This window comes from Gobio gobio (assembly GCF_949357685.1).
Source record: "Gobio gobio genome assembly, chromosome: 14".
NCBI classification, from domain to species: domain Eukaryota; kingdom Metazoa; phylum Chordata; class Actinopteri; order Cypriniformes; family Gobionidae; genus Gobio; species Gobio gobio.
The window spans coordinates 14,408,620-14,552,798 of NC_137107.1; the positions used below are offsets into that span (position 1 = coordinate 14,408,620).

A 144,179-nucleotide genomic window follows, 5' to 3' on the forward strand; every position below is an offset into this window, starting at 1 on the left:
TGGAGAATGAGGGTACATAGGGCGAATCGGACAGCGGTAAGTTCATTCATTCAGGGCGCGGCTCTCACAGTGCGTTGAGAGTACACCGTCTGGTTAAGTGAGAGAACGATTCAAAGGAGTTGTTTCTCGTTTGCTCTCGAAATGCTCTCGCGGGACTTTGCTGTCATACGCCGATCGGGCATCGAACAAGCATATTCTCCAGCGCGTACATCTACTGTACACTCGTTATTGCGGTGCTTGGTGGGATTGAATGAGTGCACTCAAAAACGTCCACTATTGTTTCGGACACCACTACAAATGGATGTTCACTCAAATAGTGCCCTATTTAAGGGTATAGGGGGCGATTTCGAACACAGCCCTTGTCTAGTCCTCATTGATTAACTGATTGGCTGTTTCCGAAATCGCCCCCTATACCCTCATTCACTATTCCCTACATTAGTCCACTGATGAGTGATTTCGGACACTGTGCGCCAGAAAGGCTGCCGTTTTTGCAGTTTGTGCTTGCTGTTTGGCAGCTCCAGTAATAATGAAAAGATTTATCCTGAACTCTGCTACGGAAACTAGCATGTAACCTTAATCAAACAATATAATAATCATCTTAAAAAGGATCATTTATACCTGTATGCATGATATTGGGCTGGACCAGTGCCGTTCGGAAGATGGATGGATGATTGATTCAGCTGTTGGCACTATTGAAGGGGACAGCCATTTAGTGGTGTCCGAAACCATAGTGAACGTTATTAAGTGCACTCATTCAATCCCACAATGCACCACAATAACGAGTTTGCAACCGATGTATGCTCGACGGCTAGAGAATACCCATAATGCACTGTGAGAGTCGCGCCGTGCATTGAATTAATTCCCGCGTTTCGCCAGGAGATGGCATCGACTCACACACTTTTTAAGACCAATGATATTGGGCCCACTCACTTGTATCGTCTGCAATTGAGCACGTCTGTTTATATACCCTGATACACACTGATTAAACGCGTTAGAAGCTTTATTTTCACTTTTCTAATATTTTCTTCATATTCATAGAAAATAAATTCCTTTCCGATCTGATATATGATGGAAAAAAGGATCAGTGCGAGTTTGGCAAAAGGCGGATTCGAACCTCTGATCAATTTGCATCAAGTCTTAACGCCATACGGCCTACCCCTACACTATTGCTGCTGATGAAAATTGTGTATTCCGTAAATTTGTCTTCCTCAACCAGACGTTTAAACAAGCCGATATATTTAAATATATTTTTATGTAAATTGCATCTACTCCAGTAAAATGTTTCTGTTAAAGGACCCACCGACATTTTTTGCTTCTGACGCCCATAATATAAATAGAAGCCTACTATAAAGTATGAAATATATAGGCCTACTATACTATACTATATATATATATATATATATATATATACGCCTACATCTTCTGTACACTCGTTATTGCGATGCATGGTGGGATTGAATGAGTGCACTCAAAAACGTCCACTATTGTTTCGGAGACCACTAAAAATGGATGTTCACTCAAATAGTGCCCTATTTAAGGGTATAGGGGGCGATTTCGAACACAGCCATTGTGTGCTCACCTGTTCCTTGTCTGAGTGTGCTCACCCTTTCCTCATGTTTTCTGCTCCTTGTTTGTCTGAGTGTGTTCACCTGTTCCTCATGTTCTCTGCTCCTTGTTTGTCTGAGTGTGTTCACCTGTTCCTCTTGTTCTCTGCTCCCTTTATAAGGTGTGTTCTTTCCCTCATGTGGTTGCTGGTTCGTTATACCTACGTGTGTTATACTAGTAGTGCTAAGTGTTTGTGCTGCCTTTTGGTCTTGTTTTCTGTCCCTAGTTCCTGTCCTGCAAGTAGAGCTTCCCTGGCAGCTTGCTCTCCTTGCCTAGCTGAAAGTAGTGATGGCCAAATGAGGCTTTCTGAACCACTGAGGCTTTCCAGCCCATTGGTTCACCAAAAGGTTCATTTAGCTGAAGCCTCATGAAACAGTGTGCTCCCTAGTGACACCTGCTGTGCAAAGCAATGAATCGCACACAAATCTATTCATCCTGAGCAACCAAATTGTCATAGTGTGGGCACACCCTTTTTCTATTGCCTGTGTATTAAATAAAGTATTTTACTCTGCTTGTATTAACCTATGCACACACAACTCACACAAACACACAACTTTGTGTTCAACTCTTCAGTAGTTCTTTGGGTTAGTGATGACAGTGAATGGCCCAAATGATTGTAAAGAAATTATTGTGTGTGCAGTGCTGATTGGGAGTGCAATAGTGCATGGAACTGGGAGGCTATACATATAATAATATATATATATATATATATATATATATATATATATATATATATATATATATATATATATATATATATATATATATATATATATATATATATATATATATATATATATATATATATATATATATATTTCTATCTGTATTGTCTTTATTGTTTGATGAAACTTTTATCTTTTGTGTGAACTTTGTAAGGTGTCCTTGAGTGTCATGAAAGGCGCCTATAAATAAAATGAATAATAATAATATATATATATATATATATATATATATATATATATATATATATATATATATATATATATATATATATATATACATACATATATATACATACATACACGTATTATAGGTATTACAACTAGATATAGGCTCAGAATGAAGCAATGACGTATTCAACAGAAACCGAGGCCTCGTTTGTCATCGTCACGTGATTTTCACGGAAACGATACAAGCCTCGAATCGGGGCTTCATCTGGAACGCCCCTTTTTGCTCGACACAAGCTCCGGAGCCTCGCTTCAGATGTCCCATCACTAGCTGAAAGCTTGGTGAGTTTCCTGATATGACCTGACTGCATTACCCTAGGAATCCTGCCTGGCCATCGCTGGTATCCTCTGGTCTCATGCTGCTCTGTCAGAACTGCTCTCCCGTCTACCACCTTCTGGAGCTAGTTATTGTGGCTGCTCTTCCTGCCTGTGATTGTGCTCCTAACCCGCCTACTGTTTGGACTGTTCACCTCCTCACCATTTCTTGTCTTGTCTGCTGTTTGTCAATAAACCCCTGATCACTCATTCCTGCATTTGAGTCCTCTCTCATAGAATCGTGACAGTAGTTATAGGCATTATGGAAATACAGACTTATTATTATATAGCCTATATCATTATAGTATATGCTAAATATTACATTAGGTATTTTTTAACAGTTAACACAAAGTCATCCCGCCAGCGTAGGCTATTTGCATCTTATTTTACAGCGGATGCTATATTTGCATATTAAATCCAGGCAATTAGTTGATGAAACATTGATCAATATTAAGATATAATTTTTCCAAAACGAAAGAAAGGATTTGTTTTTTTTAAAGTTGTAATTGTTTTTAATTGAATTAATCTATTTTAATTGAATGAATCTATGAATCTAAAGTGCATATACGCCAATAAAAAAAGAAGAAGATATAGGCTACTGGTAAAAAAAACAAAAACAAAAAAACAGATATAGGCCTAGTGCCAGTAGTTATTACAGAACTGTCTGTAGGTCTAGAAATTGTCTATTGGAAGTTTGACAGTATGGATTATTCTTATGATTGAACTGAAAAATATTCACCGCGCTGCTAGAAACAAAGAACAGAGCAGCTCTATGTCCGGAAATATATGCTTAAGGACGGAGACAATGCTTGTGTATTTGCTGTAACCGCAACAATGTGTTTATATTTATTTATGCAGCAGCATTGCTCGATGTAAGATGGAAATTAATTCATCAGTTTACGAATAAAGCAAGGAAATGTAAATGTAGCCTATACATTACCGTTTTGTTCGTCAAAAAACGCCGATATTAACGGCGGTTCTGCGGTGAAAACGCCGTCATTTACGGCGCTTCTACAACATAACGCCGTATTTTGCGCCGTTGTTTCGTCCAAAACGCCGCGTTTTCTGGGCACCAGGCGTTTGGTTAATGGCGTTTTGTGAGCCTTTTGGCGTTCCATAAGGACCGCGCTATTACAAAATGCACGCTTTTAACGTGTAGGCTAAACAGGTAAACCAAACAGGCAGTGCAAACTTGTGTTATCCAAACAGACTAAAGAATGTGCTCTTTGTGTTCTCAAAATTGCATGCTTACTTTTTAGGGCACACCTCTTATAAAGTAAAGTTACATATTGTTGACCATCTTTTTAAGTCATTACACTATTTACCACGATACACTATGGCTGTTATAAGAATTAAATTAAATCAGGATCAACTAAATCCATCTTACCATTTATCAAAATCCACTTACACTGTAATTACAATTGCCTAAATAATGTAATGAGATTTTTAGATTTATGTTCTAAATATAATATTTTAATTATAGAAATATGAAATTATTTCAGGCCTATGAAACTATAAACTGCCAGCATATTTGGCGGCGTGAGTGGATTCTAGAATCATCCAACTATAATTTGTTCTAACCGACTGTTCAAAAACGGTGAATTATTTGAGAACGAAACCTATACTTTGTTTGAATCTATGTTTGTTGGAAAAATAGAGAAAAACTGTAAAAAATGACAACTTGTTGTTTATTGAACTGTTGTATAAAATTAATATCGCATTTTGCAATTGTGCTGATATAGGCTACTCTGGAAAATAGCACTCTTGCTCGTATTATATTGCTTAACTCATAATTTCCTCTTTAATTAATTTCAAACAAATGTTTATTTTTATGTTTGTTATTAGCCTATTAATAACTATTTGTTATTGGGGGGGGGGGGGGGGGCGCCAAAATTGTTGCTGCACACCCCTCTGGCACTGTTAGTTGCGCCCCTGATTAGCCTAATGATCCTGACTGTTGCGTAACAGTTTATGTTATGTTGAGATTTGCCTATTTTTTTGTGGTGTTTTTCACGCACAAGATTTACATATGAAGGATGAAGCAATGGTGTTTGAGACTCACTGTATGTGATGTCCATGTACCGAACTCTTGTTATTCAACTATGCCAAGGTTAATAAAATGTTTCATTCTAGGGCACCTTTAAGCAAATCTGAAATCAAAGGGTTAATAAAATGAATGTGGCAAGAAATGTGGGATAATGAGGAAAAGGGAAGACACTTGTAAAGCATTCAAAGGGAATTAAGTCATAAGAGAGCAGTTTGTGGTAGGCTAATAGAAGATTCATTTTACTCTCTGAATTGGGCATACAGCACTTAATCAGCATTACATATTATTGAAAAAAACTTGATACATGCTTGTGTAGCACATGCAGCCTCAAGAGACAGTGGAGCATGTGTTATTACAGTGGATATAATAATAAAAAAGATTCATGCTTGAAAATCAAAGCATAGGTCTAAATGGTTTGTCACTTCAGAATTTACTAAGTAATTCCACACAGGTTTCAAGACCTAAAAGCAACACATTAAAGGTCAATAATTTAGTAGGTGTTTTCCCCTTTTTTTTACATTGATGCTCCACACCCCATCTCAGTGGATGGCGGAATTGCACAGTAAGCTGCTTGCAAACCGCCACAAAACCGGAAAAAGAAGAAGAAGCAGAAGGCGTGTAACCCGGAAGTGTCTTGAACACTGAACAATCGGATTGTAAGTGTAAGATGGCAGGGGTGTTTGAGGTGGAGGTTGACGGTGTGGAACACGACCATGGGCACGGACATCGCGACGACGCTTCTCAGGTTGGATAACAGCTCTATGTGTGTAGATGAAGTTACAAAATATGAAATTACTCTTTTTCGAGATGTAAACAGAGCGCGAAGCTAGCTGAATGTTTGTTGAATCTGATGATCACCCATGTCTAATAACTTAAGTGCATTACTGGGCATGTAAAAAAAAATCTTAAACTGTAGTATAAGATACTAAGACAGCCACAACAGCACAGGTCAGGGGTCCATGTACCAATACAATGCATGCAAAATACTTAAAATTATTAATATATCCACTAATCCATTCATTTCTTTTTTTGTTACCTGGCTGCATTGTTCAACTTTTGCAGAATGAGTGACTTGACATTTCAGTCAAGCAGAAATGGAAATCTAGCCATGGCAGCTCCTGAAACACACACATACACACACAGGTTACACACTTTTATGTGTCATTTCTGAGTCTAATTTAATTATTATAATTATTTTACCCCCTTTCCTTTTTATTCAGGGCTTGACATGTTTTCCCAGTCATGTGGCCATCCTTTCAACCAAAACATGTCTAATCTGCATGCAGATAAGAGTTAATTGGGTCTAAACCCTGCATGTAGCTACAGCATACAGGGACATTCATTTACCTTATACTGAAGCAGCTGCCTTACTTGGAATTAACCAAATCATTCATGAGCTAGTAAGTGAAATGACAAGATTAATAAGAGATTTACTAGTCAATGCTAAAATTCTCACTGGACAGGCTATGGTCTTCCATCCAAAGTGTAGTACATTGGCTACTATAATATATATACTTTAATTTACTACAGTAAATACACATTTTAAGAGGCATCTTTATTTTGATTCTCTCCAGAATCTTCACTCCTCCTCCTCCAGAGGTTGCATTTGAAGGCTGTATACCTCATCAATGATGTCTTCATAAGTAACCGTAATACAATTTACTGTTATTCCTTGTGAGGTGTAAAATACTGTCATTTCTTTCTTACTTCAGAATCTAACGGTTACTTTTCTTAAATGAGACCGCCTCGATGACGTATGCAGCCTTCAAATGCAACCTCCGGAGGACGCAGCCTTCAGAGCTTCTCATCTTCATTCATGCATCATTTAAATGAGATTCCTCAGAAGTGCAGTTTATTTAAATGTGTGAAACATTTAACGTCTTCTCTTTCATGTCTTGCGCTTGAATGTTAAAATTGGCAAGGCTTAAAGGGTTAGTTCACCCAAAAATTTAAATTAGACCATGATTTACTCAACCTCAAGTCATCCTAGGTGTATATGACAGTCTTCTTTCAGACAAATAAAATCTGAGTTATATTAAAAATGTCCTGGCTCGTCAAAGCTTTATTATGGCAGTGAATGGTTATGTCATGGTTATGTCCATAAAGGTGCATCTATCCATCATATAGGCTATAAAAACTAGAACCTGAACGAGAACGAGAGATCGGTCTGGCGATTTTTATCGGATGATATGAGCCTGTCGCAAATATATCGGCATCGCCGTATATGCCGCAGATATGCCACCGATATGAACGCGTACCGCTGACCGCCGGAAGCTAGTTATTTTAAGTTTATAAAGTTTTAAATATATTTATTCTTTGTGTATATTATAGTACAGTACCAGTATTTGTGATACTTTTACCTTTTATAAAGGGCATTTTCCCCCTAATCTTATTAAATATAGGCTATGATTCAGATTTCCTTTTATATTCTTAAATTGGATCAATAAATTTAATTAGAAGACAGCACTGGCTGTTACCAGTCAAATTAAATAATTTACACTGAAAAATTACAACTGCATTAAATAATGTTATGAGATTTGTTTTAAATATTTTTTGAATATACAAAAAATAAATGTTGGAAAGGTTTTTTTGGACCTCCTGGAACTGTTAGTGTCGCGAAGCGGGCATGTTACTGATACATGGTGTTGTCATAGAGTGTACATAAATTTGGTAAATAAACATAAACAACATATATTTACACATCATACAACTCTTTACAACACACTTAACTGTGTGATCACTGGCATAATGTACAATTATGCTTTTTGCATTTAATTTGACCATTGATGGACATCCTCATGCAGGCCTTAAGATGCTCCACTTGCAGTTTCGAAGGTCTGTCTTCACCTGCAAGTAGCAGATGAAGACAAGACACATAACGCATAATTCATTTAAACATGAATGGGCATGTTTTTTAAAATGCATGCATGTTTTAAGTAGGGCTGGGCGATATGGCCCAACAAAATTATCACAATATAATTTTCCATATCAGTCGATATTGATAATTAGCACGATAAATGTCAAATCTTTATTTCTCTTAAGTTTAAAGGCATATTTTTGCTCCTGAGTGAAAGATGTAGAAAACAGACAGTTAATTGTGGTTTTAAACTATCCATTATTGTCAAAACATGACAAACATTTCCCAAACAGGTGAACAATTTATAGATTAATGTATTACTAATAAAATCAATAGAGTAGAATATTATTAATATGAATAGAATATATAAAATACATATCTATAGTAAAATCTAGAACTGTAATTGTATAACATTTGGCTCTGCTAACTGCAAATGCAAAGTTAAAGTGCTTTAAACATATTGTTTGTCAATAAACAAAAATAGAATTAAAAAAAAATTATTTCTGATCAGCATGCCAAACCTTTAAATGAATGACATTGACAATATAAAGAAAATAAATGAATAAATAAAATACAAATCTTAACTGTGGTCAGCATTTTTTTACTCTACACTCTATATATCAATAATTTAATTATATATATATACTTAATTAAAATAATTGTGTAAGTAGTAAAGTAGTAGTTTTGAGTCCAGCCTCTCTTTCCTTACAGTCCACCACACACTCACACACTCACTCACACACTCACTCACTCACTCACTCACTCACTCACTCACTCACTCACTCACTCACTCACTCACTCACTCACTCACTCACTCACTCACTCACTCACACTCACTCACTCACTCACTCACTCACTCACTCACTCACTCACTCACTCACTCACTCACTCACTCACTCACTCACTCACTCACTCACTCACTCACTCACTCACTCACTCACTCACTCACTCACTCACTCACTCACTCACAACTGCGGTGGGCAGGAAGAGAGCACAAAGATCAGTAGTTGTGGAACTCCAGTTCCGGCCTTTCAAGTCGATTTTATTCACTTGATTATGATTTTATTTCTCTTTTAATACAGGTGATACTGAGTTATTAATAAATCACCAGAGACAAAAAATTATGATACCAATATATGTTTCCATAAGTCTGGTGTTTTAGTGATTATAGTTTGGTAACATTAGCTTGTTGTAAGTCACAACAAACCTTGGATCCTGCCATCCATGTGGATGTTACTTTGACATGTACCACCTACCTAAGCAATATTGCAGACCATGTACACCCTTTCATGGAAATGGTATTCCCTGGTGGCTGTGGCATCTTTCAGCAGGATAAAGCAAAAATGGTTCAGGAATGGTTTGAGGAGGACTTGGTCTCCAAATTTCCCAGATCTCAATCCATTCGAGCATTTGTGGGATGTGCTGAACAAAAAAGTCTGATCCATGGAGGCCCCACCTCGCAACTTATAGGACTTAAAGGATCTGCTGCTAACATCTTGGTGCTAGATACCACGGCACACCTTCAGGGGAGTCCATGTCTCGATGGGTCAGGGCTGTTTTGGCAGCAAAAGGGAGACCAACACCATATTAGTTAGGTCATAATGTTATGCCTGATCAGTGTAGTTAACAATATAAATTGAGATCCAAAGACACATTTTGCCATACACAGTTATGCCTGGAAATAAATCCTGTTCAAAGATGCATCACATCCCTGGCATTTCCAAGGTGTTTGGTGTTTTTATGCACTGGAAAAAAGAAAACTGCTTTCAGTCAGTGAGCTCACCTTCACCATATTTATGCAGAATGTCCTATGTGGGCCAGTATCAGGTCACTGTGATTTCTCAAATCTGTGAGATAAAAAAAAAAAAAAACATATGTGAGGATAACGGGATCATAGCGCAACTATTGTATTGACCTCAATATAATGTCCACTCTTAACAGAAAACATGATTTTTATGTCACGCGTCATGGTTTTGAATAAAAATGTTAGCAAACGTTACATTTAGACATGTTGACAACACCGCAATGATAACAGTTAAGAGTAGAAAATGATCTGACCACATGACACGTCTGATTAACCGTTCTCATGTGGTGCGCTCTATGAACAAGTTGATTAACTTTAATGCTGCGTTTTTAGAATGCCATTTAATGGGTGAGATGCTGCTAAAGAAGCAAGACATGAGTGCAACAGCCAAAAGTGTCCGCCAAACATAAAAACAATAGAAAAAATATCTCAATGGAATGTAAAAACCCGTAAAGAACTACTACTGTATGTTTGATATTTCATGTTTGCATGATGGGGACCGCCTGAAAGGTGCTGTTGTTCTTTTTATATTTAGCATTTTTCTTATTTCACTTTTCAATATTTATATTCATATTTCATGCATATTTTCTGCAAAGATATAGGCTTTATAACAAGTCATTTGTTTTATATTTTTTGTTGATCACTTCAAATGTGTGCACTTGGAAAATAACTTTTTTTTTTAACCAGATGGTTAGTAAAGAGAATGTTACCGGAATCATATTGTAGTTAAGTTTAGGTTGACCTGTTAAACATAAAAAAAAAAACTAAATCGTGAATCAATCAATCATTCTGAAAAATATTAAGAATATAAAGAAAGAATATCTAAAGAAAAAATAATGCTGAAACTAGAAACGTGTTTTTCTATCAACTCAATTGCATAGAACCTGTCTGAGTGCCATAAATATTCCTTTTCCAAAGTTTGCATGCCTGTAACTCTAAAAGTATACCAGATATCTTAGACCTAGCTGGGTATCGCAATACCTTTCTGGTACCGGTTAGTGCCTTTTAATATCTGCTAACACTTTATTTTGATGCTCCCCCAAAAGACATTCTAATGATTATAAGTAACTTTGCAACAGCATGTCAACTTATTCCACAGTCTACTAATGCTCTGAGTGTTATTTGTGTTGTTGAGAAATTACTCAGTCAGTAGAATATCTAAATTAGACAATCAAAATAGTGTAAAAACAACAATTAATACAATTAAGAAACATCAAATGTGAAGTGTCACACGGAATACTGGGAATGTCAGTTTATGGGTTTTCAATTTGTATTACGGTATTAAATTTGTTCTTTTTACTTCTAAAAGTGGTACATTTAACCAATATTCTACTGTAAAATTACGCGAAATATAAGTTTAGATCTGTTAGTTTTTCTCCATATATAGAACAGGAATTTACTTTAACCAATGAACAGGTTTTTACTGTTGTTGTTGTTGTTGTTGTTGTTGTTGTTGTTGTTGTTGTTTTTATACAATCTTTTACAGTTAAAATTAAAAAAAATTTACAGTGCAGACTGAGAACTTAATCGTATTAGATAAAAATATACAATATTGTGCAAAAGTCTTAGGCATGTTAATATTTTCACACAAAAAAGTTTTAAGCCAGTTATTTATGTAATTTGCTGTAGTGTGTACATTTCCAAACATTTCTTATCCCATTAATTGTTGTAATCCAGTGAGATTTCTGCACTAGGAGTCTGGCAACAGCCAGTATGCTCCACACAGAGATCTGATTTCACCATAATCAAGTCACCTTTTTTGCATTACATGAAGAAACAGGAAAAAAACTGAGACTAGAAGTAACTAAATCTAGAAGAACTGAGGCAACGTTTCCAAGACACTTGAAACCATTTTTTTGTGTGAAAATACTAACTTGCCTTTTGACAATGCTGTCATTTTTTTTATTTGGGGACATTTGTAGATGAAACAGAATTATAAATCACAATACATTGCAATATTTTGTCACAATACTCTGCATATTGCAAATTGTATAAAATTGCAATAGTGTATCGTATATTACGGTATGCACCCCTATATTACATATTCATTATTTTTACTTGTTAGCAGAGGTGGACAGTAACGAAGTACATTTACTTGAGTCCTGTACTTAAGTACACTTTTTGAGTATCTGTACTTGTCTTTACTGAAGTATTATTTTTTAGGGAAACTTTTACTTTAACTTCACTACATTTGAAAGACAAATATCGTACTTTTTACTCCACTACATTTCTATCAAGGTCCTCGAAGTCAAAAGTCGTTTCTGTAGCAGCTTTTGCAAGATGATTTTTTTTTCTTCTTTAAAAGTGTTTTTTTTTTTTTTTTTGCAAAATGTAAAAGTCTGGGAGAAAGAAAAGCATAGACATATGGATGTGTAGCGACTATGAGTCAGATAAAATAATAACTCAACGGGGAACTGAATTAAAATGAAAGACTCGAATGACACTATATATTATAAATAATTCAGAATTAATGTTTACACCGTTGTTTACAATGTTTACACATTGTTCGTCCGCCGATATGTAAGAACTTAAAGGGGGCTCTGTTAAAGGGAAACATGTATAGTTAGCTCAAATGAATGAATTAATGAATTCATAGGGAATTTTGAGAGTCTATTTTACAGCCGAGCAAATTACTCTTCTAGCGTTCATTTGAACGGGCCGTAAATATCAACTCTGCAGCGGATATTAATATCCGAACAATAGTGAAACACTATTTAACAGCCAGGTAACTTAGATCGGCAGTTCAAGACATTAAATTGATAAGCACATAACACAAGAACAGTTATCTTTGAATACAAACGGAACTTTATTGATTAATCTAACACATCAAACTAATATCTAACATAAACACACACACTCGCACATTCACACGTTGCAGAAAGGAAGAAGGTGAGGAAAGAATACGTTCTAAGAGAGAGAAATTATGAAATCCTAAGCAATCTATGCATTTATGAAACATGACCTGAAGAAACCATTGATCAGTAATTTAACCTCCCATCGTTTCTTAGGCAGGGTTATTACATTTGATCTAATGCACCAGTTCAGCTTGGAATCAAAAAGGCGTTACTTGCGTTTGTGTTTCGCGTGTCGTCTGACAAGGGGGATTCCCTTTTCCTGGCTGGACAGGGGTTTTCCCGGATCTTTGATTCGCTGAAGGTCTGGTCGACGTCTGGGGAAGCCAACCACGTGGCGTGTTGGCGGCTGGATGAAAGTCTTGTGGGCGTTGTTTGAAGTTGGAGCGCGCTGTTAGAAACTCGTTGTTGAGAGACTTTTGCGGCGAAACTTAACAGAACCCGAGACTTAACGGAAATAAAATAAACTTTAAGTAAAAGAAAGGAAAGTGAGAGAAAAGCAGATGGCCTGAATGAAATCGTTGTTAACCCATTTTCTCTGATGTTGGTCTGTCACGATAGTCAGATCGTCTCCTGGGAGCTCCGTTCAGAACTCACTCTGGTCAAACTGCTAGGACTTAGATCATCTCTGAACTGCGAACAGGCCGCGAACCAGCTCGAACTGAACTGGAACCGAACTTGAGCTGAACTCTGCACTGCTTCTGGTCTGAACTGTACAGAACTGTAGACAGAACTGTAGACAGAACTGTAGGGAACTGAACTTTTCGTTCGTGTTCTGAGACTAAACTCAAACATTTGCCCATCCCCTGGATGGGTTCTGGCCAATTAGGCTTCAGGGGTGACTGTGTCTCCACCCCTCCCACAAAATTGGGTTATCTATAGAATTTAGTTTCCTGCTCTTAAGCAGAGAGTAAATTTAGACCTAATTTCTTACTATAAGGACATGATCAATTCTATAAAGATTTCATTCAGCTCATCTGTTGGATTATACCCATACGAACACACCGGTATCAAACACAATGCTTTTTCATCCACTCATTCAATAGTTACATAATTGCATGAATTGTGAGTAATATACATGCCTATTAGTCTAACTAACGTGTATTAGTTGTAAACACACTAACAAGTTATGTCGAAGGCTATTTGAATGAAAGTCCAATAATCAGTTATTTGATGTACTCCATAAGCTAACAGTTTCTGTGAGCTTACTTGGAGTTTTAGCTGTGTCGTGGAGTTAATTTACCGGTCATTGCAAAGACAGAGGTCTGGTTGTTTCTTTGTCTTGTGACAACCACGAGCCCTTTGTCCTCTTTTAACTGAGTTTGGTGGCGAGTCCATAGGAAGTCAGAACTACTAGCTCCGGGCAGAATCAAGCCCCCATCTCCCTCGTGATGATGATCGATTTCCTGGAGCTGAATTGTGCTTTGTTGAAAAGGATGTTAATTTGATCGAATCATTGGAAGATTAACTCATCTATATGTCTGCGTCCATAATTGCTACAGATGAATCTGAAAAAGCATGATGAAAGAGTTCAGTTCAGTCTGTTTTTTGTGCCTCTCAGATGCCAGAGCACGAGTACTGAATAGAGCTTTCTTTTGTGTTTTTTCCGCACTTAACAGACCAATACACACAAAATGTCAACATTTTCATTTTGGAAAGTATTCACGTAAACAAAGTTGATTATGTCTTAAGTGAACGTAAACAGTTGGGGGAATATCGGATGTGTATCAGTGTGTAGGATTTGTGCATTCTGCCTTAAAGTGACAGCAGCTTTGTAAAAAGCTTTGTAACTTTTAAGTATTTAAATTAGTTCAAGGTGGTCGTATGCTAGCATGTTGGATGGAGCATCACTGACTGGCTTAAACCACCATGGCATAGCGTGCATTTATACAACAATGCAACATAGGGCTGTGCAATTAATCGAATTTCGATTTCGATTTCGATTTTGCCTCCCAACGATCACCAAAATAGTACAATCGAGAAAAAACGATTATTTTGCCTTGCGTTCTGAATGAAACGCGCACGCGCACATCCGCCCCTCCCGAACCCACAAATCTCTCTCAGATCGGGAGTCTCGTGTGCATATCATCCGCTGGAATGTAAAAACTCGGCGCGAGTAAAGATGGCAGAAGGAGGGCAGTTACAGCAGCGTTTGGTGAGCAAAAAAGGCAAAACCAACTTCGTTGTCTGGGAACAGTTTGGCTTCGAGGAATCAGACGACGAGCAGAAACATGCTAAGATTTGCTGCATGGTAGTGGCTGCAACGCAAGGGAACACCACGAATTTGTTTAACCACTTGAAAATTAAACAGAGTGACCTATGACAATCTAATAAAGAAACAAACTGACGAGAGCAGGGGAGCCGTGTAAACGTCCTTTTTTTCCTTCATATTTTTCAAATAATTCTCTCTTTGTAAACTTTGTTCAATGCATGCGAGATTGCGAGTGCTGCCGTATGTTCGAATATGACCAGTCGTTTTCACCGTCATCACCCGGGTTTAGTGCTTTAGGGTTTAGGTTTAGAATGAGAAGCCGCGCGCGCTGTGAGAAAATGTGTCTCTGTGCGTTCATCCGAGAGCGCGCAAATATTGAGTTCTCTTTCAAGTCTTGCTCTTAAACGGACAAACTCACACAAAACGTATGTCAACATGTCCATCTTGATGAGTATCTTAGCAGACATAGTCTGTATATGCCTTAAGTGAACTTTATACAGTCGATAAAGAAGACGCGAGGTCTTAAAGGGGCAGTAGCCTTTACTGCTGTCTGTTTAATGTCCAACAACAAAAGACAAGGACATCACTCACCGCTCTTGATTGAATAGCTTTTGTAAGTTTAATAGGATTAATCTTTAATTTATGCACTCAAATATGCAATGTTATTTTACATTTGATACATTTCTGTACCTGAAAACTAATGTTAGACGTACATGAAAAGCATAGCCGAACCATATTGTTGATCTTATTTATTTGTGGTTATCATTTTTACGTGAATACTTTTATACTTTGATTCGAATATATGTTATATTATTTATTTTAATAGTTCAAAAAGTACAACAAATGTTACAATTTCAATTGAATTGTTGAAAGGTGTATTTTTAATAAATACAACACATTCCCAAAGTCATGTGAAATAATCGTGTTACATAATCGTGATTTCAATATTGACCAAAATAATCGTGATTATGATTTTTTCCATAATCGAGCAGCCCTAATGCAACAATAATAAAATAATGCATTGACATAAAAAAGGAAATTTACTTTGATACTCAAGTACTTTTAAAAGCAAGTACTTCTGTACTTTTACTTAAGTAAAAATGATTTTTAACAACTTTCACTTGTAACAGAGTAATATTTGACCAGTAGTACTTTTACTTTCACTCGAGTAATGGAGTTTTGTACTTTGTCCACCTCTGCTTGTTAGTTTTTTCTTTTGATGACTTCGATATGATACCAGACTAAAATACCTCAATACCAATATGTTACTGAATCGATACCATGGCAAAAAACAGTAAAAGTAATTGAATAATATGACAGAACTTACTATTCATTGTTTTATCATTGTTTTAGGGTTAAACAACCCTAAAAACTCACTTGGGCGGCATGTTCATGCCCTGCTTCACACAGAATATTAGGTCCGGCCCTTTAAGAGCTGCACGGACCAAATTCATTGTAACATCCGATTTCTCATTCAACTCTGACATTCCAGGTTCACTAAAGACATATACGACTGCGTTTACCCGAATACTCGCCAGGACGAGCATTTTTACATATTTTTTACCATTCAAACCCAATAATCTGCGAAACTGGCGTCGCGATCTGTCTTACCCCTTTTCCACCAGAATGAACCGGGTGCTAGTTCAGAGCCAGTGCTAGTGCCAGTTTGTAGTTGGTTCCACTGACGAGCCTTCTAAGTAGAGGTCGACCGATAGTGGATTTTACCGATACCGATAACTAGGTTGGACCGCACTTGCCGATAACCGATTAATCGATCGATAGTTTTTAAAATGGATACTGGATTAAAAAAACATAATTAAAACAGTGCTGCACTTTGAAAATGTGCTAAATTAAAAACATATAAATATTAATATTAAAACGAGAAATTCTAACATAACAAATTCTTCAGAAAATAATTTAAACCTTAAAATATTACAGGTCAAATTTGTTTATTTACTAATAATCTAGAAACATGCATGTACATTTCATAGGTAACAATATGCAAGTCCCTATGCAACAAGGATGTATTAGCTTACATGAACTGTAAGCATTATGCATACATTTTTACAGCATTTAATATGAGCAATACAATTGTACCTTGATCATTCATGTTAGTTCATATCATAGTGCATTAACAAGGGTTAACAGATCAAAATTCAAACAATTTAATGTTGAAATTAACATACTAACAATGAACAATACTTCCATAGCATTTATTGACCTTAGTTAATGTTACAAATGGAATCTTATTGCAGTGTTACAATTTCATACAAATCCAAACAGTCTGCTTTTTTAGAAGGAGATTGTCTAATAAAAAACGAATGCGTTTTTGCTTTGTTTGTTTCTGTCGGCAGCATGACGATACAGTTTGCTTTCTCACATCACTAATTTTATATTTGCAAAAATTAATTACTTAATAATGATTTGGCAACAAGTATTGTAGTGCTTTGTATTCATATCGTTTCGCTGGCATGTTTTAAACATCTAAAGTGTCAGCGCTCAGTCTGTGCAGCGTGTGCTCTCCGTTCAGCACACAGCCTCACGTGGTAATGTAAACAACACGTGAGGTTTTTTTTCCGCCTCTAGAGGCGGCTCTCGTGCTATATAATGCCAGCAGAGCAGACCCTTCTCAGAGCTTTTACACTGTGTAATAACAGCGCACCCTTCTCAGCCACTCCAGCAACGGACGCAACACAGGAAAACTATCGGTGAGCATTTTTGCTGATAACCGATTGTTCCACCAATCAACTATCGGTGCCGATTAATCGGCAAAACCGATGAATCGGTCGACCTCTACTTCTAAGAAACGGTTTGCCTTTCCACATGCTAGAGAGCCACAACAGAGCCCGATCTTGCGTCACTGTATACGTCTCATCTTTCTCAGCAACGCTAGCAAGACAGCGGGAAACATAAACATACATACCAACTTGTTCGAGATGCATCAGCGCTGCGCAAACCGATCCGCGTATGATATCAAAACACTGCATGAGTGAATCAAAAGCATAAGGAGTCATGTGCTCTCGTTGGACTCGTTGTCATACGGCGATCGGTCTGCACAGCACCGATGCATCTCAAACAAGCCTTCCATCAACCATGGCAAACATTGCGTTACTATTGATGCTCATGTCTTTGCGATCCTACATCGGCATCAAAATACAGTGAATCCAATGCATTCGTGCTGCTCACCGTAATTTGTATAGACGGAGATCACAATCGAGCAGCAGCTGTTAGCTCGATTAGCTGCTATTTAAAAAATGGCGGTCACAATTTTGTGTTAGTCTTGTTGGTCACGGTAACCCCGCCCCAGCGCCTGACGCAATCGGTTCTTACTTCTAGCCCAGCAATGGTTTGGTGCTACTTAAGAACCACTTCTCCTGGTTCGGAGCTGGTGCTTTGGGTGTGGAAAGACAAAGAACCGATTGGAAACTAGGCTCTGGCTCCGAACTAGCACCAGCATTGCCTTGGTGGAAAAGGGGTATCTGAGTGAAAGGCGGAGTCCGGCAGCGTGCGCAAAGTACCGGTACTAATACAATTTCATCTAGTACCCAACTTACCCATTCGACTAAAAATATTGAGGTCGACTAATTTACAGCGTCGACGCAGTCGATTGTATCGACCAATCGCGACAGGCCTAATTTGAAAGCCGATAGCAGTATATATTGGCTAATAAATTTAAATCCAAATGTAGATTTTTTTTTTTTGAGTAATCCAAGCACCACAAAATGAAAGTAATGTAAAGTAATTTGATTACTTTTGGAGTGCTTTAATAAGGTGACATATGTAAATATTCAGGTAAAAAGTGGCTACAGTATGGTTTTACAAATGGTTTTATTTTATTTTCTTTAACGTACAATATTATTTAAAAAAGTCTACACCATCTACATATAAGTCTATTTTTCTAATATACATGTTGATCAAGGCCGTGATCTTTCTTAATTTTTCACAATCTTTCATTGACTGACAATGCGTATCAATAGTACGAGTGTGCAATCTCGTGGAATGTATGTGCATATGCTACGCAGTTTTTCGCGTGCATATGATACGCACTTTATGGCGTATTATACGTACGAACTCCCTACCGTCACCCTACCCAAAAGCGTGTCATATGCACGCCATAAAGTGCGTATCATATGCACGCAAAAAAACTGCATTCCACGAGATTGCACACTCGTATTATTCATACGCATTTTCGTGAGATCGGGGACAGTGCACGTTAGTGTTGGGAGTTCCACTTTATCTGGGCTATCTTGTTAATTTCTAGATTTTCCAGCTCATTTTCCGCTAGAAACTTACATACAACTGCGATCATATAAAATATGGAATTTTAAATCATAAATAAACACAACATTTTACCTAACATGATTTCTGTGCTAGTCGTACCTGTGAATGTTTAATTTGGATGTTGAGTCGTTTGATAAAGAAAGCATCTTCATAGGAATCGATGGTTTGCGCTACAACTATGTTGTTTCCCTTTTCCTCTTTGAAAACAAAATAACTGAAATTTCCAGACATGAAAACAGTTTTCCCCTCGGGAAGGATCGTAATTGATAACTTAGCTGCGTCTCAACCTGCGCCTGAGGAGAATGATTGTAGACAGGTGTTATTTGTTATGTGAGTCATGACTGGCAACAGAACCAGGAACTATAATCAATTATTTGGTTTTAAATTAAATCATTGTAATCCCAAAAGTATTCAAATTTTTTACAAAATGTAACTGTTTTCTGATTACTTTGTTTTTTTACGTAACTGTAACGAATTTCGGTTACCAATTTTTTGTATCCTGATTACGTAACGCTGTTCTATGTATTCCGTTACTCTCCAACCCTGGCCATGGATAAATAAAATGGAATAGCCATATTGTTTATGACAATAATACGATAAATAGTTTGATAAGTTCTAGTTATTAATAATGCATCAATGTTTTTGAAAAATAAATATTAAAATGAATATTACGGTTTCAAATAACAGCATTGCTGCTTAAGCTTTGTGTGCTGTAGATGAGAATGAACACTAGTAAACTGAAGCGCTGCCGCTGTGTTAGTGGGTTCATTAACTCAATGAAACCTATACGAGGCTCAACTGAAGGAAATAATCCATTATTTATTGGCTTTAATATTTTGGCCTAATTTTCTTATCGGGTAGATAACGATAACATTAAAAATTAACATATATCTGCCGATACTGATGGTGGCTGATATATTGTGCATCCCTAATAAATAGCAATTGAATTTGGGCTATGTTGTTAATTTCAACCTTTAATATTATAGTAATGTAATGTGTTAACTGACAGGGTTCCCTTCCCTGTATAGTTTACAGTAGGGCTGCACGATAAATCAAAATTATGAAATTGCAACGGTTGGGATTTATCTTAAATGCTGCTTCATCTGAAAGCACTTTTGAGTTTGAGACTCTTATAACGTTCATTTGAAAAAGAAACACATGAAACAAATGAAAAGCAACGTTCATTTGAAAAAGCAACACATCAAACATCTTTCCAAACATGAGAAGCATTTAGTCATGTTTAATCAATCAAAGTGTTTCAATGAATTATGTGTGCTATTGTACTTCTGTGGCACATAATTAGAGTACCCTGTGCGAGAGCGCCCTCTGGCTTGCAGATAGAGTAGCATTTACTACTGATCACAGCCGTGCTGCACTGAGAAGCTGCGCATGCAATAATTGCAGCCTTTGCCAAATCGCGTGCGGTTTTATTGCGATATATCGTGCAGCCCTAGTCAACAGCATTAGTTGAGAGATTGTTTTCCTTAAGAAAAATTGACATACTGTACCTGATATGAGTTTTCAGAATGTACTTGCTGCACAAACTGCCACAGACTTCTACAAAAGTTTGCAGTTCTTGAAACAAAGTTGTTTGCGGTCCAGCCAGAACTCACTGTTGAGGAGCATTAGAGTCACTGGACTCACCGGCTGTATGCTGGAAGGGGGTCCACGATGATGCTTTTCCTATTAGATAAATATCCGTGGACAAAGTTTGTGACTTTTGTGATTTGTGATGTGGAAAAAAGTAATTGCAACCTCAAGCTAAAATGTGTTCAATGTAATGAAGTGCACTTCTGCTTAAATGTTACTGTAACTGATGGCTGAAATCACTCTTATTTCAACAGATTGATCTGTCCCAGCTTTCACCAGAGGAGAAGTGGAGGTCTGTACCTTTCTTTATTGTTATTTAATTATTATTTGAAATATATTCACACACACAATCATTAATATGTATAGTTTCTGCAATTAGATTTATATTTATTTTACAAAATATTTATTAAAGGGCAGACTCCGGTTTGAATCCAGGCTCCAATCCTGCTTAGCCAGGAGGCCTTTCTGTGCGGAGTTTGTACTCCCTGCAGGGTTCCCACACTTCTTCAAAGTACTTGAATTTCAGATATTGTGGGTTCAAGCACTGGAAAGTATGTGAAAACAAACATAGATGCTTGAATTAAACATGAACCAAGGTTCATACAAGGTGCTTGAAGTACTTGAATTAAAAGTCCTGGAAAACCCCTGAAACAGCCATATTTATGACGAGGTACTAGAAAAGGGCTTGAAATATTGAAAGACAATATATACGAATTAGTGTTTAATTTTGTCGAGAGAAACATTCTTCTTGTGCTGTAGTCTGTCTGAAATAGATAGAGGCATTCACATGGTTATAGGCTTTAAATTGCACATATATTTATATTAAGTATATAATACAGCTTTCATTCTTCAGGTCAATCATATTTTTTATGGGGGTCATTTGAATGAGGTAAACTATATCTTTTCATAGTATCCTTTCAATGGTTAAGGGTATTTCTTAGGCGTTGTTCGAAGTTAAAGGTGCCCTAGAATGAGTTGAAACAATATTTTAAATAGTTCTCTGATATCTACCTAGAGGGTATGTGACTTTATTTAACTCTCTCCAGTCGGCCGTCGTGCCAGCGTGATTGGCTTGCTTTTTTTCTTATCAGTACCAAAGAGACTCAAATAACTGTCTTTAATCATTCAGGCAAGTGTTATACATCATTATAATCTGTTAAGTGTCAACATTTTTTTATGTACAGTCACAATAAAAACAAAATGTTTTGCTTTTTGCAAAATAAAGAAAACAAACATGATGCGCGATCTGCAGCCTCTCTGTCAAAGATGTTCATTCAGATAGTCTTCAGAAAAGGAACTCTAGCTTAGGGAAAACTTGTCTCACAAACATGAGACCTACCATATGTCTAAAGAAACGTTGAAATGTCAGGTTTCAAACAATGTAAACCAAATCGAAAACAAATATTCTGTGTTAATGTAATCTGTTCGAAAAGAGTGATGTCAGTCACCCACGAGCCACTTCATTATCAGGTAATGCGACCACGCCCACAGATCGCACGCTCTTTCAGATTCAAATACTGATGATCCAGAGTCGACATCCACACATCAACTCATACAAACATCTAGTGAAGCGCTGTAATGTTACTTCAGCTACATCGTTTTGAGACAAGTTGAGGAATAATTAACCTCATGAAAAGCTGTTCATGTTCTGTTCAGACTGAGCAAAGGATTCAGGGCTGATTGTAAGGTAGGCCAAGTTTATTCTGTTAGCATCTGGGATTATTAAACGCAAAAAGACCGTTTTGTAACACTCTCATTTTGTCACATATATAAATGAGGGAGATCCGTTTATCCCAGAGCAGAGAAGAATATATTTAAAGGGTTAAAGAGTAAATATCCCAAACAGCAACAATATCACCAAACATACATTCAAAGAAATGGAAATTCACAATTCACATCTTGTTAGAGCATTTCAGCCCAACCACAACATGTAGAGTTCACTCAGAAATAAAGTCCATTTCTCACAACTCCCACCTAGTCAGGTAAGAAGTGTGCATCTTACCCCATCCCGACAGTTCAATGGAAGTCCACAAAAGTTCAACATAGTGTCCCAAATTATAACCAAACGACAGTCCAAATAATCGAGGGTGTGGAAGAAAACCATATAGTCCAGATGAAGCGTCCTTGCTTGACGAATGAGGCCAAAAGAAAACCCTCTGAACAAATATGCAAAACATAAATCAAAATATGCAATTGAATGCAGAAAACAAACAAAGTTACAAAATATACACAACTTACACTGAGCTGTAGAACCAAAGAGGTTCCTCAATACAGGGTCCCATGCATCACAAAGTTGAGCAAACACTCAAAGCCATGCCAATAGAGTGCCGAAGTAATGACGTCACTTTGTAGTCCAAAACGCGGAAGTGAGTTAGCATTTTAGCCCTACCGGTTCCCTCGCCCTAAAGTCTATGGGTTTTTTGAATGGGTTTTTGCTAAATCGCCTGAAATAAGGTCTGTGGTTAACAAAGCCTCTAAATATTTTCACGTTTTGATCTATGACATAAAACACATTAGTTAAAACCTGCTTGTGATTTTTTTAATCTTTATTGTGTCTTAAAAACGATGGTTGCTAACAAGTTACTAAAAGGGACTAAATCCTTTGGCGGGGACTTTAGACGTCATCGTGACAAACAGGCAATCTCTCACTAGCCCGCGTTTCAGCCTTATGAAGAACTTATGTGGCGTGAATAAATCGCGCTATTCGTGTGAAGATGGATTCTTGAACATTTGGAGTTTACTCTCTTCACATGTTCGTCTCGTTTGGAAATGACTGACATGGGCTGTGTTTACACGTCTTTTTGTGTTAAAATCTACTGTTAATGTGTGACAAAACGTAGTTTTAAGACTTTTTCAGTCGATAATGTAGTTGTTTAAAGCTCAAATCTGTGGTTTATTTGTAAGAAGATTGCCTATTTAAAAATTTTATCTGGTGTTTTCGGAGTTGTGAGCTCCAGTGAGTCAGCGGCGGTCAGCGCTTGTTTACCGGCGAGAGTAGACTTTCCTCGGCTAGTCCTTCTGACGTCTGCCGCTGGCTCTGTCTCTGTGGCGTCTCCAGCTATAATTAGTCTTGTGGAGATTTAACGGCCCATATTTGCTCTCATGGATCTATAATTTGTTCCCTGGCAAATCGTTTAGGCTGAGGGCAAAGTGAAGTTTCATTACTTGTTTATTTTTAGGCTACAACTGTACGTTACCGTTGTAAGTTAGCCGACTAGCACTGACTTTGAATGTTTGACTGAATTGTTTGCTTTATTTCATGTGTAGCTTATTATACAGGGAGTGCAGAATTATTAGGCACGTTGATTTTCTGATCATATTTTTTTTCAGGCACATTTGACCAATTCCAAACCACAGTAATCCTAATAACTACTATTGATTTAGTATTTAATAATGTATAAGTGATATATAATTGTTTATGAAGGCTGGAAATGAAAATCCCCTTATATTCAGGTGTGCAGAATTATTAGGCATGTTTTCTTTTACAGATAAATTGAGCCAAAAAAGAGATTTAACTCAGACTGAAAAGTCAAAAAGTATTAAATGCCCATGAGAAGGATGCAATACTAATGCAATACTAGACATTGCAGTTAAGGCATGACCATTGGACAGTGAAATGCTCGTTGGGTCAGCAGGATCTGACAAAAACAGGTGGTGAAGAAAAGACACCTGTTAACTGCAAAAGAATGAAGAATTAAGGTGAAGAATTAAGGGTGAAACCATCAGGAACCCTTTAGTCTCCAGCGCCACCATTTTCCAAAGCTGCAACCTACCTGGAGTCTCCAGAAGTGCAAGGTGTCAGGATCTCAGAGACTTCAGTTAGGTAAAGAATCCTAAAAAATTACCCCCACTAGATAAGAATCACAAGCTGAAGTGTTGTAAAATACATGAAGAAGGTTTTTTTTATAGGCTTTATGGACAGATAGGTTGAGAGTGACTCTTGAAGGACCAGCACCACATCCTCTAGTACCACTGTTTGAAGAATTCATCTTCCAGAATCTGGCAGTACGTTTTGGGAGTTCATTTTAGTCCATCCTGAAGTCCGTTTTGCAGAGATGGACTAAAAATGAACTCCCAAAACGTACTGCCAGATTCTGGAAGATGAATTCTTCAAACAGTGGTACTAGAGGATGTGGTGCTGGTCCTTCAAGAGTCACTCTCAACCTATCTGTCCATAAAGCCTATAAAAAAACCTTCTTCATGTATTTTACAACACTTCAGATTGTCAAGTCAAGTCAAGTCAACTTTATTTATATAGCGCTTTTAACAATGTAGATTGTTTCAAAGCAGCTTTACAGTGTTAAACAGGAAAATAATGCAGCATAATTTTATTCAGCTGTATAGCCATTCTGGAAAAATTTCAAGTATCATACAGTGACAGTGTGGGCTTTAGATCAATAATTTGATCAGTAATTTAGTTTAAATGGTTAATTTAGTTTATTATTTAGATGTATTTCGATGTTTAGTTGAAAAATTTAGTGTCCCCAACTGAGCACGCCAAGCCAGAGGCAACAGTGGCAAGGAAACCAAAACCCCATTAGGTGACCTAATGGAGAAAAATAAACCTTGGGAGAAACCAGGCTCAGTCGGGGCTCTTATCTAGTGGGGGTCATTTTTTAGGATTCTTTACCTAACTGAAGTCTCTGAGATCCTGACACCTTGCACTTCTGGAGACTCCAGGTAGGTTGCAGCTTTGGAAAATGGTGGCGCTGGAGACTAAAGGGTTCCTGATGGTTTCACCCTTAATTCTTCACCTTAATTCTTCATTCTTTTGCAGTTAACAGGTGTCTTTTCTTCACCACCTGTTTTTGTCAGATCCTGCTGACCCAACGAGCATTTCACTGTCCAATGGTCATGCCTTAACTGCAATGTCTAGTATTGCATTAGTATTGCATCCTTCTCATGGGCATTTAATACTTTTTGACTTTTCAGTCTGAGTTAAATCTCTTTTTTGGCTCAATTTATCTGTAAAAGTAAACATGCCTAATAATTCTGCACACCTGAATATAAGGGGATTTTCATTTCCAGCCTTCATGAACAATTATATATCACTTATACATTATTAAATACTAAATCAATAGTAGTTATTAGGATTACTGTGGTTTGGAATTGGTCAAATGTGCCTGAAAAAAAAATATGATCAGAAAATCAACGTGCCTAATAATTCTGCACTCCCTGTACGTTTTGTATTATTGATCATACATAAACTTGCATTTAACAAAAAGAGACTGGGTTGTGTTTCATGTCAATTATTGTTATTATCACAGTAATAATCATATTGTCTGAAAAAACATGAACAAAAGATAAATCTCAGAGAGGCACGCATAAACAAAATTAGTTTCTAACATTTTTGGAAAAAACGAATGGGCAATATTTCTCATGAAAAAGTGGATAAGTGTTCATACACAGCGCAGATCATGATGAGCGAGCGTGCTTTTAAATAAAGTTTGAGGAAGCTTGATGATGACGTTGATCTGCGACCATGGTGTGCTGTAGTCCGTTTATAGCCTACCGTTAGCATTTAATATCTGACGGCTTTATTTGGGCTTCAAAATGTATACATTTTGGATTAACTTGTAAAGATTATCTTGGTAGACAAAACGTGTAAGAGTCATAACTCTTTGTTGAACACAGATCTTATTTTTTGCGATTTTCCAAAAGTCTATGGGGAAAATGAATGGCTTTTTGATCGAGGGAACCCATGCGCCGCTAACTTCCGGGTTGGCCTACAAAGTGACGTCATTACTTCGGCACTCTATACCTCTCCAAAACAGTCTTACTTGTCCCTCTTAAAAGGATAACCTGTCCTTCAGAAACCTCCCTAGATCCCCCTTGAGGTGGGGAGGAGCATTACATCACATGACATGAAACAGCTTCTCAAAACTGTTACAGTTTAAATATGAATCCTGCTGCAACATAATGTCATAGCGGTGTACTTGCCTAAACAGACTTGCGTCTATGCAAGTGATGCAAGCCAAATGCAGTGCTCTATTGAAAATGAATGTATGTATGCAGTACCAAATTGCAATGAAGCCACACACACACACACACACACACACACACACACACACACACACACACACACACACACACACACACACACACACACACACACACACACACACACACACACACACACACACACACACACACACAGGTTGCTAGGTTACCATAGCAAATAGGCTCACCCCAGAAATTATATATTATTTGTTAGTAGCCTAATGGTAAATGCTGCTGGTGTAGAAATCTACATAAGATATTTACTTTGTCAGGGTTAGATTACAGCATGAAACCTGTTGTGCATAATAAATTAAATTGCTTTTCCTCTTCATTTTAGTTATGCATTATTTGTTTTGGTTGTTTAAAAACACAGATTTTTTTATCCGATTAATTGATTAAGTGCTAGATTAATCGATTACAAAAAGAATCGATAGCTGCAGCCCTAGATGCAAGTTATTAATGTTTTAAAATTTCACATTTAAAGAAATCTGGTGTTTGATCATGTCTAAATGTATTCAAATGCAAAACCTAAAAATAAGTAAGCAGTTATGATCTGCAATACTTTTTTTGAGCAACTAGACTAGATACATGTATATTGATTAAAGAGCCATACAGACATCTATAGTGGGTAAACCATGGCATTACAAATGAAAGTAATTATTTTTCCAGACACATAATGACTCTAATTTGCATTGAATTTCTCCAGTTTAACATTAATTACTACACTAATTGTAATATAAATAAGAAAAAATATATTAGAAGTATTTCTTTTTATTTAAATGGAATCATTAAATGGTCATTAATGGACCATAATTATTGCACAAATAATAGGCCTATTTAGTACCAAAAAAGATCTCCTCAAAATATTCAATAAATATTATTAAACTAAAATATAGAACATTTATTTAATTGAAAAATAGTTACGGTGTATGGTCACATTTGACCACCAATGAGTACAAATGTAACCAATAAGTGAGGAATACCTGAGGGCTAAATACAAGAAAAACATTAACATTAATGTTAAGATGTTGCAACTCCATCACTCTCCATAATAAAATGAAACTGTAAATGTGGTTGACGTAATAATCAATGCACACTATGCTGTACTGTTTACCAAAATTTGCTGCAAACACCTGTATAGTGAAACTGTCGTCTATCCATTCAAATGTATTGACCCAGCACTAGAAGTATTGAGAGCTTCGTGAACCACGTGACCGTGCGCGCCGCCGGGAGATGAGAGCATGTCGCCTCTGGCTTTAACTGTTATGACATATTAGCGCCAAAACGCTATTTATTGTTGGAATTCCGAATTAAAACTTTAAAAAAATGTAAAAGCTTATACTTTGCTTCATAACAAAAGCAGGTTTGGCGTTTGAGGTTTGAGAGCGAGAGACGCACGTGAGTGACAGAGAGACGGAGGGAGAGCAGGGAAAGAAAGTGCAGCTAAACGTGTTTTAAATAGGGTAAAAAAAAAAAAAAAAGAATAACGACACGCAATATGTGGCGGCCGGTGTTGATTCTGTGGCGCACCGTCACAAATTAGTCTATGTGTGGGAAACACTGCCATTAGTCAAAAGTATTGTGGACACATATCTATAGTGTTTTGAGGCCTTAATTTAATTTATTTATTTTTCCTCAAAAACCATGCATAAACATTTTTCTCTCAAAAATACAAGCATGTACATACATGTTGCTCTCATATAATGGTAGCCCAGTTTGTGCTGAATACAGTGTAATTACACTTTTGCCATTAGTGTTCATAAGCAACTGAAAAAAATACAAATGTCAGAGCATGTCAACTTCTAAAGGGACCCAAAACAGCTCAGACTCCAAGGGGTTAAGGGCAAAAAATGTCCAGATATGGTTTTACAGGTCCATTTAGAACCCTAGAAATTGTCCCTAGAATTAAATGGTCTGTTTTTGCCTTATTTGGAAGGGTCATGAATAGTAATGTGGAGTTTCACTGCGGCTAATTTCAGCAGCATCAGTGACAACAAACACATCATGACAATGGAGAGGTTATGCATCCAACCTTATGTTTGGTCCTGTTTATAACGAAGATGCAGATTTTTAGGAACAACCAATTGTTTTGAGATTGGAAATGGACGCTTCTGAGTGGTAAGTTTAGTCTTTATTTTCAGTAAGAACCTGCAAAACGTAACGTCAGTACTATAACTTCAGCCTACATGTGAACTAGCATATAACATTAACTTTACACGTTAACTCATAACGTCAGCAGTCACAACTTTGTTTTTAGCATTGTACAAATATTTTAATTATTGTAATGCGTCACCGTATGATTTTACAATGATAGCGTCTTCACTTTGAATCATGAACTCTAAACAGCGAACTGGGTAGCGAACAAATTCACTAGATGCCTTGTCAAATAACTTTAGTTTCAACTTAAGTGGTGGAGAAGGTGATGTTAGCTAGAAGTATCCAGTGAGCTATAAGCATCTAAACTAACGTAGTTAGCTCCTGAGTTATGTGTTGATGATGAAATATAGGCTAAATTATAATTCTATCTGACAAAAGGGATTGCCATATGTTTCTACAGTTGTATTTTGTAGATTTATATGACAACACTGGCAGGAAATATTATTAACCTTTGTCATTTGACATTTGTAATGTGTATGCTACTTGGAGTTTCCTATTGTTACTGTACTAGCATCTTGCGTTGGATCTAGACAACACGGGATATCATCGTTAAAGGGATAGTTCACCCAAAAATGAAAAATCTGTCATCTACTCACCCTCAAGTTGTTCCAAACCTGTATGAGTTTCTTTGTTCTGCTGAACACACAAGAAGATAGAGTGAAGAATGTTTGTAACCAAGCAGATAGAGCAACTATTGACTACCATAGTAGGAAAAAAAATACTATGGTAGTCAATAGTTGCTCTATCTGCTTTGTTACAAACATTCTAAAAATACTTTATAACAAAATAAAAAAAACAGTACTGATCCACGAAAATGTGCTAAATTAAAAACATATAAATATTAAAATGAGAAGTTCTAACAGAACAAATTGTTCAGAAAATAATTTAAACTCAAATTTGTTTCTTTACCTATAAACATGGATGTACATTTCATAGGTAACACTATGCAAGTCCCCATGCAACAAGGATGTATTAGCTTACATGAACTATATGCATTATGCATACATTTTTACAGAATGTATTAATATGAGCAATACAATTGTACCTTGATCATTCATGCTAGTTCATAGTGCATTAACCAAGGTTAACAGATAAAAATAAAAATTCAAACTCAATTTAATTTTGAAATGAACATACTAACAATGAACAATACTTCCACAGCATTTATTCACTTTAGTTAATGTTACAAATGTTACCATTTCATATAAATCCAAACAGTCTTTTTTAGAAAGAGATTATCTAATAAAAAACGAATGCGCTTCTACTTTGTTTCTGTTGGCGGCATGATGATACAGTAGGATGTACTTCTGTCGGCAGCATGATGATACTTTCTCACATCACTAATTTTATATATGCAACATTTGGGTTGCGTGTGTTTTTATCACATTGATTTAACTGCTTGAGGTACTGCTAATGTTGGCGTCCTCTCAGCCTCGTTGACAAACATACACACTGCTGTTCTTTACCTGTTAATGCAGCATCTAGTCAAGAAATGAATTACTTTATAATGATTTGGGAACAAGTACTGTAGTGTTCTGTATTCGTACCATTTCGCTGTCGTGTTTTAAGCGCGCATTTGATGTGTCAGTACTCTGCGTGCAGCGCCACGCGCAGCCTCACGTGTTAATGTAAACCATGTAAACACAAGGCGTTTCGTTTTTTAGTTCGTTTTTATTTCGCCTCTAGAGGCCGCTCTCGTGCTATATAATGCCAGCAGACCCTTCTCAACGCTCTCGGACTGTGTAATAACAGCGCACCCTTCTTAGCCGCTCCAGCAACAGACGCAACCCGGAAAAACTATCGGTGTGGATTTTTGCAGATAACCGATTGTTCCACCAATCAGCTATCAGTGCCGATTAATCTGCAAAACCAATGAATCGGTCGACCTCTAATCCCGACTGTTGCGTAACAGTCAGTGTTATGTTGAGATTCGCCTATTTTTCTGTGGTGTTTTTCACGTACAAGATTTACATATGAAGGAGGAAGCAATGGTGTTTGAGACTCACTGTATGTGATGTACATCTACTGAAATCTTGTTATTCAACTATGCCAAGGTTAATTAAAATTTTCATTCTAGGGCAACTTTAAAATAATGTCCTTGTTTAAAAAAAAAAAGAGATAAAAGCGAAAGTGGTCATAATATTGTAGGGGTGTAATGGTACACAAAACTGATGGTTCGGTACTTACCTCGGTTTTGAAGTCACGGTTCGGTACAGGTTCGGTACAGCAGTTTTACAAAATTGCTTATTATTTATTTTTATTAAACAGTGGTTTACTGAAAAAAAAGTGTCCTTACATGAATTAAATTATAGCTAAAAGTTTACTGAAGATATTGCGGTAAACTATATAGGGAGCCCTTACTTGCACATTAATATTAAAGGTTAACAACATCGCCCAAATTCAGTTGCTATTTATTAGGGATGGGCATTTTTGTCAATTTCTCATTTCGATCATCGATAGGTCTCAAAAACGTGTACTCGGGGGCGGTGCATGTCCGTCATTGAGATAATGAAAATACTGTTATGAAAATGGTTGTTGACAAATACAAACGTGACATGAAAACAGGTATATGAAAACATGAACATATAAAACAAAAAAATAACTGCTAGATTATGATGCATAAATGTCTTTGAAAAAGAAACATCTTTATAAAATGACCGTCTCAAATAACCAAGTCAGTAATATCGAGCATTGCCTTTGAGCTGAAACTGTGAAATAACACCACCCTGCAGAGCTTGCTAGCTGGTTAATAAACTCAACCAAACGCACCCTATATCAATATTAATATGAAGATTATTATGAACCTATTACGACATTTATCAACACAAAAGGACGTGAATGCGCACGTGAACTTCAGCGTGCTAGATTTTACAGGCGAAGGGTTTGAAACGGAACATTTTGAATGTGCTCTTCCCTTAACAACGCTGATACACGGACAACGAAAGCACACAGAAAATACATTTTATTAAAATCATGTTCTCATTATAATGCTTTGACAGATTGACTCTGCACATCAAGCACCTAATTTTATTATTCATGATCGAAGCGTTTACAGACATCACTGCGCGTTTTCAAACTCATAACGAAAAACAACTTTAAATAAACTAGGTCTACTGTTAAAAAATATGAGAACAGTATAGCACTGCTGCATTACTAATTTCAATGATTCTGAGAAATAAATAGCCTATCTAAAAAGAATGACTGTCTCTAAACCATCATGTCGAGCATGAAATATGCGTTTGAGCTGAAACTGAAGAGAATGAACAACAGCCGGTATAACGGCAGCGCTTTGCTAGATTAAGCTCAACCAAACGCTTCTTATATTAGATTAATCAGATAGACAACATAAAAGTAATCTTACAACGTGCATTAACAGGTTCAGTAGAATATAATAAATATATAGACTAATATAGTGCATATATTTAGTGAAAGAGTTGATTTATCTAGTAAACTAACTGCTGTGGACACTGAATGACTGCCTGAGGTAAATGTGATGCTACATGACATTGTTTAGTTCACAAGCAGTTATATTGAGGTCTTTCTGCCGTTGAAACACTTATTGAGCGTCTGTAAGTTGTAATCAGTGTTAATTTTGACAGCATATTTTGATTTAGTTTTAGTCATAGTCTTTTGATTAAAATGCCATTTAGTTTTAGTCATATTTTAGTCACAAAACGGCATTTATCGTTTGAATTTCCTGATAAAATGGACTGAATACTTAATATGTATGTGTGGGAACTCGGATTGAAGTGTGTCCGTGCTTAAAACAAGCCGACTGTAAACTGTTAAAGATTGCATTCGTAAACCGTTCGGTACACGTGCACCGAACCGAAAGCCCTGTACCGAGACGGTTCGGTACGAATACGTGTACCGTTACACCCCTATTATATTGATATATATAAGACAAGACGATACAGAGAAAACTTATAATTTTATGTCATCTTACCAGAGCATTCGAATGCATGAATATTTTCATAGTAACATGAGCCGACTGGAATGAAGAAAGTGATCAGCTTGACTGATATTCGAAATAAGCAAGTGTTGCTTTGTTTACGGTTTCATACCTGGGTATGTTTAAGGGTAAGTAAGCGGATAACCTCAACTTTTGATTTCAAAACGGAGGTAAATTTCAGGTTATGTAAGTAGCCATAGCAACTCACTCTTGAACATAACCTGCTCCGGAGGTTATTTTTGCAACAGGGCATTTTCTATGCGATTATGTATTTCTATAATAAAAAAACATTCATGATATATTGTGAAAGCAATTCGTATGATTTTGTACGAATGACCTAATCTCAAACACCGCCCCTAAACCTACCCATCACTGCAGTATAGACAAATCGGACGAATTAATACCAGTGAGGTGCTACGAATTAGCCACCTCGTACAAATACGTATGAATTGATCATGAGATGGCATTGGATATTCACAATGTAAATCAGCATTAAACAAAAGAAGTGGTATGACGCAATTTATCGTAGAATCCATTTCCATGGTGATTCGTCGCTCTGTTGAGAATGTCTTGTGTGTTAACCGTGAACACACTCTGGGCTGGGTGAACTCACTCACAGACACGTTTTTGGAACCAGCATACCTCAAGTAAGCAAGGTTTGGGTTTATTAACCAAACTGACCAAAATGAATCAAAATTAACTAAACTATTAGTCCTAGTTTCAGTTTCCCTTTTTGAAAGATTAAAATAGACTACTGATACCTGCTGATATAGACAAATATTTACTTACACGCAGGTGCAGAATGCACATGCTAGTTGACAGTAGGGGTGTAATGGTTCTCTGTAAAAAAAACAAATCATACCATTTAGGGATGCACGATATTGGATTTTTGCCGATATCCGATATGCCAATATTTTTCAACTCATTCTGGCCGATGCCGATATCGATACCGATATATGTTTATTTTTTCCATTTGTTTGGAAACCACCATTTTGAGCAAAAAAAAGTTTTTTCATTCTGGTTTCAGATTTCTGAGGTCTCCTTACTAAAAGGATACTTGTTAAAAATAAATTAATGTTAATAAAGTTCTTTTTTAAAATAACAGTATATTAAAAGTGCTGAAAATAACAATAATAAAGTCAGTAATTTTTCACCCCAGACAGATGCAGTTGTAACCTAAATATTTTATTTTTTTATTTAAAGTTTGTTCACATGAAGTGGGGGTGGCATGGGATCAGTTGATGCTGTATTTAGCTTCAGATAAAAACATTCACGGTTATTTTAGAGCTCCTTGGATTATTTTTCATCATCCATTTCATAAAATTGTATTACAGATTAATAAACTGTATGTAAAAGTATTTAATTTACAAGTGTCATGCTTGTGCTTTGACATCATTACTGCTTTATTTATTCAGAAAAAGAAGTAACTTCTATTTATTTGTGTATTCTACTTTTCATTTTATTACTGTAACAACAGCGCCTCCACTAAATAGGCTATATATAACATTCTCCCGCTCGGGCACTAGGACCTGGAGGAGCTTCAGCTGCTGTAGAGGCTATTGCGTGTGCTATAGAGTGGGGAGACGCGATTGTGCTTGTTTTGGGCTAGTTCTGTTGTGAAAACCTGGCAATCCTGCGTTGATTCACACATTCAAGGCAGCATTTAAAAACTGACAATATAAATCACCATACATGCAATGCATTTGCTTGTTTTCACTTGAAGAATGACCACACGGCTGACGTGATCTTATCGCTATAGAAGTCCTTGCACACGTGAGTTATTGCAGGCGCATATCAACACGTTATCATATCGGCAAGGCATATCGGCATAATTTTTTCATATCGGCCAATACCGATTTTTATATTTTAAGTGTTTATCGGCCGATTCCGATGTCGTGCCGATAATATCGTGCATCCCTAATACCATTCTCCACCCACGGTTTGGCATGCACTTCATCCTAAATCTGACGAAGTAAAACAGACAGAGTTCAGATAATGTATGTTTCTGTTGATGCATTCTGGCTTCCCAATACATTACAACAGTGATGATCAAAAACGTGGACAGAACAGTCACTGTAAACTTTGTTCAATGGACTACTTGCACTGAGCTTTGCAACACACTTCCGTTTTGATATAATACATCTCACTCATCATTGGTTATGTATATTTCCATGTACATGTAGTCATTGAGTTGAATAAATGGCAACTAAAATTAGTGTCTGTAAGAAGATTTAAAAATCTGGACATTTTCAGATACAGGAGAAGAGATATTCTGATAATTACTGTGTAAAGAATTTTCCAAACTCAACGGAACGTGTTGTTTTAATCCAACCAAGCCAATCTAAGAAAGCAGCGGCTGGTAAACCAAGCGGCTTTGGCATTTTCACCACAGGGTGTCAGTAGTCGTCTAAATTAGTGATCGCGATGCTGAAGTGTGCGAGACCTAATGGATGCAAACCTTTATTTATTTGTATTAAATATTTTAATAATTTTTTTATTGTCAATCATTTTACTGTATTTGTTTATGCCCAAAATGCTTAATTAATAATTAAAGTAGTTGACTGTCATTCTCCTCTATATTGTGTGCGTTACTGTGTAGGATTAATTAAATATTAACATTGTTACATTTATTTAAAGGCCCCCTGAAATCAAAATTGAAGTTTTTTAGCTTTTAGTATGACTATATTAGCCTTAAGGTTATGAATAAGCTGGTGTGTTCCAAAACAATGACAAAATTTGCATTTAGGGGAGATGAGCATTCAAAACTTACAGTCTCTCACTTCCGTTAAAATGAATCACAGATTCATCTTTTCATCACATCTTCTGTTCAATCCAATGCTCTCTAGATTCTGAAGCGCCCACCCCTACACTATAAATAGACACTGTGGCTGAAATCGGTCAGCTGTTCACACATTTACTATTTTCTACATGGTGAATGGCACATATGAAACGATTCAGACAGTGTAAATCTGCTTTCAGCTGAGGCGAATGAAGTATGGTTTCACGTTAGTTTCACACACACTGCTGCAGCACGCAAACACAGTCTAGACCAGAGCCGTTGACTAGAGACAGGAGAGTGCAGCGCGGATCATGTGCGAGTCGGCGCAGACAACAAAACATCGGACCCATTTAAATTTTGCACAGAATGCTTTATTTCAAAGCAATATGGAGGCGATAAGAGGTTAGAGATTAGGAGGAAACTTTGGCTTTACCAAACAGAAAGGCTCTAGTCAAACTGTGGTATTGACAAAACTGTCAATACAACAGGATTTCAGCAAATAAGCAGTTAAATTTGATTAAATGTTTGATTAAATTGCTGACACTGAATGAAAATAATGAAAATTTGAAAGAAATTTGAGAAAGTTTAAGATTAGGTAAGTTTAAGATGCATTCAAAATGTAGGATGTGTATGTGTGTGTATATATATATGTACACTCACCTAAAGGATTATTAGGAACACCTGTTCAATTTCTCATTAATGCAATTATCTAATCAACCAATCACATGGCAGTTGCTTCAATGCATTTAGGGGTGTGGTCCTGGTCAAGACAATCTCCTGAACTCCAAACTGAATGTCAGAATGGGAAAGAAAGGTGATTTAAGCAATTTTGAGCGTGGCATGGTTGTTGGTGCCAGATGGGCCGGTCTGAGTATTTCACAATCTACTCAGTTACTGGGATTTTCACGCACAACCATTTCTAGGGTTTACAAAGAATGGTGTGAAAAGGGAAAAACATCCAGTATGCGGCAGTCCTGTGGGCGAAAATGCCTTGTTGATGCTAGAGGTCAGAGGAGAATGGGCCGACTGATTAAAGCTGATAGAAGAGCAACTTTGACTGAAATAACCACTCGTTACAACCGAGGTATGCAGCAAAGCATTTGTGAAGCCACAACACGCACAACCTTGAGGCGGATGGGCTACAACAGCAGAAGACCCCACCGGGTACCACTCATCTCCTCAATAAATAGGAAATAGAAGCTACAATTTGCACGAGCTCACCAAAATTGGACAGTTGAAGACTTGAAAAATGTTGCCTGGTCTGATGAGTCTCGATTTCTGTTGAGACATTCAGATGGTAGAGTCAGAATTTGGCAGAAACAGAATGAGAACATGGATCCATCATGCCTTGTTACCACTGTGCTGGTGGTGGGGGTGTAATGGTGTGGGGGATGTTTTCTTGGCACACTTTAGGCCCCTTAGTGCCATTTGGGCATCGTTTAAATGCCACGGCCTACCTGAGCATTGTTTCTGACCATGTCCATCCCTTTATGACCACCATGTACCCATCCTCTGATGGCTACTTCCAGCAGGATAATGCACCATGTCACAAAGCTCGAATCATTTCAAATTGGTTTCTTGAACATGACCATGAGTTCACTGTACTAAAATGGCCCCCACAGTCACCAGATCTCAACCCAATAGAGCATCTTTGGGATGTGGTGGAACGGGAGCTTCGTGCCCTGGATGTGCATCCCACAAATCTCCATCAACTGCAAGATGCTATCGTATCAATATGGGCCAACATTTCTAAAGAATGCTTTCAGCACCTTGTTGAATCAATGCCACTTAGAATGAAGGCAGTTCTGAAGGCGAAAGGGGGTCAAACACAGTAATAGAATGGTGTTCCTAATAATCCTTTAGGTGAGTGTATATACAGAGTTTGGTGACTGTAGATAAAACTAACCCCTTCACTTTTGTCAAAAGATGGCCCTACTGAGCCCCTGAACCACGCCCGTTGTTAAGACTTTGTCCATATCTACTGGATAGCATGTGTGATGTGTGTCGAGTTTCATGTAATTTGAAGCATTGTAAAAGTCTCAAAAGCATCGAAAAAGAAAATGATGGTTTGATGTGTTGCCATGGAAACAATATTTAGATTATCAAGAATTGCTTACCAGGTTTACATCTGCTATGTTTTGACATCATACTGATGAAGTTTGAAGTAAATCGGCTAAAAATAAGATGATGATTTCAAAGCATTTTGAAAATGACACACTTCCTGCTCCCAGTTGGTGGCGCTATAACTTTGACTCACAATAGTGACACCCATGTGATTGGCCTCCTAAAACGAACACACAGCTGAAGTTTCATCCAAATTAGTCGATGTTTGCAGAATTTATAACACACTTCCTGTTTCACTTTTCTCGCCATAAATTTGTCTCCTCGCCACGGCCAAACCGTTCGAGATCTCAAAAATCTGCTCGCAATTTAGCATCCTCAATGCCTTGCCCTCATGCTGACCGAGCTTGGCACTGATTGGGTGAATCGCCTAGGAGGAGTATATCAAATTCCAGAGCATTCGCCCTTTTAGGGCTTGGGCCCTAATTAAAGTGTGAGAATTAAACTGTGAAAGTCAATGAAAGCGCACAGCTTTGACTCGCACACAAGTTACTGACTGACAGCTTACAGCTTGTTCAGCTGTACATAGTCAATGCAATAATTTTCGGTATCCAACCAAGTATATTGAGTCTGTAGGCCCGCCCAATCAGTCCAACAATGGTTTTCAAGAAGCGGGTGAAGGTTTCCTGTGTGTTCTGTCTTTTCAGCGTGACAAATTAGTTTAATTCCAACTGAATTTTTTTTCACTCCCTTTTATCATTAACTCGAATTTAGTTTAGAATGCCAATTTATTATTGACCATTTATATGATAATTTATCTAGACATCTGATTTTTCTATTGAACTCTTTACTCTTACTGTACTTGTTCATTCGGGTGCCAGAGTCGCACCAGCCTTTATTTTTATATGTGGCCCCACGATCTCGACAGTCTGATCGATAACCAGAGGTTATGGCTAAAGCAGTTTAACAATGCCGCCCATGCTTGCTATTGTTAAAAGGTAACCATATAGCCCCATACAGTCCCCTATATAACAACTTAGTTAAAGATGAAACCGTAACCAGAGGTTATGGCCAGTACTATAAAATAATGCCCTATTATATTAATAGTATTTTTATCTAGCCCCCTATACTGAATGCGACTGCATAACTTAAAGTCAAGCAGTTAGTCAGGAGTCTAGAATCTCACCTGATGTGCCCCATGCTCCTTAAAATCTGAGATCTAGTATGTACTTAACCCTGGACGCAGATTTGCGGTAACAATGGACACAACGTAATCAATAATTTAGAGTAAGTCAGAATAAAATCAAATGTAACAATTTATTATTACACCTTTTAGGGACATGGGCAATCTGCATGAAAGTCCAATTGACAGAGGATCCGCCCTCCACTGAAAGCAAAATATCTCTAAACTCTTAACCTTTATTACCTTTTGGTTTACTTCTCTGGGAATGAGACTTGAGGAATTGTACCAGTCGCACTTCAAATCACATTTCAAATGATATCAAACATGTATAGTGTTATATTGATAATTGTTCACATTAAAGGTCCCATGGCATGGCATTTTTCTATTATTTTATAATGTTTCCTGAGGTGTATTTATATTGTTAGTATGATTTTTACATCATAAAATGTCATAATTTAGAAATAAGAGGCATTTTTTTCTATATTGCTGTTCAAAAGGCGTGTCTGCTGGGAGACTTCAGTAAAAACGCCCACTGTTGTGATTGGCTGACATCTTTGCATTTGAAATGAGCGGAGGGGGCGTGGTTTAACGAGGTCTACGACGCACGAGCTGCTGCCAGAGAGACGAATGGACCTGAGTTCACTTCACATCAGTTCTCAGCATGTTTCAGTTCAGTGAACTGTTGTAGTTACTAGAATATACTTCAGGTTATTAGTTTATTTCTAGTCGGAGGGGCTGCCACTCATGTCCGAAAGTTAGTAACTTTAGTAAATTATGGATCAGTGCTGACTCGAGACGCGAACCGTTTAGAACGATTCAGTCCGATTTGGTGAACTGGTTCGGTTCACTAAAAAGAACCGATTCAAAAGAATGATTTGTTCGCGAACCGGACATCACGGAGATGGAGCGATTGCTAACAAAGTTATTTATTGTAACTACTGAGTTGTGAGAGCGCTGTCTGTCAGCGCAAGTTTGTGTTTGTATCTGAGAGTTCTGAATAAACACGAGTCCCAGTCACGCCGAGTCCATTTTCATCATTATTCTACCAACTTTGTAACACATGCAATGTACCATTACAGCGAGATGAACGAGTTAGTAAGTGTTGATTATAGCATTATTTTTAGATATGTTCCAATCATATGAAAAGCGTCAGTGACGCACATTGAGTACACAGCGCAAACAAAGACACAACAGCAGTAATCGAATGTAATCCAGTTTATTGTGGGGCTAGGCTGGCTAGGATACCCTCACGCTTACCCCCCTTCTGCTTAATCTCGCGCCACGTTTGGTGCCTCCGCTGTGGGCCAGATGCAGTACTGGGGGTCGGGGATGTTGAAGGCCGACCGGTCAGTGCAGCCCGAGCCTCGGCATGCGTGAGGTTTATCTCTAAAGAGATGTGAGTCTGCCGATGTTGAGCAGAAACTCATGACTGTATGCACATTGTAGAACAGATAGACGCGACGAGGACATACAAAAACACTGACTCACGGGATAGAAAACACGAAAACACCGTTCTGTCGGGAGAGAGAGAAGCCGCAGTGTGTGCACGAATAATAAATGATTAGCTACACATAAGAAATCACTGATCACAGATCAGAAGGAACTGAAAAAAGACTTCTGTTTTCATTTGTACATCCAAACACTGAGAAACTGCCAGCATTCAGTCGTTCACAAGCCATGATCTCTCGAGCGTTTGCATGGGCGTGCCAGATTCTCTGGGTGGAGGAAAGGGAGGTAACCGTTCCTGTGTGGACGTCAAAACAGGAGACTTCAGGATTGGCTAGTCTGGCCTGTCATTTTCTCAAAGGCAGAGAAAGACAGCCAGAACTCGGTTTTACACCGATCAACATTTCTATCTACTTGGGGCAATATTCAGGCTAGGGGAACTCATATTAATGTTGAAATACCTCATAAAATGAAAATTTCATGCCATGGGACCTTTAAACAATATATTTTGGGGTGAGTTTCAGGTAGAGATAGGTGAAGGCAATGAGATGTAAATTGGGACAATTGAACAACTCAGGTGATGTTAATTTTGCAAGAGAGAGTTCAAATTTTCATTTTCCAGAAACGTCCTTTGTTTTCTCTGGAGTAGTCGTTCCTCAGTCCAGATGGCTTGGCATCTTCCAGTTTCTCCAGTCTTACAAGTTCTATTAAACATTCCACACATCAAAATGACTGTGATGCATGCATATCTGGTCACTTAATGTGTTTTCTCTGATCGGATCACTATCCAATTGTGAAAAGACAGAAAGACAGGGCATTTTTTTTGCATTCAAGATGAAACTGGATAAAATGCATCTGGTTGTTGAAGCCACAAATGTAAATTTTAATCCTAAAATGGTAAAAACTAAAAATGCGAGAGCGTGTTATAACAGTTCCCTGTGGCATAGTGTTTAACTCTGGCACTTAAAAATGGCACTTCATGACACAAATGTTGCCGACCCCTGCTATAAAGTGTCAATAACTTCAAGCAGTACTGCACTTTAAAAGCAGGTTATCACAATACCTTTCTAATATCAGTATACTGTGCCTCAATAGAGGAAAAATTACAAATGTAAACATTTTCAATGCTAGCTGGTGAGTTTCAACTAAATTAGTCCTAATAGTAATAGCAATAATAGTTATCATCCATTTGGCTATTTGCCGCTAGCACAGACCTGCAACACATTTTTAGGTTACAACCCACAAGTTGAAAACTACTGTAAGTTACTTGTGCCAAATCTAAATTAACAAGTAACAGCTAAAAGACTACATCTTTAAAAACTGATTATGTAATTGATTGTTTATAAATGTCTGCTCATTTTAAGGTGGTCTTTTCTGTTTTTCAGGTTGGAACATGCAAAAATGCATGCCAAACACAAAGGGCATGAAGCCATGCATGCAGAGATGGTTCTCATTCTCATTGTTACACTCGTCATTGCCCAACTTGTCCTGGTTCAGTGGAAACAGAGACACCCCAAATCATACAATGTAAGGCCATTATTTGCTCCTCACACACACCAACCCACACTCATGCACAAAATAAAGTGGATTCACATCTGAGCTTTAAGCTAAAATCCTTTTAAAACCATTGTTTGCCTGTCCCTATCAACCTACACTTTGTAGTCCATAATGGAAAATCAAAAACCAGTTTAGTGGTTTTAGGGGCGGGTTGGTGTGTTGTTCCATGTCAGAAGAAGACAGAAATATATTACTTTTGTAGGCCTATAGAATACTTGTCAAAATAATAATAACAACAATAATAATATTACATAATTTAAACATTATTTAAGAATATATTTTTAAATCCATGGTTTAATTTAGTAAAACAGCAGTGCTTTGCCCAAAAAATGAAAGGAAGTATTTGATTACCACCGTTTTGGTAATATATTTGTATTAAATCATAAAAAGAAGAATTTCTTAGGACTCTACTATTCTTAAAGTTGTTAATCTAATTCATAATAATTTATTTAGTTCATTAGACATGTTTTATTGAAATTTTAATTAAAAAAATGGTTTCAAGTTTGTTATAATAAAGCATTTGTTCAACCAAAAAAAAAAAATCAGTTTTCATTAATTTAATGCCATTTTAACTGGTGATAATAATAACCATAATTTAATAATACAGTTTATTTATTAAATAATTAATACCGTGATGCTGTGAAACTGAGGTTTTCATATCATGAAAATCTCATTCTATTACAACCCTACACGGGAGAGTCCCCCACCCCGCTGTTAAAAAAAAGGTACTCAGAGTAAAAGTTATTGAGTTAATTTTAAATGAACTAATTTTTACTTTTGAGTACATTTTTAGACAAGTACTTGTACTTCTACTTAAGGAAAATTTCATTGAAGTAGTAGTACTTTTACTTGAGTAGAATATTTTGTTACTTTTTCCACCTCGGCAGTTCATGAACCCTTTGCACTAAAAGCATAAGTATGATCTTATTTGAAAACAGACAGTTGGCAGTTTACTTTTGTTTAAAGTCAAAATGTATTATTGTCATCATGAGAAGAAATTGTTATAATAAGCTTCACATTTTTGTAAAGTTATTAGAAATTTATTGTTGTTAAATATCTTTATGAAAATAAAATTGAAGTTGGCCTTGTAGCATTCTAGAAATGCACTGCAGCTGAAGCCACATGTCTGACCATGTTATACTTCAAAACTGATGATAAGTCTAAAACTCAGAATTGTATTAAATTATTTTCAAGATCATGTCATGTGATTTTATTTTGAGAAGACTCTAAAATGTTAACTGATGTTTATTGCCATCTTCTGAGCTAGCATTCAGTTTATTGTCTCTGTTGTTTTGAGGTGCAAACTGCCCCATTCAGTTTCAGTCTCACTTGCACATATTCACACCTCTCGGGCCTGGTTATGGCTCTAATTATCGATATTATTTTGTCATCAATGTAATCACTGACGACTCTCTATTCAAACCTCATTTCTTTGATCAAACTTCTCACTTCACCTTCTAAACTGTCTGAAATGCCCTGGTTGAAAATAGAAACATTTCAGTGAGTTTTACTATACAAAATTATTCATAAAAATAACGTATTTACTCAGTGGCAGGTGCATCTTAGGGCTAGCTAGCTTGTTAGCTTAGCACACCATCAAAACACCACAATTTATGAGATTAAAACCATGTTTTTACTCCAAACTTACTTTATATCACAAGTCGAGTGTTTTAAATAACCTTCTGTGACCTCATGTGGCTTTGGATCAAAAAATCAGACAGAAAATAAACTATTTTACAATATTCTGCATAATTATAAAAGCTATGTCGAATAGCATTGCATTATAAATATTATGAATACACCCAACATGGTATAAAGAACACAGATAAACCATAAATTGTCGCGATTGTGTGTTTATTGTCTTCAAACGTGTCTATCTGCATGTTATAGCGATCTCTGGAAGCTTCATCTCAGGGAGTTCCTGGAATGTCACATGGTATATCTCTTCCTCGTCTGTGCTATATATTGACTACATGTGCACAGAGCGCACTCAGGCTGCCAGTATGTACTGAAAACACAACACCGAGTACCCAGCGCTCATATTGATTACATCTGCGCATATTGGGGAAAGATTGAATAAATAATTCTTCTCTGTATAGAAATTTGACACAGACATATGAGAATCTGTTAATATTTCTCCACATCTGCACATATTTCAACTAAAAGCCCTGAGGGATGTTTTGTTGCAAGTCTTCCTGACGAGCATAGAGGAGTTTTTTGAATGAGAGCAGCTGATGCTCATATTACAATCAAAAGGTACCGACGCCGGTTTTCATATTCATATCTCCTGACCGGTGATGCCAGTAACGCGTTACTTAGTAACGCTAATCTGACTACTTTTTCCAGTAACGAGTAATCTAAAGCGTTACCATTTCCAAACCAGTAATCAGATTAAAGTAATTTATCCAAGTCACTGTGAGTTACTATTTTTGTCATTTTCCTTAGTAAAAATATATATTTTTGCATTCTTCTTGCGTCTCAGCAGGCGAGATTTCCGTCAAATTTCGTGCCGCCTCCGTCTGTCGACAAAACTCAAGACAGGCAGTCACTTGCTCAGATTAGGCATGTTGTGATAATTAAATAAAGCCATTCCATAGCTGAATGTCTTTCCCCCGCTGTAGCTGTCAATCATTCTCCATTCAGCATTCAAACTGCGTGTCGTGTTCGGTTACAGTCAGCAGCACGGTAAAGCTCACTCCAATATGATATATTCCCGTTATAATACTTGATATGTAGATAAAATAATTTTCTCATCTTCCTGGAGTTTATCTAGCAGTTTCTGAATAATGTTGTGCTCGCTACCCGGTTGACAACAACACAAGGACTATTAATTAGCATCACACGCACAATAACCGGTATTTAAAACTGTGAAGAAACAAATAGTGAATTTTTGCTTATAACCCCCCCAGCTCAGCCGTCATGTGTTGGAGTTCACCCCGGTGAACGAGAGGGTTGCTTCCCTGCGCCTTTGAGTCGGGGATAGGTCTCTCACTGTCGTTCGTGCCATACCCGGCCCTCTTGGAGTCTCTGGGAGAGGTGCTGGAAAGTGCTCCGACTGGAGACTCCGTCGTTCCACTGGGGGACTTCAACACCCACGTGGGCAGTGACAGTGACACCTGGAGGGGCGTGATTGGGAGGAACAGCCCCCCTGATCTGAACCCGAGCGGTGTTCTGTTATTGGATTTCTGTGCTAGCCACGGTTTGTCCATAACGAACACCATGTTCAAGCATAAGGGTGTCCATCAGTGCACGTGGCACCAGGACACCCTAGGCCGGAGGTCGATGATCGACTTTGTGGTCGTGTTATCAGACCTTCGGCCATATGTCTTGAAACGATGTCTGTTGGAAACGTTTGGCCGAGCCCCCTGTCAGAGAGATCTTCAACTCCCACCTCCGGCAAAGCTTCGACCGGATCCCGAGAGAGTCTGGAGATATTGAGTCCGAGTGGACCGTGTTCTCCACCTCCATTGTCGCTGCGGCCGCTCGGAGCTGTGGCCATAAGGTCTCCGGTGCCTGTCGAGGCGGCAATCCCCGAACCCGGGGGTTGACACCGGAAGTAAGGGATGTCAAGCTGAAGAAGGAGTCCAATCGGGCCTGGATGGCTTGTGGGACTCCGGAGGCAGCTGACAGGTACCGGCAGGCCAAGCGGATTACAGCCCGGGTAGTCGTGGAGGCAAAAAATCGGGCCTGGGAGCAGTTCGTTGAGGCCATGGAGAAAGATTATCGGTTGGCCTCGAAGAGATTCTGGCAAACCGTTCGACGCCTCAGGAGGGGGAAGCAGTGCCCTACCAACACTGTTTACAGTGGAGATGGGCACGTGTTGACCTCAACTGGGGATATCGTCGGGCGGTGGAAGGAATACTTCGAGGATCTCCTCAATCCCACCGACATGTCTTCCGTTGAGGAAGCAGTGGCTGGGGACTCAGAGGAGGACTCGTCCATCACCCGGGCTGAAGTCATCGAGGTAGTTAAAAAGCTCCTCGGTGGCAAGGCACCAGGGGTGGATGAGATCCGCCCTGAGTACCTCAAGTCTCTGGATGTTGTGGGGCTGTCTTGGCTGACACGCCTCTGCAACATCGCATGGTGGTTGGGGATAGTACCTCTGGACTGGCAGACCAGGGTGGTGGTCCCTCTTTTCAGGAAGGGGGACCGGAGAGTGTGTTCCAACTATAGGGGGATCACACTTCTCAGCCTCCCCGGGAAAGTCTATGCCAGGGTACTGGAGAGGAGAATTCGGCCGATAGTGGAACCTTGGATTCAGGAGGAACAGTGTGGTTTTCGTCCCGGTCGTGGAACACTGGACCAGCTCTGTACCCTTTCCAGGATGCTGGAGGGTTCATGGGAGTTTGCCCAACCAGTCCACATGTGTTTTGTGGATTTGGAGAAGGCATTCTACTGTGTTCCTCGTGGCATCCTGTGGAGGGTGCTCTGGGAGTATGGGGTCGGCGGCCCCCTGCTTAGGGCTGTTCGGTCCCTGTACGACCAGAGCAAGAGCTTGGTTCGCATTGCCGGCAGTAAGTCAGACCAGTTCCCGGTGCATGTTGGACTCCGGCAGGGCTGCCCTTTGTCACCGGTTCTGTTCATAATTTTTATGGACAGAATTTCTAGGCGCAGCCAAGGGCCGGAGAGTGTCCGGTTTGGGGACCATACGATTTCGTCGCTGCTTTTTGCGGATGATGTTGTCATGTTGGCCTCCTCAGACCAGGAGTGCACTGGGACGGATTGCAGCCGAGTGTGAAGCGGCTGGGATGAGAATCAGCACCTCCAAGTCCGAGGCCATGGTTCTCAGTCGGAAAAGGGTGGATTGCCCACTTCAGGTTGGTGGAGAGTTCCTGCCTCAAGTGGAGGAGTTCAGGTTTCTTGGGGTCTTGTTCACGAGTGAGGGAAGGATGGAACGGGAGATTGACAGACGGATCGGTGCAGCTTCTGCAGTAATGCAGTCGATGTACCGGTCTGTCGTGATAAAGAAGGAGCTAAGCTGTAAGGCAAAGCTCTCGATTTACCGGTCGATCTACGTTCCTACGCTCACCTATGGTCATAAGCTGTGGGTCATGACCGAAAGGACAAGATCCCGGATACAGGCGGCCGAAATTAGCTTTCTCCGTAGGGTGGCTGGGCGCTCCCTTGGTCACTCGGGAGGAGCTCAGAGTAGAGCCGTTGCTCCTCCACATCGAGAGGAGCCAGCTGAGGTGGCTCGGGCATCTATTTCGGATGCCTCCTGGACGCCTTCCCAGGGAGGTGTTCCAGGCACGTCCCACTGGGAGGAGGCCCCGGGGAAGACCTAGGACATGCTGGAGGGACTATGTCTCCCGGCTGGCCTGGGAACGTCTCGAGGTTCCCCCGGAAGAGCTGGAGGAAGTGGCTAGGGAGAGGGAAGTCTGGGCGTCTCTGCTTAGACTGTTGCCCCCGCGACCCGGCCCCGGATAAGCGGAAGATGATGGATGGATGGATGGAAGAAACAAATAATCAGTGAACTTTTGGACCGATATACATAGTAGACTAGGATTTGTGCACTCAACACTCATCTTCTCTTTATGCCGTGAACTTTTCAATGCGCACTCGCTCTGCTGCACTGCGCACTCCATGTTGCTTTAAGTGCATCATTCTGCACCCGGGATGCTCATAAGCGCTTTGTTGCCGCTCTGTTTTGAAGCATTTCATATATTTTCATAGTTTTGTGCACTTAAAGATTATTAAAAAAATATCTCTGCCTCATTTTGAGCCAGGAAAAAAACCCTGCTCAGGGAGAGTATTTATGTTAAGTGAAGTCAAGAAAGACAGTCTTTTATTAAATTTTTTTATTTCAACTTGAAATGTCAGGAGATACATTGTTGACGTTACTGTTAAAAATGCATTTCCAATAAAGTGAGTGTTGGCAAAAACGGTTGTCATTTTTATGTTGAGGCTGCAGTGGTGTCGGCAACTGCTGAATGTAACTAATAAAGTAACTTGTAATCTAACTTAGTTACTTTTAAAATCAAGTAATCTGTAAAGTAACTAAGTTACTTTTTAAAGGAGTAATCAGATAACTTTTTCAAAGTAACTGTGGCAACACTGCTCCTGACACATATTAACAAATTACGGTCACTATAAGACTTTGGAAATAAAACAGAGATAAAAAATGGAATCTTGAGTCTTAGATCTTTTTAATGATGTATAGTTTGTCAAGGTAATTACTTACATCTGACTAATTTTGAGCTATTTTAAGCAAAGAGGCTTCAGTGTGTCCTCGTCCTGACGCAGGTTATCACGTTAAAGAAGATTAGCAGCCAGAAAAATGGAGCGCAGCTGTAAGAAAACAAAACTGGAGGTTTTTCACATTTCATGGAAAGAGAGCATGACTGCATACACAAAGGCTGTAAAAAAACTGCTAGATCTGCTTATTTCTCGACTCTTAGAAGAAAACAAACACAATCCTAGGCATTTATTTGATACAGTGGCTAAATTAACAAGAAATTAAGCTTCAACTTCTGACAATTATTACAAATGATTTGCTCTTATCATCTGATCATGGTTATATATCTCCATTAGTGTTACTCGATCTTAACGCTGCATTCGATACTATCGACCAGAGCATATGAGCGGAGTGGAGCGGTGAGAATCTCCGCTCATCGCTCACGGAACTGTTCACCCCTCCGCTCCCCCGCTCAAAGCTACATTAGGCCGCTCCGCTCATTATCGCTCAGCGCTCAACGCAGTTTGCTTTGGGCTCCACTCAAATCGCCCCCCGCTCGCTCCAAAAAAGGAAAAAAATCTACATGTAAATCACTTTTAGCTTAGACCACAGCCTTACCTCCTAAAGAACTGAGCAACAACAACATTTTTCAAATAAAAATGTTTCATTTCAAATTACAAATTAGGCTAGTCACAAAAAGTCCTGTAAAATTAAACGAATAAATGGGCCTTATAATATAAATAAAAATGATATAAACAAAAATATACATAAGTTTTAAAAGTAAATTAACTATTAGGCCAGAATTATGATTAGTGAACTTCTGCGCAACGTCCATGATTAAAATTTAAATTGGCTTATATCCATCCCTTGTACACACAAACTGCTGTAAAATTAAATGAATAAATGGGCCTAATAATATAAATAAAATGTAGGCTATATAAACAAAAATATACAAAATCCACAAACGTTTTAAAAGTAAATTAACTATTAGGCCAACATTCTTGTAATTGATTTTACATTCTTGTAACTGATTTTTGCGCAGCGCGCAGGATTAATTTAAATTGGCTTATATCAATTGTACAAAAAGAAAGCTGTAAAATTAAACGAATTAATGTGCCTAATTATATAAATAAAAATATACAGGCTATAGGCCTAGATCAAAGTTTTAAAATGAACTATTAGTCCAAAATTCTTAACTGAACTTTTGCGCAGAGTGCAAAAAAAAAATTGCTTTCCATGATTGCATAACGAATTAACAATTCATTACCACCCGTCAGCATGTTTTAATAATTTGTTTCCTCATTTTAATTAGATCGTGGCCACATTGTAATAATCCGTTCCCTATAGTTTTAATAAAATTGGAGAACGAATTAGTTCACCGTGGCCACGATTTACTTAACCAGGGAGAACGAATTAAGAAGTTGTGGGAACGAATTTAATTCGTGGCTACGATTTAGAAATGAGAAAACGAATTCTTAATTCATGGGAACGAAATATTAATTTGTGGCCAATGGCCATGGTATATTTTTGTCTGCATGTAATAAGAGCAGGGCTCCGTATACACGACATATCTTCCGTATCTTCTCCCTGCTCGTTCTTAACTTTGTGCATTTATGTATAAGGCTCGCAACTTCATTAAAACAATATTTGAACTCCATAACCTATTGCTCCACTATTGCTTAGCTATTTCACAGATTCTAGATCTAGCAAATCACCAAAGGACATTCTGTGTTAAGCGGGTTGAGCGAGCGGCGCTGAGCGAGTTGAGCGGAATCTTCAGAAAGGCGCTCACCGCTCTGGAGGAAATATTACCGCTACGCTCCCTGCTCCGCTCCGCTTACATGCTCTGCTATCGACCACAACATTCTTCTGAATAGACTCGTAAATTGTTACCATCAGTGGAATTGCATTGGCATGGTTTACATCATACTTATCTGGCCGCTATCAGTTTGTAGCAGTAATTGAAGAGATGTCATGCCGATCACAAGTTCAGTACGGAGTACTTCAAGGCTCAATGATAGGACCGTTGCTTTTCACCCTGTACATAATACACTTAGGAGATATCATTAGGAAGCATGGCGTTCGTTTTCATTGTTATGCTGACGATACTCAGCTCTATATTTCTTCACGCCCTGACAAAATTTACCAATTCACAAGATTGACGGAATGCATAGCTGATATAAAACATTGGATGACTAGAAATTTCCTGCAACTTAATTCAGAAAAAAATGAATTTTTAATTATTGGACAAAAAAGCTCCACAAGTAGTAACCTAGAATACTGTCTAACACTTGATGGCTTCTCTGTCACCCTCGTCGTCAGTTAGGAACCTTGGTGTGCTCTTTGATATCAATATTTCATTTGAAAGCCACGTTTCTAGCATCTGTAAAACTGCATTCCATCTTAAAAATATATCTAAATTACGGCACATGCTCTCAATGCAAAATGCTGAACAGTTAGTTAATGCGTTCATGACCTCAAGGCTAGATTATTGGAACGCTCTACTGGGTGGTTGCCCTTCTCGCTTAATAAACAAAACAAAACGCAGCAGCTCGAGTTCTTACTAGAACCAGGAAGTATGATCATATTAGCCCTGTTCTGTCAACACTGGCTCCCTATTAAACATTGCATACATTTTAAAATCTTGCTTATTACTTACAAAGCACTAAATAGTTTAGCTCCCAATACTTGAGTGAGCTCTTAACACATTATACTCCATCACGTCTATTGCGGTCACAAAATTCTGACCAGTTGATAATACCTAGTATATCAAAATCAACTGCAGGCGGTTGATCCTTTTCCTAATTAGCACCGAAACTCTATAACAGTCTTCCTAGCATTGTTCGGGAAGCAGACACACTCTGTCCGTTTTAATCTAGACTAAAAACACATCTTTTTACTATGGCATACACATAAAAAAAATTAGATTAGGCTGCATTAGCTAGGTTAGCTGGAACCGGGAACACTTCCCATAACACCTGATGTACTCGTTACATCATAAAAAGAATGGCATCTACGCTAATGTTAGTCTCTCTGTTTATACCAAGGTTTTCTGCAGTCAGCCGGATCTGGGCCGTATCCAGATCAGATGGTGGACCTGCGCCCAGACATGACCAATGCACGCATCCCTGAAGTGTCTGCAGAGATCGTTTTAATTCAACTCCCCCTGAAATTGCCTCACCGACACAGCATCCTCAATAAACCCTTCTCCGGCGTGATGACTCCGATCTTTCGAAAATTCCTATTTTATATTTGTTAACCCTCTTGAGTCGGCAATCACACCGGCGTGATTGGCTTGCTTTTTTTCTTATCAGTGCCAAAGAGACTCAAATAACTCTGTCGTTTTTTATCATTCAGGCAAGTGTTATACATCATTATAATCTGTTAAGTTTCTATTTTTTTTTTAGTACAGTCACAATAAAAACAAATTGTTGTCCTTTTTGCAAAATAAAGAATGATGCGCGATCTGCAGCCTCTCTGTCAAAGACGTTCATTCAGATAGTCTTCAGAAAATGACCTCTAGCTTATTGAACACTTGTCTGACAAACATGAGACATGTGTCTGAAGAAACGCTGAAATGTCAGGTTTTAAACACTGTAAACCAAATCAAAAACAAATATTCTGTGTTTATGTAATCTGTTTGAAAGCAGAGCGTTGTTAGTCGTTCCTGAGCGGCTCATTATACGTTAATGCGAACACGCCCACTAAGCGCGCGCTCTATTGAGATTCAAATACTGAGTGCTCCTCCTTGAACTGCCACCTTAACGTGGTGGAGGGGTTTGAGTACCCGAATGAACCTAGGAGCTATGTTGTCCGGGGCTATATGCCCCTGGTAGGGTCTCCCAAGGCAAACAGGTTCTAGGGGACGGGTCAGACTAAGAGCGGTTAAAAAAAACCCCCTTATGACGACAAGGAAAACGAGGACCGTGACGTCGCCCGGTACGGCGCAGCCGGGGCCCCACCCTGGAGCCAGGCCTGGGGTTGGGGCTCGTATGCGAGCGCCTGGTGGCCGGGCCTTCCCCCACGGGGTCCGGCCGGGCTCAGCCCGAAGGAGCGACGTGGGGACACCTTCCCGTGGGCCCACCACTCACAGGAGGGACCGTAAGGGGCCGGTGCGGAGAAGATCGGGCAGCAGTCGAAGGCAGGAGCCTAGACAACCCGATCCCTGGACACGGAAACTGGCTCTTGGGACATGGAATGTCACCTCACTGGCGGGGAAGGAGCCTGAGATTGTGCGTGAGGTTGAGAAGTTCCGACTAGAGATAGTCGGAATCACCTCTACGCACGGCTTGGGCTCTGGAACCACACTCCTCGAGAGAGGATGGACTCTTCACCACTCTGGAGTTGCCCATGGTGAGAGGCGGCGGGCTGGTGTGGGTTTGCTTATAGCCCCCCAGCTCTGCCGCCATGTGTTGGAGTTTACCCCGGTGAACGAGAGGGTCGTTTCCCTGCGGCTTCGGCTCAGGGATAGGTCTCTCACTGTTGTTTGTGCCTACGGGCCGAACGGCAGTGCAGAGTACCCGGCCTTTTTGGTGTCCCTGGGAGGGGTGCTGGAAAGTGCTCCGACTGGGGACTCCGTCGTTCTACTGGGGGACTTCAACGCCCACGTGGGCAATGACAGTGACACCTGGAGGGGCGTGATTGGGAGGAACGGCCCCCCTGATCTGAACCTGAGTGGTGTTCAGTTATTGGACTTCTGTGCTAGTCACGGTTTGTCCATAACGAACACCATGTTCAGGCATAAGAGTGTCCATCAGTGCACATGGCACCAGGACACTCTAGGTCGTAGGTCAATGATCGACTTTGTGGTCGTTTCATCTGACCTGCGGCCGTATGTCTTGGACACTCGGGTGAAGAGAGGGGCGGAGCTGTCAACTGATCACCACCTGGTGGTGAGTTGGATCCGATGGCGGGGGAGGAAGCTGGACAGACCCGGTAGACCCAAGCGTACTGTAAGGGTCTGCTGGGAACGTTTGGCCGAGCCCCTTGTCAGAGAGATCTTCAACTCCCACCTCCGGCAGAACTTCGACCGGATCCCGAGGGAGGCTGGAGATATTGAGTCCGAATGGACCATGTTCTCCACCTCCATTGTCAAAGCGGCCGCTCGGAGCTGTGGCCGTAAGGTCTCCGGTGCATGTCGAGGCGGCAATCCCCGAACTCGGTGGTGGACACCGGAAGTAAGGGATGCCGTCAAGCTGAAGGTCCTATCGGGCCTGGTTGGCTTGTGGGACTCCTGAGGCAGCTGACATGTACAGGCAGGCTAAGCGGACTGCAGCCCGGGTCGTTGTGGAGGCAAAAACTCGGGCCTGGGAGGAGTTCGGTGAGGCCATGGAAAAGGACTATCGGCTGGCCTCGAAGAGATTCTGGCAAACCGTCCGGCGCCTCAGGAGGGGGAAGCAGTGCCCTACCAACACTGTTTACAGTGGTGATGGGCGGCTGTTGACCTCAACTGGGGATATCGTCGGACGGTGGAAGGAATACTTTGAGGATCTCCTCAATCCCGCCATCACGCCTTCCATTGAGGAAGCAGAGGCTGGGGGCTCAGAGGAGGACTCGTCCATCACCCGGGCTGAAGTCACCGAGGTGGTCAAGAAACTCCTCGGTGGCAAGGCACCGGGGGTGGATGAGATCCGCCCTGAGTACCTCAAGTCTCTGGATGTTGTGGGGCTGTCTTGGCTGACACGCCTCTGCAACATCGCGTGGCGGTCGGGGACAGTGCCTCTGGGATGGCAGACCGGGGTGGTGGTCCCTCTTTTTAAGAAGGGGGACCGGAGGGTGTGTTCCAACTACAGGGGGATCACACTTCTCAGCCTCCCCGGGAAAGTCTATGCCAGGGTACTGGAGAGGAGAATTCGGCCGATAGTGGAACCTCGGATTCAGGAGGAACAGTCTGGTTTTCGTCCGGGCCGTGGTACACTGGACCAGCTCTATACCCTCTACAGGGTGCTGGAGGGTTCATGGGAGTTTGCCCAACCAGTCCACATGTGTTTTGTGGATTTGGAGAAGGCATTCGACTGTGTCCCTCGCGGCATCCTGTGGAGGGTGCTCGGGGAGTATGGGGTCCGGGGTCCTTTGCTAAGGGCTGTCCGGTCCCTGTACGACCAAAGCAGGAGTTTGGTCCGCATTGCCGGCAGTAAGTCAGACTTGTTCCCGGTGCATGTTGGACTCCGGCAGGGCTGCCCTTTATCGCCGGTTCTGTTCATAATTTTTATGGACAGAATTTCTAGGCGCAGCCAGGGGCCGGAGGGTGTCAGGTTTGGGGACCACGCGGTTTCGTCTCTGCTCTTTGCGGATGACGTTGTCGTGTTGGCCCCTTCTAACCAAGACCTTCAGCATGCACTGGGACGGTTTGCAGCCGAGTGTGAAGCGGCTGGGATGAGGATCAGCACCTCCAAATCCGAGGCCATGGTCCTCAGTCGGAAAAGGGTGGTTTGCCCTCTTCAGGTTGGTGGAGAGTTCCTGCCTCAAGTGGAGGAGTTCAAGTATCTAGGGGTCTTGTTCACGAGTGAGGGGAGGATGGAACGGGAGATTGACAAACGGATCGGTGCAGCTTCTGCAGTAATGCGGTCGATGTACCGGTCTGTTGTGGTGAAGAAAGAGCTAAGCAGTAAGGCGAAGCTCTCGATTTACCGGTCAATCTACGTTCCTACTCTCACCTATGGTCATGAGCTTTGGGTCATGACCGAAAGGACAAGATCCCGGATACAGGCGGCCGAAATGAGTTTTCTCCGCAGGGTGGCTGGGCGCTCCCTTAGAGATAGGGTGAGGAGCTCAGTCACTCGGGAGGAACTCGGAGTAGAGCCGCTGCTCCTCCACATCGAGAGGGGTCAGCTGAGGTGGCTCGGGCATCTGTTCCGGATGCCTCCTGAGCGCCTTCCCGGGAAGGTGTTTCGGGCATGTCCAACCGGGAGGAGGCCCCGGGGAAGACCTAGGACACGCTGGAGGGACTATGTCTTCCGGCTGGCCTGGGAACGCCTCGGTGTCCCCCCGGAAGAGCTGGAGGAAGTGTCTAGGGAGAGGGAAGTCTGGGCATCTCTGCTTAGACTGCTAGACTGCTTAGAGAGTTTTTATGAATGAGAGCAGCTGACGCTGGTATTACTATCTTTAGAAGGTACCGACGGTTTTCATATTCATTGATCGATTTCTGGAAGCTGTTTATGTCAATGTCATATGGTGTCACCATGTGACATTGACATAAACAGCTTCCAGAAATCGCTCTAACGATGTTAGACTAACATGCAGATAGACAAGTTTGAAGATAATAAACACACAATCGCGACAATATATGGCTTATCTGTGTTATTTATACCATGTTGGGTGTTTTCATAATAGATTATATTTAGAATGCAATACAGTCCTTCCAGAAAAATGCGGCTTTTTTTTGTGATTGTTGCGGGCAAATATCCTTGATTATGCGGCACGTTTTCTTAAAAAATTCGATGAAAAATGCGGGATATTTATGCAATTTTATGCGATAAAATTGCGGGAACTTGCAAAAACTGCGGTTTGATGAGAAAGAGAAAAAAGCACTACATCACAGAAAGTGCTGGAATATTTAAGTTCTCATCTTGTTTTATTGAAGATTAATAATGGCTCAAATTTACAAAACATTTAGTCAATCAAGTTCTGTAGCTTTACAAAAGAAATATGCTACAACTTCTGAAAAAATTTATAAATAACTTCCTGTTTTACAGATGTCGCTATACAAAACAGACATTTGAGTGCTTCCAATGCACAAAGTGCAATCTCTTAAAGGGTTAGTTCACCTAAAAATGAAAATTCTGTCATTAATGACTTCCCTTTATGTTGTTGGACACAAATGAAGATATTTTAGTTGAATTCCGATGGCTCAGAAAGGCCTCCATTGGCACAATGTACACTCTCAAGACCCATAAAAGGTAGCCTATTAAAGACGTCGTTACAAAGTCCATCTCACTACAGTGGTTCTACAATAACTTTATGAAGCGACGATAATAGTTATTGTGTGCAAAAAAAACTAAATAACGACTTATATAGTGATGACTGATTTCAAAACACAGCGTCATGATGCTATGAATCATCGAGTCGATTCATGATTCGGATCGCGTGTCAAACTGCTGAAATACGTGACTTTGGCGATCCAACCCGCTGAATCGACTCATTGATTCATAACGCTTCAAACCGCTGAATCAACTCATTGATTCATAACGCTTCAAACCGCTGAATCGACTCATTGATTCATAACGCTTCAAAGCTGTGTTTTGAAATCAGTCAGCACACAGGGAAACTGCTTTGCTCTTTTGCTGTTATTTTTGTTGGCCAATGGGAGTTTGTGCTTCATCATGGTTTCACCGGTATCTATGGTTTCTCCACGGGGTTTGAAGCTTTTCGATGACGTTCGCGTCGGGTAATCACGTCACTTCAAAACGTTCCCATGGCAATAGGCGGAAATGGCGGCTCTTGTGTGAAGTAAACGAAAATTTTTCAACTTTCTGCTAATATATATGACTTTTTTTGCAACGAAAATGCAGGGATTATGAAATCATGATAGCCCCGCATATTTTGCACGCGGAAATAGGCAATTTATGCGGCGAAAGTGCGGCGTATTTGAAAAAATGCGGCCCCCGCATGAATATGCGGACTTTGGCTGATTATGCGTTAAATCACGCGATCGCATAATCGCGTTTTTCTGGAGGGACTGGCAATACTACTCGAGCTTTTATAATTATGCAGAATATTGTGAAATATATTTTCTGCCTGATTTTTTTGATCCAAAGCCAAAAGTAAAGTAAGTTTGGAGTAAAAACATGGTTTTAATCTCATTAGCTAATTGTTGTGTTTTAATAAATTGGTGTAATAGATCATCAATTATAGTTTAATAAAGCATAAATTGTTGTGGCAGAGAATATAGATTGCTTTAAGTTATCTGGTCTACCTTTATGAAGCAACTCTGCACTGTGCCCAAGCAGAATTTCCCCTTGGGGACAATAAAGTTAACTAACTAAGCAAAAACTCACTTCATTTTGATTTTCCACCCAGAAATTTGTACTTATCAAGTAAATTAATCTTGATTTAAGAATTTTAAATATTTGGACTGGAAACAAGAAAAAATACCAAATAAGAAGAGCATTTTTTGCAGTGTAGTCAAATCTTCTGATCATTTAAAATGTAATAGGCCTTTGTTGATTACATTCCAAATATAATAAACTACAAAAAATATATATTTCCTTTGCCCTGTTGCTCTCTTTCACAGACTTACCTGAAGCTCATTCATTATGCAGCTCATTAATGCGAGTCCTTTGTTATCTCAGGTGCTATCTCATCATTATTGATTAGATATCACGCCTCTTCGCATATTGGCTTTGAGAAGAGAAACTGTCTTACAAATTTTAAATCAGTGTATTGTTTTATGTGAATGAGTAGGCTCAATGATTCTCACATCAGTTTAAAGAAAAAACTCTATGGAAATACAAGATGGAGTCAAAAGGCTTGTGAACACATATCTATTGTGTGTTTTGAGGCCTTAATTTTAAAACAATTTTTTTTGTTTTTTCAAAATCCGTGCATAAACATTTTTCTCTCAAAAATACAAGCATGTACAAACATGTTGCTCACATATTCTGGTAGCCCAGTTTGTGCTGAATACAGTGTAATTACACTTTTGCCATTAATTTGTTTATAAGCAACTGAAAAAAACACAAATGTCAGAGCATGTCAAAACTTCTAAAGGGCCCCAAAAGAGCTCAGACTCCAGAGGGTTAAATCGACATGTCATCCTCAATAAACCTGTCTCCGGCGTGATAACTCAGATCTTTCGAATATTTCGGTCTAATATGACATCTGACCTGTAAAATTGCCACTGTCGCCTTTGGCTTGGCTTGCTCAGTTGGGGACACTAAATTTTCAACTAAATATCCAAATCAATTTAATTACTAAACTAAATTAAATGCATCAACTAAATTACTGATCTGCCCACATTGTCACTGTATGATAATTGAAATGAGCTAAATGACATCACCGTTTTCTCCAGAGTGGCTGTACAGCCGAATCAAATTCTGTTGCATTATTTTCCTGTTTAACACTGTGAAGCTGCTTTGAAACAATCTGCATTGTAAAAAGCGCTATATAAATAAAGTTGACTTGACTTGACTTGATTTATTTGTAATTTATCAGATTGGGGATTAAAGCATGGCTGTGCTCCCTTGATATTATTTTTATGATTTTTATGATTTTTATTATTGATATGATTCTATTTTATGATTAATCTGTTAATTATTTTATCAATTAATCAGATCAAAAATCCATAATTTTAAAACTGCAGACCACAAGTTTTATCTCTGTCGCCATCTCTGTTTGAACCCTGAAATTGCTGTTATTTGCAAGAGTTATCATCTTTACGTTGTGCATTGGCACGGCTCTTCAGTGCAGAATAATCTAATGTTTCGAGGTGTATGTGTGTATTTTCTATCAACGCACCATTTGTTGAAGATGATTGTCTTCTATAAATCAGTGGTGCACGCGCTTTTGGTGTGAGTGTGCGAAACCTTGGGAATTAGTACAATTACGTGAAATACAAGTACTTTTTAACCGGAGCGAATGAGACGTGTGGAGAGGAGGTGGGTGTGTGTCACTTTGCTGTCGGAGAGAAGAGGGAGTGATAATGCACAGCTGCCGTTATTGCCTGTGCCGCTGTATAAACAATATTTTACTACTTTTAGAGTTATACTGTACTGGATTCTGAAGTCGGGGTTTTCCGGTCACAACTTTGACTTGAGAGGGCATTCTAGTAAAAAGTCCCTCCCTACTGGGAGTTAGGACTTTTCCTCACTGAGGACAAATAGATTTCACAATGAATACTTGTTTCACTGTCCCTCTGCTGACTGTAGCAATTGTCGATTATAAACGTCTCTGAAGTGCGCGTGCATTGTACTATTTTCTGAAACAATGGGGGAATTTGGAGAAAAAATCTAAACCAACAGAAAGTATGCACTTGAAAAAATGGGCTCTTGGTAAACTATAATTTTATATGATAACGCCTTGTCATTTTGTGCAAAATTTGTATATATGATTTTATTTTTTGGAGGTGAAACATTAACACTGATATACTGTATCTAGATGGGTTTTGAAAGCTAACTTCTAAATGTTGTTTTTCTTTCTTTTTTTCCCCCCAAGTTGGTAACCCTCTTCCAAATGTGGGTGGTTCCTCTGTACTTCACAACTAAGCTGCACTGGTGGAGGTTTCTGGTGACATGGTTCATCTTCTCTGTTGTCACGGCCTTCATCACTTTTCGCGCTACCCGCAAACCACTGGACTGCACCACTCCGAGGTAAACAAAAATTGCTTTACCATCATGACATGTGACTTTGACCCTGTTTAGCTGTGTTTTAATTTCTGTGTCCAAGTTAAGTATGTGTATAAACCGTGTTTGAAGTAGGGGTGTGCAGAATTGACAAAAATTATATCCCTATATTTTCTGAAATTTTGACAATAACAATAATTAGACAATGTTTTACTGAGTGTTTTTGTGCTGGTACTTTGGCTGGTTTAGCCCCATCATGGACTGCTGAAACGGGTAGTACTTTATTTTACAGTCCTGTTCCCCATGTATATATGATTAGATTAGATTAGATTAGATTCAACTAATCTAATAGATGTACTTATTATAGTAATTACAATAACTCAACTCGACCTTATTTATATTGCACCATTAAAAACAACAGTTGTTGACCAAGGTGCTGTACATTACATCAAACACCATCAGCATTTAACACCATGTTTCACATAAATTACAAAAGAACAGAACAGACACAGCACAAGTAAGATAGGGAAAAAAAGATAGGTTTTGAGTTTTACTTTAAACTCATGCAGTGTAGAGGCAGTTCTAATAAAAACAGGTAGGCTGTCCCAGCAGCAACGGCAAAAGCACAATCTTTCTCTCAATTTCAGTCTGCCCCAAGGAACATTTAACTGTCTTTGGTTGGATGATTGTGAATGAATAATAAATTGGAAATATATACAGGAGCTAATCCATTCAAGGATTTAAAAACCAGCAACAAGACTTTAAAATCAATTCTGTAACAAATTGGGAGCCAGTGCAGAGATTTCAGAACTGTAGTAATGTGCTCACGTTTATGCACACCAGTGAGGAGCCTAGCAGCTGCATGTACCATTTGCAGAAGGTTAAGAGATGCTGAGTTAATGTCCATATAAAGGAATTACAATAGTCAAGCCTTGTTGAGATAAAAATTTGGATCACACTTTCAGAGCCCTTAAAAGAAAGAAATTATTTCACTTTAGATAGGCCTTTATTTTGACTACCGTGCATATCTGTTGTTCAATCAAAAAAGTGCCCAAATTCTTTACTAGTGGTTTCACACACAAAGATAAATGGCCTAAATTTAAGCAAGGGGAGCTAGCAGTAACTGGTTAACTTGGTAATAACTAGGTACTAACTCTGAACCTACTACTAAACCCATCCTTAACCCCTGTAGTTACCTTATATAACCTAGTATTTTCTTAAATAAGTACACATACTGTAAAATAAAGTGCAACCCTGAATCTTTTTTTATATTCTTCATATTCTGTGCAGTGTTTTTTTCAAAGAAGCTGATGCTATGGAGGAAAAAAACTTTCTCAGAGAAATACTGAAGCTGTATTGAATAACCAGGGTGTTGCACTGGCTAATGATGTTCAAGTGCGTAAACTGGAGGTGGGCCCTCCCACTATATAAGGTGCCAAAGGTCATTGCCTCTCAATCTCTTCATGAGAGATGCTCGCCAGCAGACAGTCCCCGGATTTATCCCTTGGGCCACACCTACTCAGAAGCAGTTAATCTGCCCTCAACCAGCAGTGGACCTTAAGGACTGATGATGATGAGCTCAAGTGTCCACATTCCTCTCACCCAACTCCCCAAGAAACAAACCTGGGGGGGAAATTACCCTTTATATCTTGAATTTCGGGGATATTCTACCAGCATTAAAATAGGCTACAATAATTAATAATTTGTTACATTTATATAGTGCTTTTTTAGGCACTCAAAGTGCTTTACATATAGAAGGGGGGAATCCAATGTGCAGCATCCACCTGGATGATGCAACGTCAGCCATATTGCGCCAGAACGCTCACCACACACCAGCTTATTGGTGAAGAGGAGACAGAGGCTGCGTTCACACTGCAGGCTGAAACGACCCAATTCCGATTTTTTTGCCCTTATGCGACCTGTATCTGATCTTTTCATGACAGTCTGAACGACACAGATCCGATCTTTTCAAATGCGACCCAGGCCACTTGGGTATGTGGTCCAAATCCGATACATATCCGATCTTTTGAAATGCGTCTTCAGTCTGAACTGCCAGGTCACATGTATCCGACCCGCACGTCGTTGATACGCGACAAACGTCATCATTGTACGTTGAAGTAGGCGGGAATGAGAAGATAAACAACTATGGTGGACGATGCGGAGACCAGTCAGTGGAAGGGAAGCGAGATTTCGGAGTTAATTAATATTTGGGGGGACAGCTCTATTCAGGCCAAACTCGAGGGCTCTTATCGGAACCGGGCGGTTTTTGAAAACATTTCCAGCGAAATGGCCGAGCGTGGTTACAGACGATCCTGGCTCCAATGCCAGCGAAAAATAAAAAGCCTTTAAACAAAAACCTTGCTCTCCTCCTCTTTTTTAATTTTCTTCTTAACATGAGAAGGTTGTAATGGTGCTGGCTCCGTTGCGAAAATAACTTTAATAAAGCTAAACGAACTCCAATGCTGACACCCATATTTGGCTACTTCCGTAAACAACAAGTGACGTCGTTGACCGTTGAGTACTCTTCTGCGCATGCGGGTCACTTCTGGGTCATTTCACGTTCACACAGGAGATCACAAAAGGTCGCATTTAATTGGAAATGTGAACGGCCTTGCAAAAAAATCACATTTTTTCAAAAAATCGGAATTGAGCATTAAGCCCTGCAGTGTGAACGCAGCCAGAGTGATGAAGCCAATCGTATATATACACACTCACCTAAAGGATTATTAGGAACACCTGTTCAAATTCTCATTAATGCAATTATCTAATCAACCAATCACATGGCAGTTGCTTCAATGCATTTAGGGGTGTGGTCCTGGTCAAGACAATCTCCTGAACTCCAAACTGAATATCAGAATGGGAAAGAAAGGTGATTTAAGCAATTTTGAGCGTGGCATGGTTGTTGGTGCAAGATGGGCCGGTCTGAGTATTTCACCATCTGCTCAGTTACTGGGATTTTCACGCACAAACATTTCTAGGGTTTACAAAGAATGGTGTGAAAAGGGAAAAACATCCAGTATGCGGCAGTCCTGTGGGCGAAAATGCCTTGTTGATGCTAGAGGTCAGAGGAGAATGGGCCGACTGATTCAAGCTGATAGAAGAGCAACTTTGACTGAAATAACCACTCGTTACAACCGAGGTATGCAGCAAAGCATTTGTAAAGCCACAACACGCACAACCTTGAGGTGGATGGGCTACAACAGCAGAAGACCCCACCGGGTACCACTCATCTCCACTACAAATAGGAAAAAGAGGCTACAATTTGCACGAGCTCACCAAAATTGGACAGTTGAAGACTGGAAAAATTTTCCCTGGTCTGATGAGTCTCGATTTCTGTTGAGACATTCAGATGGTAGAGTCAGAATTTGGCAGAAACCGAATGAGAACATGGATCCATCATGCCTTGTTACCACTGTGCAGGCTGGTGGTGGTGGTGGTGTAATGGTGTGTGGGATGTTTTCTTGGCACACTTTAGGCCCCTTAGTGCCAATTGGGCATCGTTTAAATGCCACGGCCTACCTGAGCATTGTTTCTGACCATGTCCATCCCTTTATGACCACCATGTACCCATCCTCTGATGGCTACTTCCAGCAGGATAATGCACCATGTCACAAAGCTCAAATCATTTCAAATTGGTTTCTTGAACATGACGAGTTCACTGTACTAAAATGGCCCCCACAGTCACCAGATCTCACCCAATAGAGCATCTTTGGGATGTGGTGGAACGGGAGCTTCGTGCCCTGGATGTGCATCCCACAAATCTCCATCAACTGCAAGATGCTATCCTATCAATATGGGCCAACATTTCTAAAGAATGCTTTCAGCACCTTGTTGAATCAATGCCACGTAGAATTAAGGCAGTTCTAAAGGTGAAAGGGGGTCAAACACAGTATTAGTATGGTTTTCCTAATAATCCTTTAGGTGAGTGTATATATGGGGATGAAAAGGAGGCCATGATGGACAGGAGCCAATGGGCAAATTTGGCCAGGATGCCGGGGTTACACCCCTACTCTCTATGGAAGGACATCCTGGGATTTTTAATGACCACAGAGAGTCAGGACCTCAGTTTAACATCTCCTCCGAAGGACGGTGCTTGTTACAGTATAGTGTCCCCATCACTATACTGGGGCGTTAGGACCCATACAGACCATAGGGTGAGCACCCCCTGCTGGCCTCACTAACACCTCTCCCAGCAGCAACCTAGCTTTCACAGTTGGTCTACCCAGGTGATATAATAACGTTCAGTTGTAAGTCATTTATAAGTGGTTAGTTAATGATGAACTAATCATTTAAAAAAAACATTCATAAATGATTATCAAGTGATATGCTAACATTTTATGTATGTTTTGTAAATTCTGTTAAAAGTAATTTACAAGTGATTAGTAAATGATTAATTAATCATTTACGAAACATTAAACTTACCCATACAGCCACACCTGTCCCTAACTTTACCCGTATTCCACCTCAATATCAGCAAATGTGTTTTGCTATACAATTTGAACACAGTAAGTACATTGTACTTATTTTTAATAGTAGTTAAGGCCACCTAATATAAACTGGGGCCAAATAATCAAAAAGATCCTAAGTAAATGGTTATTAAGTTAGTAATTAATCACTGAAATGTCAATGTACCATTATCTCCATAAACAATTGTTAATCATGAACAAATGATGATCAAACCATTAGTAAATGATGAGTATATAATTTATTGATGCATCGTTAAAGTTGTAGGCTGGTCTGTTAAAATCAACACTGTCTCACTCCTATTCGTTACATATTGACGCTTGGTCAGTTCATATTTCTCATTCAAATGATACAAGACTCTTTAGCAGGAGGCAATTGGTCACAAGACACACGAGCCAATGGCATTTTACAATCAAAGCTGACATAATTGCGCAATTGGTCACGAGACATACGACAGCCAATGCTGTCAAAGCTGATGTAACGTGTCTTCCGGCGGCAAATTTTGAGATATGTTCATGATCTTCGGCGGATGGACTCGATGCTGCTGACCGCTTTTGGGGATTTACTTCACACAAACCAATCATTTGGCCTCGGGACACTTGGAATATTTGTACTTTTTGAATCAATTGTGCCTGCAGTCGTATCTGCCTGTTATATCCTGTGTTTTATAATACACAAACGGGTAGGTTTAGTGAAGGGGATGGGTTACGTGTTCAAAACGTGTCTGAATACCATAAATAAAAAAAGAAAAGAAATTTAAAATTATACTGGGAACTGACTAAGCGTCAATATGTTACGAATAGGAGTTAAATGCTTACAGTAATCAGATGATTTACCTATTTACACATTTCTATTGCAACAGGTGAGGAATAGCAGAATTTAATTTTCACATTTGTTGTAGCAATCAGGGGATGCAGAAAGGGTTGTAAATGCCTTTTATACACATACAGAACATTTGTAACGGGTAAGAAAGCTCTACGAATGATGTGTAAGACATTTACAAGTGATGAATAGTCTACACTTTAGATTAGGGGACGCAGAAAGGGTTGTAAATGCCTTGTATACATATATAGATCATTTGTATCGGGTAAGAAAGATCTACGAATGATGTGTAAGACATTTACAAGTGATGAATAGTCTACACTTTAGATTAGGGGACGCAGAAAGGGTTGCAAATGCCTTGTACACACGTACAGATCATTGGTAACGGGTAAGAAAGATCTATGAATGATGTGTAAGACATTTACAAGTGATGAATAGTCTACACTTTAGATTAGGAGACGCAGAAAGGGTTGTAAATGCCTTGTATACACATACAGATAATTTGTAATGGGTAAGAAAGATCTACGAATGATGTGTAAGACATTTACAAGTGATGAATAGTCTACACTTTAGATTAGGGGATGCAGAAAGGGTTGTAAATGCCTTGTATACACATACAGATCATTTGTAACGGGTAAGAAAGATCTCAGAATGATGTGCAAGACATTCACAAGTGATAAATAGTCTACACTTTAGATTAGCGGACGCAGAAAGGGTTGCAAATGCCTTGTATACACTTACAGATAATTTGTAACGGGTAAGAAAGCTTTGTAAATTATTTATTCATGAGTTTATAACATCATGAATCTTCGTGCACCTGATGTGAGCTTCAGTGGAGGGTAAAACCAGTTCACATTATCACTAGATCTCAGACAGAACACAAGTCTGCACTGTTGAGTGAAAGGATTTAACTTAACGCATTGCAATCCCCTGACTTTAAGTCATTTAAAAATGTTTATTTATTTGACAACTAGTAATTTATTCTTTAAAAAAATGCTTTAGCATAATTGCATTTTTGTGGGTTTTAACAGACCAGCTTACAACTTTAACGATGCATCAATAAATGATATACTCATCATTTACTTATGGTTTGATCATCATTTGTTTATGATTAACAATTGTTTATTGAGATAATGGTACGTTGACATTTCAGTGATTTTAATAATATATTAACAAGTAACTTAACCATTTACTAAGGATCTGTTTGATTATTTTATGATATGCAATTTTTTTTAAAGATAACTTACAACAGATTTGTAAATCGTTAACATATTATTTAATAATCATTTATGATCGTTTAGTCATGATTTGTAAATTATTCGTTTATCATTATCTAATAACTTGTAAATAGTTTATAACTGAATCTACAAAATGTAACAATTTATTAAACATTTATGAAAGCATAGTCATGTTTTGTAAATTATTAGTTCATCATTAACTAATCAATTGTAAATTACTTATAACTGAATCTACAAAACATACTTAAAATAATTAACATTTCACTTATTAATCATTTATGAACGCATAGTCATGTTTCTTAAATGATTAGTTAATCATTTACTAATCACTTGTAAATTACTTGTAACGGAATTTACAAAACACACATAAAATGTTAGCATATCACTTGATAATCATTTATGAATGTTTTGTAAATGATTAGTTCATCATTAACTAACCACTTATAAATGACTTACAACTGAACGTTATTATAAAGTGTTACCCTGCTGGTAACAAAAAACAAGAAAATCATTAAGCATCCTGTCAATATACTCTTTTTCCAAACAGTTGTAATACATAGAGACTATCACTTTCAAAATGAATGTAAAACACCATAAATGTATCACAAAAGTGTTCCAGATGATGCATGCTCTATATTTGCATGTTTCTCGTCATGATTTGTGTGTGGAACAAAACATTTGTAGAAAGTTATTTACTTGATTATCCCCTCTAGCTCTCGTTATTGAAGGAAATTTACATTTACACATTTGGATTACATTCAAATTAATTGTATCTTCATTTTAAACATATATTTTAAGTTGCATTTATAGGAATAGTAAACCCGAAAATGAAAATTATCCCATTTACTCACCTTCAAGCCATCCTAGGTGTATATTACTTTCTTCTTTCAGCTGAACAATCGTACCCAACTTTGTAAAGGCATTGAATACAAGCCTGAGTTTTTGAAGCTCGATAAAAAAACATCCATCCTAAAAGTAATCCATTAAATTAAACTTAATGTCTAATGTTACAGTTTTTGTGTTTATGCTTATTGAAAGCATGTTAGGGTTGAGCAGTATACCCCACTTTCACAGGTCAAATGACTGACTTTAAGCATTATGGTACGCCTACGTCATACATCCTATGTCATACGTTGGGTTAGAGGTCACCCTTCTGCCGGAACACGGCTCTCTCGGGAAGCCAGTGATTTATCGTTTATAAAGTTTTAAATATGGATATTTTTCTTACAAAAACCCATTACTTCACTTCAGAATACCTTGATTAACTCACTGGAGTCGTATGGATTGCTTTTATGATGGATGGGTGTGCTTTTTAGAGCTTCAAAAAGGCTCTATACAATGCCATCACAAAGCTGGGAAGAGCCAGGATATTATTTCATATAAATCCGGTTGTGTTCAACATAAAACTCTTTTAAATGTCAAACTTAACTGAACATTAACCTAACAGCTTTCCCTTGAAAAACTTTTATTCTCCTGATCCAGTCATATGCAAAGCATGTTGGGAACTAAAAATCACCCACCCAGTTTCAGTTAATGCAACAAAAATCATTCATGTAATTCCAAAACAAATGGATTAATTAAACTTCCATATTAAATATATTTAAGTGGATTGAACTGAATAAAATGAATTTAGGACAAAATGAAGAGCAATTGTGTTGCATTAGCTCATTTTAATTAAGTAACTTGAACAAGAAGCAAAACTATTTTTTCAGTGCAGGAAGGCTACAATAAAATCATACAGGTTTGAAATCATACAAGGTAAATGACAATAAAAAAATAAATCTTGTGGCCATATTTTTGCATTTATTTTATCTTTTGACTTTTGGGGTGAAATAGGACCTCACTACTTAGTGAGATTCACATTTTGGTGAGTTTACTCTGTTGTCTCTTTCTCTCCATACAGGCTTGTTTATAAATGGTTCCTCCTTTTGTATAAGATCAGCTACACCACAGGCATTGTGGGCTATACTGTAGTTATGTTCACCCTCTTTGGCATCAATCTTATATTTAGGTGAGTTTTTAAGCTTCATATTTAAACAATGAATCATCAATGTAGCTGACTATAACATTTTGTTTTTTATAAACATCAAACTCTACAGTGCACTCTACAGGTTGTTGTTTTTTCACCTTTTAATCACTTTTTAATAATTTTTTTTAATTAATTTATCTTTTTATTTATTAATAGTTCATGTAATGTGACAAATGTGGTACAAAGTACAACTTTTTCATGTGTTTTTAAATATGATGTTAATGAACCCAAATAATTTAAATTTGAGTCAAGTCAACCTTATTTATATAGCGCTTTTAACAATGCAGGTTGTTTCAAAGCAGCTTTACAGTGTTAAACAGGAAAATAATGCAACATAATTTTATTCAGCCGTATAGCCATTCTGGAGAAAACGGTGATGCCATCAGTTCATTTCAATTATCATACAGGGACATTGTGGGCTTTAGATCAGTAATTTAGTTTATATGGTTAATTTAGTTTAATAATTAGATTTATTTGGATATTTAGTTGAAAAATTTAGAAAAATGTAGTGTCCCCAACTGAGCATGCCAAGCCAGAGGCCTGAGTAATAATAAACATAATTTTAGACAGTCAAAATTATGTTGAAAATTATTTTAGATGTCATATAGCATGTAAAAATATATATATAACCTGGGATAGCTGGGACAGGTATTGTATGTTTTGTGAAAATGTAATCCATGGTCATATGAATTAAGGGTAAAAGAAGCAGAAATATGAATTCCATATTATTTATTGATGTTTCATTGTGGTGGCAGATGTGTGGGTATGTATTGGTATGGATGTTACAAAATATAATATTACAAAATTAATAATACTTAAATGTGCAGTAAGCGAGGTTTGAAAAATGTTGTTGAAAAGTAAATCGGACAGAGCACCAAAACACGTGTAGCAGTGTCAAGCAGTAAGGGGCGTATACACTCACGATGGGGGAGGAGAGAGAGCTCAGTGCAGTGCAGAAGACCGACATTAGCAGAAAGAATATAGAAAGAGAGAGATGGCAGAGAAAATAGGAAAAGGCAAGGGGAATATAACTTTAAAAAGAAGGGTTACGATCAGACAAGAGGTAGGACTCGCATTAATATCGGAGAAGCTTTCCAACACTGGAGAGACCCTAAGGAGCAGCAAGGCCTGAAAACGGACGTTGAGTTTGCTCTTTCTTCTCGATACGCAAGTTTGCTGTGTTTCACAGAAGATATGATGTCTTTTGCTTGAATTTACTCATGTCATCTTTGCTTGAATCTTGATCGGATTCAAGATAGGGGTGTGAAATTGCTTTACTAGAAATCCAGAAAGTAATATTTTTACTTTAAATATGCATAATACATTCATTACATTATAAATCAGTTCATTACTTACAAATCATTCATTTTACTTACAAGTTACAACCATAGGTATATTGAACATTAGTAATTAAGTAGTCCAATATTATCCTATTAATAGGTTTAAGTAGGTTATTATTCCTTGATGCAATAACTTTAACGAACACTTAAAATGACGGGAGTACAGAGCCCCTAAAGGGACATGGGGAAGGAAGGAAAAAAATATCAGGAAAGATGGAGGAAAAATTGTTTGTCAAGGCTTTTGCGTTTTCTTGCAAATGTTTTGCATTCACCGAGAATAGCTCAAAAGGTTTTGCAAACACAGTTTCTTTTTTTCCAGTTTGCATAGTAAAATAAAACCTGTAGTTGTAGGTTGCCTTTTTCTGTTGCCTGTTTCTGCCAAATAATTTTGTCAGAGAAATACCTTAACCAAATTTAGTGTTTTGTTCTTCCCTCATATTTAAAATGTTTAAATGTATACTAAAACTTATATACACTACTGGTCAAAAGTTTGAGAACAGTAAGATTTTTGAAAATGTTTTTCAAGATTTCTCTTCTGCTTTATTTGATCCAAAATACAGCAAAAACAGTATTATTGTGAAATATTTTTACAATTTAAAATAACTTTTTTCTATTTGAATATATTTTAAAATGCTATTTATTTCCGTGATTCAAAGCTGAATTTTCAGTTTTTTTTCCAGTCTTTACATCCTTGCTGCTCAAGAAACATTTATTAGGGGCCAAGCACCGAAGTTACGAAGGCACCTATTGAAACTGTTCCCGTTCCTATTATTAGGGGCCAAGCACCGAAGGCACACTAATAGAGGACAGTCTGATCTGTCATCATAGCAATTTTGGTGTCTCGATCTCAATCCCTCTAGCGCCACCACCTGTCCAAATGTGTACTCATGTTTATGCTAATAACTTTTGAACCTTAAGGGCTAGAAACAAATTATTTTTTTCCTCTGATTCCTGAGCTCATGCCGATTCGATCCCATCATTATAAATTTCCCGCCGTTTGGAATTTTCCCAAAAACCTACTTTTGCGAACTTGTCCTAGACGGTTCGTCCAATTTGCGCGAAAATTTAACCAGATCATCTTCAGCCAGTGCTGACAAAAAGTTAAGGAATTCAAGTTGATTCGTCAAATTGTTTCTGATAAACGTGCAAACAAATTTTATGTAGCGCTTGTGAAAACAGACGTAAGGCTGTATCTCCGCAACGCTTTATCGTATTCACACCAAACTTGGTACATGTCAGCACAAGCACGTCCTGAGGCAACATGCCGAATTTCGGCGCAGCGCCACCTACTGGTCCGGAGATACGAAAAATATTATTTATATAAAAGCTATTAAAAAATAAAAGCTATTTTTGCTTTTTTTTGCCGAACCGTTTGTCCTAAAAGTGGTCTCGTTAGATTCGGGACGTCGACTGATATCCATATTTGCCATATCGGCCATTTTGGCTGTCGGCCATCTTGAATTATGTGCTAAAATGCTGTATTTTATGAACGCATGAACGGATTGTTACGGAATGGGTCGGTATGGGTCATCACCACGATACCCTGAAGTAGCCTGACAAGTTTCGAAACAGCGCTACCTAGTGGAATTTTTTTTTAAAAAATGCTTAGAACTTTGGGTGTGGTTGACTTATTTTCATGAGACTTATCTCCTTAGACTCCTGAATCGTTGCCGAGTCCAACGATACCACACTTGCCAGGTTTCGGCGTATGATTTGTGCACCGTTGTAATTTAGCGCTTAACTTTTTTGCTGATATCTTCGAAACCGCTAGTCCGATCGAGACAAAACCAGCGTCAGAAATTCGGAAACATAGGTCGTTAGGCACGGTCGCGAGCCCAAATGTCAAAATATTGATAGTAAGGGGTAGTAAAATCCAATCAAAGTCAGGTGTCAGGCTGAAACCCTATTGTAACAGTTAATTTTCCCATGATGTATCATTCTCCAGCAAAAACTGATCGGGCAGACCAAACCGTAAGTTGTAGAGACTTGAAACTTGCAGGGCTGGTAGTACTCACAACGACTACAGACGTCACTGAAGTACGCCCCGATCGGCCTGACGGGGGCACTACAGCGATCAAAAGTACGAAACGGCGATCAAAAGTATGAAACGGCTCATAACTCCTCAACCGTAAGGCATAGCCCGAGTGTCTTATATCGCTGGAATCCTTGGTTCAAAACGGATAAAATCGCCATTCAAGTGCCAAATTCGAGATATTTTACGTTTTTTGTAAAACCTTCTTTTGCAAATTACTCCCAGGTTATTTGCCTCATCGGAACCAAACCACTGCAGAAATGTTCTCTGGAGAGTGAATATCAATAATTATCCACAAAAAAAAATTATGGTTGCTAAGGGGAGCCAAAATGTCCGATGTGACCGGGACCTCTTTTACTAAAATGGCTATAACTTGTAAACGGAATGAGATATTTTCACCAAATTCAGGTCTCACCAATTCACCAAATTGTGAGCTCAGTCTGAGATCACATGAAAAAAATCACAACAATTGATCACTTAGTGGCACTATAACAGGGGAAAAACACAACAATTTACCACTTAGTGGCGCTATAACAGGGGAAAAACACATGAAAATGGCAATATATGCACCCAAACATTAGTCAGATGAAAATGGGCATTCATCTTCATCCAGGTTGCCATGATAGTCAATGAGGACACTGGCATATCTTAAAAAACTTTGTATACATCATTGGCACAATGCCCTGAAGGAGCCTGAGAAATTTCAAGCCAGCGTTTTTCACAGCATTCACCTCCTTAGACTCCTGAATCCTTGCCGAGTCCAATGATACCAAACATGCCAGGTTTCACCTTATGGTTTGTGAAAAGGTGTACTTTAGCACCTAAAAAACCTTTGCGAATGTCTTCAAGACAGTTAGTCCAATCAAAACAAAACCACAACAGGAAATTCAGAAACACAGGTCAATAGCTAAACAATAATGACCAAAAGCCAACATTTTGGAAGGAAGTGGCAAAAAAAAAATCCAATCAATGCAGACCATTCTCTCATAAATATTAATTGGCTATAACTTTAAAATAAAATGAGATATTTACAACAAATTTGACACATATTTATGGGCACACTTTGAGGACACCTAAAAAAAAAAGCAGAGATGTGTTATAACTGTCAAAAAAAACATATTTTTCCTTAGTTAAATTGCCTGTATTGCTGCTAATGCTCTTTCCCATCTATGATCTAAGTTTATTTGTTTATTTGGATCCCCATTAGCCAGTACCTAGGCAGTGACTACTCTTCATGAGGTCCCAAAAAGTAAAAAATACAAAACTTCAACCCCAAATCAGAAAAAGTTGGGACAGTATGGAAAACGCGAAAAAAAAAAAGTGATTTTCTAAATTTACTTTGACTTGTATTTCATTGCAGACAATATGAACACAAAATATTTCATGTTTTGTCTGGTCAACTTCATGTCATTTGTAAATATGCATCCTTTCCTATCATTCAGACCTGCAACACATTTAAAAAAAAGTTGGGACAGTGAAGCATTTACCAATTTGTAATGTTGCCATTCCTTTTCAGGTGTAATTTTGTCCCATTCTTCCTGCAAACAAGTCTAAAGGTGGGCAACAGTACGGGGTCTTCGTTGTCGCATTTTGCGCTTCAAAATGCGCCACACATTCTCTATTGGAGACAGGTCGGGACTGCAGGCAGGCCAGTCAAGTACCCGTACCCTCTTCCTCCGCAGCCAGGACTTTGTAATGTGTGCAGAATGTGGTTTTGCATTGTCTTGTTGAAATATGCATGGACGTCCCTGGAAAAGATGTCTTCTTGAAGGCAGTATATTATGCTCCAAAATCTCTATGTACTTTTCAGCATTAATGGTGCCTTCACAGAAGTGCAAGTTACCTTTGCCAAGGGCACTGACACAACCCCATACCATGACAGACCCTGGCTTTTGGACTTGTTGGTGGTAACAATCTGGATGATCCTTTTCTTCTTTGGTCCGGAGCACACGGCGTTCATTCCTCCCAAAAAATACCTGAAATACTGATTCATCTGACCACAGTACACGTTTCCACTGTGTGATGGTCCATCCCAGATGCCTCTGAGCCCAGAGAAGTCGACGGCGCTTCTGGACACTGTTAACATAGGGCTTCTTTTTGGCACAGTACAGTTTTTACTGGCATTTGTGGATGTAACTACGTATTGTGGTAATTGATAAAGGTTTGCCAAAGTAGTCCTGAGCCCATGTGGTGTTATCGCTTATAGATGAATGACGATTCTTGATGCAGTGCCGCCTGAGGGATCGGAGATCACGGTTGTTCAGCTTAGGCTTGCGCCCTTGTCCTTTACGCACTGAAATTCCTCCAGATTCCTTGAATCTTTTAATTATGTTATGCACTGTTGAATGTGAAATATCCAAATCTCTTCCTATCTTTCTTTGAGGAACATTGTTTTTAAACATTTCAATACTTTTCTCACGTATTTGTTGACAAACTGGCGATCCTCGGCCCATCTGTGCTCCTAAAGGATTAGACCTTTCTTGGATGCTGCTTTTGTACCAAATCATAATTACAATCACCTGTTGATATCACCTGTTTCAAATCACATCATTATTTAACCATTTTACCTCATTACTAGCCCTAAATTGCTCCTGTCCCAACTTTTTTTGAAATGTGTTGCAGGTCTGAATGACAGGAAAGGATGCATATTTACAAATGACATGAAGTTGACCAGACAAAACATGAAATATTTTGTGTTCATATTGTCCGCAATGAAATACAAGTCAAAGTAAATTTAGAAATCACTTTTTTTTTTTTTTTTGCGTTTTCCATACTGTCCCAACTTTTCCTGATTTGGGGTTGTACATTAAAGCTGCAAGAGCAACATCAATGCTCTTTAAAATCTGAATAACTTCCATAATAACATAAACATTGTCACATATTAAACAGCTAACTTTTAAACCAATGCACACAGTAAGAAGTACATTTCTGACATTTCAATTTATCCAGCAATAATTTATGATCCATTCCATAAAATGCTGAGCTAAAATCTAACGATACAGCTTTTACTAAGTTATTGTCATCAATTTGTGCTCATACTACTCCCTAATATTGATCTGTAATTCATATTTAGACATTATAAAATCACTATTATAACATTTTTCAAAATGCATCACTTCCTTTCTATTGAAGTATTGGTATTGACAATTGTGCCACATGATGAGTAATGTGAAACCTGAAAAAGACTTGCAGTAAACATTTTGTTTCCACCATATATTTCACATATCTGTATCTACAACAAAATGCGTGTTTTTTTGTGTGTGAGCAAAATATTATTGTTTAAGCCTATTGTTTAAGTATTCATTTTCCGCCATATTTTGTGGTCTCAGTAATACATTTTAAGTTGACAAAACTCGGTATGGGTCATCACCACGATGCCCTGAGGTAGCCTGAGTAGTTTTGAAACAACGCCACCTAGTGGAGAATTTTCCCCCAAATGCTTATAACTTTAGGTGTGATTGACTTGTTTTCATAGGAGTAACTTTTTTTTGTCTCCTGAATCCTGGCCAAGTCCAACGATACCAGACATGTCAGGTTTCACGCATGGTTTGCACAGTGTGGTAACTTAGCGCTAAAAAAACGTTAGCAGATATCTTCGAAACTGCAAGTCTGATCAAGACGAAACCAGCATCAGAAGTTCTGAAACATAGGTCAATAGCCAAGTGTTAATACCCAAATGTCAAAATACTGACAGTAAGGGGTAGTAAAATCCAATCAAAGTTGGGTGTCAGTAATTTTTTTTTCTGTGTTTTTTCATATAAATGTCTATAACTCCAAAATGAAATGAGATATTTTCACCAAAATTGACACACACATGTATGGGCTCACTCCGAGGACACAAAAAAAAAATGGTAGGATTGTGCCGCTTGGTGGCGCTATAATAAAACAAAACATGAAATTCCCATTGACTACAATGCAGTATTATGATATAAAATGCTATACTTTACAAATGAATTGGTGTATCATTATGAAAATTGGTATGTGCCATCAGCACCATGCCTTTAAGGTACTTAAAAGGTTTCAAAACAGCACCGCCATGTGGTCCATACTTATAACGAAAAGGCCTCTTGAGGCTATATCTCTGCAATGACATATTGACACTATATTGACACCCTGCTTTGATATATTGACACCAATCTTTGCATGTCATTGTTCCCCTATTCTGACCACACCATATCAATTTCGTAACTGTGCCACCTATTGGTTGAAAGTGATAAATCATTAAATAATTTTTATTGACTGTATTTATCGTATATTAAGAAATTCTTACAGAACCAAAACTTTTGAATGGTAGTACAATGTTACAAAAGCTTTCTGTTTCAGATACTGTTCTTTTGAACTTTCTATTCACCAAAGAATCCTAAAAAAATGTTTTACACAACTTCTTTCAACATTGATAATAATCATAAATGTTTCTTGAGCAGAAAATCATCATATAAGAATGATTTCTGAAGGATCATGTGACACTGAAGACTGGAGTAGTGATGCTCAAAATTCAGCTTTGCATCTCAGGAATAAATGACATTTTAAAATATATTCAAATAGAAAAGTAATTTTACATTTTCAAAATATTTCACAATAGTACAGTTTTTTTTGTTGTATTTTTAATTACATAAATGCAGCCTTGGTGAGCAGAAGAGACTTACCGTTTTCCAACTTTTGACCGGTAGTGAGTGAGTGTATGTATATATTTTTATATTTATATATTTATTAATATGTATTATTTAAATAAATAAATGGTAACGGTAAGATTTTTAAAAATGTTTTTAAAGAAGTCTCTTCTGCTCATCAAGGCTGCATTTATGTTATTAAAAATACATACATAACCTGTCAAAAGTTTGAGAATATTGCAGCTTTTTTTGTATGTATGTAAACACATACACACACACACACACTCACTACCTGTCAAAGTTTCTAAAAATTCTTTGCCGTGTAGATCGTATCGATGATTATAACAAAACACGAGAGATCAGAACATGACCTTGCAAACTAAAGTAATTGACAGCTAGTAAATATGAAGCAAGTGGTCTTTGATTGCTTTCTGTATTTATTTAATTAATTGAATCACAATTTGAATAACAATTGTTTTTCATACTAATGAAAGGAACAATGTGAAGTTGACTTGCTCAGTCAATGGCTTGATTTATTCAATTCAGAAATAAACTATTTCGCAAAAATAGAACGGCTGACTGCACAAGTCCTTGCCTATCAAGTCCTTATTTATCACAAATAAGGCTTTAGAATGACAAAAAATTATACCCTGCTGACAAAATCATGGTAAAGGGTTTAATAAGGCTAATCTCCACAAGGCATTTCACAGATTCAGTAAAAATATTTGTACATACAAATATGTATTACTATTGCTGTTTATTACTATGAATTAGTATATAGGTTCCAAAACATGGAACCTACTAATTCATAGTAATAAACAGCAATTGTAAGGATGGGTGTTACATTGGTATAATATGTTGGGATATATTATACCAATTCCAATAATATACTATTCCAAAACATAGAACCTATACTAATTCATAATAATAAACAGTAATAGTAATAAATATTTGTATGTACAAATCTTTTTACTGAAACTGTGCTATATACTAATTCATAGTAATAAATATTTGTATTTGTATTTTTACTGAAACTGTGAAATGCTTGTGTGGATTGAGTGCACTTTTGAGTGCTGATGCAAACACATTCACACACTATCCATCCTAAATAGTATGTGAAATTACTCCCCTGTTCTGGAAGTGCATGCTTGTTTTGTATAATATAAGAGGGTATAGAAAATAATCACCCCCTTTAAAATAATCACATTTTGTTGCTTTGCAGCCTGAAATGAAAACGGACAAAAACAGTTTTTGTTTTATTCAGCTGTATTTACAACTTATAACATCCAAGTAAAAGATATAATACCAACTTGTCAGAAAAAAATTAATAATTAAAAAACAGAATCACTGAGTTGGAAAAAGAATCACCCCCCTCCAAAAAATGACTTGTAAACCCAATCAGGTGTAGTTAATCACCTTCTCAATAGCACACAAAGCCAATTGACTTTCAACTGTGATCAGCTGTGGTCATTTTGATTAGCTCAGCATGAAACAAGCTTTTCCTCCTATAAGATATCCAAGCGTATCAGTCCTTGGCAGTTCAACTGAAGAAAACAATCAACTATGGGTGGCAAGGCATTGTCAAAAGATCTCCGGGATAAAGTTGTGGACAGGCACAAGTCAGGAGATGGATACAAAAAAATGTCAAATTCTTTATCAGTGCCTATCAGCACGGTGAAGTCTATTTTTAAGAAGTGGAAGGTATTTGGTACAACACACAGACCCTCCATGGATCAGGATGCGCTCCAAACTGGATGAAAGAGCCAGGAGGAAACTGGTCAGAGAGGCTACCAAGAGACCTACAGCAACTCTGAAGCAGTTGCTGGAATTCATGACAAAGAGTGGTCATTGTGTGCATGTGACAACAATATCACAAATTCTCCACAAATGTAGCCTGTATGGGAGGGTTGCAAGAAAAAAGCCACTCCTCAAGAAAGGCCACAGGTAGTCACGACTGAGCTTTGCTAAAACGCACCTTGAAGATTCTGAGGCCACGTGGAAAAGGGTGTTATGGTCAGATGAGACTAAAATTGAATTATTTGGCCTCAATGCCAAACGATATGTCTGGTGAAAATCCAATACAGCTCACCATCCAAATAACACCATTCCTACAGTAAAGCATAGATGGAGGTGGTAATATCATGTTATGGGGTTGTTTCTCTGCAGCAGGGACTGGAGCACTTGTCAGGATAGAAGGAGAAATGGATGGGGCAAAATACTGTCAAATTCTTGAGGAAAATCTGCTGCCCTCTGCCAGAAAGTTGTCAATGGGAAGAAGATTTACCTTCCAACATGACAATGACCCAAAGCACACAGCAAAACTGACCACACAGTTCTGCAAATAAGAGTGGACAAATATTGCAACGTCTAGATGTACAAAGTTAGTAGAGACATATCCTAACAAACTAAAGGCTGTAATTAAATCAAACAAAATACTGAAACAAGGGGGTGATCCTTTTTCCAACTGATTCTGTTTTCTTTTTCTCTTTTTTTCTGACATGTTGGTGTTACATCTTTCACTTGGATGTTATAAGTTGCACTACAAATACAGCTGAATAAAACAAAAATTGTGTCTGTCTTCATTTTTGGCTGCAAAGAAACAAAATGTGATTTTAAAGGGGGGTGATTCTCTTCTATACCCACTGTAAGTGTGAAATATCTGTTGGAATGCTCTCAAGTGGATAATAATATAATATTTCACATGGTTTTATATCACTGAAAAAATATTATCCTAACATATTATACCAATATATCACCCATACTTAGTCATGATCATTTTTACAAAACAATTATCAAACACTTAAAAAGACCAGTTGACTGTAGATGCTAAATGTTAATGACTGCATAGAGTAATTAAGAACTTATAATTTATGTTGAGTCATATGTCACCTCCTTTTATGCTTTTAGAATAAAGCCAGAAGATGCCATGGACTTTGGAGTGTCGCTTCTTTTTTATGGCCTGTACTATGGTGTACTCGGTCGAGATTTTGCAGAGATGTGTGCAGATTTTATGGCATCTACAGTTGGGGTTAGTACTTGAATCAATGGATAAACGTCATGTTGCTTTTACATATGTTACACATGTTTGGATGACTGCTCCAATTTTTTTTATACATTGTCTAATCTAAACACTGTTTTCACACTTTGATTTCTCTTGTATTGCTTGGTCTAATTTTAAGCTTGATTCCACCCCACCCCCCACCATGCCCATGAAATCTGCCAGCTTTCACTTTGTTTAGTTTTATTATGAAGTCATAACACACACAACAGCACTTGGATTTCTGCTTGTCCATATGTTATCAACAGCAATTTACTTTTTCATCTAGCATCTAGCCCGATTGCTGTCATACCAGTTGCAAACTGTGAATGAGCCCAACTCTGCAGAAAAAGTTATATTTACCAGGCTATAATTATTTTATAAAAATTATCATTATATTATTTTTATTTTATTTCTTCAGCTATTAAAAAAGGCATGGAAATTCATTGGTCAAAGAATGTATAAACTCTAATGTACAGACATGATGTTGCAGTATTACAGCGCATCTGGAATGCCCACTAAGCACCTGTCAGACAGCATCTGTGCTGTCTGTGGTCAGCCAATCCTTGTCGATGTGAGTGAAGAGGGGATCATAGAGAACACCTACAGACTCTCCTGCAACCATGTGTATCCTTTACTATTTTTACAGCTTTGTTCATTTTTTATGTCTGAAATCTGCAGCATTCGTACTGAGTATGTACATTTTGGAAAATGTTTGATTTTAACTTGTTAACTTAAGGTGGGTCATTCCTTGTCAAATCAACCAAATTCCGGAAAGTTCCCTGGCACAAATTTTTGAATTTGTGAAAGACACGTATAAATAAAGATGAAAGCCAAAATATTAAAATAATAACAAAATAATAACAATTAATAATAATAAGTTTTCACTTAGTAAAATTGTAAGACTTGATAGAAGTTGTATATCTCCTTGGGAAGTGTGTTTGCTCTACCTACACATTGGGCCTCATTCATGAAACGCAAGAAGAAAGAATGTGTAAATCGTTCGTAAAGCCGTTCTGATGTAAATTTTCGGATTCAAGAAAATTTTAGTATTTTCAAAATGTTAGTTGGTACGAAAGAAATGTAGGGGAGAGTGGGGCACAACCTAACGCTTTTTGACTGTCTCAGTTTGTGTAAATTCACTTGGGGTTCAGAGTATTTTTTTTTTCTCACATTAATTCCCCACATGTCTAGTACAAATATGTGGTTTTGTTTCATGAATACAGTGTATACTTTTTTCTTGATTTAACCCGAAAGAATGGAAGTGAAATGCGACAACATGCCCCATAGGTGGGGTACATTGTAACATAACCAAATGACAGCTCAAAAGGTTACCTGATATAATCAAAACAATATACAAGACAAACTAAAATATTTTGTCAATAAAATACAATTAACTTTTTAAAATAAAAAAATGCCATTTTTTAATCAGTAAAAATATACAGATTTTTGAGTTTGACCACAAACGCATTGCTAAATTCAGCTATACAGCATAGTTCAAAACATAATAATAATGAATGATTTCTGAACATTGACTCTCAGTCATTATTCACCCTTTTCTCATGGTTTCTCAAAAGAATTAATAAAAGTATAGAATATAATAGCGTAGTTCTAATAGGGGCTTATTGTGACGCAGTGTTACAACGCACCCCATCTGCGCAAATGGGATTTAAACCGTGGCTCGTGTCTTCTGCTGGTTAGATCAGCATTAAAGAACGATCTCAACTGTTAAATAACAGATAAAAGATTAAAATAATATCAGTTTGTCTTGTTTTAAATAAACACATAAAACAGAGATGAAAAATAAGCTTAAGTAAGAAATGTACTTTTGCTATTGTTAAATAAATGTTCAGTAATATCTTCCAAAGATTTTTTTAATTTTGGCGCTATTTTTTCTTTAAATAATGTTGATATGGCAACTAGTAAATACACTAAGTTTCGTCATCCTGGCATGTGTGGAAAGTGTTAAACCATGCGTGTTACAACTAACCCCACGTTAGGTTGTGCCCCGCGCTCCCTACACCTGCTCCCTACCACATGTAAATGGTGCGTAAAACATTTGAACAGTCTGTGTTCTAATTTAGGCAAACTGATGACATTGCATGTTGATGCACTATGAACCATAATAATATTTCACGAGTTTGCCCTGTCTTTTTTCCCCCAACTGTTCACCTTTGGGTAATAGGCAGCGCTTGTCACTGTCACTTTTTACCCAGATGTCCAATCACAGTGGAGGAAGGGCAGGACAAATACTACACCGACCAATCATCCTACTTGTACAACGACTGAACAACAATGGATTAATATTGTGTTAATGTTGCTGGTTACTGCATTTTTATATTCAGTAATATTCATCAAAATGAGATCCTAGAAACACATTACTGCCGTGGGTATTCTGTATCATAGCAACCAAAGTATCTGCAACCCGCTGGCAGTTTTCAGAAGAGCACCTGGTGTTTTTTTAGCTGACTAAAAATGCTTTGGTGGACACACGATAATTGAATATTTATTGCTATTCATAGTCTCTTTAGCTTATGCAATACATTGGAGCCAAACCTGAAGGAAGTCCAGAACATTCCACAACGTTCCTGGACTCGTAATTTGCGTAGTTGTAACTCATGGGCGGGGATTATGCTAATTATGAATGAGCGTGCACATGCGCCCTATTTACAAATGTTTGGAATTCATTAATATACACACATTTAACTACCGAATCCGTGGTATACAAAGTGTTTGTGAATCTGGAGGAGGGTCCATTTTACGCGCAAATTACTCATAATTTGCTCGTATATTTACGAATGTTTCTTGAATAAGGCCCATTGTATTCGCATCAATAAACCAAGATTTGCCTTACCTGGATTAAGTATTACAATTTTTATTATAACATGCAAAGCATAGTCATAAATCGAGTAGTATTCACTGCTAAGGGGCATATTTGGTGGAATCACTGATTTTGAGCCCTAAACCCTGGGTTACTGTTCTTATTTGCATATATACAGTCTCAACAGTCATGACACGTTTTCAACCTTCAAAAATGGGTAAAATTCAACAATTTGGACATGAAGCTGCGTTGAGATCCCAATATCTCTGGGATTAAACCACATAGGGCCTTAAAAATGGAGGTTCTATACTTGAAGTACAGGCAGGCAAACTTATTTTTACGTTCAATATTATTCATTCATAAGAGATTCTTGTTTAATTACAATAAGTATTAGATGTATGCAAAGTGACCTACATTTGGTTTTAAACCATTGAAAAATAAAAATTTGAGCCGGGGACTTCTGGTTGAGTTGACCCAAGTTTGAAATGTGATTGAATTTTGAATATCATCCTTGAAAATGCTTGATCATTTTCACTAGAATATCCAATGTGATAATATAATCAAAATCTTGCATAATAAGTCTAATTTATTTGATGTCGAGCTAGCACATGCTAAGGGTTGGCCCCTAAAAATTTTATAAGTACGTCCTGTCTTCAACAACAATTCAACATTCAGGACATCGTTTCATTGAGAGTTGGCTAGATGCGAAGTGTAAAATGTCTGTTAAAGAGCAGCATGAAAACGAAATACTTCAGAATACTTCTTTCAAAGTATTTTTAGTCATCACACTCGCACAAAAACTGATTTAAAGGGATAGTTCACCTGAAAGAATTGCTCTTCCAAGCTTTATAATAGTAGTTATAATAGTAGTGAATGGCGGTCCTGATTATGAAGTTCAAAAAAGTGCATCCATCCATCATAAAAGTAATCCATATGTCTCCAGGGGAATCAAGGCGAGGCGATGGGTTTTTGTAAGGAAAAAAATATCAATTTTTTAAACTTTATAAACTAAAATAACTAGCTTCCAACAGACAGCCTACTCAAGTTGACTTATGCCAAAAGAGTAACCGCTGATGCGATGTAGGATGTAGGAGCTTTGACGCCTCTCGTGGTTCAGACAAATAAGGCTGGGCAACAAACTTAAGCTCCCCTTCTCTTATATTGAAATCCTTTGACATTTCTCTTTAAAGATTCTCACTTTAGACTTCTAATTTGTGGCTGGTGTTTTGTTTTGCTCTATCCTCTGCGCTTCCGCAAGAGTTACTTTCACTGTAAATTGATGTGTACGGCCGTCTGTCAGAAGCTAGTTATTTTAGTTTATAAAGTTTTAAATATGGATATTTTTCTTACAAAAACACATCGCTTCCCTTTAGAAGGCTTTTATTCACACCTAGGAGCTATGTGGAGTATTTTTATGATGAATGGATTCAATGTTTTGGGGCTTCAATATCTCGACCTCCGTTCACTGCCATTATACAGTAAAGCTTGGAAGAGCCAGGACATTTTTTAAATATAACTTTCATCTGGAAGAAGAATGTCATATTAACCTAGGATGGCTTGTGGGTGAGTAAATCATAGGGTCATTTTCAGTTTTGGGTGTACTATCCCTTTAAAACTTCTCAAAATTAATAAAAAATCACAAGGAAATAAAAAAAAAATGGTTTAATTTTTTTTTTTTTTTTTGCTACAATTAGAGTCTTTAACATTTTTCACCTGTATTCTTTCCTTTTAATATCTGGAATAGCTAGCACAGCTGAAGGTTGCGTTCCACTTTTACCCTTTACTGTACAGGAATATATTTGTTTACTCATTCAGATTTTTGTTTTGCTCTTGATGTAAAATGTTTATTATTATTATTATTATTATTATTTTTGTTGTTATTTTGTATATTATGTATGTATATTATTGTGGTTTATATACTGTGTTTGTGTGTATGTATGTATGTGTGTGTGTATAAAGTGGCATGAAAAAGTATGTGAACCGCTTGCAGAATCTGTGAAAATGGGAATAATTTTAACTAAATAAGAGGGATCATACAAAATGCATGTTATTTTTTATTTAGTACTGTCCTGAATAAGATATTTTACATAAAAAATGTTTATATATAGTCCACAAGACAAAAAAATAGCTGAACTTATTAAAATAACCCTGATAAAAAAAATTATGAACCATTGATTCTCAGTGCTGTGTGTCGTTGCCTGGATGATCCACAGCTGTTTTTTTGTTTCGTGATAGTTGTTCATGAGTCCCTTGTTTGTCCTGAGCAGTTAAACTGCCCAATGTTCTTCAGAAAAATCCTCCAGGTCCTGCACATTCTTCAGTTTTCCAGCCTCTTTTTCAAAGAAAACTTTTGAACAGGATGATGTCCACATTTTTCTTATTTTGTTTAAATATATATTTTTTCATTTAGTACTTCCCTTCAGAAGCAACAGAAGATACTTGCATGTTTCCCGGAAGACAAATTAAGTACAATTTACCTTGATTTTCAAATTCAATAGGTTTTCACCCCCCGGCTCTTAATGCATTGTGTTTCCTTCTGGAGCACTAGTGAATGTTTGAACCTTTTTTAGTAGTTGTGTTTGAGTCCCTCAGTGTGAAAAGATGGATCTTAAAATCATACAGTCATTGCTGGAGAGGGTTCAAATATGAAAAAGAGGCTGGAAAACTGAAGAATGTGCAGGACCTGGAGGATTTTTCTGAAGAACATTGGGCAGATTAACTGCTCAGGACAAACAAGGGACTCGTGAACAACCATCACAAAACAAAAAAAACAGCTGTGGATCATCCAGGGAACGACACACAGCACTGAGAATCATTGGTTCATAAACTTTTTATCAGGGTTATTTTAATAAATTCAGCTATTTTTTTGTCTTGTGGACTATATGTAAACATTTTTTATGTAAACTTAATTATTCAGGACAGTACTAAATAAAAAATAACATGCATTTTGTATGATCCCTCTTATTTAGTTAAAATTATTCCCATTTTCACAGATTCTGCAAGCGGTTCACATACTTTTTCATGCCACTGTGTATGTGTGTGTATACAGAACACAAACTGTTTCATTTTCATCACATGTACATAAGTATTCACAGCCTTTGCTCAATACTTTGTTGAAGCACCTTTGGCACCAATTACAGTCAAAGTCTTTTTTGAGTATGATGCTACAAGCGTGGTACACCTATTTTTGGGCAGTTTCTCCCATTCTGCTTTGCAGGACCTCTCAAGCTCCATCAGGTTGGATGGGGAGCGTTGGTGCACAGCCATTTTTAAGATCTCTCAAGAGATTCACTTTCACTCGGGTTCAAGTCTGGGCTCTGGCTGGGCCACTCAAGGACATTCAAAGAGTTGTACCGTAGCCACTCCTTTGTTATCTTGGCTCTGTGCTTAGGGTCGCTATCCTATTGGAAGATGAACCTTCGCCCCAGTCTGAGGTCCAGAGTACTCTGGAGCAGGTTTTCATCAAGGATGTCTCTGTACATTGCTGCGTTCATCTTTCCCTCTCCCAGTTCCTGCTGCTGATAAACATCCCCACGGCATGATCCTGCCACCACCATGCTTCACTGTAGGGATGGTTATTGGCCAGGTGATGAACGGTGCCTGGTTTCCCCCAGACATGACGCTTGCCATTCAGGCCAAAGAGTTCAATCTTTGTTTCATCAGACCAGAGAATTTCGTTTTCATGGTCTGAGAGTCCTTCAGGTGCCTTTTGGCAAAATCCAGATGGGTTGTCATGTGCTTTTTTTTGGCTCAATGGCTCAAACCATTCCTGAACCATTTTTGCTTTGTGGCATGGCACATTATCTTGCTGAAAGCCAGATAAATCACCCACCAGGGAAATCCTTATGCTTCCCCGTTTATATATATATATATATATATATATATATATATATATATATATATATATATATATATATATATATATATATATATATATATATATATATATATATATATATATATATATATATATATATATATATATATATATATATATATATATATGCACACACACATATATGCACACACACACAGTATATAAACAATAGTAATAAGCATTTTCACACCAAGAGAAAAACGAAAATCAGTTGAGTAAACAAATCCATTCCTGTACAGTAAAGGGTGAAAGAGGAACGCAACCTTCAGCTGTGCTAGCTAATCCAACTATCAAAAGGACAGAATGCAGGTGAAAAAAGTTTAACGCTCTAATTTTAACAATAAAAATTAAAAATGATACTGTTCTGTTTTATTTCCTTGTGTATTCATTTTGAGAAGTATTAAATCAGTTTTTGTATGAGTGAGATTACCGAAGATACTTTGAAAGAAGTATTCTAAAGTATTTAGTTTTTATGTTGTTGCTCTTCAACATAGACATATTTTACATTTCTCTTCTAGCCAACTCTCAATGAAACTGTCATGAACATTTGATCCCCGTTGAATTGTTGTTGAAGACTGTGTCGTTACCTGGATGATTCAGGCTGTTTTTTTTGTTTTTTTTTGGTGATGATTGTTCATGAGTCTCTTGTTAGTCCAGAGCAGTTCAACTGCCCATTGTTCTTCAGGGAAATCTGGCAAATTCTTAGTTTTTTCCAATATCTTTTTCATAGTTGAACTCTTTCCAGCAGTGACTGTATGATTTTGAGATCCATCTTTTCACACTGAGGACAACAGAGACTCATAGGCAACTATTACAAAAGGTTAAAACATGCTGTGATGCTCCAGACGGCAAAATTATGCATTAAGAGCCGGGGGTGGAAACTTTTTGAATTTGAAGATCAGGGTAAATTGTACTTATTTTTTCCTTCTGGGAAGCATGTAAGTATCTTCTGTAGCTTCTGAATGGCAGTACTAAATGAAAAAATATGATCTTTAAACAAATAAGAAAAAATTACACATCTTCATCCTGTTTAAAAGCGTAAACCCCCTGGTTCTAAATGCACTGTTTCTCCTTCTGGAGCATCAGTGAATGCTTCCACCTTTTGTAATAGCATCTTTTGCAAATTTCAACCATTTCCAGCAGTGACTGTTTGATGCACACATTTGTTTCCTTAACCTATTTATTACCCAGATTCCATGAGTTTTGCATACGTGGCTGGTGCATTGTGGGAAAGAAGCAGACGTGTCCATACTGCAAAGAAAAAGTTGACCTTAAAAGGATGTTTAGTAACCCGTATCCTTTATTGCCCTCAAGAACACAGGTCTGGTTTCACAGACAGAGCTTAGATTAAGCCAGGATTAGGCCTTAGTTCAATTAGGACATTTCAGTAGCTTTTATAAGCGTGCCTTAGAAAAAAACATTACTGTGTGCATCTTGGGACTAAACAATGGCACTGACATATTTGTCCTACACCTTGTGTTGTACTATACTTTGTTTTATATATATGAGTGATACTTTAAAGGTGCTGTATGTAATTTTTTGACTCTACTAAAGCATAAAAATACCATATGTTTAAAGATATAGTTCACATATTTGTTTCTCTGAAAAGCAATACTTTTTGTCCGCCAGTTATTCTATTTTGAAATGTGCGATTCCGCTGCCAATTTACCCATTAGGCCTTTATCACAGTACGTGTCGTCACATCCGGCTTTGATCAGTAGCGTAAAGGAATTTCCACCTGCATTGTCAATGGACAGGCGCCAGTTTTGAGAAAATTATTCTTGTTTAGTTGAACTTAACAATAAACGTCAATATTTAAAACTCTTTATTTAGACTTGCTTGATACCCTACCACGCATGTCATCTTTCTTTTTAATGTGTACATTAAACCATTGTCTGAGCGAGGCATCATCTGTGCTGCCGGTGTACTGATGGCATGAGATTAACAAGCAGCTCACAGCTCAAGTTTCTGCCAGAGGAATAATCTGACTGATTTAATTTGATTTGTAATGTTATTTTGTTTATTTTTGCATTATATTATCACCCATTATTGTCTACAGTATAATGCCATCCAATCATTGCACTCAAACACGGAGAATATGATTAGTTTACAATGATCAAACCAGTTATTTCTGAATAATCGTCTATGGGCTGGAAATATTCCCTTATTTAAACAACTTAAATTTAATGCTAGCATCGTAAAGTAGGTCCATGAATAAATGTGAACTTTGTTTAATACAATTAATAAGTTTGTACCATTAATTTAATCCATCGAAGGATTTAGACTTTAGTCGTAAGCTTTGTGTAATTAAAGCTTTTTAAAGTAATATGTTGTTTGTATTCTATTTTTGCAGTTCGGCATCCATCTTAAAAACTCCATGAACGGGAGTATATTAAAGCACTGATAAATCAAGTCATCAACTTACAGAGTGTAAATCTCCTCGCCTTCCATTATCAATTGCGCTCGCTCTTGTTTGCAAGTCCTAAATCTGGCAACCTGTGTGAGCATCAAGTCTGAGGAGGAGGGGCCTGGAGAAACAACCCTCTCCAATATATTAGAATTTGGACTGCAGTACCAATTTCAACTGCTAGCTGTCAATATTACATACTGCACCTTTAAGTAGACAGTTGTAAATGCTAATACATTTTTTGCATGTAAACATCCTTTAAGTCCTGTAATGCTTTGAGTAGAGCAGAACAAAACATTGGCTAACTTTCTTTTATGATACTATTACTCTGTCACAAGAGAAAACAGTAGTAATGGTTTGGGTTTCCCACTCTTTTCTCAAGATTCAGCTGATTATAAAGCAGACTTTATATAAGAAATGCCTACAAAAACAGTGACCCTTTTCAGTCCTTTGCTCTTTAGTGAAAAAGGGATACTTTCAGGATACTTTCTGTTTGAAAGTATCCCAGCCAACATTTGTATGGGTATGAAATGGGCTGCAAAATGTGCCCCATATAGGATTGTCCACGGGTTGCATAATGGCCCCATGTTAATTGCCCAGATGGATTTCATATAGGATGGCACTTGCCACTAGGTGGGACCCAACTGGGCAACATGCGCAAGACCCATCTCGGCCCCAGCTTTAGACACACCATAGCAGTTGCCTTAAACTATTAGTCATCTGGTTTTTGTGCCAAGGGTTTTATTGCAGCATAACATGTATAAAAAATTACTAATTGACATCTCAAGGATCACAAATCTTAAGGATATTTTCACTACAACTGAATTATTTCAGTTTAATTTTTTTTTGCGCAATTGTGGCAACAACCATTTTTTTGTCCTTCATAATTTAGCTAGCATTACATTATATATGGTCACACTCTTATTCGTGCAAATGCTTTTAAACAATTCACGCGCCACAAGACAAACGAGAATGCGCTGTCTGTGAATGTGTCTGTGTGACATGCACAATGCACAGAAAGACGCACGCCAGTATCAAGTTCTCTTACGTGCTTGAACAAACAATAACACCGAATTATGCCAAAATTCCAGTTTTGGCAAATATTCTCATAAGAGCAGTCTTAAATGAGTTAAATAACATCTTAAAGAACTTAGAGTTTTGAGAAAAGGAGATGAGTGTCAGATCTGTGTCATAGTCACAGCAGCCTAATAAAACAGTTGCTGTGATTTCTGTCATTAATGTTAATCAAAGAACAAAGGTAACAGAGAAACATTTTGATTTAATAAGGATTAATATATATTTAATTTATAATTTATGGAGTTAAGACAGTTTCTGCACAAGTAAATTACATTTATTATATTGGGTTTATGTGAAGATTTTTTTTTTTTTTTTTTTATCGATTGACGGCACTAGTTTTTAAACAAGTTCTAGTTCTAAACTGTTGTTACACTTCATTAGATGAGTCTTTTATATTTTCACCCAGAATTTGTGACATTTATGTGAGGTGACTGCAGAATAAGCTCAAAAAATTATTTATATCATAAAGAAATAAGACAAAATAATCAAAAATAGTCTGTAGTGCTAGTCGTGACTACAAAAAAATGAGTGTAGGGAGTTGTCAGGCAAATGTATGAATGCTAAAAAGAAACAGAATTTCAAAACTGCAGTGTGGATCTGACAAACTGCCTAAGCAACAACTTAGCAGCAGCCATGACTAACATCCACACAAAAGTGCTGTACATAAAATAGTCAAGTCAACTTTATTTATATAGCGCTTTTTACAATGCAGATTCACTTCACAGTGTTAAACAGGAAAATAATGCAACAGAATTTTATTCGGCCGTACAGCCACGTACGGCCGTACAGAGAAAATTACGTTTATTGAGGATGCTGTAGTGATTCAACAATTATTAAATTGCAATATTCAAAAAATCTGAGTCATCACACCGGAGACGGGTTTATTGAGGATGACATATTGATTAAACAATTATTAAATTGCAATATTCGAAAGATCTGAGTCATCACGCCAGAGATGGGTTTATTGAGGATGCCGTATTGATTAAACAATTATTAAAGTGTAATTTTCGAAAGATCGGAGTCGTCAGGCTGGAGACGGGTTTATTGAGAATGACATATCGATAAAACAATTATTAAATAGGAATATTCAAACGATCAGAGTCTTCACGTCGGAGGCGGGTTTATTGAGGATGCCGTGTCGATGAGGTAATTTCAGGGGGAGTCTAATTGACACGGTCTCTACAGACACTTCAGGGTCATGCGTTGGTTATGTCTGGGCGCAGGTCCACCATCTGATCTGGATACGGCCCGGATCCGGCTGACTGCAGTAAAATAAAACAGATAAAACAGAGAGACTAACATTAGCGTAGATGCCATTCTTCTGATGATGTAACGAGTACATCAGGTGTTATGGGAAGTGTTCCCGGTTCCGGCTGACCTAGTTAATGCAACCTAACAATCATTTAATTGAAAAGGTGTTTTATGTGTATGCCATAGTAAAGAGATGTGTTTTTAGTCTAGATTTAAACTGACAGTGTGTCTGCTTCCCGAACAATGCTAGGAAGACTGTTCCAGAGTTTAGGTGCTAAATAGGAAAAGGATCGACCGCCCGCAGTAGACGTGAAGGAGTATACGTGTTAAAAGCTTGCTCAAATACTGGGGAGCTAAACCATTTAGTGCTTTGTAAGTAATAAGCAAGATTTTAAAATGTATGCAATGTTTAATAGGGAGCCAGTGCAGTGTTGACAGAACTGGGCTAATATGGTCATACTTCCTGGTTCTAGTAAGAACTCGAGCTGCTGCGTTTTGGACCAGTTGGAGTTTGTTTATTAGGCGAGCAGGGCAACCACCCAGTAGAGCATTACAATAATCTAGCCTTGAGGTCATGAACGCATGAACTAACTGTTCAGCATTTTGCATTGAGAGTATGTGCCGTAATTTAGATATATTTTTAATATGGTAGAATGCAGTTTTACAGATGCTAGAAACGTGGCTTTCAAATGAAAGATTGGTATCAAAGAGCACACCAAGTTTTCACTGACGACGAGGAATAGCATAAAAATAGCATAAAACTCTAACAGTACAGTACAGGACTAACACTCCCCACCACAGGGGCAAGCATACTGTAGTTATGAATGGATTGGATTTGAATGGATCATTGTGGTCTTTCTTTTTTCCCCCCACTATTGCTGAGGTCCTGAGGAATTTTTATGGCAGTCACAGACCAGGACATTAGGGATTAGTCTCTAGGTGGGTGAGGGGCAGAAACTGCATGTGGACCAATAAGAAATCCTGTCCTTTCTGGCCTTGGTACCAGAGGTCTTCCTCTTGCCCTCCAAGAGGTGTCTTGCTGTTGTCCTAGCATCTTTATCTGATGGCGTTGGACAGTTTGTTTGTGTTAGTCCACCAAGATCCAATCAAAATGTAGCAAACCTTTGTCCACTGTTATGGGCAGAGAGGGGCCCGGCCATAAAATGGGCCCTGGAATGTGCTGTCCACTACACTGTGAAGGCTTGGCTTAAGGAATTGGTGATCTTGACAAGCTCCATGTGGTTGTAGTTCTGGCTTGAATCATGTGGCAGGAATCTTCTCAGAATCATGATTATTATTAAAAAATAATATCAGTTCAATTGTGTTGGATGTGAGGCTGTCTGTAATGCCTTTGAGCCAGACGTCCACATCTTCCCCTTGGGTAGTGTTAGTTGTATGCAACATGTCGCACGCTGGGAAGAAGAGACAGATCTGTGTGCGCTATAAGCCTATATTTGGTGGAACAGCTAAGTGTCATTTCAGTGTAAACCAACAATGAAGTGTGGTTATGACTAAGTGTTGGTCTCAGTGTAGACAGGAAGGCTAGTGATGTGAAGACTTTGTCGCTCAACTGAGTGGAAAGAGAGGTTAAAAAAAATGGAAATAAACCTATAAAAAATGTTAATGGGAGAATTTTTTTTCCCAATAAATATTTTCTGTCAATTAAAAGCTGTTTTCAAAAAAGTAAACAATATTATTGTTTATGTTTGAGAGGAAAAGAATACAATAATAATGCTGATATCTCTTTTCTCAGTCTGACATTATGTAGAATTATGCAATGAAATGAAGTCTGTCTAGCATTGTTTTGGAATGATCTGATGCGTTTTGATATGTAAAGGCAGTCTCTGTGGTCAGTGTTGAATACTGCTTTGTCAGTTTGAACGAGTCATTGCAGTCTGATTCGCTCTCAGTTCCTACCAAGAAAACATAAAAGCGAACAATTGACTTATCAAACAACATTATTGTATTTATTTCCAAACATTCTATTCAATAACAATGCTTGTTTCAATATTAAATAAAGTCAGTTAAATCATTTATGAATGAACCACTTGTTTTAAAATCTTTTTAAACTACAAAAAGTATAACGGTCTGTGTGTTGACAGGGCAAATGTTACTGAAAAGTAACAAAATCCCAAAACTGGAGTGTGTACCTTGCAAACTGCCTAAGCAACAGTATAAAATAATAATAATAATAATAATAATAATAATGATAATAAAAAAGGAAAAACAACCAGAGCCAGAAACACATTTTTTATTTTTTTTGCACAAAACTTTCTGGGCAAGAGTCACTCATCAGTCAGCCTTTTTTTCTGATCGGCTTTTGGTAACCTTGTCTAATAGCTAATAATAAATGCTGAAATGTGATTGGCTGATGGAAGCCATGTTTTTTTGATACACAACTGTCATTATTGCATCTCATGATTTGTTGTGTTAAAGTGCCAAAAAATGTCCAAACCCTGTTGCTTCTGTCTTCAGATTGAGCAGTTACATAAATGTCAAATTTTGTGAATTTTTTTAACAATTTAGGTAAAAGCTGATGTGATATCAACTGCTTTTGACAAATGATTGACATCTTACTGAAACTATAAGAGATGTCTGTCAACCAGGTTATTATTTCACTGATTTTATTTCAATCAGGCGAATAGCCTAGAACCAGTTATGTCTATGTATTTATTTGATAAGTAGCTGTCTGTGTGGAATAATGTATATTCGGTAGGTCATTACTGTTTCACGTCAGGATCTGTTAGGTTTCATCTTATTTAATGTGCAAATAAACCCATTTTGTTGCACCTTAACTCTGTCCTCCAGATGGGAGAGACCCCATGTCATGTACGGACAGCTGCTGGACTGGCTGCGCTACCTTGTGGCCTGGCAGCCTGTTATCATTGGTCTGGTACAAGGCATCAACTACATCCTGGGTTTGGAGTAACAACAGCACCCAGTGTGGAAGGACTAGCATACTTGACTCAACTGCAGCAAATAAATGTCTTTGGTTTCACGGAGACAGGGACTTTTCCCCCCAATTACTGTCTCTGTGTTTTGCTGTGCTAATGTGTCATCAAATGAAAATCTACTAGCAGTCTGATGTTGGATGTTTTTGTTGACATTTTTTGTTTGATGTTTATGGACTACTTGAAGTTTGGATCTTTTGAAATTTGTGTAAACAAACCATGTGAACATTGGGTTTTATAAAAAAAATGAATAAAATTGCTGTAAATATGTGCTCACCATAAACACACTCTGGGCCATGTGCAAGCGTTCTTTTACTGGTTTGAGCTAAGTAATTATGGAATGATTTAAAACTTCACTTTTAATTTGACACACATTTTGATTAAATAGGCCACTCTTGTGAATTGAGTTTAAAGTGTTTAAAATGACAAGAAATCATAATCCTAAAGTAATAGTGATAAGCAATGCACATGTCCTGATTAAGAAGATGATTAGCAGACCGACACTACCAGATTCATTCGGTGGTCAAGCGGTCCTTTGCCCAGTTTGAGTAGGTCTGCAACAGGTATGCTGTTGGTGGTGTCGTGTGCAGACAGAAAGTAATGATGAACCCTTCTTTATTTTCTTCTAAACATTATTAAAAACTATTGTCGAATTTGAAGGAAACTGAAATATTTGTATGTTTCATTTTTAAATGTCATGTCAGATTTGTTGATGTATTATTTTTGAAAAATCCAAAAATAAATATCGTCTGTTTCCACTGAAAATATTTAAACATCCTAAAATATGTTTACTTTATAAGCAGAATGCCTAAAACAAATAAGCTAATTTGCCAATGGAAATGAATGAAAATAATATGCTTCCCTATTAGATTTTTTTTTTACATGACAAGGAAAGTATAACAATTTAGCAGTGTAATGTGTTGGCACAGATGGCATTTACAATCCGTATTATCGTGTACTGTTGATCTTTGCCGGTATGCACAATTTCCCACTGATTGGGCTTGATAAAGGGAATTATCTTTTGTGAGGATGCAAAATCTGTGTGATTTGTACTGTGTGTGCACTTTTAGGATGAAATCTACACAAAGTTTTATACATGAGAATATTTTGTAAAAGAGAAAAAAACAACGTTAATACATTGAGTAATGTATTTAATGTACTTATCTATACGGAAATGTAATTTATGTAAGAATCTGAAATATCCATAGATGAAATACATCCTCGTATAAAGTAAAAACATATACAGGTGCTGGTCATATAATTAGAATATCATCAAAAAGTTGATTTATTTCACTAATTCCATTCCAAAAGTGAAACTTGTATATTATATTCATTCATTACACACAGACTGATATATTTCAAATGTTTATTTCTTTTAATTTTGATGATTATAACTGACAACTAAGGAAAATCCCAAATTCAGTATCTCTCTTCTGCTCAGCAAGGCTGCATTTATTTGATTCAAAATACAGTAAAAACAGTAATATTGTGAAATAATTTTATAATGTAAAACAGCAGTTTTCTATGTGAATATATAGTAAAGTGTAATTTATTCCTGTGATCAAAGCTGAATTTATCATCATTACTCCAGTCTTCAGTGTCACATGACCCTTCACTAATCATTCTAATGATGATTTGATGCTCAACAAACATTTATGATTATCAGTGTTGAAAACAGTTGTGTACAACGTTTTTAGGATTTTTTTGAAAGCTTTCTATTTCAGAGAAATGCTGTTCTTTTTAACCTTCTATTCATCAAAGAATCCTGGGGAAAAGTGAGCATATTCAGCATAAGATACTACTTAAAAAAAGTACATATCCCAGTCTGAACTGTAGTACTGAGACTTTGAATATTAACACCTGACCACTCTTGTGGGTTTGCTACTGTTACAATACAAACCGTATAAGGGAAAAAACATGCCAGGCAGACATATTACTAAATATTAACATTGATACTGGGTGTGTGAATTATCAAGAATTGACATTAATCAGTCGTATTGGTGGCACATAGGGGCCCCCAAATAAAATGATGCTTAGGGCCCCATAAGGGCTTGGGCCGGCCCTGTCTGCATTGTTGGGTCTGGCATATCGCATCTTCCTCTTCACAATACCCCAGGTACCCAGAGGTCAGGCGAGTTTGCTGGCCAATTAAGAACAGGGATACCATGGTCCTTAAACAAGGTACTGGTTGCTTTGGCACTATATGCCAAGTCCTGTTGGAAAATGAAATCTGCATCTCCATAAAGTTGGTCAACAGCATGAAGTGCTCCAAAACTTCCTGGTATACGGCTGCGTTGACCTAGGACCTCAGAAAACACAGTGGACCAACACCAGCAGATGACATGGCACCCCAAACCATCACTGACTGTGGAAACTTTACACTGGACCTCAAGCAACGTGGATTGTGTGCCTCTCCTCTCTTCCTCCAGAAAAAAATTACTTTCATCAGAGAACATAACTTTGGACCACTCAGCAGCAGTCCAGTCCTTTTTGTCTTTAGCCCAGGTGAGACGCTTCTGACGCTGTCTGTTGTTCAAGAGTGGCTTGACACAAGGAATGCGACAGCTGAAACCCATGTCTTACATACCTCTGTGCATAGCTGCAGTCCACTCTTTGTGAATTTCCCCCACATTTCTGAATGGGTTTTGTTTCACAGTCCTCTCCAGGGTGCGGTTATCCCTATTGCTTGTACACTTCTTTCTACCACATCTTTTCCTTCCCTTCACCTCTCTATTAATGTGCTTGGACACAGAGCTCTGTGAACAGCCAGCCTCTTTTGCAATGACCTTTTGTGTCTTGCCCTCCTTGTGCAAGGTGTCAATGGTCGTCTTTTGGACAACTGTCAAGTCAGCAGTCTTCCCCATGATTGTGTAGCCTACAGAACTAGACTGGGAGACCATTTAAAGGCCTTTGCAGGTGTTTTGAGTAAATTAGCTAATTAGAGTGTGGCACCAGGTGTCTTCAATATTGAACATTTTCACAATATTCTAATTTTCTGAGATACTGAATTTGGGATTTTCCTTAGTTGTCTGTTATAATCATCAAAATTAAAAGAAATAAACATTTGAAATATATCAGTCTGTGTGTAATGAATGAATATAATATACAAGTTTCACTTTTTGTAATGGAATTAGTTAAATAAATCCACTTTTTGATGATATTCTAATTATATGACCAGCACCTGTACAGTATGCACAGATATGCACAGCTTTGTAGTGATTGAGGCAAATCAGACACATAATTGCCTGTTACATTTAACAAATATGTTTTAAATACTTTGTGCTTAGCAACAGACCTTCCCCCAACACAACAGAGAAGGATACTCAGTTACCCTGGAAACAAAACTGATAAGACGTTTTACTACCCCAAAAGAATTTGGCCACATGGAAAGTCCACAAGGGAAAGCCACAAAGCCTGTAAAACACACGCTTTTGCCTCAAGTTATAGACAAACCGTCTATAAATAAACAAGCACCCTAGGACCTTGTATGTACACACATAACTGTCTTGTAAAGGGTCCGTATGTATGTCACTTAAGAATGTCTTATGAACAACTTACTATTTCAGGCCTCACGACTCATATAACCTCATATAACCTCATATATGTTGTGTCTCCTATCAAATTAATGTTCGCTTCACGACTTTGATTTCATGTTTAAAACAAAGGGCCATAAAATCTCCAAAGGAACTTCCCGCTTGGAAATCCCAACAATCTCATTGGTCAAGTCTACTTCAGGAGGTGGTGACCTCCAGCAGACTTCTTAAGGAGCAATGCACTCGTCCCTCCTTCTCTCTCTTCTCCTGCTTCGTGGACACGACACACTGTGTCTGGGGGCTCTCACCCAGCAGGGTGCCCACATGACAGGCCTCCACACACACCGAGCCAAAGGCCTCACACGGCCATGGACCAGAAGGCCCAGACTCTGCACACCATGTGCAATTTTCTCATCGTTTAATTTTTTTTTTTTTTTTTTTTTTTTTTTTTTTTACATATTATGGCTTTACAAAGTCCATATTTGACCTACTGAACACATTTTTGTCCCAAAGGTCAAAAAGTCACTCATTGACTTCCCTTCTGGTTCCAATTAGTAGCTAAAACGTCTACAAAAGGTTTTAATTTTTTAATTATTATTATTATTTTTTTTACATATTATGGCTGTACAAGAAGTCCATATTTGACCTACTGAACATGTTTTTGGACTAAGAGTCCATACACACTAATTCACTATACATACTCATTGACTTCCATTCTGATTCCAATTAGTAGTTAAAAGGTCCACATTTTTTTATACATGTTTTGGCTGTACAGAAGTCCATATTTTACCTAAAGAACATGTTTTAGGCCTAAGAGTCCTTAAACACTAATTTACTATACATACTCATTGACTTCCCTTCTTATTTCCTTTACTAGCCAAAATTTCCACAAAAAATGTTTGACATGTTATGGCTGTACAGAAGTCCATTTTTGACCTACTGAACATATTTTTGTCCCAAAGGTCAAAAAGTCACTCATTGACTTCCCTTCTGTTTCCAACAAGTAACTTACAGGTCTAAAAAAGATTAAATTTTTTAAAAATGTTTTTTTTAAATATTATGGCTGTACAAAGTCCATATTTGACCTACTGAACAAATTTTTGTCCCAAAGGTCAAAAAGTCACTCATTGACTTCCCTTCTGTTTCCAATAAGTAAGTTACAGGTCTAAAAAAGGTGTAATTTTTTAAAAAATATATATATTTTTTTATACATATTATGGCTGTACAAAGTCCATATTTGACCTACTGAACACATTTTTGTCCCAAAGGTCAAAAAGTCACTCATTGACTTCCCTTCTGGTTCCAATTAGTAGCTAACACGTCTACAAAAGGTTGTAATTTTTACTTTTGTTTTTTTTTTTTTTTTTTTTTTTTTTTTTACATATTATGGCTGTACAAGAAGTCCATATTTGACCTACTGAACATGGTTTTGGACTAAGAGTCCATACACACTAATTCACTATACATACTCATTGACTTCCATTCTGATTCCAATTAGTAGTTAAAAGGTCCACATTTTTTTATACATGTTTTGGCTGTACAGAAGTCCATATTTGACCTAAAGAACATGTTTTAGGCCTAAGAGTCCTTAAACACTAATTTACTATACATACTCATTGACTTCTCTTCTTATTTCCTTTACTAGCCAAAATTTCCACAAAAATGTTTGACATGTTATGGCTGTACAGAAGTCCATTTTTGACCTACTGAACATATTTTTGTCCCAAAGGTCAAAAAGTCACTCATTGACTTCCGTTCTGTTTCCAACAAGTAACTTACAGGTCTAAAAAAAGGTTTAATTTTTTAAAATGTTTTTTTTAAATATTATGGCTGTACAAAGTCCATATTTGACCTACTGAACAAATTTTTGTCCCAAAGGTCAAAAAGTCACTCATTGACTTCCCTTCTGGTTCCAATTAGTAGCTAAAACGTCTACAAAAGGTTTTAATTTTTAAAAAAATTTTTTTTAACATTTTATGGCTGTACAAGAAGTCCATATTTGACCTACTGAACATGTTTTTGGACTAAGAGTCCATACACACTAATTCACTATACATACTCATTGACTTCCATTCTGATTCCAATTAGTAGTTAAAAGGTCCACATTTTTTTAATACATGTTTTGGCTGTACAGAAGTCCATATTTGACCTAAAGAACATGTTTTAGGCCTAAGAGTCCTTAAACACTAATTTACTGTACATACTCATTGACTTCCCTTCTTATTCCCTTTACTAGCCAAAATTTCCACAAAAATGTTTGACATGTTATGGCTGTACAAAAGTCCATATTTGACCTACTGAACATATTTTTGTCCCAAAGGTCAAAAAGTCACTCATTGACTTACCTTCTGTTTCCAATAAGTAACTTACAGGTCTAAAAAAGATTAAATTTTTTTAAAATGTTTTTTTTTTAAATATTATGGCTGTACAAAGTCCATATTTGACCTACTGAACAAATTTTTGTCCCAAAGGTCAAAAAGTCACTCATTGACTTCCCTTCTGTTTCCAATAAGTAAGTTACAAGTCTAAAAAAGGTGTAATTTTTTAAAAAAAAAAATATATTTTTTTATACATATTATGGCTGTACAAAGTCCATATTTGACCTACTGAACACATTTTTGTCCCAAAGGTCAAAAAGTCACTCATTGACTTCCCTTCTGGTTCCAATTAGTAGCTAACACGTCTACAAAAGGTTTTAATTTTTACTTTTATTTTTTATTTTTTATTTTTTTTATACATATTATGGCTGTACAAGAAGTCCATATTTGACCTACTGAACATGGTTTTGGACTAAGAGTCCATACACACTAATTCACTATACATACTCATTGACTTCCATTCTGATTCCAATTAGTAGTTAAAAGGTCCACATTTTTTTATACATGTTTTGGCTGTACAGAAGTCCATATTTGACCTAAAGAACATGTTTTAGGCCTAAGAGTCCTTAAACACTAATTTACTATACATACTCATTGACTTCTCTTCTTATTTCCTTTACTAGCCAAAATTTCCACAAAAATGTTTGACATGTTATGGCTGTACAGAAGTCAATTTTTGACCTACTGAACATATTTTTGTCCCAAAGGTCAAAAAGTCACTCATTGACTTCCGTTCTGTTTCCAACAAGTAACTTACAGGTCTAAAAAAAGGTTTAATTTTTTTAAATGTTTTTTTAAAATATTATGGCTGTACAAAGTCCATATTTGACCTACTGAACAAATTTTTGTCCCAAAAGTCAAAAAGTCACTCATTGACTTCCCTTCTGGTTCCAATTAGTAGCTAAAACGTCTACAAAAGGTTTTAATTTTTACATTTTTTTTTTTAACATTTTATGGCTGTACAAGAAGTCCATATTTGACCTACTGAACATGTTTTTGGACTAAGAGTCCATACACACTAATTCACTATACATACTCATTGACTTCCATTCTGATTCCAATTAGTAGTTAAAAGGTCCACATTTTTTTAATACATGTTTTGGCTGTACAGAAGTCCATATTTGACCTAAAGAACATGTTTTAGGCCTAAGAGTCCTTAAACACTAATTTACTGTACATACTCATTGACTTCCCTTCTTATTCCCTTTACTAGCGAAAATTTCCACAAAAATGTTTGACATGTTATGGCTGTACAAAAGTCCATATTTGACCAACTGAACATATTTTTGTCCCAAAGGTCAAAAAGTCACTCATTGACTTACCTTCTGTTTCCAATAAGTAAGTTACAGGTCTAAAAAAGGTGTATTTTTTATTATTATTATTTTTTTATACATATTTTGGCTCTACAAAGTCCATATTTGACCTACTGAACAAATTTTTGTCCCAAAGGTCAAAAAGTCACTCATTGACTTCCCTTCTGGTTCCAAATAGTAGCTACAACGTCTACAAAAGGTTTTTTTTTTTGTTTTTGTTTTTTTACATTTTATGGCTGTACAAGAAGTCCATATTTGACCTACTGAACATGTTTTTAGACTAAGAGTCCATAAACACTAATTTACTATACATACTCATTGACTTCCATTCTGATTCCAATTAGTAGTTAAAAGGTCCACATTTTTTTAACACATGTTCCCATTCAGTCGGTCACGTTCGACGTACGTCGGACGTACCGACGAATTGGGATCACTTCTGGGAGCCCCTATCAGCTTCGAGCTATCTAGAACCGGCCAATGGACAATTGGCGTGCGAGATTTGCATCTCGCGCCCCGCCCCGCGCCGCGGGTATAAACAGGAAGCGAGAGCGAATGCACGCTGTCATTCACTTCGGAGCCACACAGGCATATGAAGACGACTCACTCATCTGTTATAGAAGAGTATTTTCGCTGCTACAGCAAGAGAACTAGACCGGAGAGGAACCGGAAGAGGACGCGTGTTGGAGAAACGGCACCTTTCAGCGGGACCGCGCTGACTCATCCAGCTGCTGAGAGAGCAGAGAAAACTGCTGTTTTCACAGCAACAAATTTCTGTTGGTCTGGTTGGGCGTTTTCCCTGTTTGAGTACAGGCACGGGCTGCACACAATCCCGTGCGCTGTCGCGTTTCCCCCTGAGTGCTTCAGCACAGAGCGTTTCCTCACAAAAAGAGTTCACGGGTGACGTGCCGTCCTTTTCAGGATGTCTTACCACCCGTGCGTTTCTGGATGCGGTCGTTCCCTGTCCCCTGCTGACGGTCACAATCGCTGTCTCACGTGTTTGGGCATACAGCACACTGAGGCGGCGTTTGTGGATGGCTCATGTTCCCACTGCGGGAACATGACCATCTCGGAGTTAAGATCGAGACTCTCCTACCTTCGGGCTGGGGGAGTCCCCTTACCCATCCCACGAACCAGGGCTGCCCCTAACCCGGGCGGTCCTGCTTCTTTGGATGGCCAGGGTGATCTGAGGATCACGTTTAGGGCAAACCCGCCGAGTGAATCTCCGCAGGCCCCTATTCCCTCTGCTCCGCAGCCGGTAGAGCCTCCAGGAGAACCCGCTGGACCCTCCCACGGGAGACCAGTGGTGACTTTTGGAGCTCCAGCAGACGAACAGATGTCAATCGCTGCATCGGAGGGGGAGTTTCAGTCCTCGGGGGATGAAGGGTCAGTTGTACTGCCTCCCTCTGGGAGAGTGGCAACGGCTGCCCCGGACCCTGAGATGGCTGCTATGCTTTCCCGGGCCGCCGAAAGGGTTGGGCTCGAGTGGAACCCTCCACCGTGTCCCGAACCCTCTAGGTTGGACGATTGGTTCCTCGGGGTGGGTCGCGCTGGTTCTCAGCGTCCCGCCCCGACACCTTTCTTCCCGGAGGTGCATGAGGAGCTCACGAGGTCGTGGACGGCACCTTTTTCTGCCAGAAACCGGCCGAGTGACTCCTCCCCTCTCACTACCCTCGACGGCGGGCCAGCCAAGGGTTACGTGGGGATCCCGCCAGTGGAGCGCGCCGTCGCGATGCAACTGTGTCCGGCGACCGCCTCTAACTGGCGCGGTGACCCACGTCTCCCGTCCCGGGCCTGTAAGTTCTCTTCCAGTCTGACTGGGAAGGCTTACAAGGCCTGCGGGCAGGCTGCGTCCGCTTTGCATGGCATGGCGTTGCTCCAGGTCCACCAGGCCCAGGCACTCCTTGACATGCACGAGGGTAGGCCTGACCCAGAGCTCCTCCGGGAGCTCCGGACGGCGACGGACCTCGCCCTCCGGGCGACGAAAGTCACCGCCCGTTCCATCGGTCAGGCGATGTCCACGCTTGTGGTCCAGGAGCGTCATCTCTGGCTCAACCTGGCTGATATGAGGGAGGCCGATAAATATCGGTTCCTGGACTCCCCCATCTCGTCAGCTGGGTTGTTCGGCGACGCGGTCGAGAGCTTCGCCCAACAGTTCTCGGCCGCCCAGAAGCAGACGGAGGCGATCAAGCACATCCTGCCCCGGCGGCCCGCTGCTGCCCCCACCCCGCCGCCGGTGGCAGCGCCTCCGACTACTCGTCGCCGAGGACGTCCACCCGCCGCCGCCTCCGCCCCCGCCAAGGCACCGCAGCAGCCTTCCACCAGCCGACGGCGTGGGGCCGGCCGTGGGAAGGATGTCCAGCCCGCTCAGGCCGCTGCCAAGCCAGGTGGCAAGCGTCGTCGCAAGCGACCCTGAGACGGGCCACCCAGAGATGGAGGAAACTGCTCTGAGGGAGATGGCTGCAGCACCACTCCTTCCCCCGGAGGAGGGCCGGGGGAAAATCTTTTGTTTGTCTGTTCCGCCGCTGGTCCCAGTGCCAGCGGCACCCAAAACTTCAATAAAAGAGCAGTTTCCAATATCTCTGGGTGCCAAGAGAGCGCGCTTGGCGGTGGTCGACGCTCCCATGCCTCGCCACCCTCAAGTACCTCTCCCTTCGCCAACAGGGGACGCCGGCTGTCGGGACGCACACAAGCGGCCTCCCCACACTCGCACGTCCCCTCCGCGGATGCAGGTAAGTGTTGCACAGCACACTCAGATCCCGCTACGGGCCGCTCCCATGCCGTCCGAGCCGGATCCCTGCGTTCCGCCTCGCTGCCCCGCTGCGGGTACGTCTGTGGTGCCGATGGTCCCCCTTGCTCGGAGTCTGGGAGCCTGGCTAGCGCTTCCCAGCCCGTCTCGGTGGCTCATCCGTACCATCAGACTCGGCTATGCGATTCAGTTCGCCCGGCGTCCCCCCAAGTTCAGGGGCGTTCACTTCACGACTGTAGTGGAGGCGAACGCCCCCGTGCTCAGGGCGGAGATCGCTGTCCTACTGGCGAAGGACGCGATAGAGCCGGTCCCTCAAGCCGATATGAGGTCCGGGTTCTAAAGCCCGTACTTCATTGTACCCAAGAAAGGCGGCGGGTTACGACCGATCTTGGACCTGCGATTCCTGAACCGGTCCCTTCACAGGCTGCCGTTCACGATGTTAACGCAGAAGCGCATCTTCAGGTGCATCCGTCCCCAAGATTGGTTTGCAGCGATCGACCTGAAGGACGCGTACTTTCATGTCTCGATTCTCCCTCGACACCGGCCCTTTCTGCGCTTCGCGTTCGAGGGACGGGCATATCAGTACCGCGTCTTACCCTTCGGCCTGTCCCTGTCGCCCCGCGTCTTTACGAAGGTTGCGGAGGCGGCCATTGCTCCCATGAGAGAGCATGGTGTTCGCATCCTCAACTACCTCGACGACTGGCTGATTCTTGCCCAGTCACGAGAGCAGTTGTGCGAACACAGGGACAAGGTGCTCAGTCACCTCAGCCAGTTGGGACTTCGGGTCAACTGGGAGAAGAGCAAACTCTGCCCCACGCAGAGGATCTCTTTTCTCGGTATGGAGATGGACTCGGTCGCCATGACTGCGCGCCTCACCGAGGAGCGCGTCCAGTCGGTGTTGAACTGCCTGAATTCATTCAAAGGCAGGACAGCGGTTCCACTGAAACATTTTCAGAGGCTCCTGGGGCATATGGCATCCGCAGCCGCAGTAACGCCGCTCGGATTGCTTCATATGAGACCGCTTCAACGCTGGCTACACGATCGAGTCCCGAGATGGGCGTGGCACAGCGGTTCCCTCCGCGTCCAAGTGACTCCGAGGTGCCGCCAAACCTTCGGCCCGTGGTCGGACCCTTTGTTTCTCCGGGCGGGAGTCCCCCTAGAACAAGTGTCCAGGCACTCCGTTGTCTCCACGGATGCCTCATCCACGGGTTGGGGTGCCACGTACAACGGGCTTGCAGCTTCGGGCCTGTGGACGGGGCCTCAGCTGCAATGGCATATCAATTGCCTCGAGTTGTTAGCAGTTCGTCTTGCACTCAGCCGCTTCAAAGTGCCGCTCAGAGGCAAGCACGTTCTGGTCCGGACGGACAACACTGCGGCCGTAGCGTACATCAACAAACAAGGTGGTCTACGCTCCCGTCGCATGTCGCAACTCGCCCGCCATCTCCTCTTATGGAGTCAGAAGCATCTGAGGTCGCTTCGTGCTGTTCACATTCCGGGCCTGCTCAATTGTGCGGCCGACGAGCTGTCACGTCAGCAGGAACTTCCGGGAGAATGGCGACTCCATCCCCAGGCGGTCCAGCTAATCTGGAGTCGTTTCGGGGCCGCACAGGTAGACCTGTTTGCCTCCCCAGAGACGACCCACTGTCAGTGGTTTTATTCCTTGACCGAGGGAACCCTCGGGTCGGATGCCCTGGCCCACAGCTGGCCCCGGGAAGAACGCAAGTATGCGTTTCCCCCAGTGAGCCTTCTTGCGCAGACTCTGTGCAAAGTCAGGGAGGACGAGGAGCAGGTCCTGTTGGTCGCTCCGTATTGGCCCAACCGGACTTGGTTCCCGGAACTAGTGCTCCTTGCGACAGCACCTCCCTGGCCCATTCCTCTGAGGCAGGACCTCCTGACTCAGAGACGGGGCACCCTATGGCACCCGCGTCCAGACCTCTGGAAACTCCATGTCTGGTCCCTGGACGGGACGCGGAGGTTCTAGGTGACCTACCACAAGCGGTAGTTGACACCATCACTTCCGCTAGAGCCCCCTCTACGAGGCGCCTCTATGCGTTGAAGTGGAACCTGTTCGTCGATTGGTGCTCTTCCCGCCAGAAGAAGACCCCCGAAGATGTTCGATCGCTTCTGTGCTTACCTTTCTACAAGATGGGTTGGAGCGAAGGCTGTCTCCCTCCACCCTCAAGGTCTATGTCGCCGCTATCGCCGCTAATCATGAGTTCGTAGATGGAAAATCTCTAGGTAAGCACGATCTGATCGTCAGGTTCCTTAGGGGAGCGAGGAGATTAAATCCTCCTCGTCCTCCCTCTATACCCTCTTGGGACTTAGCTCTGGTGCTTACTGCACTACAGAGAGAACCCTTTGAGCCTCTGCAGTCAGCCGAGTTGAAAATCCTGTCATTAAAGACTATACTCCTGATTGCGTTGGCCTCCATCAAGAGGGTAGGGGACCTGCAGGCATTTTCGGTCGACGAATCGTGCCTGGTGTTCGGGCCCGGTAACTCTCATGTGATCATGAGACCCCGGCCTGGATACGTGCCCAAGGTTCCCACTACTCCCTTCCGGGACCAAGTGGTGAGCCTGCAAGCGCTGCCTTCGGAGGAGGCAGACCCAGCCCTAGCTTTTCTCTGTCCCGTCCGTGCTCTCCGGACTTATGTGGACAGAACGCAAAGCTTCAGGACCTCAGAGCAGCTCTTCGTCTGTTACGGAGGACAGCAGAAGGGAAAGGCTGTCTCCAAGCAGAGGATGGCCCACTGGATAGTGGACGCCATCGTCTTGGCTTATCAGTCCCAAGACGTGCCCTGCCCGCTCGGGTTAAGAGCCCACTCCACTAGGGGTGTTGCCTCTTCCTGGGCGCTGGCTCGTGGCGCCTCGCTGACAGATATTTGTAGAGCTGCGGGCTGGGCGACACCTAACACGTTCGCTAGATTCTATAGCCTCCGTGTAGAGCCGGTCTCTTCCTGTGTGCTCACTTCCCATAGTCAGTAACACCGAAGTACCCGTTCCAGTGACGGCTTGCTGCGCCATTCCCTCCCCTATGGTAGACGGATGCGTGCGCTTATTCTGCTCCAGTCGAGTTCCCCGGAACGGCGAACCCTGTTGAGTCCTCCGCAACCCGCGGCAGTCGGACGTGGCGGAGCGTTCGACGCCAGGTCTAACACTCGTATGCATTGGTGGAACTTGTGTTAGGCTGGGTTCCGTATGTAGTGACCCCCACGGCGGTCCCATATGTGTATTCTTCCACGGTACGGCTCCCTACGGCGAGCCCGTGTCTTTCCCTCGGCAGAGCTCCTCTGCCGTCTCAGGTTCGTGTTGTCTCCCTCCTAATTGACCGGGGCCACCCCTGAGACTTCCGTATGTTGTGCTGCCCACGGCCAGCCCATACGTGTATTCTCCACATGTTAACTCCCTCTGGGCATGATGTGGCTTCCGCAGCTGCCTTCACAGGCACGCTTTCCCAGCGTTATCCAATACAGTCAGCTGAGTGGGTCTTGCGGAACAGCAGCTTTGACTCTCCCTGCGTGAACCTACCCGCCCGCATCAGAGCGGGGTCTGTGGGGCTCATCGCTGGGCGCTGGAAGTGGTAGTAACTATGGCGTTTTCCATAGGGGATCCCAATTCGTCGGTACGTCCGACGTACGTCGAACGTGACCGACTGAATGGGAACGTCTCGGTTACGTATGGTAACCCTCGTTCCCTGAAGGAGGGAACGGAGACGTACGTCCCGTCGCCACAGTTGCTGTACCATCACTGCAGGTCGAGCCACTACGTGTGGCTCCTCAGTGAAAAACAGCGTGCATTCGCTCTCGCTTCCTGTTTATACCCGCGGCGCGGGGCGGGGCGCGAGATGCAAATCTCGCACGCCAATTGTCCATTGGCCGGTTCTAGATAGCTCGAAGCTGATAGGGGCTCCCAGAAGTGATCCCAATTCGTCGGTACGTCCGACGTACGTCTCCGTTCCCTCCTTCAGGGAACGAGGGTTACCATACGTAACCGAGACGTTTTGGCTGTACAGAAGTCCATATTTGACCTAAAGAACGTCTCGGTTACGGATGTAACCCTCGTTCCCTGAGGAGGGAACGGAGACGTAACGTTAGTGACTAACGAATGGGGGTTTCGCTTAGAAGCCTATCAACTTCGAGTTTAGAGAAAACGCCCAATGGCGTGCCAATGCCATGGGGCATGCGGAATTTGCATACGTAACTCCGCCTCACCGCGTGAGTATATAAGGAAGTACGTGGCAATATCGCATTATGTTACCTGCTTGAGGAGCCAAGACTGAACTCCTGCGTTCCAGGTAGCACAGCTGATGTGGCAACGGGACGTTACGTCTCCGTTCCCTCCTCAGGGAACGAGGGTTACATCCGTAACCGAGACGTTCCCTTTCGTTCAGTCACTACGACGTAACGTTAGTGACTAACGAATGGGGGTCCCAATATAATCCCGCCACTCAGCTGTCTTCCAGCGCCCTGCGTAAGTGTGAGTACCCTGTCGTAAGACTAGTACGGACGAAGGACTCCCACTTAACACAGGAATACCAAGGTACACTGGGAAGCATATCCCAGTGAGGCAATGCCAAATACGCCTGCCCGTGGGGAGGACTTAAGAGACACATATGAGCCGGTAGGGGCTGCATATGGAAGATCTCTAGGGTACCAGCCGAAGGTGGATTTTAACCCTAGGGGTGGCGGGAACACGCCAAGGGAAGAAACCCGCTCACTGCGGAGACTTACGGTGAAATACACATGTGGGGGTCGCCGGAGGGAACCATGCACATGGGGCACCTGGCCGGACATGAGGGTCTGGGCTCGAAAGGGCAGACTGAACTGATGTCGGCGTCGACAGTGCTGGAGGAGCTCAGGGCTCTCGGGGAGCTCACCTGAGGAAATATCGCACATATCCAGTCCGTGGAGTGGAGTGGCGAGCAAGCGAAGACACCTGAACCTGGCCCATCACCGGCCCCTCGGGGGGGCGAGTACATAGTCGGACACTGGCTCCACTCGGAGATTGTAGAATCTGGCGAATGTGTTGGGTGTCGCCCAGCCTGCAGCTCTGCAGATGTCTGCTAGCGAGGCGCCATGCGCTAGAGCCCAAGAGGAGGCCACACTCCGGGTGGAGTGTGCCTTCACACCAAGGGGACATGGTCGGCCTTGCTGCTGGTAAGCCAAAGCAATGGTGTCCACTATCCAGTGAGACAGCCTTTGCTTTGAGAGAGCACTTCCCTTCCGCTCTCCACCATAACAGACAAAGAGCTGGTCTGAGGTCCTGAAACACTGCGTCATGTCTACGTAGGCGCGGAGGGCGCGTACTGGACAGAGCAATGCCAAGGCTGGGTCTGCCTCCTCCAAAGGCAGCGCTTGCAGGTTCACCACCTGGTCCTTAAACGGAGTGGTGGGAACCTTGGGCACATATCCAAGCCAGGGGTCTCAGGATCACGTGAGAGTTAGCCGGCCCGAATTCCAGGCACGCTTCGTCAACCGAAAATGCCTGCAGGTCCCCGACCCTCTTGACTGAGGCCAATGCGGTCAGCAGAGCCGTCTTCATAGACAGAAACTTAATATCAACCGACCGCAAAGGCTCAAAGGGAGGTCTCTGCAGAGCAGTTAACACTACTGCGAGGTCCCAAGAGGGTACGAGAGGAGAGCGAGGAGGATTCAGTCTCCTGGCTCCCCTCAGAAACCTGATGACCAGGTCGTGCTGACTTACCTTCTTGTTCTCCAAGAGATCGTGGTGGGCAGATATTGCGGCCACATATACTTTGAGGGTGGAGGGAGACAGCCTTCGCTCCAGCCCCTCTTGGAGAAACTCAAGCACGGACCCGATCGGGCATTTCCAGGGGTCTTCTTGGCGGGAAGAGCACCAGGTGACGAAGAGGTTCCACTTCAACGCATAGGCATGCCGAGTGGACTCTGCCCTAGCGGAAGTGATGGTGGCGACCACCGTAGGTGGTAGGCCACTCAAACCTGCCGCGTCCCGTCTAGGAGCCACACGTGGAGGCTCCAGAGGTCGGGACGTGGGTGCCAAAGGGTGCCCCGTCTCTGAGTAAGGAGGTCCGGTCTCAGAGGAATAGGCCAGGGAGGGGCTGTCGCAAGGAGTATGAGTTCGGGGAACCAGGTCCGGCCGTGCCAGTACGGGGCGACCAAAAGGACCTGCTCCTTGCCCTCCCTGATCTTGCACAGGAGCTGTGCGAGTAGGCTCACTGGGGGGAACGCATATTTGCGTAGGCCCCGCGGCCAGCTGTGCGCCAGTGCATCCGTGCCGAGCGTGCCCTCGGTCAGGGAATAATACAGGCTGCAGTGGGAAGAGTCGTGGGAGGCAAACAGATCTACCTGTGCGTCGCCGAACTGTTCCCAAATCAGCTGAACCGTCCGGGGATGGAGTCTCCATTCTCCCGGGAGAGGCTGAAACCGCGAGAGCTCGTCGGCTGCGAGGTTCAGGACTCCCGGAATATGGACAGCACGAAGGGACCTCAGGCGCTTCTGACTCCATAGGATGAGATGGCGGGCGAGTTGAGACATACGGCGGGAGCGTAGACCGCCCTGGTGGTTGATGTACGCTACTACGGCCGTGTTGTCTGTCCGGACAAGCACATGTTGACCCTTCAGCAGCGCTCGGAAGCGGTGCAGGGCGAACCGTACTGCCAGCAACTCGAGGCAATTGACATGCAGGAGGCGCTGGGGTCCTGTCCAGGAGCCCGCGGCTGCTTGTCCATTGCACATGGCACCCCAGCCTGTGGCAGAGGCATCCGTCGATACAACAACATGCCTAGAAACTCGTTCTAAGGGCACACCGGCCCGTAGAAAACTGAGGTTCGACCACGGGGTGAGCGTCTGTAAGCAGGCCCGAGTCACTTGGACCCGGAGCGTGCCAGACTGCCATGCCCATCTCGGGACTCGATCGCGAAGCCAGTGCTGAAGCGGTCTCATATGAAGCAATCCGAGCGGCGTTACCGCGGCTGCAGATGCCATATGCCCCAGGAGCCTCTGAAATAGTTTCAGTGGAACCGCACTCTTGCTCTCGATTTGTCGGAGGCAAGTCAGCAGAGACTGCGCGCGCTCGCTAAAGCCGTGCGTACATGGCGACCGAGTCGATCTCCATACCGAGAAAAGAGATCCTCTGCACGGGGCAAAGTTTGCTCTTCTCCCAGTTGACCCGAAGGCCCAGACGGGCTAAGTGGTGGAGAACCAGATCTCTGTGTCCGCAAACCTGCTCTCGAGAGTGGCCTAGTATGAGCCAGTCGTCGAGGTAGTTCAGGATGCGGACCCCGTGCTGCCGAAGGGGCGCAAGGGCTGCCTCGGCAATCTTCGTGAAGACGCGAGGGGACAGAGATAACCCGAATGGGAGAACCGCGTACTGGTATGCCCGCCCCTCGAAAGCAAACCGTAGGAACGGTCTGTGTCGAGGAAGGATGGAGACATGGAAGTAGGCGTCCTTCAGGTCGATCGCTGCAAACCAATCGTACGGACGAACGCATTCGAAAAGGCGTTTCGCAGTCAACATCTTGAACGGAAGCCGGTGAAGGGATCGGTTCAAGATGCGAAGGTCCAGGATTGGTCGTAACCCACCGGTTTTCTTGGGTACAATGAAGTAGGGGCTGTAGAACCCCGACCTCATTTCAGCTGGAGGGACAGGCTCGATCGCACCCTTCGCCAGTAGAGTGGCAATCTCCGCACGCATGACGGGGGCATGGGCCCCGGTCACGGTATAGCGGACTCCCCTGTAACGGGGAGGAGCCTGCGCGAACTGAATCGCGTAGCCGAGCCTGACGGTCCGGGCAACCCAGCGGGACAGCCCCGGAAGCTGAAGCCAGGCTTCCAGAGACTGCACCAACGGGGTCATACGGGCGACAGACGTACCCTGGGTGGGGCAGCGAGGCAGCGTTACCGGCGCGGACAAGGGAGGCTGTTGGGCGTCCCGGGGTCGGAGCACGGTTAACGGCTGCGCCCTGACAGAGGAGACCAGGGAAGGACTCGCGTTCCACTGGGGTCTGCTCTGCCAGGGGGCTGGCGACAGAGAGGGATGCGAGTGGCGAGACCCGAGGGTGGCGCGCACTGTCATCACCGGTCTCTGGGTGCTCAGAGACAGGAACATGAGTTCTTCCCAAGCGCTGCTAGCCCGGGGGCCAGCAGCGGAAGGATTTTCCCCCGGCCCTCCACCGGGGGAAGGAGAGGCCCTGCTACCATCCCCTGGGAAGAACTGGAACCCATCTCTGAGTTGTCCACCTCCATCCTGGCGTTTAAACAGTCTGGGGAGCGGACTGGGCGACATCCTCAACCACCTCCACGGCGCGGCCCAGGTGAAGGCTGCTGCTGGGGCCGGGCGGGAAGAGGGAGGGCGCCCTCGGCGGCGAGCGGACTGAGGCGACTGGGCCGGCGGCTGGTGCAGCAGCTGGCCGCCGGGGCAGTACGTGTTACAGCCTCAGTCTGCTCTGGGGCGGCCGAGAACTGTTGGGCGCAGTTCTCAGCCGCGCCGCCAAAGAGGCCAGCCTGGGATATGGGTGAGTTGAGGAGGCGGGCCCGCTCAACGTCCTCCACATCACCAGGTAAGGCCTGGTGTTCTCCCGGACCACAGCTGTGGACATCGCCCGACCCAGGGAGCGTGTGGCCACCTTCACTGCCCGGGGGCGGGGTCAGTTGCGGCACGCAGCTCAATGAGGTGGAGCCGCCCTGGGTCGGCTCCACCCTTGTGCATGTGCAAAGGGGCGGCGGCCTGCCCGTAGCTCTGCGGGACCACGCCACCGAAGTAGACGAGCCCACAGGCTTTGGGGGGGGGTGCTTAGGACAGCCACACCACGCCAAGTCAAAGCCCTCTGTGGACACCGTAGTGCGCAACAGAGAGTTCAACAGTGGGGGGGAGGGGGCCCCAGTGTACCCTAGGCCGCGGCCCCATCAAGGGCAGAGAAGGCGGAGGAGGCCACCAAACGGTCACGGGAAGCACGGGGACTTCCGGGACCGCGTGATCTCCTCATGCACCCCGGGAGCGAAAGGCATTGGGGGCGGGGCCCAACAGCTGTCGGGTGCCGCCCCCAAAAACCAATCGCGCAACCACGAGCACCCGCGACTGGGCGGAGTTCCACACCAGCGCGAGACTCGCGGCTGCCCGAGATAACATGGCTGTCAACTTTAGGTCAGATCAGGCAGTGCTAACACACCCGGAGGCGGAGCACAACCTAATCGTCATCCCCAAAGGACTCCAGCCCACCTTGGGATGCGGCGATCGACATCTCACTGCTATCCGGAGCGTGAACCGAACGAACGGGGCGTCAGAGACGGGCCGTAGATTCAATCCAACACTCACGGAAGCGATGTATAAGAGGGGGGCGTGGCCCGAGGAATGAACGTCGGGGTTCTTAATACCACATCACCGCCCTCAGGTCACCCTGGCCACCAGCCAAAGTACCATCTCACTCGGGGACGGTAGATTGGGGTGTGGCAGAGGGGACTCTCTCTCCTCACGGAGATCATTGAGTCTCGACCGCGACATCGCGATGGTCACGCCCCCGCAATGGAAACGTGACACATCCGCAAACACTGCCCGAACGTGCTGAAGCCCAAACACGCTCAAGCAGTGAATGCGTCCATAGACAGCAGCGGAAAATCGATCGCACCCGGAAGTGCACGGGCGAGCCGTCTTGAAAAAGACGTGCCACGCGCAAGCTCTTTTTGTGAGAGGAAAGCCTCGCAGTCGATGCCGAAGCGCCCAGGGAAACACACACCAGCTGTCAAACAGACCACTGCGCAGATCAGCAGGCAGGAAGTATGCGATCACTGGAACGCGCCGTCACACCAACACCGACTGGAAAGCTGCTCGTCTCGAAGAAGCTGACAGAGTCTCAGAAGGCTGTAGGAGTGAAGAGGTAGGTACTCTTGGCTCCGAAAGCAGAACATAATGCGATATTGCCACGTACTTCCTTATATACTCACGCGGTGAGGCGGAGTTACGTATGCAAATTCTGCATGCCCCATGGCATTGGCACGCCATTGGGCGTTTTCTCTAAACTCGAAGTTGATAGGCTTCTAAGCGAAACCCCCATTCGTTAGTCACTAACGTTACGTCGTAGTGACTGAACGAAAGGGAACATGTTTTAGGCCTAAGAGTCATTAAACACTAATTTACTATACATACTTATTGACTTCCCTTCTTATTTCCTTTACTAGCCAAAATTTCCACAAAAATGTTTTACATGTTATGGCTGTACAGAAGTCAATTTTTGACCTACTGAACATATTTTTGTCCCAAAGGTCCAAAAGTCACTAATTGACTTCCCTTCTGTTTCCAATAAGTAGCTTACAGGTCTAAAAAAGGTTTAATTTTTTTTTTATTTTTTTATACATATTATGGCTGTACAAAGTCCATATTTGACCTACTGAACACATTTTTGTCCCAAAGGTCAAAAAGTCACTCATTGACTTCCCTTCTGGTTCCAATTAGTAGCTAAAACGTCTACAAAAGGTTTTAATTTTTTAATTATTATTATTATTTTTTTTACATATTATGGCTGTACAAGAAGTCCATATTTGATCTACTGAACATGTTTTTGGACTAAGAGTCCATACACACTAATTCACTATACATACTCATTGACTTCCATTCTGATTCCAATTAGTAGTTAAAAGGTCCACATTTTTTTAATACATGTTTTGGCTGTACAGAAGTCCATATTTGACCTAAAGAACATGTTTTAGGCCTAAGAGTCCTTAAACACTAATTTACTATACATACTCATTGACTTCCCTTCTTATTTCCTTTACTAGCCAAAATTTCCACAAAAATGTTTGACATGTTATGGCTGTACAGAAGTCCATTTTTGACCTACTGAACATATTTTTGTCCCAAAGGTCAAAAAGTCACTCATTGACTTCCCTTCTGTTTCCAATAAGTAGCTTACAGGTCTAAAAAAGGTTAATTTGTTTTTAATTCTTTTTTTTAATACATATTATGGCTGTACAAAGTCCATATTTGACCTACTGAACAAATTTTTGTCCCAAAGGTCAAAAAGTCACTCATTGACTTCCCTTCTGGTTCCAATTAGTAGCTAAAACGTCTACAAAAGGTTTTAATTTTTTAATTATTATTATTATTTTTTTTACATATTATGGCTATACAAGAAGTCCATATTTGACCTACTGAACATGTTTTTGGACTAAGAGTCCATAAACACTAATTTACTATACATACTCATTGACTTCCATTCTGATTCCAATTAGTAGTTAAAAGGTCCACATTTTTTTTTAATACATGTTTTGGCTGTACAGAAGTCCATTTTTTACCTAAAGAACATGTTTTAGGCCTAAGAGTCCTTAAACACTAATTTACTATACATACATGTCAAACATTTTTGTGGAAATTTTGGTTAGTAAAGGAAATAAGAAGGGAAGTCAATGAGACTTCCCTTCTTATTTCCTTTACTAACCAAAATTTCCACAAAAATGTTTGACATGTTATGGCTGTACAGAAGTCCATTTTTGACCTACTGAACATATTTTTGTCCCAAAGGTCCAAAAGTCACTCATTGACTTCCCTTCTGTTTCCAATAAGTAGCTTACAGGTCTAAAAAAGGTTTAAATTTTTTTTTTTTTTTTTTTTTACATATTATGGCTGTACAAAGTCCATATTTGACCTACTGAACACATTTTTGTCCCAAAGGTCAAAAAGTCACTCATTGACTTCCCTTCTGGTTCCAATTAGTAGCTGAAACGTCTACAAAAGGTTTTAATTTTTTAATTATTATTATTATTTTTTTTACATATTATGGCTGTACAAGAAGTCCATATTTGATCTACTGAACATGTTTTTGGACTAAGAGTCCATACACACTAATTCACTATACATACTCATTGACTTCCATTCTGATTCCAATTAGTAGTTAAAAGGTCCACATTTTTTTTATACATGTTTTGGCTGTACAGAAGTCCATATTTGACCTAAAGAACATGTTTTAGGCCTAAGAGTCCTTAAACACTAATTTACTATACATACTCATTGACTTCCCTTCTTATTTCCTTTACTAGCCAAAATTTCCACAAAAATGTTTGACATGTTATGGCTGTACAGAAGTCCATTTTTGACCTACTGAACATATTTTTTTCCCAAAGGTCAAAAAGTCACTCATTGACTTCCCTTCTGTTTCCAATAAGTAGCTTACAGGTCTAAAAAAGGTTTAATTAAAAAAAAAAAAAAAAAATGTATATACATATTATGGCTGTACAAAGTCCATATTTGACCTACTGAACACATTTTTGTCCCAAAGGTCAAAAAGTCACTCATTGACTTCCCTTCTGGTTCCAATTAGTAGCTAAACTAAATCCGTTTTAGCTACTAATTGGAACCAGAAGGGAAGTCAATGAGTGACTTTTTGACCTTTGGGACAAAAATTTGTTCAGTAGGTCAAATATGGACTTTGTACAGCCATAATATTTAAAAAAAAAACATTTTAAAAAAATTAAACCTTTTTTAGACCTGTAAGTTACTTGTTGGAAACAGAAGGGAAGTCAATGAGTGACTTTTTGACCTTTGGGACAAAAATATGTTCAGTAGGTCAAAAATGGACTTCTGTACAGCCATAACATGTCAAACATTTTTTGTGGAAATTTTGGCTAGTAAAGGAAATAAGAAGGGAAGTCAATGAGTATGTATAGTGAATTAATATGTAGCGTATTAGGGTTACATATATATTTAAATTAAAAATTAGCTCAATAGGGAATTGTGGGTATTAATATTTAGGGATTTATGATTAATCATAACGGGTTATAATCTAATCACCAATCTCCAAAATCACCCAAAATGGGAATACCTCACCTCGGTATTTATGCAATATAATATATATGGTTAACAACAATTTATTGTAATTAACTACAGATATATCTATATTAAATAATCACAGAATAACCCCAAGGGAGTCGATTCAAAATTCCTCTCCGTTCCGTTTAAAGAACGAGCGGAGATTCCTTATCCACTCACCAGGTCTATTCTTCCTACCCAATTTTCGGGAAGTTAATCCCTCTGGCCACAAAGGACAAACTTTCCGAGTTATGGTATTAATTAAAGCATTCAACGATGCTTATAAGAGCTCGTAGCTTAGATCTGACATTAAAGGGACTCGTGTTCCGTGAGCAAACAATGACAATCAAAACGTGAATATCATGGTTTTAATAAAGATTAATACTACGATTAAATATGACTACATAAAGAATACATGTATTTACAGAATAGTGGAAAGTAAAGAGGAGGATGAGGGGAAGGGAAAGGAAAGGAAGGAGGGTAAGATCGTGTCCGATCCGACACCTTCCCAGGCAAAACCATTGGAGCCAGCAAGAAATATCACCTTAAACAGGGGTACAATCTTTAAAACGCATCTAAATTTCGGTAGAATTGATACTTGCATGGTTTCTTGGTGTTGTGTAAAGCAAGATGCGTGCGTTGGCGTTTCTCAGAGAGTTTGCGCGCTGAAGCGTTCTCTCCGTTTGGTTCTTCCAGAGCTTCGTTGGTCCGCGGGACTTTTAAAGGTGTCGTCTTGGAAGGGAAGTTCATCTCGTCCAGCTAAGTGCGTCCGCTGACTGCGCCGCAGAGCGCGTCGATCTTCAAAGGAAACATCAGCTTGGCTGGACCGCGCCGGCTCGCAGGTCGAAAACCCGCGAGCCGCGCTGATGAGATGGGAGGAAAAGGGAATTTGTCTCGTCGGGGTCCTTGTAAGATGATTGAGCACCGATATGCTTGTGTTACTGTCTTTTGAGATCCATTAAACTACGCCCACTTTCCCGGCGGCAACCAATCGTTGGTGTGAATTTCAGGCGGGAGAGAGTTTCTTTGTTCTGACTTTATTACTCAATGGAATGTTCTTGCCGGGAGCCAGAATTAGTAAAGTTTCGCTCAAAAAGGGCTAAACCTACTAAAAGGTACATCTCATAATCATCTACTTTGCACCACTGACTGGGACAAAGAAAGAGAAACCTTTAGACATCAAACATGCCTGTGTTTAAATGCATGAAAGACAGTGTATCTCTTTTACAGAGCCATTTTGAGCATTTAGGATTAACATCACACACACATACAAATATATACTTTGTGGTCAACATACATATAACACAAGGGTCATCACATATTTCTGGGATGGTTAAATTAAAGGCTAATATGAAGAGGAATACTTGTGTGTGTGTGTGTGTGTGTGTGTGTGTGTGTGTGTGTGTGTGTGTGTGTGTGTGTGTGTGTGTGTGTGTGTGTGTGTGTGTGTGTGTGTGTGTGTGTGTGTGTGTGTGTGTGTGTGTGTGTGTGTGTGTGTGTGTCTGTGTGTGTGTGTGTGTCTGTCTGTGTGTGTGATAGGAATCTATTTGAAGTTCCTCACAAGGTGATAACGGCACGGCCTGCGTTGTCTCTGCTGGTCGTAAGGGTGATAGTGCGGCCATTTGGCCAGCCTCAACTGGCACCACTACACTCATTTATATGCTAATACTAATTCATAGGCAGAGCTGTGCAAAAGATCTGCATCTCTGGTGTTTCTCGAACGACCCACCACTTTGATCTCATGTCAAGAGCGACTCCAGACGCTACAAGTGTGTATGGACTCTTAGTCCAAAAACATGTTCAGTAGGTCAAATATGGACTTCTTGTACAGCCATAAAATGTAAAAAAAAAAAAAATAATTAAAACCTTTTGTAGACGTTTTAGCTACTAATTGGAACCAGAAGGGAAGTCAATGAGTGACTTTTTGACCTTTGGGACAAAAATTTGTTCAGTAGGTCAAATATGGACTTTGTACAGCCATATGTATTAAAAAAAAAATAATAATAAAAAAAATTACACCTTTTTTAGACCTGTAACTTACTTATTGGAAACAGAAGGGAAGTCAATGAGTGACTTTTTGACCTTTGGGACAAAAATATGTTCAGTAGGTCAAAAATGGACTTCTGTACAGCCATAACATGTCAAAAAAATTTTGTGGAAATTTTGGCTAGTAAAGGAAATAAGAAGGAAAGTCAATGAGTATGTATAGTAAATTAGTGTTTAAGGACTCTTAGGCCTAAAACATGTTCTTTAGGTCAAATATGGACTTCTGTACAGCCAAAACATGTATTTAAAAAAATGTGGACCTTTTAACTACTAATTGGAATCAGAATGGAAGTCAGTGAGTATGTATAGTGAATTAGTGTGTATGGACTCTTAGTCCAAAAACATGTTCAGTAGGTCAAATATGGACTTCTTGTACAGCCATAAAATGTAAAAAAAAAAAAAAAAAAAAAAAAAATTAAAATTAAAATCTTTTGTAGACGTTTTAGCTACTAATTGGAACCAGAAGGGAAGTCAATGAGTGACTTTTTGACCTTTGGGACAAAAATTTGTTCAGTAGGTCAAATATGGACTTTGTACAGCCATAATATGTATTTTAAAAAAAAATAAAAAAAAATAAAACCTTTTTTAGACCTGTAAGCTACATATTGGAAACAGAAGGGAAGTCAATGAGTGACTTTTTGACCTTTGGGACAAAAATATGTTCAGTAGATCAAAAATTGACTTCTGTACAGCCATAACATGTCAAACATTTTTGTGAAAATTTTGGCTAGTAAAGGAAATAAGAAGGGAAGTCAATGAGTATGTATAGTAAATTAGTGTTTAAGGACTCTTAGGCCTAAAACATGTTCTTTAGGTCAAATATGGACTTCTGTACAGCCAAAACATGTATAAAAAAATTGTGGACCTTTTAACTACTAATTGGAATCAGAATGGAAGTCAATGAGTATGTATAGTGAATTAGTGTGTATGGACTCTTAGTCCAAAAACATGTTCAGTAGGTCAAATAAGGACTTCTTGTACAGCCATAATATGTTAAAAAAATTAAAACCTTTTGTAGACGTTTCAGCTACTAATTGGAACCAGAAGGGAAGTCAATGAGTGACTTTTTGACCTTTGGGACAAAAATTTGTTCAGTAGGTCAAATATGGACTTTGTACAGCCATAATATGTAAAAAAAAAAAAAAAAAAAAAATTTAAACCTTTTTTAGACCTTTAGGCTACTTATTGGAAACAGAAGGGTAGTCAATGAGTGACTTTTTGACCTTTGGGACAAAAATATGTTCAGTAGGTCAGATATGGACTTCTGTACAGCCATAATATGTAAACAAAAATAAAAAAAAATGTGTAGACCTTTTAGCTACTAATTGGAATCAGGAGGAAAGTCAATAAGTGACTTTTTTGACCTTTGGGACAAAAATATGTTCAGTAGGTCAAATATGGACTTCTGTAAAGCCATAATATGTAAAAAAAAAAAAAAAAAATGAATAAAAATGTAAAACTTTTTGTAGACCTGTAAGCTACTAAGTGGAATCAGACGGGAAGGCAATGAGTGACCTTTTTTTACCTTTGGGCAAATTTTTTTTTCAGTAGGTCAAATATGGACTTCTGTACAGCCATAATTAAGTAACAAAATAAAAAAAAATAAAAAACCTTTTGTAGACCTGTAAGCTACTTTTTGGAATCAGAAGGGAAGACAATGAGTGACCTTTTTTTGCCTTTGGGCCAAAAATATGTTCAGAAGGTCAAATATGGACATCTGTACAGCCATAATATGTAAAAAAAAATAATAATAATAATGATAATAATAATTAAAACCTTTTGTAGACCTGTAAGCTACTTTTTGGAATCAGAAGGAAAGTCAATGAGTGACTTTTTGACCTTTGGGACAAAAATTTGTTCAGTAGGTCAAATATGGACTTCTGTACAGCCATAATATGTTAAAAAAAAAAAAATTTAAAAAAAAAAAAATTAAAACCTTTTGTGCGACCTTTTAGCTACAAATTGGAATCAGAAGGGAAGTCAATGAGTGACTTTTTTTACCTTTGGGCCAAAAATATGTTCAGTAGGTCAAATATGGACTTCTGTAAAGCCATAATATGTTAAAAAAAAAAGAAAAAAAAGAAACAAAAGTACAACTTTTTGTAGACCTGTAAGCTACTAAGTGGAATCAGATGGGAAGGCAATGAGTGACCTTTTTTTTTTTACCTTTGGGCAAAACATTTTTTCAGTAGGTCGAAAATGGACTTCTGTACAGCCATAATATGTAAAAAAAAAAAAAAAAAAAAAAAAAAAAACATTAAAAGCTTTTGTAGACCTGTAAGCTACTTTTTGGAATCAGAAGGGAAGACAATGAGTGACCTTTTTTTTACCTTTGGGCCAAAAATATGTTCAGAAGGTCAAATATGGACATCTGTACAGCCATAATATGTAAAAAAAAAAAAAAAAAAAAATTAATTAATTAAAACCTTTTGTAGACCTTTTAGCTACTAATTGGAATCAGCAGGAAAGTCAATGAGTGACTTTTTGACCTTTGGGACAAAAATTTGTTCAGTAGGTCAAATATGGACTTCTGTACAGCCATAATATGTAAAAAAATTCTAACATTTTGTAGACCTTTTAGCTACTAATTGGAACCAGAAGGGAAGTCAATGAGTGACTTTTTTTTACTTTTGGGCCAAAAATATGTTCAGTAGGTCAAATATGGACTTCTGTAAAGCCATAATATGTAAAAAAATAATAATAATAATAAAAATGTAAAACTTTTTGTAGACCTGTTAGCTACTAAGTGGAATCAGATGGGAAGGCAATGAGTGACATTTTTTTTACCTTTGGGCAAAACATTTTTTCAGTAGGTAAAATATGGGACTTCTCTACAGCCATAATTAAGTAAAAAAAAAAAAAAAAAAATGTAAAACCTTTTGTAGACCTGTAAGCTACTTTTTGGAATCAGAAGGGAAGACAATGAGTGACCTTTTTTTTTTACCTATGGGCCAAAAATATGTTAAGAAGGTCAAATATAGACTTCTGTACAGCCATAATATGTAAAAAAAAAAAAAAAAAAAAAAAAAAAAAACAAATTAAAACCTTTTGTAGACGTTTTAGCTACTAATTGGAACCAGAGGGGAAGTCAATGAGTGACTTTTTGACCTTTGGGACAAAAATTTGTTCAGTAGGTCAAATAAGGACTTTGTACAGCCAAAATATGTATACAAAAAAAAAAAAAAAAAAAAATTACACCTTTTTTAGACCTGTAACTTACTTATTGGAAACAGAAGGTAAGTCAATGAGTGACTTTTTGACCTTTGGGACAAAAATATGTTCAGTAGGTCAAATATGGACTTCTGTACAGCCATAACATGTCAAACATTTTTGTGGAAATTTTGGCTAGTAAAGGGAATAAGAAAGGAAGTCAATGAGTATGTACAGTAAATTAGTGTTTAAGGACTCTTAGGCCTAAAATATGTTCTTTAGGTCAAATATGGACTTCTGTACAGCCAAAACATGTATTAAAAAAATGTGGACCTTTTAACTACTAATTGGAATCAGAATGGAAGTCAATGAGTATGTATAGTGAATAGGTCGGTTTCACGTGACGTCACGCTGCTGCATCGCGAGAGCGCGAAATTCAGATGGAGGGCAAGAAGTGAAATCTGAGGATCTGCTGTTTGAAAAAATGCCAATGTTTTGTGTTGTTTACGGCTGCTCCAATCGTTCAAATCGAGAAAAAGAAATGGGTTTTTATAGAGTACCGAAGATGGTCACTCATAAAGGTGAGAAATGTAGAAAGCTCACTGAAACACGCCGTAAAAAGTGGATTTCTAACATACGTCTGCGGTCGGGAGGAGCTGAGTCTGTTAATGCCCGTGTCTGCAGCGTCCACTTCGTCGGAGGTATGTTAACGTAGCTAGCCAACGTGTTTTTGTGACTGTTTATATAACATTAGGTTGTCGTTAAATGCTCTTTTACTTAGTAATGATTATTAAGTTACTGGTAGTCTAATGTGGACTTCATTGGGGCTTTTTAGGCTGCCCTAGCGCTTTGGGTGACGTTGAGTCGGTAGATTGGGCTCCGACTGTCAACCTAGGTTACCAAAAAACTAAACCCAAATCAGAGGCGTCTCTTAAACGAGAGCAGAGGATGAAGCTCAAGGAAGACCAACAAAGACGGTCGGAATGTGCAGAGGCTATGTTGGATCTCCAACAGACAGATGAGAGCCCGGATCTGACGCAGACAGCCGAAAGCTCCGACCCGAAGCAGACAGCTGACAACAACCCACAATCAGAGGGGATCACTGGCAATGGGACATTAAATGATCAAGGTAAATTATTGTACTAAGATTTTTAACCAGCATTATTATTCATTGTTATTAATAATTATTAATTGTTACAAATGTTGACCAGAAAACTTGTATGCTTTTAAAAACGTTGTAAAAAATATTACTTAAAGGGATACTCCACTCTATCATTTACTCACCCTCATGTTGTTTCAAACCTGTATGAATTTCTTTCTTCTGGTGAACAGAAAGGAAGATATTTAGAATGTCAGTAACCAGACCGTTTTTGGTACCATTGACTTCCATAGTATATTTTTTTCCTACTATGGAAGTCAATGGTACCAAAAACGGTCTGGTTACTGACATTCGTCTAAATATCTTCCTTTCTGTTCACCAGAAGAAAGAAATTCATACAGGTTTGAAACATGAGGGTGAGTATATGATGACAGAATTTTCATTTTAGAGTGGAGTATCCCTTTAACAACAATTCACATAATTCATATAAACTAAAAATCACTCTGTATAATTGGACGAGAGAACAATTTACATAATTCATATTATGAATTAATTAATTATGCTCCTCACTGATATGTTGCAGGCTATGTAGATGCTGGATGCCAGACTGAGCTAACAATGGATGACATTGAGGAGATGGAGGATGTTCTGAGACAAAACACAACAGAGCTAGGAGATCTTCGAGCCAAAGCACTGGAAACACAGTTCAACAAGGAGTCCTTTGAAAAAAACGAAGACAAGACAAGGTTCTACACGGGGCTCCCCAACTTCTTAGTTTTAATTCAGATTTTTGAGCTGTGCAAACTCTACATCAGCTGTGGTCCTATGTCTGTGCTGTCTAAATTTGAACAGTTCATTTTAGTTTTGATGAAGCTGAGACTAAATCTCCCGCTGAAAGATTTAGCTTTCAGGTTCAAGATCTCTCTGCCAACTGCTTCTAGAGTTTGGCATAAAGTAATTGACATACTTCATGCAAGGTTGGAATTTCAAATTGAGTGGCCAGAGCGACATGTTCTTCAAGCTACAATGCCAATGGGATTCAGACAGGCATTTGGATGTAAAGTTGCTGTGATAGTTGACTGTTTCGAAGTTTTTATTGAGAAGCCCTCTAATTTACTAGCCCAAGCACAAACGTGGTCAAACTACAAGCATCACCATACTGTAAAATTTCTGATTGGTGTTGCACCCCAAGGCTATGTCACTTACATATCTTGTGCCTGGGGAGGGAGAGTCAGCGATAAACAGATCACAATAGAGAGTGGCCTCCTAAAAAACCTGTTACCTGGAGATATTGTCCTAGCAGACCGTGGGTTCAATATTGGTGATAGTGTGGGATTTTACTGTGCTTCACTACAGATACCTGCATTTACCAAGGGGAGAAAACAGCTATCAGCGTATGAGGTGGCAGACACAAGAAAAATAGCGAATTTACGTATTCATGTTGAGAGAGTTATCGGTTTAGTCAGAAGAAAATATCAGATTCTGCAAAGCAGGGCTATGCCCATAGAGCACATGGCAACAAAGCAAGGTGAGGCACGAGCAATGATTGACAAGATTGGGGTTATTTGCTGTGTCTTGTCTAATCTTTCAGAGTCTATTGTCCCATTGGAGTAAGGAGGAGGGAGGGATAGGGATAATAGTCAGTCCAGTACCTGAGCCCTGCTTCTTGGCTCTGATGATAAGTAAGAGGACAGGGAGTAGTAGTACCTGAGCCCCGACACGTTTTCAACAAGTGTAATATTTTTATCCACTTGTCCCAATTGTACTGGCTATATGTATTATATGTAATGAAATGGATTCTAATCTGTTATTGCACACCATGTTTCGTTATAACAATTGTTGAAAAATCTAATCTTGTAAATAAACCACCATGTATAATTCTGTCTTCTCAGTGGCATTTAATCTTTTCATTTAAATTATACAACAGCCAGAACTCACAAATACCACACTCATAATAACAAATATTCGTATACTCATAACGAATATTTTAATCAAAATGTAATATTGTCTCATACAACAGTATTGATATAACAGCAATAACACAGACCACTTTCAAGAGTACCTGGATCCTTTCATTACATTACACATGCGAGTTTGTAACTTGCTGCCCCAGTATTTCTGGAAGTATGCCATTTCTAAAAAAACACTCAATTTTAGGGATAACATCATCCCAAAGTTCTAGATCGGGCAAAATCCTTTCAACAAAAATGTCATTGTGGTTCCACACAACAAAATCACAGTACTCAGCGTCTACAATGTGAAGCTGTCCCTGAACTTGGTAGTAGTAGTCATGAGTCCGGTCCAGCATGACATTATCCCCATCATTGATGAGGCAGAAGCCCTTTTGCCCAGCACACAAGCGCAGATTGGCTTCATCTTGGTGAGAGTGTGGACACTAAAATCACAGAGAGAAGGACACGTGAACAATAGATTAACAAATATATTTTCTGCCTTTTTGCTCAGTTTAGGACTTGAGACACGACTCAGACTTGAGATTTAGGGACTTTACTACAACAGAGACTGTAATATTACCTTAATCTCGCAGATGCCAGTTCCGTGACAGTCACAAGTGACAATCCCATCAGGGGAGGACCCCATGTATGGCCACTTGGGGTTCAGCCAGAGACCACTGTCCATACAGGAGAAGCCTGCATGCTCCCGACCCATCAGCTTCTCATACACTCCTCTGGCTTGTGCTTCATGTTTGCATCCATAACTGTACAAAGTACACATGCAAAACATGAAAGGAAATTATTACTTAGTATTGGATATGTAGAGCCAGTTCAGTGATTTAAATGCCATTACCCTAACCCCTATACTTAGTTCTACTCCTGCGTAACCCTAGTCTTATAACCCTATAACTAATGTTGACCCTTCAGGGCTGTCCTTACCATACTCAATCCACTGCGCAATTTTCTCTTATCAGTTGCGCACCAAAGCAATGTGTTAGATACAGTAAGATACATTTACTTAATAGACAGCCTTCTTTTTTATCCAAATGATACCCTCTGTTGTCAGTGTTTCTTTTTCTGGACATAAACACTGTTTACACGCAGCCTTACCTCTGCCTTACCCTAATTCAAACCCTAAATACCTTGTAGCGGCTGTGGTGAACCTATATGCTTCTGGGTAGCATATGGCCTTGATCAAGCTCTTGGATGGTTGCTGGGGGTTGGTCTTAATAGCTTGTTTCAACTTGGAAGCAGTTATGCGTCCAGCTCTTTGCCTAAACCAAATCCTGCTTGCACTCTGACTTCGAGTTGCCCTCTCTACAGCCTGGACCTGGGACATGATGAGCTCTTCTAGCTGGAATACCTGGCATAGCTCTCCAAGCTCAATGGGGGGTAGCTGCAGAGTCCCTGGTGTTCTGTATTCAAGAACAGTTTTAGGAAGCATACTAGATTTGGGGATGAATTCTTTGTAGTACGGCTCCCTAGCCATCAGTGCTGCACTCCTTGGACAGTTTTTGCTTAAAGTCTCAAAAAAACTAGCATATGTTTCTGACCCTCTCTTCACTCTTGGGCATGAAAGTGATTTCCCAACCTGGTTTTCAGTTGTCCTGCCATCAATGGAACGGTCAAGCTTTTTTTTTTTGGCTTTAGCTGAGGAGAAGTCGATCAGAGCTACTGGAGCAGCAGGAATCTGAAAATAAGTTAACACAAAGAAGTTCATAAAGTCCATATTTCTGTGGTATAACATATCTATATGCAGTATAAATCTGTAATTTATCCTATGGCTGTGAGCAAAACAGGTAAGGCTATCATCCCAGGATTGAGATGCCAAACTGTGCAGCTAATGTGGGTCTTTGCTGTCTTAGCTTCTCTTTGTCCAACAGGGACAAAAAAACATTCTCTGTCCCACATTTGGTTTGCAGTGAACGTGTCCCCTTACCTTTTTTACATGTGATGGCATCAGCCACTTGCACTGCTCTGTTGTGCAGGATGCTGAATCTCGCATCTTTACCCCAACTTCAATAGAAAAAAGAACTGCTCCTACATGAGAACATGATTCTGATAGTCTGTGAATAGAATACAATATTATTATTATTTTTTGATGATGTGCAATATAGCCTAGAGTGTTCAAATCAGAGGCTAAAATCAGGCTAGAAAAAATGCATGTTATTTCCAAATTATGACAAAATTTGATGTAAAAACCATACTAACATTATATATATACATTATAACATACTAACATTATAAGGGCACCCCAGGCCACATTATAAAAAAAATAAAAATCCAGCTCATGACCCCTTTAACGCTCTCTCCAGTATGCTAGCAGTGTGTGTGAGAGAGAATAATTAATAATTTCATAATTACTTACCCTGCCATGCAATTGCAATGAGCTGCAATGACTTCTCCATCCTCCTTCGCAATAATCCAGGTCTTCAGAGGTGTTTCACCTGATCTCTGAGAGTGGTTTACCTTGAAACATAAACGATTGTCAGTCTAACGTCGTCGTAAAGATGTGTTGCATGTTTGTTGACATTATAGCCGTTACTGCTAGCATCTTAACACATACAACAATATAAGAACAAACACACCCTGGCGAAGACCAAACGATGATCATCGTGGAGCCGTTTGCTACCGAGGTTGTGGACCCACCCGCTAACAAAAAAGTTGTACGCCTCCAGACTTTTATATGCCTTCATTTGCTGTCTGGTGTAGTATGAAGTCTGAAGGACGAGATAGTTGGTGATGTCAACAGCCTCCACTGTCGGCAAATCTTTAAGTTCGACCGAAAACTCACTCATCTTCATGAGGAACGGGTCACGTCCAACATATCTGTTCACTAATTCTTTGTATCTATTTCTTGAAACTGGTTCTAAATTCGTACAATACGGACTCTCCGCAACGGTTTCCTCCATAGACGTATTCGCCATATTTACTTCCTGCCCTCCATCTGAAATCGCCCCGCCTTCGCGCGTCATCATAATCACGTGACTGAAACCCAGCTATTAGTGTGTATGGACTCTTAGTCCAAAAACATGTTCAGTAGGTCAAATATGGACTTCTTGTACAGCTATAAAATGTAAAAAAAAAAAAAAAAATTTAAATAAAAACTTTTGTAGACGTTTTAGCTACTAATTGGAACCAGAAGGGAAGTCAATGAGTGACTTTTTGACCTTTGGGACAAAAATTTGTTCAGTAGGTCAAATATGGACTTTGTACAGCCATAATATTTAAAAAAAAACATTTAAAAAAATTAAACCTTTTTTAGACCTGTAAGTTACTTGTTGGAAACAGAAGGGAAGTCAATGAGTGACTTTTTGACCTTTGGGACAAAAATATGTTCAGTGGGTCAAAAATGGACTTCTGTACAGCCATAACATGTCAAACATTTTTTGTGGAAATTTTGGCTAGTAAAGGAAATAAGAAGGGATGTCAATGAATATGTATAGTAAATTAGTGTTTAAGGACTCCTAGGCCTAAAACATGTTCTTTAGGTCAAATATGGACTTCTGTACAGCCAAAACATGTATAAAAAAAATGTGGACCTTTTAACTACTAATTGGAATCAGAATGGAAGTCAATGAGTATGTATAGTGAATTAGTGTGTATGGACTCTTAGTCCAAAAACATGTTCAGTAGGTCAAATATGGACTTCTTGTACAGCCATAATATGAAAAAAATAATAATAATAATAATTAAAAAATTAAAACCTTTTGTAGACGTTTTAGCTACTAATTGGAACCAGAAGGGAAGTCAATGAGTGACTTTTTGACCTTTGGGACAAAAATGTGTTCAGTAGGTCAAATATGGACTTTGTACAGCCAAAATATGTATATAAAAAATAAAAAAAAATTACACCTTTTTTAGACCTGTAACTTACTTATTGGAAACAGAAGGTAAGTCAATGAGTGACTTTTTGACCTTTGGGACAAAAATATGTTCAGTAGGTCAAATATGGACTTCTTGTACAGCCATAAAATGTAAAAAAAAAAAAAAAAAAAAAAATTAAAACCTTTTGTAGACGTTTTAGCTACTAATTGGAACCAGAAGGGAAGTCAATGAGTGACTTTTTGACCTTTGGGACAAAAATTTGTTCAGTAGGTCAAATATGGACTTCTGTAAAGCCATAATATGTAACAAAAAAAAAAAAAAAATGAATAAAAATTTAAAACTTTTTGTAGACCTGTAAGCTACTAAGTGGAATCAGACGGGAAGGCAATGAGTGACCTTTTTTTACCTTTGGGCAAAAAAAAATGTCAGTAGGTCAAATATGGACTTCTGTACAGCCATAATTAAGTAACAAAATAAAAATAAAAAATAAACCTTTTGTAGACCTGTAAGCTACTTTTTGGAATCAGAAAAGAAGACAATGAGTGACCTTTTTTTGCCTTTGGGCCAAAAATATGTTCAGAAGGTCAAATATGGACATCTGTACAGCCATAATATGTAAAAAAAATAATAATAATAATGATAATAATAATTAAAACCTTTTGTAGACCTTTTAGCTACTAATTGGAATCAGAAGGAAAGTCAATGAGTGACTTTTTGACCTTTGGGACAAAAATTTGTTCAGTAGGTCAAATATGGACTTCTGTACAGCCATAATATGTAAAAAAAAAAAAAATTAAAAAAAAAAAATTAAAACCTTTTGTGCGACCTTTTAGCTACAAATTGGAATCAGAAGGGAAGTCAATGAGTGACTTTTTTGACCTTTGGGCCAAAAATATGTTCAGTAGGTCAAATATGGACTTCTGTAAAGCCATAATATGTAAAAAAATAAAATAAAAAAAAGTAAAACTTTTTGTAGACCTGTAAGCTACTAAGTGGAATCAGATGGGAAGGCAATGAGTGACCTTTTTTTTTACCTTTGGGCAAAACATTTTTTCAGTAGGTCGAAAATGGACTTCTGTACAGCCATAATATGTAAAAAAAAAAAAAAAAAAAAAAAAAAAAAAAAAAATTAAAAAGCTTTTGTAGACCTGTAAGCTACTTTTTGGAATCAGAAGGGAAGACAATGAGTGACCTTTTTTTACCTTTGGGCCAAAAATATGTTCAGAAGGTCAAATATGGACATCTGTACAGCCATAATATGTAAAAAAAATTCTAACATTTTGTAGACCTTTTAGCTACTAATTGGAACCAGAAGGGAAGTCAATGAGTGACTTTTTTTTACTTTTGGGCCAAAAATATGTTCAGTAGGTCAAATATGGACTTCTGTAAAGCCATAATATGTACAAAAAATAATAATAATAATAATAAAAATGTAAAACTTTTTGTAGACCTGTTAGCTACTAAGTGGAATCAGATGGGAAGGCAATGAGTGACCTTTTTTTACCTTTGGGCAAAACATTTTTTCAGTAGGTAAAATATGGGACTTCTCTACAGCCATAATTAAGTAAAAAAAAAAAAAAAAAAACTGTAAAACCTTTTGTAGACCTGTAAGCTACTTTTTGGAATCAGAAGGGAAGACAATGAGTGACCTTTTTTTTTTTACCTATGGGCCAAAAATATGTTAAGAAGGTCAAATATAGACTTCTGTACAGCCATAATATGTAAAAAAAAAAAAAAAAAAAAAAAAAAAAAAAAAAATTCAAACCTTTTGTGGGACCTTTTAGCTAAAAATTGGAATCAGAAGGAAAGTCAATGAGTGACTTTTTGACCTTTGGGACAAAAACTTGTTCAGTAGGTCAAATATGGACTTCTTGTACAGCCATAATATGTAAAAAAAAAAAAAAAAAAAAAAAAAAAAAATTTAACCTTTTTTAGACCTGTAAGCAACCTTTTGGAATCAGAAGGGAAGACAATGAGTGACCTTTTTTTACCTTTGGGCCAAAAATATGTTCAGTAGATAAAATGTAGACTTCTGTACAGCCATAACATGTAAAAAAAAATAAAAAAATAAAACCTTCTGTGGACCTTTTAGCTACTAATTGGAACCAGAAGGGATGTCAATGTGTGATTTTTTTTTCTTTGGGCCAAAAAAATGTTCAGTAGGTCAAATATGGATTTCTGTACAGCCATAACATGTAAAAAAAAAATATTTAAAAAAATAAAAATGAAAAACCTTTTGTGGACCTTCAAGCTACTAATTGGAATCAGCTGGGAAGTCAACATGTGACTTTTTTTTAACCTTGGGACCAAAAATATGTTCAGTAGGTCAAATATGGACATCTGTACAGCCATTAAAAGTAAAAAAAAAAAAAAAAAAAAGTCAAATCTTTTTGTGGACTTTTTGCCTAGCAATTGGATTCAGAAGTGTAATTAACGAATATGTATGTATAGTAAGTTAGTGTTCAAGGACTCTTGGGGCAAAATATGTTCAGTAAGTTAAATATTGATGTCTGTGCAGCCAAAACTTGATAAAAAAATAAAAATAAAAAAAACCTTTAAAAAACCTTTTGTGGGACTTTTGGCTGGTAATTGGATTCAGAAGGGAAGTCAATAAGTATGTATAGTAAATTAGTGTTTATGGTCTCTTAGTCCTAAAACATATTCAGTAGGTCAAATATGGACTTCTTGTACAGCCATAACATGTAAAAAAACGAATAATAATTTTTTTAACCTTTTGTGGACCTTTTAGTTACTAATTGGAATCTGAAGAGAAGTCAATTAATGACTTTTTTGACCTTTGGGCCAAAAATATGTTCAGTAGGTCAAATATGAAGTTCTGTACAGCCATAACATGGAAAAAAATAAAAGAAAATAAAACCTTTAAAAGAAAATGGGGGAAATTTTGGCTTGCTATTGGAATCAGAAGGAAAGTTAACGAGTGAATTTTTTACCTCAGGGACAAAAACTTGTTCAATAGGTCAAATATGGACTTCTTGTACAGCCGTAATATGTAAAAAAAAGAAAAAAATTAAACCTTTTGTAGACCTTTTAGCTACTAATTGGAACCAGAAGGAAAGTCAATGAGTGACTTTTTGACCTTTGGGACAAAAATTTGTTCAGTAGGTCAAATATGGACTTCTGTACAGTCATAATATGTAAAAAAAAAAAAAAAAAAAAAAAAAAAAAAATTCTAACATTTTGTAGACCTTTTAGCTACTAATTGGAACCAGAAGGAAAGTCAATGAATTACTTTTTGACCTTTGGGACAAAAACTTGTTCAGTAGGTCAAATATGGACTTCTGTAAAGCCATAATATGTCAAACATTTTTGTGGAAATTTTGGCTAGTAAAGGAAATAAGAAGGGAAGTCAATGAGTATGTATAGTAAATTAGTGTTTAATGACTCTTAGGCCTAAAACATGTTCTTTAGGTCAAATATGGACTTCTGTACAGCCAAAACATGTATTAAAAAAAATGTGGACTGTAATGGCAAAAATTAATTCGTCGACATCACTAATAAGAGACAAACCAAGATCCAATTGTCTTTATAAAGATTTATTTTCCTTGCAAGGAAGAGCCACGGTCAAACGCAGCCGCTCGAGGCTACCTTGAGTGTGAACTGCTAAAACAAAAGAAAGCACAAACTTTTATACCCTCAATGTTTTAACAACCCCCTCAGTAATTTTCCATACATCTGGCGAAACCCACTGAAGGTTTCGCCTTGAGCAAGAGGTGAGACAATACACAAATGGTCCCCCTCCTGTCTTGGATCTCATTTGAATTAAAAGCAAGAAACACAATGGTCCTCCATCTTCATCTAACAAAGCATGTTAGCCAGGAACTCAGATTCCAAGAGCAATAAAAGATAAAAGGGACAATGTATGGCTTCCACAGGTGGGCCTCTTTGATCTGACTCATTTAAAACACAATAGAGAAAACAGGTCTGGAAGATTAAATCTTCTGTGATTAAAATTTTCCCCAACAATTTCCCCCTTTTATCATTCTTTGATAACTTGCAAAAAAGAAAAATTTAAAATGTGTATATAATAAAAATAGAAGTAGTAATAAGTCACTCATCACATTCATTAAAGCTGGATAACAGCAACCTGTCGAGTCTTTCTGTGGCATGAAATGGTTACTGTCACCACGAACCCAAATTACCGCATGCGAAGTGTCACTTGGTTTTCTAAACGTACAGGTTAAACCTGTTGTGATACTGCCTATCACCGCTGTGCAGTTCCCTGTGGTCGAATTCTTGATGTCAATTCTGACTCTGCAGTCAGAACACCCTGCTTTCACGTTCAGCTTCAGTCTCGTGAGCACACGCACACATCTCCTTGAACATGCATCACTCTCAATTTTGTAATCAACATGTCTGTGTGGTTGTACCGCTGCGTTCTCTTTCGAGCAGACGTTGGATGTTTTGTTGGAATCTTCCCTTGCTCGATGTCCGCTGCAGCTCTAAGCACCACCTACTGGATTCTGTAGGCTTGAAATAGGGTTTAACTTGAAAACTGGTTGGCTCAGCACCACGTTGTGCCAGTGTCTCTGCTCCTGAGATGATAACGGCAAATGATGTTTATATATCTGCTCGCACAGACGTTTTCCTCCTGCTTCTCTCTCCTCTTGGCTCCTCCTCCCCGATCACTGTTGGGACCTTTCTGCAATGGCTCGCATGCACCCACGTCGCTCTCTCCGCTTCTTTGACGGCAGTGTCGTCAGAAGCCTGACAAAAGGCCCTAGCCACCTTTCCGCCTTCCAGCTCTTCGTACTCAGGTCCTGTTTTACCACGTGATCTCCTGGCTTGATGTTGTGCAAGGGAGTCTCAGCCGGTTTCCCCTGTAGCAGTTTTCGCCTGCACACATACACCAGACAACAGAGAAGACATTTCTTTGCAATAATTCACAATTCTATTGATGCAAGCTATTGTTTACCCCCTTCCATTCCCATGAATGGTGGTCTTCCAAAAAAAATGTCTCAAACGGGCTCAGATTTACTCAAGGCCTTTTCTCGTTTTCATGTATTTCAATATGCATCAAAATGCGAAATTTTCAGCAAATATTGTAACCCCCTTATAAACTTCATTCATTTGAGTACCATTACCATTACCATTCCCCCTTCGGCTGCAGGCTCGCCCATGCAGCCATTTATCATAATCATTGAAAATATTGTTGGGGTAAACAAGGCTTGCCATCACTTCTTGTCTAGACGCCATTTTGCACATTCACACATCATTCATAAGTTTCCAGCCACGTCTCCACAGGTGCTTCTCCGCTGCTGTGGCAAATGCCTGCATACTCTGTAAGGAAATCAAAGCATTTGTGTTAGTTTCAGATAATAAAATACATTCTGGTTCCTTTGACTGCTGTGCTGCCGTGGCCTTCGCAGCCGCATCTGCTCTCATGGTTTTCTGTTGAAATAAACTCTTTGTTGTTAGTTACGCTGCGCATTTAAGTCTTAACTTGAAAGTTTCCCATAAACATACTGAAAATATCCAATAAAATGGAAGACAAATCCGTATTTCATCTCTGTAAGCCGGGCTAAGTCAGTAATCACTGTCACTGCTCTCCCATCATGTTAGGGGTGTGTGATACCTCCAAAATTCAAACATGCCAACTTTCTGCTATCAACCGTTTGACGACACACACATCCCTAGGCCAGACCCACAGTCACTCCTCAGAGACTAAACACTTTAGAAAACATATATGAAAAACAAACAATCAGTGGTTCTTTTGATTAATCAAAATCATAACAGACCTTTTTGGCATTCACTCAAACTCAAACTAAACAATACAAATAAGTAAGATAGATAATAATCCATCTTAGCGCCTTAAATCTCTACATAAAACATCCTTCAGTTTACATTTTGTGCTTTGCCCACAGTTTCTCACTGTGCATCACATTCTTATCAACCTTCCTTCAGTCAGTCATTTCAACACAATTCTTCACAAACTACCCTACTTACTATTTCCAACAGAACCATTTTCACTCGTCATAGCCCACCTCATATTTAACCATTAACAAATATAAATCTAAATTTGTTAATGTTAAATATACTTCATCAAAATGACAAAATTATCAATTTGTATTACGTTCAATCAGCTCGTTCACTCATCTTTATCTCGTGACATCATACTTAATCATACTCAATACCCAATTCTTTATCAAAATCTTTTCAGCTCCTGTTATCAATAAACAAAATTAATTAATTAATCAATTAGGATTTCTTTTAAAGTACCCTTTTCTCCATGCCCTGTCCATTAAAACTCCTCTTACATCATGTCATTTGGCAGTGATTCTTATCATCAAACTTGCCACATCAATTTCTTTAACGCTGGTTAAAACCAATCTGTATTTTAAAAAGCATTCATATTTTAATATCCATTTTAGCCTAATTTGACTTTGATTGTTCACAATCCCTGTCAGAAATCCTAATTTTTATTTTTATTTTCTATTTATTTTTTTTGTTTCCTGTATGAATCAAAATATGTCTAGAAGTTATCTAGATATTCTTTTAGAAGTTATCTTTTTGGTTCGCCCTCCGGCCTTTCATAAATATGAGGGAGTCTCTAGATCATTTGGATAGTGACTTCGGTTAAATTGTCACTTTGTCTCTTAATAATTATATAATAATATATGATATAATAATTACTAGTGACAGACAGAGCTGGATGTCCAATCCACTTAAAGCTCGTCCCATGTTCTGATCATCTTTTCATCAGATTCACTCAGAATAATCAACTTCCTCTAAAGTTTTTTTTTGTTTTGTTTAACTTAACTCATCTGTAATGATAAAGACACTAATTCCAGAGGTTACTGACACACTACACTCAATCATGACACATAAATATGAACTGCTCATTCTCAAGATGTGCTTTTACATGGTCTCTTAACCAGTTTCAAATATGTTCGTTCATTAGTTGTTTATTTTTAGAAAAGTCAGCTGGGTTGTTTTGTTCTGATATCATTGTTTTTGTGTAGTCTCAGCTTTAACTGAGCAATAACAGATATAGTACAATCCCTGTTTCCAGCCTCTCTCTCTCTCTCTCTCTCTCTCTCTCTCTCACCCAGATAATCTTTTCAACAGTCTTCTAAGACTTTAACTATAATGTTAAATTCATTAACCCTTAAATCATTAATCCTTCACAAAGTTTAGAAATTTCATAGTGTAACTTATTGTTTCAAGTTATCTTTAGTTTAGATTTCTTTGTTATTCAGACCTTCTCTTTAAACTTCAAAAGCCATCCTCATCTTAAAGCCATCACCATGTCTCCAAATTATCCTCTGCCATCCTAATGACCTGCAGGATTAAGACTATGATAGAGACATATTAGTTCAATATCATACAGTTTTACTAATCCAAATAAATTTTGTTCTGCTCCACAAAGTTATCAATCACAATCACAGCATGGTCTCAGCTGGCTCTTGAATGCCGATCTCATTCATAGCTCTTTTCCTTCAGGGTGTTTCCTGGCTCTCAATTTATGCGGTATTTGTTGAGCGGTATAGAGGGGCCAATATTAGGGTAGGGGCTGCTGTGTCCATTCTTGACCTTGGCCCTTACGAAACACAGCTTCCCCCCCCAACAGAGATGCTGCTGGCCTCACAGACATCTGCCTCACCTCTCATACACACCTCACATAAAACCCCCTCCTCCTTTTTTTTTTTTTTTTTTTTTTTTTTTTTTGGTAGGGGGTCCAAGGCGACTTATCGTGATTCCCCTGGCTTGGGTTGCTATCCTGTCAGGCCGTAGGAAGTCTTACCCGTCATCGGGAACAACCACATCGTGCTCAACCTGGTCATCGCTTTGAGATCTTTGACCCTAAACAGGATCCGATATTTTCTAGAGCCTTTCGGAAAGTGCATTCAAGAGTCATCAGAGCCATCTGGTCTGCTTTCAAATTAGCAAAAACATGGAGACAGGTTAATTATAACACAACTTAATCACTAAAATCCATCATACTTCTTCAAAGACGCAACCTAACAGTGTGTGGATTACACTCAGTGAATTTAGCCAAAACAACTCTCCATTCCATTTAATGTTCTGCTACATCTGTGACTAAGGCCATCAGTTCTGTACATGGTGAAGGCTAAGAGTAGACAGAAGTTACTGGTCATATCATACATTAATCAAAATTTCAGTTCAATTTCCGTCTTATTGCCCTCTTGATGGCACCTTTTTTATATCTTAACAAATAACTGTCTATTGTGTTCACATAATGCCCTGTGCTTTTACTCATCAATATCTTCTATCATCTGTGGCACAGGCTCATATATCAGCTTTGAGCTGGTCTGGGATCAGAGAGAGACTCTGAGGCCTTCAGGGCTGGTACACTGCATTTTCATAAACCTTTCACTCCTCACACTAGCTCAGTGTAAGATCTGGCTTTGTTTTCAAATAAATATAAGACATTTTCCTTTTAACTCTATCCTTAGACAGAAATCACATTTTCAAGTGATCATAACTTTATATTTGTCTTTTGCCCCCAAAATAAATTCAGAAGCTATAATTTTCACTCAGATTGAGTCTCTGTTACTCAAATTAGGCCACGTGGTGGCCGGATTGAGATTACAAATTGTTTATTTCAGCTCAGCACAGGCTTATCTTTTGAAACCAAAACATCAATTTCTAGGGTTTTCAACATTTTAACACCTATAGTTATTTCAACAACCCAATATTCAGTCAAATCATCATTATCAGAGTTTTGCAAAGGTGAGAAGAGCAAGAACATATTTATTATATCTTTTTCATTTAACTCGGTTAATCAGGATTTATATATTTTATATATCTTTTACAACATGTTTTATCATCTTTAACTTTAATTTTAACCTCATATTAAAATTATCTCAAATCCTTCCTTCAAAAATAATCACTAAAGAATTTATCAAGCTTATTATTTTCTCATTTTCTTAGTGTAAATCTGTTTTATTCTTTTTTTTTTTTTTTTTTACTGATTTCATTTACAGAATTTAGTCTGGTGGCCTGATTTGCCACACTTTTTACACCTTATGGGTGTTCAGACACAGTTATGTGCAAAATCAATTGCCCAGCTGAGCACAATTAAAACACTCTCATCTTTAGCTTATGGAGCAACGTTCAGCAACCTGTGTGCTCCAAAAGTGGCAGTCTGTCAGAGAACAGAGCTCGCTCGAGGTCCAATAAAACAGACAATGGCTTGCAATTTATGGTGCTTTATCAAAGTTTATCTGCTTTTTCACCAACATTATTTTTAGTTACTCAAATTGTATATCTCCCTTCGGGTATGGCACCTCCCCCATTTTATAAATTAATGAATATGTACAAACATCTACAAATTTGAATTTTCTTGTTCTCTCTTTGTTTGTAGCTAGTCAACTTCCAATTACAATAAAAACATTTCTGCCCATTATCTTCATCAGTCCAGCAAATTTCTTTGAAGTCAGGGTTTCAGACCGGAGCTGCTTACAGCATTTGCTCTTGTTCATCTTACAATCTTTATACCGACTAATCAAATTACTGATCATATCACTCAAATTGTTAGCTAAAATTTAGTCAAAGTTCATACTCACCAGCGATCTTTAAACAGCTGTGGCATTTTAATTTCTCCGTTTCATTTCTCCACAGTCAATGCCTCTCACACCCAGCATTTCAGTGTCTGCTCACAGTTCTCACACGCGTTCTCACAACAGCCCATCGATTTATCCTTTTCCTTCAACTGACTCTTTCACAGTCCCAGTCCGGTCACTCAGCGGTGACACTCAAATCATGACATTTAATGAACTTCGTATACGTTGCATGCATTTCTGGCCATATAATTTTCTCATTTGATAAAATACCGGTGTCTCATATTTAGCTAGCTTGCTTTGGATTTCCCCATATTGGCAGTCTGATTCTGTGGCTTTTTCGCGCGCGCGCTATTAATCTGTTGGACGTCTCCGTACAGATCTGATCTCTTCACCCAAGATCAGCCGGGCGGACACTCGCAATAGTGCCCTTTTCGGGACTGCACACAACTCAGTCCCCGGACCGCACACAACTCAGTCCCCGGACCGCACACAACTCAGTCCTCCAATTCGCCCACGTGATTTCAGTTTCTATCCCATAAACATATCAACCACGTTGCATTCGTCACAGAGTCAGACTCCCCCTATGGTTTATCCCTATCAATTCAATTTTCAATTTAACCAAATTCTAAAAAATAAAATAAAATTCCCCCTGAATTTTTTTTTTTTTTAAAGTTTGTCTCTTACCAGAAGCGCCCCGTTGCCATCGGATTCGTTTTCTCTGATTCCAGTGGCTGGACCCTCCGGACACCCCAGAGCAGTCAGGCCCTTCTCCCTCAATCCTACGGGGTAAGGCTGTGACTCTAAGTCCAGGATGATCATTCACCGACCTGCTCTCGGGGTCCAGAAGGCACATCCAAGGAATCCCAACCTTCTGACACCAACTGTAATGGCAAAAATGAATTCGTCGACATCACTAATAAGAGACAAACCAAGATCCAATTGTCTTTATAAAGATTTATTTTCCTTGCAAGGAAGAGCCACGGTCAAACGCAGCCGCTCGAGGCTACCTTGAGTGTGAACTGCTAAAACAAAAGAAAGCACAAACTTTTATACCCTCAATGTTTTAACAACCCCCTCAGTAATTTTCCATACATCTGGCGAAACCCACTGAAGGTTTCGCCTTGAGCAAGAGGTGAGACAATACACAAATGGTCCCCCTCCTGTCTTGGATCTCATTTGAATTAAAAGCAAGAAACACAATGGTCCTCCATCTTCATCTAACAAAGCATGTTAGCCAGGAACTCAGATTCCAAGAGCAATAAAAGATAAAAGGGACAATGTATGGCTTCCACAGGTGGGCCTCTTTGATCTGACTCATTTAAAACACAATAGAGAAAACAGGTCTGGAAGATTAAATCTTCTGTGATTAAATTTTTCCCCAACAGGACCTTTTAACTACTAATTGGAATCAGAATGGAAGTCAATGAGTATGTATAGTAAATTAGTGTTTATGGACTCTTAGTCCAAAAACATGTTCAGTAGGTCAAATATGGACTTCTTGTACAGCCATAAAATGTAAAAAAAAAAAAAAAATTTTTTAAATTAAAACCTTTTGTAGACGTTTTAGCTACTAATTGGAACCAGAAGGGAAGTCAATGAGTGACTTTTTGACCTTTGGGACAAAAATTTGTTCAGTAGGTCAAAAATGGACTTCGTACAGCCATAATATTTAAAAAAATATTTAAAAAAAATTAAACCTTTTTTAGACCTGTAAGTTACTTGTTGGAAACAGAAGGGAAGTCAATGAGTGACTTTTTGACCTTTGGGACAAAAATATGTTCAGTAGGTCAAAAATGGACTTCTGTACAGCCATAACATGTCAAACATTTTTTGTGGAAATTTTGGCTAGTAAAGGAAATAAGAAGGGAAGTCAATGAGTATGTATAGTAAATTAGTGTTTAAGGACTCTTAGGCCTAAAACATGTTCTTTAGGTCAAATATGGACTTCTGTACAGCCAAAACATGTATTAAAAAAATGTGGACCTTTTAACTACTAATTGGAATCAGAATGGAAGTCAATGAGTATGTATAGTGAATTAGTGTGTATGGACTCTTAGTCCAAAAACATGTTCAGTAGGTCAAATATGGACTTCTTGTACAGCCATAATATGTAAAAAAAAATAATAATAATAATAATTAAAACCTTTTGTAGACGTTTAAGCTACTAATTGGAACCAGAAGGGAAGTCAATGAGTGACTTTTTGACCTTTGGGACAAAAATGTGTTCAGTAGGTCAAATATGGACTTTGTACAGCCATAATATGTAAAAAAAGAAGAAAAAAAATTAAACCTTTTTTAGACATTTAGGCTACTTATTGGAAACAGAAGGGAAGTCAATAAGTGACTTTTTTGACCTTTGGGCCAAAAATATGTTCAGTAGGTCAAATATGGACTTCTGTAAAGCCATAATATGTAAAAAAAAAAAAAAAAAAAAAAAGAATAAAAATGTAACACTTTTTGTAGACCTGTAAGCTACTTTTTGGAATCAGAAGGGAAGACAACGAGTGACCTTTTTTTACCTTTGGGACAAAAATATGTTCAGAAGGTCAAATATGGACATCTGTACAGCCATAATATGTAAAAAATAATAATAATAATGATAATAATAATTAAAACCTTTTGTAGACCTTTGAGCTACTAATTGGAATCAGAAGGAAAGTCAATGAGTGACTTTTTGACCTTTGGGACAAAAATTTGTTCAGTAGGTCAAATATGGACTTCTGTACAGCCATAATATGTAAAAAAAAAAAAAAAAAAAAAAAAAAAACAATTTAAAACCTTTTGTGCGACCTTTTAGCTACAAATTGGAATCAGAAGGGAAGTCAATGAGTGACTTTTTTGACCTTTGGGCCAAAAATATGTTCAGTAGGTCAAATATGGACTTCTGTAAAGCCATAATATGTATTAAAAAAAAAAAAAAAAAAAAAAAAAAAAAATTAAAACCTTTTGTGCGACCTTTTAGCTACAAATTGGAATCAGAAGGGAAGTCAATGAGTGACTTTTTTGACCTTTGGGCCAAAAATATGTTCAGTAGGTCAAATATGGACTTCTGTAAAGCCATAATATGTAAAAAAAAAAAAAAAAAAGTACAACTTTTTGTAGACCTGTAAGCTACTAAGTGGAATCAGATGGGAAGGCAATGAGTGACCTTTTTTTTTACCTTTGGGCAAAACATTTTTTCAGTAGGTCGAAAATGGACTTCTGTACAGCCATAATATGTAAAAAAATCGTCTCAGGTTACGAATGTAACCATGGTTCCCTGAGAACAGGGAACGAGACGCTGCGTCAGCTTCGACGCTACGGGGAACGCCTCCAGCGTGACTGGTGCCTGAAATCACATTGAATCACGTCAATCCTATTGACCGGCGACAGCCTATGATGTCATCAAGGTGCGACCAGGAAGTATATAAGGAAGCCTTGCCAACATGACAGTATCTACTCGTCTGAAGGGACTGTTTTTCGGCAGGCAGGCCCTGCGGCATGGCAAAGTGACGCAGCGTCTCATTCCCTGTTCTCAGGGAACCATGGTTACATTCGTAACCTGAGACGTTCCCTTTCGAAAGGGAACTCGCGCTGCGTCAGCTTCGACGCTACGGGGAACGATATACCCACGCCGCCATGCCGACGGGAGTGCATGCCCTCTGGCAGTGACAACTGTCAAGACAAGCAAATCTTGCTGAAATGCCTGAACCACTCCCCTTCTGGTCACGTTAGGCTGTCAGTGACAGCGCTCCCTACGGTCATAGCCCAAGCTATCACCTGAGAAGGAAACCTTCACACACATGAGTTCCCTCCCGGGCCTTGCTCGAAGGCCTGGAACCAACCCATTCGACTTAGAAGGGGTTCCTTTAAGGAAGCGTGGCAAGGGAACTACGAGGGAACCCTATGCCAGTCACTATTCGGGAGATTATCACCGAATGCCACCAGGGAGACCTGACCTGGTGACCCAGTCTGCTATGGGACACGTAATATGGTCAACCCTGTCTGTACAGAACAGAGCCTCTGGTACTCGCCTCCGAAGAGACATCCCGCTAGGGTGCAGCAAGAAAGGCAGTGTCACCGACTAGCCGGACCTCAGAGACGGGTTATCCCGGAGAGCAGCGCTCAGCGAAGTGCTATAAGACCCTTGCTAGCGAGGGGAGTCAAGCCGCTCAATCCTCGGATCTACCAAGCACTTACTTTAAAACGTGCTTAGGAGGCCAAAGGGCCTTACAGGCTGATACACCAGGGAGGCCCCGAGGGGCCTACAACCATAAATCAGCGCCAGGCAGCCGTAAGCTCATAGCAGACCCTCACTTGAGAGGAGCTCATAAGCGTGCCCGGTAGGAAACCATGCCGTAGGCAGACTATGAAGGTCCCGCTCCTGCATGGACCGCATAGCCGCAGTGACGTCTCGTCATGCTAGGGTAAGAACATCGCCTTCAGGAATCGCGAACGGCCAGAGACCGGCGCCTGATAGCGGGTGACCACTAGCTGTCAGCGTAAAGCCAGTTATGTGTTCCCGCCTGGGGAACTCGTTCCCTAGGGAGGCCGGGAGGGGCCTCCACCTGGTAACATGTGTCGACTGCTCGCGCATCTAACAGGAGCGCTCGCCCTCAGGTAGGCCAAAAACGGGCCAAAGACCTGATCGCAGTCTCGCTAGCCCTCGAGGTAGCTGGGAAGACCAGGGACTCGCTTCACCAGGGAGGCCATGCGGGCCTACCAACTGCAAAGAAATCGGGCATTCCTCTGTCACAGCTTAGCTGGACGTGCTACTCATAGCACTTCATGCTCATCCACAGCGGCTGGGTACCGGGAGCTGGCTTCAGGGAGGTACCATGCCTACCATCTGATAGCAGAACGTGCTTTCCATTCATAGCACTTTACATCCACCACAGCGGCCGGGGAGCCGGCCTCTGCTCAGTGACTGGAACTGACCAGGAACCACGAGCCAGAGCGTGCCCTCAGAGGAGGCCACGTGGGCTTACTACTCCAAAGCGAATCCCCTCAGGGAAGCCCGTGCAGCTTGCCTGATAGCAGCCCATGCTACAATCCGTTACCGAAACTGGGGACCGGGGAACGATTCCAGGGAGGCGCAATGGCTCCACCTGGTAGCAGAACATGCCGTCCATAGCGCTTTGCTAACCGTCTCACTTCCGCGCCTGAGAAACGGGGGCTCGTTTCAGGGAGGCAACAATGCCTACCAACTGATAGCAGAGCACGCCGCGCATAGCTCTTCATTCCGCTAGTCGTCTCAACGCCAGAGAATCGGGAGCTCGCTTTCAGGGAGGCAACCGTGCCTACCAACTGATAGCAGAACGTGCTACTGGTAGCACTTCACGCTCATTACCACAGCGACTGGGAACCGGGAGCTTGCCTTCAGGTAGGCCACAATGCCTAACAACCTGATAGCAGAACGTGCTACTCGTAGCACTTCACACTCATTGCCACAGCGACCGGAAACCGGGAGCTTGCCCTCAGGGAGGCAACCGTGCCTACAAACTGATAGCAGGACATGCTACTCGTAGCATTCCACGCCCATGGTGCGCTCAATGCTCATTACCACAGCGACCGGTAACCGTGAGCTCGTCATCAGGGAGGCTACCGTGCCTACCACCTGATAGCAGAAAGTGCTACTCATAGCACTTCCTGCTCACCGCCACAGTGGCTGGGAACCGGGAGTTTGCCTCCAGGGAGGTCACTCAGGGAGGCCGGATGAGGCCTACTACCTACTAGCACTCGTGCTAGCCATCCAGTGACTGGGGCCCAGGAACGCCATCCGCAGAGGAGGTCAAGTGGGCCTGCTTACCCCACAGCAGGCCCATAGGGAGGCCCAGTAGCGCCTACCACCTATTTAGCAGCTCGTACCAGCCGTCAAGGGACTTAATGCCTATGGTGCCCCCTCGGGGGAGACCAGGCGGTGCCTGCTGACCACAGCAGGCTCTCAGGGAGGCCGAACAGGGCCTAGCTCCTGAGCGAAGGTAACCCAGACCGGGAGCCTACCCCTCAGGGAGGCCTGGCAGGACCTACCCCCCCCAAATAGGGGGTCTGCAGATTCCAAGGATCCTGCCGTGACTTTCTAAGAAGGCTGGCTGCTGCTACCTGGGCTGACAGCAGCTGCTGCCTGGAAATCCACTCGTGGGCCACGGTGTCGGGACTTTCCTGCAAGGAGGCCGGTTAACGCCTACTACCTGTCTTGAAGTCCTACTGCCCAGACCGTCCAAGCTGGCCACTCACAGCCAGCTGGCTCCTATGCCCGCACCTGGGGCTGGCTCCATCCCAGAGGCAGCTAGAGACAACCTGCTTCGCCGTGTCCTAGGGCCCCCAGGACGGTGCAGTCTCTCGGGCAGTGCCTACAAACATGGACCTAATCACATTGCCAACAGCAGTGTACTCAGCGGAAGTGCTTAAACAAAGACCCTCTAAAGCGAGGGGAGTACAACTTACGTCACCTGCATCGGGGCGGCTGTCATACTTTCCATGCAGCGGCCAACCGTAAACGCGAGGGCGTCAGCCATCGGCAATGCTCGGGCCTCAGGGGAGCATCCAACCAGAACCGCATTAACAGAAGGTTTACCCGATGTTCAGCTCGACCCGGGCCCTAAAAGGAGGTGAAGCAGAGACATAAAGCAAGGGAACAATATCACAGAAATGTGAAATCCACCGGCCGTACTATCCTCCAGGAAGAGGCCGGGGGTCGCCAGCAGATGGCGGCCACCAAGCTCCGAAAGGCGGAAACAGCGGATAAAGTCTAATCGCCACTGGCGAAAAGACGC

The 144,179-nt window shown here is 39.8% G+C and overlaps 2 protein-coding genes across 4 annotated transcripts; one reads left to right on the forward strand and one right to left on the reverse strand.

Moving 5' to 3' along the window:
- Window positions 1-5,521: 5,521 nt before the first annotated feature.
- Window positions 5,522-94,621, forward strand: rnf121 (ring finger protein 121). 3 transcript variants are annotated; one of them, XM_079835673.1, is made up of 9 exons: window positions 5,522-5,662; window positions 20,768-20,805; window positions 41,477-41,618; window positions 58,975-59,129; window positions 67,530-67,637; window positions 78,545-78,665; window positions 79,168-79,301; window positions 86,564-86,665; window positions 92,916-94,621. In XM_079835673.1, exons 1-9 carry the CDS (start codon window positions 5,585-5,587, stop codon window positions 93,034-93,036), a joined length of 999 nt encoding a protein of 332 aa, XP_079691799.1. In that variant the 5' UTR covers window positions 5,522-5,584; the 3' UTR covers window positions 93,037-94,621. The 3 variants fall into 3 exon arrangements, with proteins under 3 accessions (XP_079691799.1, XP_079691800.1, XP_079691801.1); XM_079835675.1 differs by having other exon boundaries at window positions 5,558-5,680; window positions 92,916-94,091; XM_079835674.1 differs by lacking the exon at window positions 67,530-67,637 and having other exon boundaries at window positions 92,916-94,091.
- Window positions 94,622-124,167: 29,546 nt separating this feature from the next.
- On the reverse strand, window positions 124,168-127,044 carry LOC307136932 (uncharacterized protein). Its single transcript, XM_079834324.1, has 6 exons — window positions 126,640-127,044; window positions 126,420-126,520; window positions 125,991-126,117; window positions 125,643-125,741; window positions 124,632-124,815; window positions 124,168-124,494 (listed from the first exon to the last, which is right to left on the reverse strand). The coding sequence occupies exons 1-5, from the start codon at window positions 127,027-127,029 to the stop codon at window positions 124,798-124,800; spliced, it is 735 nt and encodes a 244-aa protein (XP_079690450.1). The 5' UTR covers window positions 127,030-127,044; the 3' UTR covers window positions 124,168-124,494; window positions 124,632-124,797.
- Window positions 127,045-144,179: the final 17,135 nt, after the last annotated feature.

Bases quoted from the DNA above. Each gene is read 5' to 3' on its own strand.
- rnf121 (XM_079835673.1), top strand. From the start codon at position 5,585: ATGGCAGGGGTGTTTGAGGTGGAGGTTGACGGTGTGGAACACGACCAT. The intron at 20,806-41,476 runs GTCTGTACCTTT...TCTGTTTTTCAG, and splicing joins TCACCAGAGGAGAAGTGGAG to GTTGGAACATGCAAAAATGC. The intron at 59,130-67,529 runs GTAAACAAAAAT...CTCTCCATACAG, and splicing joins CTGGACTGCACCACTCCGAG to GCTTGTTTATAAATGGTTCC.
- LOC307136932 (XM_079834324.1), bottom strand. From the start codon at position 127,029: ATGATGACGCGCGAAGGCGGGGCGATTTCAGATGGAGGGCAGGAAGTA. The intron at 126,521-126,639 runs GTGTGTTTGTTC...TTATGTTTCAAG, and splicing joins ATCGTTTGGTCTTCGCCAGG to GTAAACCACTCTCAGAGATC. The intron at 126,118-126,419 runs GTAAGTAATTAT...TTCTATTCACAG, and splicing joins CATTGCAATTGCATGGCAGG to ACTATCAGAATCATGTTCTC.